Source organism: Stegostoma tigrinum, chromosome 29, assembly GCF_030684315.1.
Source record: "Stegostoma tigrinum isolate sSteTig4 chromosome 29, sSteTig4.hap1, whole genome shotgun sequence".
Lineage (NCBI taxonomy): Eukaryota > Metazoa > Chordata > Chondrichthyes > Orectolobiformes > Stegostomatidae > Stegostoma > Stegostoma tigrinum.
The window spans coordinates 40,814,416-40,939,566 of NC_081382.1; the positions used below are offsets into that span (position 1 = coordinate 40,814,416).

The following is a 125,151-nucleotide window of genomic DNA, read 5'->3' on the forward strand; positions in this document are numbered from 1 at the left end:
TGAAAATTCAGGGCATCTGATACCAAAGTGGTGGGCCAAGGTCATTGTCCAGAGCATTTCAGTCTCAATACTCAGAGGCCGAAAACTGCAGGAATCCTTGAGCAGTGTGTCTTGTTTAAAAACAGTTGTGAAGATCAAGAGTATTGAAAATGTACATTTTCCATAAATTTTAATTTGAAATATGTAGCCCGCAGAGATAGTAGGAGCTGCAGATGCTGGAGAAACAAGGTGTGGAGCTGGGTGGACACAGCAGGCCAAGCAGCAGGAAAGCTGATGTTTCAGACCTAGACCCTTTAGGCCCGAAACGTCAGCTTTCCTGCTCTCAAGATGCTGCTTGGCCTGTTGTGTTCATCCAGCTCCACACCTTGTTATATGTAACCCTCAGGTTGTTTACCTTTTGTATATATTTTAGATGTCAAATTTATTACAATTGCATTGAGTGTATCATGCTGTATAAAGTTATAAGACCATAAAACAAAGCACCAAAGTAGGCCATTCAGCGCTTTGAACCTGTTCAGTCACTTAATGAGATCATGGCTGATCCAATAATCCTCAACTCCACTTTCCAGCATTGTCCCCAAAAGCCTTGATTCCCTTACTGACTAAATATCTGCCAATTTCAGCTATGAATATTCTTAATAGCCAGCCTTGATTGCTCCCTGTGGTAAAGAATTGCACAAATTTGCTCCACTCGAGAAGAAATTCTTCATCTTTGTGTTAAATGGATGAGTCCTTCCTCTGGGACTGTGTCCCTGGTCCTGGATTCACCCATAAAGTTAAGGAACCTCTCCATATCTATGCTGTTAAGTCCCCTCATAGTGCATAGAATATTACAGCGCAGTACAGGTCCTTCGACCCTCAATGTTGTGCCGACCTGTGAAGCCAAACTGAAGCTCATCTAACCTACGCTATGCCATTATCATCCATATGTTTACCTAATGACCATTTAAATGTCCTTAAAGTTGGCGAGTCCACTACTGTTGCAGGCAGGGCATTCCACGCCCTTACTACTCTCTGAGTGAAGAGAATCTTACATGCTCCATTGAAGTCACTTCATATTTTTCTAAACTCTGATAAGTCCATGCCTAACCTTCACAACCTCCCATTAATTTCTCCATATCTCAGATGAAGGCCATAAGTTATCGGAGCAGAATTAGCTCCTTCAGCCCATCAAGTCTGCTCTGTCATTTAGTCACAGCAGATATGTATTTCCATTCTATTCTTCTGCCTTCTCTCCACAACCCTTGATCCCCTTACTAATCAAGAACCTGTTCATTTCTGTCTTAAAGACACTCAATGATTTGGCCTCCACAGCCCTCTGTGGCAATAAGTTTGATAGGTTCACCACCCTCTGGTAAATCTCAGTTCTAAAGGATTGTTTGTTCACTCTCAGACTGTGCCCTCAGGTCCTAGTCTTTCTTACTAGTGAAAACATCTCCACGTTCACTCTATCCAAACCTCTAGATATTCTGTAAGTTTCAATGAGATGCGCCCCTTCCTCCTAAACTCAAAGTATAGACCAGAGTTCTCAACGACTCCTCATACGACAAGCTCTTCATTCCCAGGGTCATTCTTGCAAACCTCCTTGGACTCCCTCCATTACCAGTACATCCTTCCTTAGATAAGGGGCCCAAAACTACTCTCAATATTCCAAATTCAGTCGAACCAGAGCCTCATGCAACTTCAGCAGTACATCCCTGTTCTTAAGCTTTTGTCCTTTTGAAATGAATGCTAACATTGCATTTACCCTTCTAACTGCCAACTGAACTGGCATTTTAACCTCTACAGAATCCTGAACTAGGATTCCTAAGTCCCTTCATGCTTCAGATTTCTGCAGCCTTTCCCGATTCAGAAAAGAGCTTATTGTCTCTATTCTTTTTAGCAAAGTGCAAAACCTTTCATTTTCTCACATTGTACTCCATCTGCCACTTTTTTGCCCACTCTCCTAACCTGTTCAAATCCTTCTGCAGCCTCCCTACTCTGTCAACACTACCTGCCCCTCCATCCATCTTCATGTCATCTACCAACATAGCAACAATGCCCTCAACTCCTTGGTCCAGATTATTCATGTATAACGTAAATCAACCCAGTGAACTTACTCTGGCCTGTCTCTAAAGAAGCATATCTATCCTGAGATAAGGGGATCAAGATTATTCCCAGTATGAACAGGTGTGGGCTAATTAGTGCCTTGTATAATTTTAGCAGGACTTCCCAAATTTTATAAACCCATTGAAATAAAGACCAATTATTTAGTTTGTCTTACTAATTGCCTGCTAAACTTGTTTACTAGCGTTTTGAGATTTGTACAGGAGCACCCTTAATCCCTGTGCTGCCACTTTCTGCAGTCTTTCAATATTTAAATAACCTATAGCTCCTCACTTCTTCCTGTCAATGTGCATAAATTCACATTTTCCCACATTATATTCCATCTGCCAAATATGTGACCATTCACCGTTACCTGTCTGCATCCATCTGTACAGTCTTTGTGTCCTCGTCATCTAGAGTCATGGAATATTAAAGGCACTGAAAGATACACTTTGGCCTATCTGGTCTGCAGTTTTAGTTTTATCTTTCCACCTACTTTTGCATCATCTGTAAACTTGGTGACACTTCCCTCATCCAAGTCATCAATCTATATTTTGCATAATTGTGGTTCCAGCACTGTGGCACTCCACTTGTCACAGGCTGCCACCTTGCAAATGTCCCCTTCATCCCTTGGTCCTCTATTAACTAGCAAATCCTTGACCAAGACCAACATACTGCACTCAAAACCATGCGTAGTTGCATGTTTAACACTCCTTACAGTGCTTACATTTTGAAGGATTGCAGAAAATGGATTTATTTCAAATTTTGTAGAAGTGCTTGGAGAGGTTTATTTAAAGTAAGTCACTGAAAGTTAACTGAGATAACAAAGTGTGGGGCTGGATGAACACAGCAGGCCAAGCAGCATCTTAGGAGCACAAAAGCTGACATTTCGGGCCTAGACCCTTCATCAGAAAAGGGAGAAAATTCTGAAATAAATAGGGAGAGAGGGGGAGGCAGACTGAAGAGGGATAGAGGAGAAGATAGGTGGAGAGGAGAGTATAGGTGGGGAGGTGATAGGTCAGTCTGGGGAGGATGGACAGGTCAAGGGGGCGGGATGAGGTAAGTAGGTAGGAATTGGAGGTGCGGATAGGTGAGAGGAAGAACAGGTTAGGGAGGTGGGGACGAACTGGGCTGGTTTTGGGATGTGGTGGGGGGAGGGGAGATTTTGACACTGGTGAAAGATACATTGATACCATTAGGCTGCAGGGTTCCCAGGCGGAATATGAGTTGCTGTTCCTGCAACCTACGGGTGGCATCATTACGGCATTGCAAGAGGCCCAGAATGGACATGTCATCTAAGGAATGGGAGGGGGAGTTAAAATGGTTCGGGACTGGGAGATGCAGTTGTTTGTTGCGAACCGAGCGGAGGTGTCGTGCAAAGTGGTCCCCAAGCCTCTGCTTGGTTTCCTCAATGTAGAGGCAGCCACAACGGGTACAGCGGATGCAGTATACCACACTGGCAGATGTGCAGGTGAACATCTGCTTGATGTGCAAAGTCTCCCATTATCACTGAAAGTTAACTGTTGTATATTTTTAATGTGGATTCCTTTAACAAGAATATAACGTGATCAGAGATAGCTGAGAATGTGGAACTCGGAATACAAGTCAATCAGCCATGATCTTATTGAATAGACTAAGCTCAAGGGGCTGAATGGTCAACTTCTGTTCCTAATTTGTATATGGGCTGTTTCAGTTACATAGCTTCATTTCAATTTCTGAACGACTGAATATGATTTTTGACTGTTAAGTCTGTTAACTTAGTCCTTGATTCCATTTACAGCATTTTTCTTAGCTTTTCAATCAGCAAGAATTCATCAGCATGCAATTCCAAATGTGTTCCACAATTGCATTCTGAAGTATCAAGTAGAATTTTACTATAAAAATACGTTTAATTGCTTATTTGCCTCCACCTATAGCAGGCATTTGTCAGAATCGGAGGTTGAGTGAACAGATATGAACCTGCACAGTGCCACAGACATTGAGCTCCTTATCAATTCACAACAAAGTGAAATAACAAAAGTATGCATTGGGTCAGAAATCCAACCATCATAGGTTATATCTACTGTCAACATGTAGTTGGTTTGATAAAGACCAGGAGAAAATCGATCGAACACGGTATTGTTGCCGAAGTAGAAGAGTTTCTGGTGGATGTCTGACTGCACAGTCAGCGGGTGTTCTGATGTCCAAACAGAGAGACAAACAATCTGCGCTTCACTGACGCAAGAAGATAACAAAAAACCAGGGTTGCAGTGAAAGGTAACTGAAGCCTCTGCAGATAGATTTAAGCAATTCTAAATTTACATCAAATTTATGAAAACGTTTATCTGTATATTTAAACTCTGACAAAGCTCAGGCCATTGTACCAAAATTAATTCTGCCTTCATTACGGAAAGGGTCAGCTACAGGACAGAAGAAACTCATAGGAAGATGCAACTACCGTGACAATATAGCCATACTTCAGAATAGATTATCCTCCAGATAAATCTCGGACTCAAAAATAAAAGCCATAAGCTGTATCATTCTAACCGCTCTCCTGCAGAGGACAGAGTAGGCAAAATGTAATCTCAAAGGTGATCTTGGTTACTTGATTACTTGGTCAGCGCTAGTATCACACTTTAGCTCTTGGTATTTTCTCATCCCCTTCAACAAATTGATCCAGGCAGGAAAATAAAACAAAAGGAATGCAAGTAGGAGGAGCAGGATTAGACCACACGCAAATCTGAGAACCCAAGAAACACAAGACAGACGAGGGGAAATTGTCAGTGGAAACGTTACACTGCTCAAGGAATGATGGCAGCAATACAAAAAGACAAATCCTTTTTACCCGAACAAATAACTAAATTAACTTAATTTTGGAACAATTAAATTCCAAAATGCTTGACAGCCAGAGCTGGCATATCAATAATCCTGCTTCCGAATAAATTACTCACTTAACAATCTTGAACCTAAGTTTAAGAAAAATCTTCCTTTGGCTCAAAAGTGATCGACTTTCCTCTGTGGTCCTTAAAATACACAGATATACTTAAATAAACCAGACAGGGAGAAAGATAAAGAATCTACATAGCTCATTCTAAAGTACTTCACAGCCAATAAAGTGCTGTCACTATTCTACAAAAGAAACTCTGAATACAGCTCAGCAATAACAGTTTAAATAACGATTCACTATTGAATAAAGCTTGGCATGTGAATGGACATGAAAATTTGAATGTGTGGTAAAGATACACAAGAATTCGGTTCCAGGAATGGTGAACTTCATTCGTAGATTGGTGATGCTGCTGTTACTCATGAGAAGGTTGAGAGGTTTGATAAGTGTTCAAAATCATGCAGTTCGGACAGGGAGCAAACTTACTTTGATCATTAAGAATCAGAAGAGATTTGGTGTCAAGTGACTGGCAAAAAATTAACAGTGACATGAGGAAAAATGTTTTTATGCATCAAGTGGTTAGCATGGACTGTGAGCTAAAGATGACTTTTGGACTGTGGGTAACAGCTTGTGTTAAAAGTCCAACAAGTGGGGAAATTACTTGCAGGTTGGTTCCTGATCAAAAGGCTCTGTAGACGCTTCGTCACCGGGGAAGAGCATCATGTTTAAAGTTATAGCAGAAGCTGGCTATTAATGAGGTCTGTACCTGGGAACTGGTTCCTGTAAGTCTGGAGAAGACCTTGTGTTAAAGCAGATGGCAGGTGTTGAACGATCATGGAAACTTTGTGCAGGAGATGATCAGTCTGTCAGAGAGTGGTCAGAGTTTGAATCGGGTTTTGGACTGTGTTTTCTACGGAGGAAGAGTCTGGCTATTGTGGTATGGGTGAAAATTTGAAAGCTCCCTGTCTAACCTCTCTTCTCAGCTTCTGGAAGTTCACAGAATAGAAATTAAAGTTATAAGTATTACTCCCTTTTACCTGGGCAAAATGGAAAAGTGATGTTTATGGACAGTTTCAGAAAAATCAACCGAGAAACCATCATCCAAGCCTGTGGGATAACACATCATGAAAACCACTTACATAACCTGACCAGTTTTGTTATTTTGTTTATCCCTTAACTGTGTTTGTCTGTTGGTCTTTTGTGTGAAAGAGGTTGCAAAAGGTTTTTGGGTTTCTAGCATAAACCAACTAATTACTTGACTTTGCTCCACTAAAGTTACTATTATTAATAAACTGTTGAGTCTTTTGTTTAAGATACAAATTAATGTATGGAATTGATTATTTTCAGAATCTGGGATTGGTTATTCAGAAATCTATTTAGAAATCACTAAAGTCAATTTTGAGAGTCTTTGCAAGTTTTAATTTTATTGTGTTATGAATACAAAGGTTGAAATTCCGATTAGGTTCAGCTGCATGCCTCCGTGTTATAACACTATTCAGGACTCTCCTTCCCGTCACCTGAGGTGTGGTGACCCTCACGTTAAACCACCAGTCATCTCCCTTTAACGAGAGTGGCCGTTTGGTCCAGTAGGATTATAGCAACTTTACCTATACCTACAATATTAAAAATACCGCACCTAATATTGATGATGCCCATTACCATTGTAATCAAACACACTGGAAGGAAAAAAGATAACACTTTATTTGGTCATGTGAAAAAAGCATCAGCTGCTTTATTTAAATAAACCAGATCCTTTCATATGGAAAGAGCTATTACAAATCACATATTTGAAAGGATAAACAATAGGTACTGAACTGTAAACCAGAGGCCAGCACACACTCAAACAGTTCAAGCCTCATTAATAAATAACTCCTCAGTGTACACAACATATCCACTGTCTGTCCTTTCAAATATCAAATCTACACGAAAAAAACAAGAATAGATAAGGCCAAAAGACTAAGATGCACGTTTCTGGTTATAAACAAACAGAATGTTCCATGTAAATGTCTATAAAGCAATCTTTTCAGAGCTTCTAACTCTTATTGGAATAGAAGTCCAACTTTATTAAAAAAATTATATAAAAGAATACAGAGCCGGGGATCAGAACATTCGTAAGATATATACTCAATAACACATCAGGAAAGCATAGAGAATGTAAAAATGTCTCTGCTTCCCATCTTATAACAGATTCTGATATGTATTTGATTAATCTAGTCATAAACATAAAAAGCATCAACTATAATACACTTCTCCCTTTCTGGGTGAACAAGCTTCTCTGAAAACCAAATAAAAAAATCACGGAACTGACAAAGGTTAAGATGTTCAGCACCACAACAGGGGCATACACGCGATGAAAATATTGAAAGTGAACCTGCATCAATTAAAATCATGCTGAATATCTTTACTGCACAGGATGCAACAGTAAAACACAGGGGGATTGAGGGAGATCTTTTCTTCAAATTGCGGAAACTCCCATCCGAAAACATCCTTGGATTTCTTTTGTTTCACAGTGGTAATTACCACACCATCGCTGCCCGCAAATAACTCGTTAACTACGCCACTGTACATTATAAAATCAAAACAATTAAAACTTTAATAACTATATAATGCTGTACAACATTTAAGTCTTTCACTTGACAGCAAAGAACTAAATTGGACACTTTGCAAGGGATTAGTTAAGGAAGATATAAGCCAACAGATTTCTGAAAACGTGCACATGTCTTTTGGCCCCACCATTACACAGAGTTGTCAGACAATATATAAATAATTGATCACTGTGAAACATACCCTTTTTGTTGGCATATTTCTGCACATCAGTACATATTAAATAATGTAGTGTTCAGAAGAGACCATTGATTCAGAGGAAGAACTCTTCAGTGGGACAGTTTCACTGATTACACGAGTGCTCTGAGCAATGCATTAAGGGGATATCTATTTTATAGCAAAACCATTGCCCTTTAAAGGAGTTTTTTTTAAATGTGAAAGGAATCTGTTTTCTTTTATTTAATCTGCCTGCCATGTTGAATCTGAGGTGAATTATTCCTGCTTAAATAAAAAGCGAGGAGCAAGCCACAGGTTCCCTATCTATAATAATGTCAGACAGAAGCACAAAACAGTTGGGGGCTGGCAGCTGTAATGTGGGCTGTGGGAGATGATTATCACCCATTTGTTGGCTAGGTTGCAACACAATCACACACAGTGGTGCTTAGGGCTTCAGTGGCAAAAGCTCAGAGACGGAGTCTCAAGTACAGCATCACAGATCTGTTCATTAGTACTGTAAAAGAAAGCTTGTGTGAAATCCTTAAACTCGTGGGAAAACCCCAATTAAAATGGGTTACAATGCCAACAGCACACAACTAAAAGAAAACAGAAGACCAAGTGGAAGGCCAAGGATCCAAGTTCCAGAGCTGCTTGCCACTTCACTCCCTTGGAACGCACCTCAGTCTACACACTTCTCCATCTCTTAGGAGGGGAGCAAAAAGAAATCAAATAAAACATAGATAGAGCACTCAGATTACAAGTGCTTCTTTAGCCAACTGGGCATAGAGTTTTACCAGAATTGTCATGGAAAGCTTTACAATTTCAGACCACTTTATGATCCATTAGCAAGTCTGCTTTCCCCATTTAAAACCTGCAATTCAAATAAACTGCTTTGCTAGAACACAGATGACAATTTCTACCCAAGCTCTCAGTTAAGCTGCACAGGGAAAGAGCACCATTGCTACTCTCTGAAGCTACAATAAAATCATGATGAAGACAACCTCATTTCTCAGATGGTGGCTCTGTGTCTCAACTAAAACAGCAGAACCTTTAGGGAGAATCAACAGGCTGATTAACAAATATCTGATGAATCATCTAAAGGGTAGCTTTTGACAAGAGAATCCAGGTTAGCAGCTCAGGTTCTTGGTGATTTCTCCACCTAACTACAAATGATAAATGACTTTTTTCTTTGATGTTCTTGCATAGTCAATTGCAAAGCAAATGCTGAAGCCAATATTCTAATGAAGCTGATGAACTTGTCACATTTATAAGCTACTGTAAAATCCTGGTCCTAGTTACCAAAGTACTGGGTTAATTCTGCCACAATTAATTTCAGCATGTGACCATCAGGGTAAACAAGCTCTTTGGGAAAAGAAATTAAATTTTAGATTCGTGAAATAAAATCCATAAGGACAGATTAAAGTTAGAAAAGAAGTAAATAGTGGCACTGAGTGGAGGTTATGCAAAATAGGCGAAGACACAATCAACTCCATTCCTCCTCTTCCACATGAAGAAACAAGCTTAAAGTGAAAACTGCAATAGTTTTAAAAGAAGTCTTGTCAATTGGGCTCAAGAACTGAAAGATTTAAAAACTTATCCACTTTTTTTGGGCTCTTACCAACCACATGATTCACTGCCTCTTATCTGACCACCTTCCTAATTTTCCCCTCTAATTACAAAAGAGTGTAACATACTCAATCCATCATCTGTCGACTGTACTTAAATGACCCTCAATGCCACAGCATTGCACAATACTGATCGACACGATATTGAGTCCAATCCGGCCAGCAATATAAGAAACTAAGATGACACAATCATTAAAATGTTAAATTGGATTTTCTTCATTAGTCCTTGAGGACTAATCAAATTAAAGAACTATTACAAGGATGACTTTAGTAATATTCCTGATTAATTCCTGCAAGTTTAATTCCCAAATTTAATAACTATAATCAAATATATAAAAATTATAATTTGTCACAACACCAAAGAAAAAGTGAATTGGCAGCTTCCATTTCAATAAAAACGTTAACCGTTCTGCCTAACTCTGTCATAGCTATTGTCTACATCAGGTTCTACCTAACAACTTAGACCTCACTGGTGACACACTTGAAAACCAAGGGCTTAATTCAGTCTGGAGGACGTCTGCAGTTTTGAACTGCTGTTGCAGAGTTCAGTGTGGTGCTATTATTTAGTTGTGTGCATCTGAAAATCTTGAGATGCCCTATCCCTATCAGCTAATACTTCAGCTGAGACACTAGTCCGGGCTCATTAGCATGAACTTACAGCAGTATTCTGAATCAGTTCTGTGGCAGCAAGAAAGTTACTGGAATTGCCTCTGACCAGACGCAGGGGCCCAGTTGAAAGGTAGTGCACAAATCACGTTCAATATTACCATGCAGTACAAACTCCAATTCAGCAACATTGTCAAACAGACCAGCTTATACCAACAGAATTGATGGTGGCAAGTAAGTTGAATTAATTCCTCCCCACTACATTTGATCTTTACAATAGAGGGTGAATGTCGACATAGGTCACTGAGCAGAATGTCCATTGTGGAACTTGAATCCTTGGATTCTAAATTTCACGACATGCGATTCAGTCCCTTGCAGACAAATGGAGGACAAAATTCATGCTGGACGTGCGCTAGAGAACAACGTACAGTGGATGTGTAAAAATCTAAATACCAAAGATAAGGAAAGTTTACCCTTAATAGGACTATCTGCAGCAGTCTATTAATACTGATGTTAAAGTTGCCAAGTTATTGCAGGAGCCCAGAACTACATATGCACATTTATTTACTGTATTTATCCACATGCATTATACAGGTCATGACTGAAAGCATGGTACTACCTTTAGTAAATGAGTATCTATTCCTTATTTGGTGTCATGCTTCTTCAGGAAAGGATTCTTGATTTGCAAAGTCTTTCTTCTCAAAGTAGTCATAGGAACTTCTGTGCTGGATTAGAACCAGTCATATTTTACGCTTTAAGAAAATATGTGTTAACGGCCAACTTGAAATGGTTCAACTGTCTATTCTGGATATACAGCCAACTACTCCATAACCCATTCTTAATTGTTTAGGGCAAAGAGTACTGTATGAAGTAGTTTACACACTCAACATACTCTGAGGATATAATTAACTAATTTACTAAAATTGCAGGCTAGCAAATTTGGAAAGCAATTTTAAAAATATGCAGGTAAAGTATGTATTATTGGTATTTTTTGTTACTGCTACATTTGAATGGTGTAGCCATAGTCCTGCACGTGTAAATGAACAGTAAAAGACTATGCAATGAAATAACCCCACAGCCACCACTGTGTGAAGTAAAAATTCTGCTGTGATTGTAATTTAATACCGTTTAATGTTGTGCTGCACTGCTGAACATGTACAAAATGTGACGCTTTTAAAACCTTCTGCTATTGGAGTTTTACCTGTCAGTAATGAACAAGCTGAAACATAATTTGTCCTGAACAGCCTTATTTTTCCGTACAGTGTGCCCAAAACAAATATAAATGGATTATAGAGTGACAACGTACATCTGTGTTTACCTGCATGGATGTCATAGGCACATATTACATATGCCACCATATTTCTGATTTTTATCCCCCATTCATAAAGTAACTGGTCAAAGTTAGGTGATGCATCAGGTTTTGATGCAGTGACATCAGGCGCACCATGCTGTGTAGGAAAAGAAAACAACGCAACATGCCAACAGTCAGAACTCAAACACAATTGTTCTGTACAGCCAGACTACACCACTTCAAAAGGATACTCTCTTGCCTTAGTGGGGTGGAAATCTTGAATTCAACTGTGGTTATCGAATTAAGAGTTATTCTCCAATGAATAGTAAAAAAACCTCCAAGAGTTCACATTACCTTGCACTGGTATCTGTTTTACTCTCTGCTTTGTCAAGACTGAGCAGCAAATGAAACATCAAACCTTTTTTTAAAAAAAATGAAGTCTTAGCATTCCAGAAATCCCAAGTCCATTCTGATTTTTATATATAGATATATATCAATTTTTTTAAACTGCGGGGATCATTATGCTTCCCCCATCTTCCACTTTAATGCCATGGTGCTCAACTGGTCCAGTTCAAACAGCTCTCTCCTGTGTCACAGCTTCGCTGGCTGGGTCCTGAATATTCGGTACATTTAAGTTGGGGTTTTCTTCTCCATGATCAGCAATAGCAGTGCCTGGTTCTATTTTCTGGCCAAGGTTAGCGAGCTTCCCCTGCTGATGCTGTTCAAAGAACTTCTGGGTCAACTGCAACACCTCAGCTCTCTGCTTAGCCTTCAAAAGTAAATTTAATAAGTTTTTAGAATACCACTTTAAACATGTCCAGCTCACAAATTACACGAGATCTGGATCTGAACCTGACTTTTTTGGAAATTAATGTCTGATGAAATATGTCAAATTAACAGTAATTTAAAAGGCAAAAATTGAATGTGTGTGGTTTCAGATTTCAGCCTGGGAGTGACAGCAATGTTGGCAGGATGCTATTGTGTTTGGTGTGCTGGTTGTACAGGACGTTGTGGAGGCCAGTTATGGAGTACCGCGTACAGTTCTGGTCGCCCTGCTATAGCGAAGATATTATCAAATTGGAGAGGGTGCAGAAAAATAATTACAAGGATGTTGCTGGGATGGAGGGTTTGGGTTATAAAGTGTAAGGAGTTGAGAGGTGACCTTATGGGGAAGGACACTGCAGGGGATGGGCACATTAGAAATGTGGAGCCTATTCAAGGAAAAGCTCCTGTGTGTCCTAGATTAAGTATGTACCTGTCAGGCAGGGAGGAAGCTGTAGAGCGCGGGAGCCGTGGTGTACAAAGCAAGTGGAATCTCTGGTCAAGAGGAAGAAGGCGGCTTATGTTAGGATGAGATATGATGGCTCAGGGCGCTTGAGGGCTACGAGGTAGCCAGGAAAGACCTAAAGAGAGAGCTCAGAAGAGCCAGGACGAGACATGAGAAGCTGTTGGCGGATAGGATCAGGGTAAACCCTAAGGCTTTCTATAGGAATAAAAGAATGACGAAAGTAAGATTAGGGCCAATCAAGGATAGTAGTGGGAAGTTGTGTGTGGAGTCAGAGGAGATAGGGGAAGCACTAAATGAATATTTTACAACAGTATTCACTCTAGAAAACGACACTGTTGTCGAGGAGAATACTGAGATACAGGCTACTAGACTAGGTGGGATTGAGGTTCACAGGAAGAGGTATTAGAAATCCTACAGAGTGTGAAGATAGATAAGTCCCCTGGGCTGGATGGGATTTATCCTAGGATCCTCTGGGAAGCCAGGGAGGAGATTACCGAGCCTTTGGCATTGATCTTTAACTCGTCATTGTCTACAGGAATAGTGCCAGACGACTGGAGGATAGCAAATGTGGTTCCCCTGTTCAAGAAGGGGAGTAGAGACAACCCTGGTAATTATAGACCAGTGAGCCTTACCTCAGTTGTTCGTAAAGTGTTGGAAAAGGTTATAAGAGATAGGATTTATAATCATCTAGAAAAGAATAAATTGATTAGGGATAGTCAGCACGGTTTTGTGAAGGGTAGCTCGTGCCTTACAAACCTTATTGAGTTCTTTGAGAAGGCGACCAAACAGGTAGATGAGAGTAAACCGGTTGATGTGGTGGATATGGATTTCAGCAAGGCGTTCGATAAGGTTCCCCACAGTAGGATATTGTACAAAATGCGGAGGAATGGGATTGTGGGAGATATAGCAGTTTGGATCGGAAATTGGCTTGCTGAAAGAAGACAGAGGGTGGTAGTTGATGGGAAATGTTCAACCTGGAAACCAGTTACTAGTGGTGTACCGCAAGGGTCGGTGTTGGGTCCACTGCTGTTTGTCATTTTTATAAATGACCTGGATGAGGGCGTAGAAGGATGGGTTAGTAAATTTGCAGACGACACTAAGGTCGGTGGAGTTGTGGATAGTGACAAAGGATGCTGTAGGTTGCAGAGAGACATAGATAAGCTGCAGAGCTGGGCTGAGAGGTGGCAAATGGAGTTTAATGCAGAGAAGTGTGAGGTGATGCACTTTGGTAGGAGTAACCCAAAGGCAAAGTACTGGGCTATTGGTAAGATTCTTGGAAGTGTAGATGAGCAGAGAGATCTCGGTGTCCATGTACACAGATCCTTGAAAGTTGCCACCCAGGTTGACAGGGCTGTTAAGAAGGCATACAGTGTTTTAGCTTTTGTTAATAGAGGGATCGAGTTCTGGAACCAAGAGGTTATGCTGCAGCTGTACAAAACTCTGGTGCAGCCACACTTGGGAGTATTGCGTACAGTTCTGGTCACTGCATTATGAGGAGGATGTGGAAGCTTTGGAAAGGGTGCAGAGGAGATTTACTAGGATGTTGCCTGGTATGGAGGGAAGGTCTTACGAGGAAAGGCTGAGGGACTTGAGGCTGTTTTCATCAGAGAGAAGAAGGTTGAGAGGTGACTTAATTGAAACATATAAGATAATCAGAGGGTTAGATAGGGTAGATAGGGAGAGCCTTTTTCCTAGGATGGTGACGGCGAGCACGAGGGGGCATAGCTTTAAATTGAGGGGTGAAAGATATAGGACAGATGTCAGAGGTAGTTTCTTTACTCAGCGAGTAGTAAGGGAATGGAACGCTTTGCCTGCAACAGTAGTAGATTCGCCAACTTTAAGTACATTTAAGTCATCATTGGACAACCATTTGGACGTACATGGAATAGTGTAGGTTAGATCGGCTTGAGATCGCTATGACAGGTCGGCACAACATCGAGGGCCGAAGGGCCTGTACTGTGCTGTAATGTTCTACGTTCTAATAAAGGTTTATAAAATCATAAGGGCATAGATCAGATGAAAAGCAAAGATCTTTTCCCCTATGGTAGGGGTTTCAAAACTAGACAGTCTAATTTTCAGCTGACATGAGAAAGATTTAAAAGGATGCTGAGGGGAAAGATTTTCACAAAGTGGGTGGTTCATATAGAACATAGAACATAGAACATAGAACAGTACAGCACAGAACAGGCCCTTCAGCCCACAATGTTGTGCCGACCATTGATCCTCATGGATGCACCCTCAAATTTCTGTGACCATATGCATGTCCAGCAGTCTCTTAAATGACCCCAATGACCTTGCTTCCACAACTGCTGCTGGCAACGCATTCCATGCTCTCACAACTCTCTGCGTAAAGAACCTGCCTCTGACATCCCCTCTATACTTTCCACCAACCAGCTTAAAACTATGACCCCTCGTGCTAGCCATTTCTGCCCTGGGAAATAGTCTCTGGCTATCGACTCTATCTATGCCTCTCATTATCTTGTATACCTCAATTAGGTCCCCTCTCCTCCTCCTTTTCTCCAATGAAAAGAGACCGAGCTCAGTCAACCTCTCTTCATAAGATAAGCCCTCCAGTCCAGGCAGCATCCTGGTAAACCTCCTCTGAACCCTCTCCAAAGCATCCACATCTTTCCTATAATAGGGCGACCAGAACTGGATGCAGTATTCCAAGTGCGGTCTAACCAAAGTTTTATAGGGCTGCAACAAGATCTCACGACTCTTAAACTCAATCCCCCTGTTAATGAAAGCCAAAACACCATATGCTTTCTTAACAACCCTGTCCACTTGGGTGGCCATTTTAAGGGATCTATGTATCTGCACACCAAGATCCCTCTGTTCCTCCACGCTGCCAAGAATCCTATCCTTAATCCTGTACTCAGCTTTCAAATTCGACCTTCCAAAATGCATCACCTCGCATTTATCCAGGTTGAACTCCATCTGCCACCTCTCAGCCCATCTCTGCATCCTGTCAATGTCCCGCTGCAGCCTACAACAGCCCTCTACACTGTCAACGACACCTCCGACCTTTGTGTCGTCTGCAAACTTGCTGACCCATCCTTCAATTCCCTCGTCCAAGTCATTAATAAAAATTACAAACAGTAGAGGCCCAAGGACAGAGCCCTGTGGAACCCCACTCACCACTGACTTCCAGGCAGAATATTTTCCTTCTACTGCCACTCGCTGTCTTCTGTTGGCCAGCCAATTCTGTATCCAAGCAGCTAAGTTCCCCTGTATCCCATTCCTCCTGACCTTCTGAATGAGCCTTCCATGGGGAACCTTATCAAATGCCTTACTGAAGTCCATATACACCACATCCACAGCTTGACCCTCATCAACCTTACTAGTCACATCCTCAAAAAACTCGATAAGGTTTGTAAGGCATGACCTACCCCTCACAAAGCCGTGTTGACTGTATTTGATCAAGCCATGCTCTTCCAGATGGTCATAAATCTTATCCCTCAGAATCCTTTCTAACACCTTGCAGACGACAGACGTGAGACTTACCGGTCTATAATTGCCGGGGATTTCCCTATTTCCTTTCTTGAAGAGAGGAATTACATTTGCCTCTCTCCAGTCCTCAGGTACGACTCCAGTGGAGAGCGAGGATGCAAAGATCTTCGCAAGTGGCGAAGCAATTGCATTTCTCGCTTCCCAAAGCAGCCGAGGACAAATCTGATCCGGGCCTGGCGACTTGTCAATCTTAATGTTTGACAAAATTTTCAGTACATCAGCTTCCTCTATCTCTATCCATTCCAGCATGCACACCTGCTCTTCAAAGGTTTCATTCACTACACAGGTCGTTTCTTTCGTAAAGACAGAAGCAAAAAACTCATTTAGGGCTTCCCCTACCTCCTCAGGCTCCACACACAAGTTCCCTATGCTATCCCTGATCGGCCCTACTCTTTCTTTGACCATTCTCTTATTCCTCACGTAAGTGTAAAATGCCTTTGTGTTTTCCCGGATTCCTTCTGCCAAGCCTTTCTCGTGCCCCCTCCTGGCTCTCCTCAGACCATTTTTGAGCTCCTTCCTTGCCTGCATGTAATCCTCTCTAGCTGAACTTGACCCTAGCTTCCTCCACCTTATGTAAGCTACCTTCTTCCTTTTCACTAGAAGCTCCACCGCTCTCGTCATCCAAGGTTCCTTTATCTTACCCCGTCTTGCCTGTCTCAGAGGGACATATTTACTCATCACTCCCAACAACTGTTCCTTAAACAATCTCCACATGTCTATAGTTCCCTTACCATGGAACAACTGCTCCCAGTCCATGCTTCCTAACTCGTGTCTAATCGCATCATAGTTTCCTCTTCCCCAATTAAATATCCTCCCATTCTGCCTAATCCTCTCCTTCTCCATAGCTATGTAGAATGAGAGAGTGTTATGGTCACTATCACCAAAATGCTCTCCCACCACAAGATCTGATACCTGCCCCGGCTTGTTTCCGAGCACCAAGTCTAGAATGGCCTCTCCCCTCGTCGGCCTGTCAACGTACTGCGTTAGGAAACCCTCCTGAACACACCTTACAAAAACAGCTCCATTCAAATCTTCTGCTCGAAGGAGGTTCCAATCAATATTAGGAAAGTTAAAGTCACCCATTACAACAACCCTACTGCGTCCACACTTTTCCAAAATCTGTCGACCTATGCTTTCTACAATCTCCCTGCTGCTATTGGGGGGCCTGTAGTAAACCCCTAACGAGGTGACTACTCCCTTGCTGCTCCTAATTTCCACCCATACTGACTCAGTAGGCAGATCTTCCTCGACAATGGAAGCTTCTGTAGCTGTGATACCCTCTCTGATTAGTAGTGCTACACCCCCTCCTCTTTTTCCCCCCTCCCTATTCTTTTTAAATGTTCTAAACCCTGGAATATCCAGCAACCATTCCAGCCCATGAGAAACCCATGTCTCTGTTATGGCCACAACATCATAGCACCAGGTACTGATCCATGCTCTAAGTTCATCACTTTTATTCCTGATACTCCTTGCATTAAAGCAAACACACTTTAACCGATCCCTTGGTTCCTTCCCAGGAAAATCCTTCCCACTAGCTGGTCTACCTCTTGCTACTGCCTCACCTGCATCAACGCTCACCTCTGGTATACAGCTCAGGTTCCCACCCCCCTGCCATACTAGTTTAAACCCTCTCGAACTACTCGAGCAAACCTTCCACCCAGGACATTGGTCCCCTTCCAGTTCAGATGCAACCCGTCCTTCTTGTACAGGTCCCACCTTCCCCAGAAGGCATCCCAATTATCAACATATCTGAAACCCTCCCTCCTACACCAGCTGCGTAGCCACGTGTTCAGCTGCGCCCGCTCCCTGTTCCTCACCTCGCTATCTCGTGGCACCGGTAGTAAACCAGAGAACACTACTCTGTTCGTCCTGCTCTGCAGCTTCCATCCTAACTCCCTGAAATCACTTTTTATATCCTCAAACCTATTTCTGGCTATATCATTTGTGCCAATATGTAACACGATTTCTGGCTGTTCACCCTCCCCTTTCAGAACTTTATACACCCGATCGGAGACGTCCCGGACCCTGGCACCAGGGAGGCAACATACCTTCCGGGAATCCCGATCTTGCCCACAAAATCTCCTGTCGATTCCCCTAACTATCGAGTCCCCTACCACGAGTACTTTTCTATTCTGCCCCCTTCCCTTCTTTGCCACAGTGTCAGGCTCAGTGCCAGAGAACTGACTACTATGGCTTTCCTCTGGTAGGTCAACCCCCCCAGCAGTATCCAAAACGGTATACTTATTGCTGAGGGGAATGCCCACAGGGGATCTCTGCACTGTCTGTCTGTCCCCTTTCCTCCCCCTAACTGTAACCCATCTATCCTCGTCCTGAGCCTTAGGAGTGACCAACTCCCGATAACTCCTCTCAATTACCCCCTCTGCCTCCCGAATGATCCGTAGTTCATCCAGCTCCAGCTCCATTTCCCTAACACGGTTTTCAAGGAGCTGTAGCTGGGTGCACTTCCCGCAGATGTAGCCAGCGGAGACGTGTGCCACATCTCCCAACTGCCACATTTTGCAGGAGGAGCAAGCAACTGCCCTAGCATCCATACCCGACTTATCTGAACACCCACTCAATACTAAAGCAGAAAGCTTACTTCAAGTAATAATAACAAACTTATGTTCAATAGAGAAAGTTTAGAATGAACCTTACCTTATTAACTAGGTTAGAGGAGGAGGGCGGGTGGGAGACACTACAGTTGTAGAGTCTCGGGTTAAGCCGCCTTGCTGATATATATGGTCACTGCTTTATATGCTCCACTGCATATGTGGAATGAACTGCCAGAGGGAGTGGTAGATGCAAGTGGGGTTACAACATTTTAAAGTCATTTAGACAGGTACATGAATAGGGAAGGTTTAGAGGAATATGGGCTGAGTGCAGGAAAGTGGGACTAGTTCAGTTTGGGAAACTTAGTCAGCACGGACGAGTTGAACTGAAGGATCTGTTTCCGAGTGTACATCTCTATTGACAACATAAAGGAATATGTTATTCCGCCCCTCCCTGGTGCCAAATGCATTGTGTACCTCATTCTAATTTCAACTCAGGTCGCTTCGTAAATTGAGGTTTAAGCTTAACATCCGTACATCAGAAAGAAACTAGTTTCAGAGTTATCATTAATCACATCCATTGGTTCTACATACAGCAGCATTCAGGTCACACACTCTGATGCAGCAGCTGTGGTGCGCAAACATGTCCACTGAGAAATTGGAGGCGAGTTAGGAAAGAAGCAAAGGGACCTGGTGTCTCTGCAGTATTTACATTCGCTCACCTTGAGATCCTCTTCTCCTCCCCTTTCAGAGTTGCAAGTTCGAATTGTGGCTGCTGGATTCTCTCGACTGGAGCTGTGCATTCGAGTTGGACGTACTGCAATGGGAGGTGCAATGGGGCCCTTGTTCATCTGTATCACAGGGCGTTGAATAGGAGTCGGATAGGTTCCAACATTGGGTGGCCTCATGTGCATGATCATGTTGCCCTGGGGTGGCGGTGGCATCTGAGTAAAGTGAAGGGGATGGTGGTAGGGAAAAGAAAAGTACAGGCTTTTCAGCAATTTAAAGTTTATAAGACTCCGTTCTATATTTCTAGAAATTAAATTGTGTCTGCTGTTCACAAATAAATTACGTCAATCACTGATACAAATTTTACTGATGGAAATTAACAGTTCATCTGTATGGGCACAATCAAGAATACCATTCAGCTCTCTTTTACCAATGCTGGAACTCAGAAAGAAATGTTATTCACTTCATCCAAGAACCTAATATTTCCCACTCCCCACCCCTCAAATATTTATGCATTTCCCATTGAGAAGTGTTAATATTGGGATCTGCTTCCAATGCACTTTAAGGAAGTACATGCTCCGTCATAGGAACTGTAAACAAAACAACAATTCCTATTGTCACTTGGCTCTTTTGTCAATCATTTTCAATTTATGTCCTCTGGTTACTGGTCTTTCTCCTGATATACTCTTTCCAAACCCTGCATTATTTTAACCGCCTCACCAGAACTTCCATAAATCTTCTACGTTCCCAGTTTCAACAGCCTCACTATGCAATTGTGAGTCCATCATCCCTGACAATACTCCAGCAAATTCAATCTGCACACTCTCCAAGATTTTGACGTCCTTCCCATATAAATTTTGATGCCTCCATTCAAAGAACTCCAAAGTTGTTGGAACACCTTGATGTTTTCTCATTTGAAACTATTCCCAAGCCCCATCCCAATTATCTGGGTCAGCTTCACTTTGACCTTGCCAATAAATAATTGCTCGGTAACAGAGAACATTAACATTAGTTTTTGTTTTGTCTAACACTCTTCAGGTTTGGCGTGCAAAAACTCAAACTCAGACGGGGAAGAGTAATTTATATAACGAAAGAAGGTGCTGATAGATTAGACCACGGTGGGCATGGAGGTGTGGCAGGAGCTCCTAACTGTCAATATTAGCTGAAGAAACACAGACCGGGCAGGTAGACTGATGGTGAAGGGCGTTAAATTGTGGTAGTCCACCAATCACAGTCTAATACTAAAAAAACTGCAGTTGCTGGAAATCAGAAACTAAAACAGAAATTGCTGAATAAACTCAACAGGTCTGGCAGCATCTGTGGACACAAGTCACTGGACCCGGAAAATTAATTCTCTTTTTCTTTACAGATGCTACGAGAGTCTAATTGCTTTTCCATTGATATCTTTACTACTTACTATTCTCTATCCTCTTCAATTTTCAAGTTAATTTAATCAACTTTTTTGAACATGATATGACACACCTTTGAGGCAAGTGGGACGTAAACCCAGACCCTTTGACTCAGTTAGGGATCCAACTTCTGTGCCAAAGTCACCATCCTTTCAATTCATATGCTTGAACTAATTCTTCATTGTTGCTTTCCTATCTTTATCAATTAGATTCACTTCCAAGAACTACATCCAGCACTGCCTCCATCTTTGATGAACCATAAAATCAAGTAATCAGCTCTATCAGCGCTTGAAACTTTGCCATGTCCATTACTTTTACAGCAGTTTATTTTTGTATAATTAAAATTACCCATTTTTTCAACATGTTCCTCTAACAGGTCTACAAATGCCTAATTTGACAGCCCAGAATAGACACTTAATGGTGTCACATAGGGTAATAGGGTAATCCTGAAAATGCTCTACCATTCAATTTAACCTCAGATGGGTTGTAGAAGTTCAGTCATTCAGTACGCTCAAAGACAGAGGTTGATGGATTTCTAGATATTAACTACATCATGGCATATGGGGATAATGTGGGGAAAATAAAGGTAAGGCAGAAGATCAGTCATGATCTAGGAGCTAACTGGCCTAAACCTCTGTTCCAGCTCAACAATGTTATTCAGAATCCTCTTAAATTTGATGCTCAAATTTTGTATTTTTGCGTTCAATTCAAACTACCTTCTCGGGGTGCAATTACAGACCTGTTGGGCATAGTGTCCCTGGATGGCTCCTGGTATATTCAAGCCCATTGAGTTGGCAGCTGGTCCAGCTCCAGATGTTTTCCCATTTGGACTTGTGCAACTGGGTCTAAAACAAAACACAATATCAACAGGAATTGTAACAAAATAGAGCTGATTTCATGTGTGGATGACAGCTCTAAGCCTTTACCACCTGTATTACTCTCAACGCAGATTCTGCACAAAAGCAGTGTTTAATGAATTCCAAATTTGCCAACATTGGATTATAGACATTTGTTCTTCACTTGGTAAGGTTACACTACTTTCGATTTTGTCAAATGGTCAATTGTACTTTTCCCTTCATGATGCTAAGCTCACAGAGACTGTCTACAGTATTTCTACCTATGGATGCCCATATTTGGAATATTTTCCAGACCAAGAACTTGAACAAATAAATATTATTCTTCATGCAAAGAAGATTCATCACTGATTATCTTCAGCAAGGATCAAGTGCATTTCTCTTTTCTCGTCCCAAAGGTCTTAAATTTACTTTAATTCTGTATAAAGCCATTAAGTTGTCTTGGGTTGACTGCATGCAAAACACTGGTCATCTTAAGTAATAGATCCTGACAAAATCTATTAAAATCACAATGCTCTTTTAAAGAAGAAATCTTTAAATGCATTTAAGTAAGTCCCCTTCTCAATAACATTAGGAAGGTCTGTACCTGAAAAGGTTTGGGACAGGACCTCCAGACATCCCAGAAGAAACTTGTTTGTTGTCTGCAAATTGAAATGCTTTAAGATCCATTTGGGGAATCTAAACAAAAGAAACAAGTTCATGACACTTTAAAACGGCACTAACTTTTATTCATGGCTACACACTTACGTTAATGTACTACTCAGTAACTCTGGTCATTTAAAATCGTAAAAAGGTCACCATTTAGTCCACCAAGACTGCATTCTACTTTTTGGCTTCTAACCTTTAATAATTTTTAAGAATTAATTTTAATCTCCTCAAATATAATGGAAAACTTTACTGCAAATATGATTATAGAGAAAGAAAATACTACAACAGGCTATTCAGCACAACTAATCAGTGTGGTATTTGCATACCATGTCAGTAAGCAGGTCCTAATCACTTCAAGCAATCCTGTTCTGTGATTTCTTCATTCCGCTTTTCTCTAGCATCCAATCAATACACACCTATTTTTTTGATGCCCTATTTAACTCTGAATGTGAATTGCACAGTCTCACAACCCTCAATGTAATGGAGTAGATTGTGTCCTGGTTTTAAATCTCTTGCATTTAGTTTTGCAGCTATGATATCTCTGTTTTGGATCCGCTCCACCACTGGCAGGATGCAATCTTTCTGTTGACACTACTTTTGAATGTTTTGCACCAAAGCGCTTTCAATCTGCATTACTCCAATGATAAAAGCCACAACTGCTCTGTTTTTGTTCCAATTTTCACTTTCTCATAACAGGCTGTGCTTCACTGAATCTGGGTAGGTTGATTCCAAAGACTTACTCATCAGCCTATAGCGTGAAACTTAATCTGCATTCTTCTACTATGCCTTCAACACAATCCAAAGTTCCAAGGTTCTTCAGAAAAGCATTACAAAACATAGTACGACTGACATCTTACAGTTTTGTAACAGTCTCCGATTCCCTGTTTTATACAGCATCCTGCAATTTTTGTGATAAAGCCGCTAAGTCAATTAGCTTTTCTCATTTAGCTAACCGGAAGTGTTGCTCTTAGTGTCCTCTGAACATATACCTCAAAGTCCCCCTGTTCTCAAACAGCACCAACCCTATTTCCATTCTGAGCATAACAGAACTATTGTTACTTCTTAAAAATTAAAATGCATCAGCTCACATTCACTCTATCACCCTCCTGCCCACTACATTTGGTCTTCTGTACAATTAACAATATTTTTACTTTGCTAACATTTGCAAACTTCTTCCAGGGTTAAAGACAAATCATTAACACACAATCAATGCAATACATTCTACACTGTAATAACATTATTTGTAGAAGGGTTGAAGAACAAGGAAACTTTGCAATTCCACAGGAGATTGTACCTGGACTGGTATGTACAAATTTGGTCACTCTGTGCCTAAGGAAGGATATACTTGCTTTAGAAGGGGTGCAAGAAGTTTCAGAATATTACTACTGAGGTGAAAAAATTGTCCTATGAGGAGAAATTGAGCAGAAATAGGTCTTGACACTGATGTTCAGAAGAATGTGAGGTTATCCATTAAAACAATGAAATTTTGATTAAGCACGCCAGGGTAGATGCTGAGAATTTAGGAGGGGCACAGTCCCAGGAGAGAAATTACTTTTTTAGACTGAGGCTAGGAGAAATTTCTCATTCAGAGGTTGTGAGCCTTTGAACTTCTCTACCCCAGACAGTTATGTATGCACAATCAATGAGTATATTTAAGGCTGAGACTGATTATATCTCTTGAATCCAAAGATCTGAGACCAAACAGGAAACTGCAGCAGATGGCAAAGCAGGTTTGAGGGTCTGAGTGGCCTACTTCTATTCCTTAAACTCTTGTATATCTTTTTTATAAAGTCTCCGTTTATGTCTTTTTAATTCATCTTTTATGCTTCTAGCATTTAATGTACCCTGAAACATTACTATACAAATGGGAATTTTTATTTTAGTCAATTTAAAATCCAGTGATGACATAAAATAAACTTTGAGGAAGATGTTGGGATGCAGCGAAAATGTCATTGGCCTAGTATTTCAGAGCTACAGGCTGATAGTCTAAGGACATGTTCAAATTGACCCATGACAGCTGGTGTTATTTAAAGTCAATTTATAAAATCTGGAAAGGAAAGCTAGTTTCAGCAATGGCAACTATAACAACACGGTAAAAACTCATCTGGTTCACTAATGCCTTCAAAGACAGGAATCTGTCATTTCTGTTCAGTCTGGCCTATGTGTGACATGGAATCCACAGTAAGATGATACAGCCCAGCAAAACATTGAATTTAAGGGCAATTAGGGATGAGCAACGCATGCTGACATAACCAGCGGCAGACACACATAAGATTAGAGGGCTCCAAACACAGGTGTTGCAGGGAAAACTTAATTATAATTGCTGCTTCAGCTACCTATCTGTTCTATTTATAGAATCATACAGAACAGAAGAGACTCTTTGGTCTGTACTGACAAAAATACACTGCTACCTATACTAACCCCTCTTTCCTGCACTCATTGATGGCGGCAATTACTTGCTAATGAGTGCGACAGTCCACCCAGGAAATTCTGTGACAATGGTCACGGGTGGGTCATGATCCGAGAGCCATATTTCTGACCGCATACTGGTAAGAATTTCAGGGAAGCAGAATTGGTCCTTGGCCTTGAGATAGTTAGCACTGCCTTCTCCAATTTTAATTTCCATACGTGAGGGGTCTTATCAAAGAACTGCGCCCCTGCAAAGAGGAAATTCCTCCAAATCTGTCTCGTTTGAATGAGGGCCTCCCATGCATTGACATCTATGTTACATTTCTTGAGGGAAACCTTCGGGGAGTCTTTGAAACACTTCCTTTGCCCTTCTCTTGTCTGAGAGCCTTCCTCAAGCGTAGCAAAGATGATTGCTTTAGTTGTCGGAATCCGGGCATCCTAAGAACACAGTGGGTCTAAATGAGTTGGTTTCGGACGATCATTGCCTTGATGCTGGCACTGTTGCTGCTTCAATGATGCTTGAAGGATGCTTCAAGGATATTAGTAAGTCTGTCCTTCCAGCTTTGTGGAGAATCCATCTCAAACAGCATTGATGATATTTCCTCAAGGGTCTTGAGGTGGCATCTATTCGCAGGTCCAAGCTTTGGAACCTTCTAGAAGAGTCAGAAGGATGACTGCCTATAAGCAACAATCTTGGTATCAGCACAGATGTCAAGGTTGTCGAAGACTCTCATCCTGAGGTGTCCTAAAGGCACCACTTGCAATTAGATGTAATGTTGAATCTGTGCATTGATATCACTCTTAGATGAGAGGTGGTTTCCCTGGTAGGAGAAATGTTTCACATCTGGGAGGATTTCTCTGTTAATCTTAATGAAAGGATTGACTGAAACTTGACCAGAGGTAGCTTGGCAAAGTATGCATCTTCTTAAGGTTCAGGCTGAGAACAATTATTCAGCATACTTCCATGAAGGAATTAAGCAAGGCTTGAAGATTCTCTTCCAACACAGCAATGACAATATTGTCAGCCACGTATTGAAGTTCCAAGAGTGAAGCTAAGTGCACTCTGTACACAATGTCCACATTATTGGTGAGCTTCTTCTTGGCAAGAAGAAGAATAGTGGTGATGAACAGGGAGAAAAGGTGGAAACAATGTCACATCGCTGTGTGATCCCAACTTGACCTCAAAGGTTTCTATCCTATCACTGTCAGTGAGGACCACTGCTAACATCTTGTCATGGAAGAGTCAGAGGAAAATGATAAATTTCTCTGGTCAGCCAGCCTTTGAAGATCCGGCCATCATAATTGCTGAGTTCTGAGCCAAAAGCCTTGGTCAGGTCACTGAAGGCTGTGTAGGCTAGTTGATACTGTTCCTGGCCTTTCTTGTGGAGTTGCCCAGCAGTGAAAATCATGTCTACAGTTCCATGCTGGCTTTCAGGGAGGATTTTTCTTCATTCAGGAAGGATTTGGGAGAAGGAGCCTATTGAGGATTTGGGATATGATCTTCCCAGTGACAGAGAACAAGAAAGTTCCTTGGACCTTCTACAGACTATGTTATCTCATATCTTGAATACAGGAGTGAGAATAGCTTCCCAAAGATCAGCCTTTTCCCACGTTAGGCTCAGTGCCTTGGATGTTATGGCATTTCTAGCACTCATTCACACACTTCTTAAAGGCTGTAAAGTTTCCCATCAATACTACCCTCCCAGGCAGCACATTCCAAATCCCCACCACACTCTGGATGAAAAACCTTCTCCTCAAAACACCTCTAAACTTCCTATCTTTCACTTTAAAATTGTGTCCCTTTTCTATTTATCCTTAGACTAAGGGGAACGGCTGCTTTCTATTCATCCTGCCCATGCACCTTATACACCTCTATCAGGTTCCAACTTAATCTTCTTTACTCCCAAGAATCAACCAGAGCTTATCTAGCCTCTTTTCATAGCTGAAGTGCTCCATCCCAGGCAACATTCCTCCAATGCAATCACGTCCAGAAAATTATGTGAGTGAATAACGTTGGAGTCAATTTTTAACACAGGTTTATATTTATTTAGAGTTACACATTACAAACATTCATCTCCTAACCCAACAACAACAGTTTTAGTTTCTGTCTATTTTTAGGTGTGCAAGTAAACCTCCAGTTAATGCCCATTACCTGCAAACAATCAATGTACAATCAACGCTATTGTACGGATCCATGTCACTACTCAACCTTTGATACCATAGGCCTGAAACTTCACAAGTCTTATTAGTCTGTCAACATTTTTGTTCGACTAAATATACCAGATCTCTCACATTCTCATTGGCAACATACTCAGTAAATTTTCACACAATAGCTTTTAAATTTAATTCTACATTTATTTACAATCACTGGACACCCAAAGCACTTTACAGCCAATGATGTATTTTTCTCTGAAATATAGTCACTACTGTAATGTTCATATCACATTCACGCAACACAATCTGCCCTTTTCAAAACTGTCCCTGACAAAACTACATCTCTCAAAATTCACTGTGTCTTTCCCTCAAATGACAGAATGCTAACTGAACTTAACCCTTTCAAAGCTGGGTGCAACAAACACCACCCACCAACTCTTTAATTCAATTCCTGCAGACAATAAATTTGGATCATGGTTAGTAGTTAAATTTCATTGATGGTTGAAAAGGAAATTAAAGGGGTATGATAACAGGCAGGAACACTGGGTTTAAATGGCCATTTATGGGGAAGATAACATCAACAGGGACTGGGTGGGTTTCAGTGTTGTCATTTCTATATATTTAATAGATCTTTTTATCTGTCTCAAAATTAAGCCAATTGATCTGACCTCTCTGCCAGTGGGTAGAATAGGAGGCTGGGATCCTGGGGGCAAGAGCCTTCTGGTCCCACCAACACTCAAGCTCTGTGCTTGGGGAAGCTGAATGGATTGAGTTAACGCAATCAGTTGCTGCTGGCCTGAGCCAAACCTAGGCAGAGTCAGCTGGGATCCGGGCATAGACATGGTCACCTGCACAAGTAGGAGATATAATGAAGATAGTTTAATAAGTGAATCAAACCGTACTATTGTCAACTGCACAATACATACATCATATTCAACAGCTACATGACTAGGTGGTGCACTGTGAAAATATTCCAGTACTATCATTTAAGTGTAAAGGGAAGCAGCAAACTGTCATCTGCTCAAATCTCACCATCCAGCACTCATTTCATAGTCATACAAAGCATTTTCAGCAATGATTAATTTTCAACTATGAAGAAAATATTTAGATAACTCTCAAAGGTATAAAAGCAGTGACTATTGTTAGAGTACAAGGATTAGATTCTGTGTAAAGGTATCGCAAACTCGGTTTGTCTTCTCTGGAATGCAGAAAGTTAAAGGGTGATCTAACTGAGATTTTTAGGATTTAAAGGAAATCATGGGATAGATGGGGATAAACATTCACCACTGGTTTGGCAATACATGAACATGAACTTGAAATCAGAGCCAGGCCATTCATGAAAGAGAGGAAACAGTTCTTCACACAAAAGTTTGTAGATAGGTTAACACTTTCCCATTAAATGCTGATGTTAGTTAAACTACCATTTTAAAACTTGAGAGTAATGGATCTTTTACTGGAGAAGGGTCTCGTCTCAAAGGATATGGAGCCAAGCAGTTGAATGGAGTTTAAGATGCAGGTCAGCCATGATGTCAATGAACGTGGTATAGATTCAAAGGGTTAAATTAACTATAATCTCTTAGTGTTTAAACAACAAAGCTAACTTGGTTTATTTACAGTCAGAATCTAATTACTGCAGGAACAAGATGTAACTGTGCTATCTGGGAATCAATCTAAAAATATCAGAAATTACATGACTACATTTCACTTTATCAATTTGTTTTTACATTTTTTTCCACCCACTGCTTCTTCTGCTTTATCAAGATTAACTTCTCGGTGCTGTGGTCTCTCTCAATCTTGGCCAATCCTGCTTTTCTCACCACAATTTTGCTAAAAATATTCCATGCATGGCCCACTCTTTCATTCCATTTAACTACAATGTCCACTCGACTCGCACTACAATTTTATAAGTGCGAGTAAAGACTAGCCACAAATCCAAAGCCAAAAGATACAGTAAAATTGCAAAAACTCACACAAAGACAAAACTGATGGAAGGAGTAGGTCTGATCTTTAATGTCAACTTCATTTTCCCACGCCTCATCAAAAAAAACTCTCTTTGTGACCAAGAATCTATGCATTTCAATCCTGAGTGCATACACTGAATAAAGAATTATAAAGACTTAAGTTCTCATTCAAGAGCTCTCTCAGCCCATGAATCAGTCCAGTGAACTTTTATTACATCCCCCTGAATGTAAGTATGTCCTTTCTTAGTAAAGGTCTTGTAATGCAGTTGTAGTGTTCCTATCTCTGGGTCAGAAAGTCCAAGTCCAAGTCCCACTTGCCCCAAAGGTATGTTATAACGTGCCCAAGCAGGCTGATCAAAAGAACAGTTCTTCCTTAGGCATGGAGACTAAAACTGCACATAATTTATGTGTACTTTACATCAGTAAGAATTTCCTGAACCTGTATCAGCTGGGAGTCCATGATCTGTGAAGTAGTGAGTCCAGGCTGGTTCAGTTGGCTTTCATACATGAGGGGCTGATTTCCACCGATTGCTTGGTAATGAGACCCTGGCTGTGGTTTTACCATATCAGAAGCTGGAACAGCAGGAAACGCTGTATATGGAGTTTTCAGAGGAGCCCCTGAGAGGACCATTGTGGATGGTTGAGACAGGCTGGGGTGCATGTACACTTGGGATCTGTGAACAACAATTTGAGTTTAATCTAAAGTACAACTGACTAAAATGTTCATTAAATCAAATACTCAAATGGAATAAATATTTTCTTTATATCCCAATTTTCACAGGGTGATGCAATCAGCTACAATGCAATTTTAAAGCATGCTTAATTACGGAAGAAAGCTAAATAAAAAATGAAGAAACATTTTGAACTCCAGCCCAAAATTTAATAAATGCATAAGGAATTTAAATGCTTCTACTACTAGAACATCACTGGTGGAAATTTACTGAGTATCTAATTAAAAAAGCAATAGTATGCAATAAGGCAGGAGTCACTTATAAAACAGCAATTCCCAAGTTTGCTGAAATGATGTGAATAGTACCTGAATGGTTGCATTGAACTGAACATTTCCTGGGACTGAGAGACGGGAAGTCCATTCCTCAATCCAAGGGGTGCCTGGGCTTGTAAGGACGTGTGCATTGGAATTGGAATCTGATGTGTTGCAGCAGCCTAAAGAAAGGAAACAGCAGCTGTGATAACAAATATCCATGTTAAACAGGATAACTACACCCCTTCCAACCCATCAGCAGTATTCATTAAGTGGTCATGTTTTAATACATTTGGTTACATGTATTTTGTACAGTGTCTCGCTGTATCTCACTGATCAGCTGTATCTCAATAGTGCCAGTGTTTCAGAACAATCACACATTCAGACTACTGTAGCAGGTGCTGGCACATTACACTGTTACTGCAAAGTTTCTCAAAATTCAAGTTGAAAGTACTGTGAATGAAAGCTTAACCCTTACCTGTGACAGTCCAGCTTGGAAGCCTTGCTGCTGCGGAATTGATTGAGGGAGGAGGCGGGTCTGACTGGCAAACACATGGCCATCCATATACAAAGGAGAAATATGACTCCCTGAAAAACCACAGAGAAAAGGACTTTTTTTCTATTCATAGCGTCTAGGTTACACAGGATGAAGGAAATCAAAACAGAGGTTCTCATTAAAAACAGGGAATTATCTTTGTGAGAGACAATGTGCTGCTCTCATTCTCTACAGGAGATTTCTTTACACAAAGCAGGTCAGCTTGTAAAGGATTTTCATCATCAGCAAGTATTGGATCATTTTCTCTTGCAAACTGAACTATGCATTCATCTGAGGCCCAATATGCAGACTTTGCAAGTTGAATCTGGGAAATCTACACTGTAGTCAGAAAATGGGAATAATGATGCTTACAACGAAGCAGATCTTTAGGTACATTCCATAATTTTCTGAAAAGGCAACAAAGTATTTGTTTTATTGCTACTCTTCAATGAATCTGATTTACTCAAATCAACCATTAGGAATCAGCTACAGATGTGCAACATTAAATTGGAGAATCCATGCGGCTACTCTGCTGTTTAATTCTATGATAAACTGAATAAACACATTCCAATAGAATAATCATGACAACCTGCCCAAACGATTGATCAATTTATTAATTGGGATCACTTTCTAAAGCTGTCAAAAGGAATGTAATCCCAGTTAGTACAGAAGATCAAGATATCACATACCTGGTAAAGACACTGAAGGTGCAACTGACACCATGGGCATGGGTGGCACAGAAGAACACCCAATTGAGCTGTAGCCTACCCCACTAGGAGGTCCTGTGTTGCACGGGGTTTGCGTACTTGTACTATTGCTGCCAGGAGAGCTCTGTTCAGTAACATTGGGAGAATTTTCCCAGGCCTTACGGGCAGACTCCATCTGACCATATAAAGAAAATGGCACAAAATTCAGTGAACTGACTGAAAGGTACAACTGCTTCCAAATACCACAACTGATCGATATACATATCATCAGGTATCAATCAATCTCATTCCGACAGCTTCAAAAATACAAACATTGTCAATTGAATGGACAGCTGATCAGCTTACCAGGTACGAAAGAATTAACTCCACTCACCAAGCGGAACCAAAAAGTATCCAAATGAACCCTGTAGTAAGAGCTTAGTTACAATCCAACAAACACATTCATTCATATGAGGGAAGCAGATGCCAATTATAGGAAATAATAGTATTAGAAAGTCAGCCTTACAGCTGGCAGACTTCAACATAGCACCTTAATAATTCAGCACAAAATTAATTATGACCGTGCTAAAAACACCCAAAAAATCTGAAACTTCCGATTTAAGAAACAAGGATCAAGAACAGCAATAGGCCATAAAACCCCTTGAGTCAGCTGTGTTTTTCAATAATATCATGTCTAAAATATGTACATCAAGTCTACTTTTCTGCCCCTATCGCTGTAATCCCTTAATTGTTATGATGCCCAAAAATACGTAACTTTTGGTTTTGAATATACGCAACGACTGATGACTCATAGCTCTCTGGGGTAGGGAATTCCAAAGATTTACAGCCCTCGGAGAAGATCTTTTATTCTTTCACAGATTGCAACTGTTGATGGCTGGACTAGCATTTATTGCACATTCATTGAGAAAGGTGATGATGAGTTGCCTTCCTGTACTGATGCAGTCCATTTGGTCTAATCAGAGTCACAATACTATTAAGGAGTTCCAGAATGTTAACTCAGTGGCTGTGAAGGAATGACTATACGGTTCTTAGTCAAGATGGTGTGTGGCTTGCAGGACTCATCTCAGTCTGAAAAGGCTGGCTCCTTATCCTAAGGGTATGACCCCTAATTCCAGAATCTCCAGGCAGGACAAACAGTCTGTCACCTTCACTTTCCATTCTTTGAAATCCAAAGAACACAAATCCATCCTACTCAATCTCTCTTTGAAGAGTGGTCCTCTCATTCTAGGAGTCAACCTAAGACAATAATCACTGCATTTCTTCTAAGACATTGGGTAACGAGAGCAGAATTGCACAGATTGCCCCTGGTCTCATGAATTCCCTACACAATTGCAGCAAGGCCTAACACTCTAACCCCACCTACTTTTAATAAAGAACATGATAACTGCCTTCCTAATTGCTCTTTGCACTCACATGCTTCCTTTCTGTAACTTGTCTCAAAATCCTCTGGAAAGATTTATGGGCTGTAATCTTTAAATTAGATCTAGACCATTCAGAGGCAATGTCAGAAAGCACTTATTCACATAAAGCGGAATGGAAATCTAGAACTCTTCCTCAAAAAGCTATTGAAAGCAAATTAATTGGAAGTGTCAAAACAGATAATTTCATTAGGTAAAGAGAATTAAAGGCTTACAGAAGAAAGGCAGGTAAATGGAATTTGAAACTAATCAGTCATGATTCATCTGAATGATGGAACAGCCTCAAAGATCTGAATGGCGATTACCTTTTCTTACAAAAGCACCAAGATTAGTCTGTTCCAAACTTTAGGGCCCAGCTAACACAGTCAGGATAAATCAATAAATTAAAGGGAAACAGAACCAAGGTGCCTGGCTTGAACTGTCAGGGTTCTTAGGCCTCTTAAGGTCAGAGCTGTTGTTTGGGCACTCCAAGGTTAATACAGACACATAGCCGATGCAGTTTAATGCATCCCAGTCTGAAATGATGCATTTTGGGTTAAAAAAAACATGTACAGGTAGTATAATCTAAATGATGCAATATGAGAATCAAGCAGAAGGACCTGGGAGTATACACTCACAAATCTTTGAAGGTGTCATAACAAGTTTACAAGGAGGTTAAGAAAACATATGGAACATTTGGCTTTGCTAATAGGGCTTAGAATAACAAAACTAAAAGAGAGATTAAACCTTTCCAAATCTCTGGTTAAGTTTCTGTTGAAGTTTATTTGTACAATTCTAGGCACCACGCTTTGAGAAGAATAGCAACACTATGGAGATGGCATGTCAGTGATTTATCAGGACATCACCAGGAAGGAAAGACTTCTGTTATATGGAGAGACTGGGGAAACTAGGAAACTAGGATTCTTCTCCTAAGAGCAGAAATCAAAATTTTGAGGTTTGATAGTGCAAGTAAGGAGAAATGGTTTCCTCTAAACCTGAGAAATTGGCAATAAAATAAGAGGGGAAATGGGACAAATTATTATACTGTAATAATGATCTTGAATACAGACCCTAAAAGGAAGGCAGAATCAGATTTCATAGGAACTCTGAAAGGGCATGTGAAGTGAACTACTTGAATCTGTTATGAAGAAAGTTCCAGGATTTGCAACCAAATAGCTCTATCAAAGAGTTGGCACAGGCAAGAATGACCATATGAACTTCTAACCTGTTAGGTAACCTGTTTGGACAGCACGGTGGCTCAGTGGTTAACACTGCAGTCTCACAGCGCTAGGAACCTGGGTTCGATTCTAACCTTGGCCAACTGTGTGGAGTTTGCACATTCTCCCCGTGTCTGCGTGGGTTTCCTCTGGGTGCTCCGGTTTCCTCCCACAGTCCAAAGATGTGCAGACTAGGTGTATTGGCCATGCTAAGTTGCCTGTAGTGTTCAGGGGTGTGTAGGTTATAAGGGGATGGGTCTGGGTGGGATGCTTCAACAGGCAGTGGGGACTTGTTGGGCAAAAGGGCCTGTTTCCACACTGTAGGGAATTTAATCTAATCCATATAAAGATCGGTGATCAGCCTTACACATCAACCTACCTTCAAAGTGAGGTCAGTGCTTGGAAGAGACACTGGAGTGAGGTTGGGACTCTGCTGCAGATGCTCCCTTCGTAGGATAGGGATTGACTGGCTCAGAGTAACCTGGAAAACAAGAGCCTGGCATTAAATAAAAAAACTTGCAAAATATCTTTGCACCATTTCCCTAGTTCCTTAAGTACTAACAGCTATAGGAAATTGTTAAAATAATAGATTTGTCCATGCTTGCACATTAACAATCTTTTAACAGCTCAGAGAAATTTCAAGGGTTGCTTAACAAACACCAGGCATGTGCAAAACACTATTACGACCACAGTGAATGTATAATGTATAATTGTTGTCTATGCACAATAGGAAGTATGCTTTCTTAAGTATTTTCAATTTTGTTACTCAGGAATGGAAAGTTTTAGCTGTTGGCAAAGGCTGGATGGACTGGCATGGCTTATTTTGGAAAAGAGTGAGCCAAACGGAGATATAAGTGAAATGCACATAATTGAGAGGACCAAACTAGTGGGTAGGAAGTCCATTCCCCCTAGCGGCACCATCAATAACTAGTGGCATCAATTTAAAATAATTAGTGAAGTAAACGGATTGGAGGGTTTTTGCACAGAAGCATTTCTTCTTCCAGAGATTGGTGGGGTCGAGAGTTCATTAACTAAAAGGGTGGCGGTAGGAGAAGTCTCACTACTTTTAAAATATTACTTGGGCGTGGACATGAAGGGAAGGCAATAACCTACTTATATTGTTGCTGGACTGTTAATCCAGGGACCCAGGTAATGTTCTAGGGTTCAAATCTTGCCAGGGTAGATGGTAGAATTTTAATTCACTAAAAATCTGGAATTAAGACACTAATGATGGCCACTGACCATTGTTGATTGTTGGTTCAGTAATGTCTTTTAGGGAAGGAAACTGCCATTCTTATCTGGTCTGGCCCACATATGACTCCAGGCCCACAGAAACGTGGTTAACTCTTAACGGCCCTTAGGCAGTAAATGCTTGCCTATTCAGCCTCGCCCTCATCGCATGAATGAACTTTTAAAAAGTGCCAGAACCTAGAGAACCAGCACGAACTAGAAAGTGGTATTAGATTGCTAGCTCTTTCAGAGCAAGCACAGACATGCTGGGCTGAATAGCCTCATTCTCTGCTATGTGATATATGAGCTTGACATGACATTCTTTCATCTACTTCTGGTAAAACCTTAATAATGTACTCTCTTTTTCCGGCCTCAAATACTGAAATACATAGATGACATAGTGACTGTAGATTCTAGAATATGTTCAGCAACGTTCATGAAATTCTCAAAGATCTCAATAAATGGTGTGAGGAAAACTGCTTACTGCTAGCTCCTACTGAAGATAATGGCATTCAAACAGACTGTTGCAGACATGAGCATGTACCACTCGATATCAAGTGAGATATTAAATGCTGATGGAGGCAAAAGCCTCAAAGATCTTGGGCATGCATGTTTGAGTAGACTTTTAAGTAGGATGTTTATTCTCAGATCCTGCATCCCTTTCAGGCTCACTGCCCTGTGACTTGTTGTTGATCCACACTAGGTACATTTGTTCCTGGTCTCTCATAAATGCACAAGCCACTCAAATTGAAACAATGGACAAGCATGCACTGAAATTGATCAGAGGCTACCAGTACCAGCCATACAACAAAACCTTGCATACTGCAAAGTTTGAAACTATATCAACGAGACCCAAAATTTGTACTAAAACTTCATAAAATCCTTTATGCAATCTAACTAATTTCAGAACTGGTCACCTCACCCAGAGCAATCAATTAAATTTATGCCCACAATGACAGGGACATCACCCTATTCTTTACCTCATTTAGTTCCCAGTTAAGCATTTAAGTGATGAAATCTATTTGTAATGCACTGCCTGTAATGTAGGAATGGTGTATTGGCTTGTAATTTTGATTTAATATTCCTCCTTTGGACCTGCCATTCCTTTGTAACTTCATGAATTATCTGCCTATTTTTGTTAGCACAATCATCATGTCCACATGTTTAAAATTGATTAGTCTTTAAATTTTGCAAACTTTTAATACAACTTACATTGCAAATCAGGTGTTCTGCTATGAACAGGTTTCTTGAATCCTAAACTACGATAATATACTACTCACATTGTTAGCCAAAACATCCTGCAATTTGGTGATCGACTTGGAAACGGGACTTGGCACTGAATTCTGCGGCAAGTTGAAATCAGAATCCTAAAACAGCAACCAACAAACACTTCTCCGTTAATCAAACGCAATGCAAACACACAGCTAATAACAGCCACAGATTAAGAGCAACTATAGGAGCGTTACACAATGCATCTTGAACACAGCTGGTAAATTATCACTGACGTAGACACTCATGGAAAAATACAAGATTAACTGAACAATAACATAGCTATGTTAACAAAATGTAAACGAACCAAGAACTGACCTATTAACAAGTGCATGCAAGATAAGTAAGAAATTTTTAATGAAATAAAAGCAAAATACTACAGATGCTGGAGGTCTGAAATAAAACAAAGGAGTGCTAGAGAAATTCAGTGGGTCAGGCATCTGTGGAAAGAGAAACAAAGTTAAATGTTTCAAGTCCAACGTCACTCTTCTTTGGAACTGAAGGGGGCTGAAACATGTTTTTAGGCTGTTGATTAGGGGAAAAGGAGCAAACAGAGAAGACAGTGAGGCTGCTCAGAACAAAAGGCAAAGGGCATTGTATTGATGGTAGAGAAGAGATATAGAATAACAGTGAATGATTGGTATTAATAGCAGAGAATAGGTTTGCTCTGCTGAGAACCCATGAGGTCTCCTTTTGTCAACGGGCATACAAACCATCACTTCAGCCCCCTCAGTTCTGAAGAAGTGTCATATCCAACTCAAAAGATCAACTCAAATTTCTCTCTTCTCTGATGCTGCCAGACATGCTGAGTTTCTGTAGCAGTTTGCTTTTACTTTGGAAACTTCCTGTAATATAGGAATCAATGCTATAATCTGAACTTTCATTGAAGGAATGTCAAACAACATGCTTATTTTTTGCCCATCTATTACCGTTCATTAGTAATAGACTTCAAGAGGATATAAACTGGTCAAATAGGTGGCTATATGGCAGATGAAATTCAAAGGAGAAAGGTTTAAAGTGAAACTTTTTTTGTGAAGAATATGAGATAGAATACAATAATAGCATAACTTAAAAGGGGGTACTAGAACAGAACAAAAGATAACTTGGCCCAATTCAGGATGACATGTTTGGGAAGAATGTGAAGGATATGCAATGAGTACAGAAGATATCTATAAGAATGGCTTCAAATTCTGAGGAACTAGTCAACTACAGAAGCTGGAATGGTTTCCCTTAGAACACTTAAGGATCAAAGGGCATTCGAATGTAGTTTAAAATCGTGAAAGGTTTGGATAGACTACGTAAAAAGCAACTATTGCCTATGATAGAAGGGTTAACGACTAGAAATTTAAGGTGACCAAAATCAGGGGTTATAGAAGTTTGTTTATAAAACAGAAGTGATGAGGTTATGGAATGTATTGCATGATGTGGTTGAGAACTGGATACAATAGTAGCCTTCAAAAAGGAACTGAATAATTCTTAAGAAGAAAAAATTGTTGAAATAGATGTATAGAGTGTGGGACTAGAACTTAACAGAATGGCCTCCAGCTGGCTCAGACATAATGGGTCAAACAGCCTGTCCCCATGCTGTCTTATTCAATGATTCTAGGTGATAATACCATGCTATAAAATTCAAGCAGCTGTTGATGCAATCAAGAAATTAATGAAATTGAAACATGTCATTAACATAGACAAATGTAGCATACACAAGTGGGCAGAACGATCAGCAAGGCCACAAGTTGATAGAACTGAAGTCAGGTTAAAAAAAAACAATGGTCTTAGTATTTATAATCATCTTATATTAGTTCACATCTAAACCAAACAAGAGTTAAAGGCTGCACTGCTAGGCAATAACATGTTTTCTAAACACCAATGCTGCCTTGTACCAGAGATTGGTTAAACAATCGTAGAAAGCCATGGCCCACTTTGCCTTCCTCACACAATGAGTAAACCAGACTTCTGAAATGACAGCCACGAAAATTACATCCATCTCAGAACAACCTTATTACCCAGATTGGTTTTAAAAGCTGCAGCTATTCATTTTTGAGTTTCAGACTGACTGAGGAGTTTGAGATAATGAAAGGACTAGGATGCGTGCAGATCATCTCAATTAGGTAGGTTACAGACAAAAAGGAGTCTCAAGTGCAAACAATGGAAGTGACGAACATGGAAATGTCAGTGACTCTTCATTTCTCAGAGGACCATTTATTTAGGAAACAATCTGCAGACCTTTGCAATGCCTGTTGATTCGTAGCTGACTTCTAAATTCCCAAATGTCATTATATTCAAAAGACATATTAGATGCAAAATGTTAACTCTATTTCTCTCTCTCCACAGATGCTGCCAAGCCTGAATTTCTGTAGTGTTCTTGTTTAGGGTACACTTATTGCTAATGCCCCTGCAATGTAGAATAAAATGCATGCACAGAATCAAAATTGGAGTGTTGCCTTTAAACATGCATCAACCAATATGGGTTAGAAGCAAGAAATTAGCATGGCAGGTATGGTAAAAGGGTAAGTAATTAATCTTTGTCTGATGACCTAATTTAATTGAATCAATTGTTTTGTCCACTGACACCTTGTGAACTGTGAAATGAGGAGCCAGGGATTCTCTCAGTCAACGGCATTTGTGTTGTGACAAATGGCATAGGCCTCAAGGTCTTTAACACAAAGAACACAACTGCCTTGTCTGGATGACTTTGTGGCAGAAGTTCACTTTGAAAGGTATCAATTCACAACCGTGCATCAAAGTAGCACTGCATGGTAAAAGTCTTAATGCCAAGGAGGTTGCTTCCATATGTGTGTGAAACCTGTATGTTGCAAGGCGTGGTGATTGTATCAAAAAGCAGTGCCTTTTCTTGGGACTGGTAACCCATATTCCTCTTTTTTTAACCTAAGAATGAGTTTAACAAGGTTGGCATGAAGTGAATGTTTCCATCTACTGAGAATCCAAAACTAGGAAGCATTGATATAATTGTTTCAGAAATAGTAGGAACTTCAGATGCTGGAGAATCTGAGATACTAAGGCGTAAAGCTGGATGAACACAGCAGGCCGAGCAGCATCTGAGGAGCAGAAAGGCTGACGTTTCGGGCCTAGACTTCTGAAGAAGGGTCTAGGCACGAAACGTCAGCCTTCCTGCTCCTCTGATGCTGCTTGGCCTGCTGTGTTCATCCAGCTCTACTCCTTGGTATCTCAGGCATTGATAGAAGTTAGTTACAAACAAATTTAGCTGGGAAATTTCTTTGCTCAGATTAGTTACACTGTGGAGCCACAAGAAGTTATTGAGACAAACAGCCTAGATACGTTGAAATGGAAACTAGACAAGTAATTGTGAGAAAAAGGAATAGAAAGATATGTTGAAAGGCTGTTACAAGATAGCTGGAATGGGAGGAGGCTCACTGTATGTAAATGCAGGAACAGAGTGGTTGGGCTAAATGCCCTCCTTCTGTGCTCTATCTGCTATTTTAAATGATACAGTGGGTTTCCCCTCTTGCTCTCAAACTTTGCCATTAACATCTAGTGCTAAATATGGGTGAGATTTTAACACAAGTCTGTTAAATATTATGACACCATTATTCTGTGACTTTGCTGGTCTGGTCATTTAAAGCAAATACTACACATACCAGTATTATTTCTACAAGTTACAATTTTGTTTATCCAATGAAAATTACCTTTGGGCTCACTCCAAACTCGATTGGAGGAACTGGGATGACAGCGTCCACATGTAAATCCAGCCCTGACTTGGTGTTTGGTCTGCTGTCAGCTACATTGGTTGATGTGATGCCCCCATCACTGCGCTCCGCTCCCTCTGGCTCCAGGCACTCCTTTGCCTTCTTGTTTTTCAGAGACCGTTCATTTCCTATTGGTCCTGGCTTGTGGTCCTTATTCTGTCCAGTTGCTGGCTCTGAAATCTGAGTAAAATAACACAATAGGGTTGAAATTAACTACATAAAAATGTCAACTTCAGAACAATCAAATCTGCCTTCCACCCAAAGGCAAACTGGAATTAAGATGTAACAATTTGGTTAGAAAGGATATACATTTGTGCATAAACCACTTTGTCATTTATTTCAGGACGTACCAGTATCACCGAACTGAACACAGCAGCAAATAATCCATTGAAAAATGCTATTAACCTGTCAACTGTATTTTTGTACCAACCTATCCTGAGCAACAGCATTAGCCTCTCTGAACACCCCCACTAATAATTTCACCAAAAAACAAATGAAAAAACATTTTGAAGAACGGTTATCCAATCCTCTGCCACTCTGGGGCTCCCATATTATGATTTCCTAACTTGCCTCAATTCCCCAGCCCGACTGTCAAATTTCACAGGAACTATCAGCGGGCTTCCCTCTTCCATCAACAGCCCGAGCCTGCTTTTGTTTCCCTTTCTGTACTCCTGTAATGGTGCTAACGTCTTTTTCTCTGCACCACTGTACACACAGCTGATCATTCTGCAATGCAATGCTATGGGCTACAAAAATGTATTTAGCTTGTCGGCAACAGGGAGGCCATTTTCAGTTGCTTTCAGATCATTGCTGTGCTCTATCCAAAGGCCAGAGTGCATGTCTAGCAGAAACCAGAAAAGAATTAGTCCAGCATTAAGCAATAATTTTGACATTGTCTTACCTTGCTCTCTGGTCTTGCTGGTTTTTGCCGTTGTTCCTTGGGATCATCAGTTTTCCCGCTTGACTTATCAACTGATGTATCGGTGCTGGTTCCATTCATTTCAGTCATTACTCCTCCCTCCGGCTTGAGTGCACCATAAGGCGAGCTTCGTTGAGATGAAGTTGCAGATGAACCTTGGGAATCAGCACTCAGTTCAACCCCGCTGTCAGGCTGACTTGCCTTGAAACTCTGCAATATGGAGTAGTCGAATGGTTGGGATGCCTGGGCATGCACCAAACAGCAATCATACATCTCATTTACTTAGATAATTAGTTGTATTCAAATGGGTCGCTATATTAGCATATTTTATTATATTAGCTGAGCTTTCTTTATGAGAAGGTGAACAGGGGAAAGCTTGAGTCACTGACTGCACAGAAGCACCAGCAACATTGTACTATATCACCTGGTGGTGCGACACACTGAGGTTGATGCACAACATCTGACAGATGCCTGAAAAACAATCCTTGCTGAGAAATATTTACAAACAAACTCGACTGCTCTACACAGACCCACTTAGTGGCCAAGTACTGTATTTATTTACTTATTTCTCCTGAAGATATTTACAATGCTGGATTTTTGTGCAAGTCAAATTGAGTACGGGTAGCTGGTTTTGTTCCCTCATGATAATGAAGAGGCTTACTGAATGTTTGCAGCCACCTGGCAACTTCTACAGTGATTCTTCTGGTGGCAACACTCATTGGTTGGCATTTAGAAAGAGACGAGAGGAAATCTCTTTACTCAGAGAGTCATAAGTCTTTGGAATTTTTCTAGCCCAGAAGCCTGTCGTTACTCTTGCTATGTCTATTCAAGATGAATGTCAACAGGTTTTGAACACTAAAACAAAAATCATGTGATACCGGAAAAAGTTGAGAAAAAGTGGGATCTAGGTAGGTTAGCTATGAATCATCTTGAATAATAAAAGCAACTCCAAGGGCAGAGTGGTTGGCACCTTCTACTATTTCCTGTATATTTAAAATGACCGGATCTAGTGAATTCTATCTGCCATTGTTAGATTTGAACATTCAACCTCTGACTGATATTTTACTGTATCACCTGGTATTAAATGCAAACTAAAACTTTGCAGAAACCTCCTGGGTAGTCATAAACATATTGTGGTAATGTGCAGTGCTCTCAGCAATTTAAAATGGTAATTTGATAGTCTGATAGGAGAAGGTGGCAACTTATGAAAGTACCTCAGTGCACGTAGATTCTGATCCCGTAAATGAGTTCAGAGGTTTCACCCATGTGTCACCACTGGCAGGCTGAACAGGAACAGCTGTGAAAAGAAACAAATGAACATTTTTTGAATTTTTCTTGTTGATTCTTTTATGGGATGGGTGCCGTTACAGCAAGGCTACCATTTGCAAGGCATCCATTATTGCTCTCAAACTGACAGCTAGATGGACTATTTCAGAGGACGGTTCAGAGGTGATCACATTATTGCGGTTCTGAAGTCACAAGGCAGCCAGATCGGATGAACGACAGATTTTCATTCCCTAAAGGGCACCAGTGAACCAGATGGGTTTTATGACAATCCTTGCTTTTTTGTTATAATGCTTTTACAATCCCACATTTATTAATTGAAAGCAATTTAAATATGAATAAGTTAAATGTTTTTGAAACTGCAAACAAGTTGAACATTACGAAGATCAAGACCTGAACTGTCATGTCATTACAGTTTCATTAACTGGCTTAAAGAACTTGCTTATTCTTGTGCAACAAATAATCTGTGAATTAATGGAGAAATGTATAATCATAACCAAAAAAATTGCTCAACTGTCTCACATTTGGATGACCTTCTATGCTCATAAATATAGTACAACTGATGTTTGTTACTCAATTGTATATCGAGCACATTGATTATAAAGTCAACTGATCTCTTTAGTTGGTATATCAGTGCATCTATGTCCTCATTTCCCTTTCCAAGAGTACAAGTGATGGAAGGGTCAGAAGGATCTATTGGAGCATCATTTATACCATCATATTGAAACTAAGTCTTGTATCTATCCACAACATAGAGTGTAAAATCAGATTTCTTCAGGTCCCATTCTAAGGTTTCCCAAATGGTTAAGCCCTGTAACAAGCTGGAAACACTCAAACATTCTGACAGCATCAAAAGCAGAAAAAAAGGGAACATTCCAGGTCTACGGCCTTTTATCAAAATTGTAAGTTTGGAAGTTATCAACACAAAGCTCTGCTTCTCTCTCCACAGAGGGTGCCTGACGGTTGTGTGCTTCCAGCATTTTCCATTCAGATCTTCACCACCAATCTGAAATAACCTGCAAATTAGTAGGTAGTGTGCTGTCAACCAGACTCTGCGCAGATAGCAATTTAGTAATCATCTTACTTGCACTGGAGTTCTCCCAAATCTCTGTTCCTAGGCTACTGGCCTGCCCCTTGGAGAAGGAGCTATCCTCTGGCTGCTCAGTAACTGGATTGGACAGCTGCTGCTTTTTGACAAATCTAGGAGGCATTTTGGATGAAGATGTCCAGCTCTTTTCATTCCTGTTTTTACCAGGTGCCTGCAAACAACAGAATAGTGAGAATTTTTTATCATGTATGAAACATTAAGTAAACCCACATTTCTATCATCTTATACAAACATGAACATTACTACTTCATGGAAAGCATTCCCCACTAATGCAGCCATCACGAGGAGTAAAATCTTGTGCTTTTTTCTGCTTCTGCAAAAGATTTGTTTAGAAAGAACATCTAGAATCAACTCTGCTGACCTTATTCAAATTCTCCTTGTCTCACTCTCCCATCCCTGTTATGCTTGATAACTTACATTGGCTTTGAATCCACAAAATTATCTAAATTAAACTCACTATCTTCCTGGTTAAATCCTTTCAGAGGTTCTTCCATCTCAATTCTGTAAACATCTACATTTGTAGAACCTTCTGAAATCTTTGCACTCCTTCAATTCTGGCCTCTTGTGCATCTACAATTCCGTTCTTTCCACCACTGGCTGCTGCCTTATGCTTAGACACCCCCAAGCTCTAGAACGCCCTCTCTAAACTTTTCTGCTTCTCTCCCATCTGTTATCATCTTTCAAACCAACTATTTTTGACCAAAGCGTTTCAGCCTCTCGCCTAGTATCTTGCTATATGGTTTGGTGTTAAAAGTTCATCTGAGAATGATCCTGTGAAATGTATACACTGGCATACGTTAACACTGTCATGTCAATTAAACTTGCTGTGACTGCACACTTAAGTTCCTGTTTTAGATTCCTGATATCACACTGTTCCACTTTAGCATAATGTGGTTAATACGCACTTCGTGTCAGAGCTTCTGCTCCAGCTCATTTTATGCAGAGTTAGGCGTGACACTGCATGATATTTGGAGCTGCCTCACTTGCTGTATACTTCTCTCACTCGTGTTCTCCCAGCGACACCCCCCTCTAACCCACCCCCAACAAAACCCATCCATTTGCAGTTCTTCTCATAACATTCCTTTCTCTCACCACCCTCTATCGGAGTCCTCCTTTGTAGGAAAGGATGATTCAGTGAGGGAGGAAGCCAGCAGGAGAGGGCAGCGAAGTGCACACAAGGTTTTTTTTTAAAAGTTATCAATTTATATGGTTGTGCTGATTAGGTTAGCATTTATTGTCCATCTCTAATTGCCCTTGTCAAAGTGACAGTGATCTAGATAGAGCAAACTGACTTAGCTTGTTATTTTTGTTTTTAAATCTATTTAACAGATATTCCCTTTAGAACATAATAATTCAATAATTTACATTTAATATGTAATAGAAACATCTAAAATGAATTAATTAATTGGGAGGGAGGAGACCAAGAAAGAATTTAAATAGGAAAATAGTAAACTTAAGTCGGATGTATTGATGGACTGGGAGCTATTGCAGGTTAGACGATGTTTGTAACTGGGAGCATGTGGATTATAAAGTCAATTTATCTCTTTAGTTGGTATATCAGTGCATCTATGTCCTCATATCCCTTTCCTTGAGTACAAGTAATGGAAGGGTTGGAAGGATCTATTGGAGCATCATTTATACCAACATAATGAAGCTAGGTCTTTTTACTTTTTTCTGATGAACAAGAATTCAGGACCTGTATCAATGTAAGGTCACTGAACAGAAGAGGAAAAGGTTTAAAATTCTTACTATAACAGTGTTGTTGTGTGACATTTCAATGAAATATAAAATGGAGATCCAACCATTACACCAAACTGCAATGACACAAAACTCAAAAAAACTGCATCTTTTACAATGTTGCAATATGATGCTGAAGATAACCCACATACCTGCGATGACTGTTCTTTCTTCCTGCGCTCTTCCTCAAGCAAACGGCGGTGTTTTTTTGAGATTACTTCAGTGAATCCATCGTTCACAGCTGACACTGACTGCTGCTCCTCCACAGCTACAGCTGGGTGATCATCAATAATGACAACACCTTAAAGGAAGAAAAATCATCAGGTACTTTTATCAGCATTCAAGTTATTGCTGAGGTAAAAGAGATTAATAAAAAAATCACTGCGCCTTCCTCATTATTGTTCTGCGAATGGCAACATTGCAAGGTCTTAGTCATATCTCGGCAGGTGGCAGTCTTTGTTCTGAGTCAGAACGTTGTAGGCTTGAATCTAACTCAAGAGACCCGAGCAGGTAATCCACTGCAGTACTTTGTATTTTAACTCATTCATAGGATGTAGGCATGTCTGGAACAGCCAGCATTTATTGCCTATTCCCTACTGTTTGGGAACGTGATGGTTAGAAGGCACCTTCTAGAATTCAACTGAGTGGCTTGCAAGGCCATTTCAGAGCACACTGAAGAGCCAAGTTCATCGCTGTGGATCTGAAATCACTTATAACCCCAGGCTGGGTTGTGGCAGCGGATTTCCTTCTCTAATGGGCATTTTGATTATTGAGCCAAATGCCTTTACAACGACTGTGGTCACTACTACTGATCGCAGGCTTCATGTTTCAGAGCTATTTACTTAAATAATTTCAAGACCCCAGTTGAACAGTGAGATTTTTATTGCACTGTCTTTCAGGAGACAGTACTATTTTGAACAGGAGCAGGGTGTCCTAGCCAAAATTTATTTTGTAATAAACAGCATTGTGAGCTGGTTACAATATTTTTTGTGGAAGATAACAAATAGATGCTGGAGTGAGAGACAACACAGCATGGAGCTGGAGGAATAAGCAGATCAGGCAGCATCAGAGGAGTAGGGAAGTCACTGTTTCGGGTCACGATCCTTCTTCAGTGGGAGCTTGTTTTGGACAAACTGGCTACTGCCATTTCTTAATTTACAACATTGACCACACTTCAAAAGCAATTTATTGCCTGTGAAGCACTGTAGAAATTTCTGAAGCCATTAAAGACACTATATAAATGGAAGTTATTCTGTTTATTCACTCCTGCTAAAGTACGTACTTGAGATGTCCCTGGAAACTGAAAGAAACCTTATGTAAAACTTAGAGCAGATCAACGCTCAGGGTGGATCATTAGCACAACTGAACAAAATAAGATTCAATCTCAAGAGCACTCTTAAAACTACACTAAAACTCAAAAGCATAATGCAAGTCTGTGTCTTTAGTGGAATGTCAATCTTATCTGAATATAGAGTGATCTGGACTTACTTGCATAATTATTTAAATCAAATTGTGCCAAAGCATCAGTTTTTTCTTTTGCCTTTTTCATGCCAGGCTTCACATCCTTTTCCTTCTTTTTATTTGATGCGTCCTTCATTGCATTTTGGACAGCCACAGGATCATGGGGAATGACTCGATCTACACAGTACACCGTGTTAACATTCCCTCCATTCACTGTTACTTGATCACAATGCTGTTCTTCTACGTACCTGCTTGAAAATGGAATAATTAGTTGGAGTCGCACAGGGTTCAACAATTCAACACTGAAACATCCCATTCTGCAATCATCAATATTGCCAGTCTCTCTCAAAATTGAATTATAGCACTTCCTCGTGGACTGACTGCTCAGTGGCAGCACACTGTAACAGAATTATGCCCTTTTTTTCTGACTGTAGAGAAAGAACAAAGCAAAAAAAAAGCCAGCAGTAGGACTGCTCAGACTCACACCCACAGCTGTGTTAGTCAATGGAATGTAACATGGGACCAAAGCAACATTTTGCAGCCTCCTACTCGATGGACTGAGGGAGAATGCAACGAAGAACCAAAAGGAAGTAATTTATGTTTTATGGAGAAGTTGGGGGGGGGGGGGGGGGAGAAGATTTGTAATAACACGATTACTGTTGCTTTTTTAAGCCATTTGGACTGAATCAAAGAGAGCGATTATAATGTTGTTACATTTATGTTACAGGTCTGGAACAGTATAATTATTCTGTAATTTTAGAATCCACTTTCAAGCTTATGTTAGGGGACACTAAAGGAGGATAAGGCTGAAATAGCCCTCGTCATACGCAATAAAGGGTAAAATGGTAATATCGCCACAGTCTTGCCAGATCATAAGGCTATTCTCTCATTACAGAGACACAACTGGTAGTGATTAAACCCAAGGGTCACCATGCCTCAAGTGATGGGAGAAGTTGAGGAGAATCCTTTAGTCAGTACGTGAATTGAATGCATGCCATCAGCATCAGTCAGCACTGCAAACCAGCTATCTGAGGTAACTGACTTCTTTATTAAATAATAACCAAATATTTGGGCTGGGTGTCACAAAGCAAGCAAAATCTCGAAGAGAGAATTGACAGACACTAAACATTTAGTCTCTGCCTATCAAATATCCACATTATATACCTTTTGTTCCTTGACGGTTGCCCAGCTGCCTTTTCATTCCTTGGACCAGTCCCATTTGTTTTTGGAGTTTTTCCACCATAGCCTGGATTCGTCCTGCGGTTTTGCCGGTCAACCGGCCGCTGGCTAGAAAAACTGCGTTTAGCTAATTCTTTCCTCTGTCCAAGACTACCGTCTGCCACATCCACTTCAGGTGGGAGGTTGTTCTGGCATATTCTATTCTCTCTGTCTCGCTTCTCTGTAAAGTCACTGCTTTCAGAAGCAGTTTCCCACTCCTCATTAGCTTGGTCAGAAGAATTTTGATTAGACAGATCTGGCGACTTATTGCCAGCTACAAGTGAAGCCATCTCCTGATCATCAGTCCTTGCAGTCATATTAGATATGCCATGGTCCACAGCAACAGGTACATCATTTTTGACCTCAGTGGCTGCGTCTTTTTCTTGTTTGAGACGCCTGAATCTTGGAGGCTTGTCCTGCCTAGGAGGTCGCCTTCTCCGTGGGGGCATATCCATCGATCGCTCTCTTTTGGATGGTTGATCATCTATGGCCGAGATTCCAGAAAGCAGGATTTTGTCTCCGACTCCATTTTCCTCCCCAGTATTCTCAAGTGCCACTTCCAAAGGCCTGTTCAGCACTTTTGTAGATTCCTTAAGAGGCTGCCTTTTGGGCAACAGCATGCACGTGGAAACATCACCATTTAGCTGATAAGTACCATTTACTTTGCACACACCCCCTCTATTTTGTCTGGAGGACATCCCCCGAGAGGCAAAGTTACGTCCTCGCCCAGGGTTGCTCAAGCGAGGTGGCAGTGCCCTCTCAAACACTTTGGGGGGCCCTCTTTCATCCTCTACTTCACCAACAATTGGCCCATCTGATGGTATCCTCTTCGATTTCTTGACAGAGTCTTTAAACATATTTTTCCCCTCTCTGTCTGAATATACTGCATCACTGGTGCCTTCACTGCCAGTTCCAACTCCCCTCTGTCTCCGTCGTTTTGGTATATCTTCATATTCGGACCCCTCACTGCGTGTCTCACTAGCATTTCGACGGCGGGAGGAGCTCTTTTGGCTGTCTTCTGAAGGATTACTGTAGTCCTTTGGAGTCTGACGATTTCCTCTGTTCAAATTGTTATATGAGCCTCTGACATCTCCAACCCGGCCATAAAAATCTCTTCCTCTGCCCCTTCCTCGTCCTTGGCTCCGACTACTCAAATTATGTTCATCGTCTTCAACCCAGTTCCTTCTCTGCGGTGGAGGAAAATCAACGCCATCTTTATTCACTGGTCTTACCTCCCATGCCTTATTCTCCTTTTTTTGTGGTTTCTCCATTTCCCAGTCAAACTTAGCTGAAGGCACTGGGAGGGCAGCCATTTCAGGTCTAACATTCGATGACAAAGATGTTTGCGATGATGGCACCGTTCCTCCACTGGTTTTCAACGCTTTATTCTCAGTCTTGGTCTGTTCTGTCTTACTGTGACTGTTTTTCAGAACAGACTCCAACTTTACTTTTTCTGTCTCTTCAGACTTCTCAGTCTTGAGGTCTTTAAGTACTGGTTTCTTAATCGGTCCAGATCTTCTGCCTGTCATTTTTCCGACAGTGTCACGACGATCAATATGATTTCCTTTCAGTGGTTCCCACTGGGGTGCAGGTTTAGATTCCCTCTTTGGTAGATTATCAGTTTGCCATATTTCTGCTCGAAAACCTTTCTCCTCTCTGGTGTCTTCATGCTCATTAATCTTTGGGCTTGGTGGCTCTTTCTGGTGTACGTAATCCCAGGTGTGAGACGCCAGCTCCTCAACATTTTCAGCTGGTTTTGAGGTTTCAGTACTATCCCTCAACAGGGACCCATTCAGCCCTACCTGCTCATTTTCAGATGTGAAAAGTTCTTTGTGAAGTATCTGAGAACTTGTTTTATGCTGGAAAAGAACATCCCGACCTAACACTGCTGACACATTTGGAGATACATCAGGCCTTCGGTCTTTTATTAGTTCAGTCTGGGGCTCCAAACAAACCATATTCAACAATTTGTCTGTTGGTGCAACCCTGTAATCATCTATCTGCTCCTCAAATGGATCCCGCTGTACCTTCATGGCTTGCTGGGAAATGGAATCTGCCCTCCCAGCAGGTGGAGTGGGAAGCTTTTCGTTCCTATAATAAAGGAAAGTTGTTGAATACATCGTTAAATATTGAGGAAAACCACAGCAGATTTCCATAAGCTGTGCCCTTAGCTACGCAGCAACCTGCCCTTTGAAGTCACAACATGATCATTTAAAGGTGCCCCGGCATTCGAACAAGCAGACCATGCATACCTCAAAAAGATACAGTATGTAGAACATAGAACAGTACACCACAGCAACGGGCGCTTCGGCCCATGATGTTGTGCCGAATATGACACCAAATTAAATCGATCCCTTCTTCCTGCCCTTAGCTCATCTCCAACTATTCCTTGCAGTATTCCCACATTTTCTGCTCAGAAATAGACTGATCTAATTTCATTTCATTTTAAAGCTTTTTTTTAAGGCTAAGAATCAAATAAACAGAGTATGTATCATATTTATTTAGCCTTCTTCTGGTAGATTACAGTCCCCAGTCATCAGTGGCCACATACATACAAAATCTCACAAATCTTGCTTCTTCTGTGGTTCATATCATAAAGACCTTTAGTGGTCTGTTATCAATCCTAACCTGGAATTGCTACAGATCCTCTACAGGCAAGAAACTCACCTGACATTTCTGTCTTCAGAACCATTATCCTCTTGCGATCTCTGAGAGGCTAACATAAAAGTTCTGTTTGGAGGTGGTTGATAGTCTTCTTGACCCCAGCTGAATTGCGGTTCTGTAGGTGGGGTTCTTCTCTCCTGTAACAGAATGGGAGACCGATCGTGCTGCTCGGACCCTGAAGTCACACTGTCTGAGCGGTCTGGGCGCATTACCGGCTTCATGATCCCTACAAGAAATAAATCATCCTTACGTGAGCATAAACAATAAAGCTGTGACAGAAAATTATTAGAACATTTTGCCATGAGTTTCGAACCCATGCCCCCCAAGAATATTAGCCTGGGTCTCAATCACAATTTCACTGACAATACCACTAAGCCACATCTTTGTCTAAACAAGCTAGCTAACTACTGATGCACAGTGCACGGAAGCACAGATTGTATTTCATGTTGCTCATTATGGCATTGATGTTCCAGTTGTTATGGTTTCCTGCATTCCCATGAAATTAAATCTGAATTTTCTATCTCTTTGTTTGAGTTGGTAGGTGGCAGATAACAAACACTGTTAGGACTGAGAGAAGGTTGACAAATAGTGACAATGTGCTTGTGTGTCGTGGGTCTGGAAACTGGGAAGCAAGTTGCCAGCTACTACAACTGCAGGTGGTTATCCAGCAAAGTAACAACACAATCCATATATAACCCTACCCTTTAGGTAAACGCTGACCAAAGTGAGAGCATTTAGTGCACCCCAATCAATAACGAAGAACACTGGAAAATTCAGTTACCAGGTTATAAAGTGTTCACCAAATTACATGAGCAAAGATCACAAAAATATGACCAGAAATTAATGAACGAACACTTCCACTCCAAGTTCTGATGGGCTGGAAGTAATTAAATTCACTCACGTTGTCAATGCACTGATCAGATTCCTTTGTTACTGTTAGTTACTTCCGTGTCAACTTACCAGAGGGATGAACGCCTGATGGGTAGAAGTCAACTGGTGGCCTTCCTGGGCTCAGTCGAGGATCCATGTATGAAGGCATCATCATCCAACGAGGATCATATCCAAGCATGTGAGGAGGCGGTGGACCGACTGGGCTGGGATAGATGTGTCTCTGTGAATGAGAATGAGGAGGTGCAACTGATGGGGTCATGGCTGGGCCTTGCTGTTGCTGCCGTTGCTGCATCTTTAACAGCTGCTCCTAGTTGGCCAAAGCAGGAAACAATACAAACAGTACAGGTTTAGACTTTTAAAATCACGGTTCTTCTATTTTACAAGATTGCACAAAATCTTGCAATTTTTCTTGGATAAAGCATAAGATTAACCTCCCATCCAACACCAGCAGAGAGTAGAAAATTTATCTGATGCAACTACCAAGTCTCAATTCCTGTTTCTGAAGGACGTGGCATTGCTTTGCTGCTTAATCCAATCATCTTCTCAAAAGTGCACCTTTTTATAAGAGAGACAGAAGCCTAACAAGAATGACTACTGTCTCTTATCAGATTATTCTTTTTCTCAACTCGACTTCACTGCTAACTTTGAGATTAGCAAGCAGTGCCTCTCTCTCTCTGCTTGATCTGTGCAATTGGGGCAGAAATTACTTTTGCGTCTCTAAATCGCATAAATGACATCTTTAAAACAAGATGTTGAAGACCTACCACTTAAACATTCATTCCCATTGAACAATTTTGTACGAACCACATTGTTCAGCAAATCAAATCCGAATCCAACATGTTTGATCAGAAAACAGAATGCACAAGCACATTCAAATAAGATTTGTTTTCACAGCTCCATCAAGGCCATAATTCATAATTCAGCAATTTGACAAAGAGAGATACAAGGGGATTGACCATTTGGCATCTAAACTATATGGTGAATGCATACTTCCAATAAGCAGCCCTCTTAACATTAGATTATTCCAACACATATCACCTCATACTCTTTTTTTTTACAAATTTGTTACATGCAGAAAAAGTCCATCGTTACTCCGAATAAGCAGGTAGAAATTACACTAAGTTATACAGACCCCAGTAAAGCCACACCTAGGGAAATGCACTTAGATCTCAACACTTCAGCTTACTGGTCTTATATTGGCCTTGGAGGAAGTGAAACACGGAAACGCTTCTAAGACTAGGTCTCCAAGGGTTAAATTGCAAAGAGAGATTAAATAAATCAGTTACGTTTTCTGCAAGTTAAAACTTTACAGGATGATTAGATTGAAACTTTCAAGGTATTATTGGAACTGCTAAATTAGACAGTGAGAGAAACAATTTTTGCTGGTCGGTGAGTCTAAGGTCAGGGATGTAACATAAATGTTAGACCCCAACAGCCAAACCTGTCAGGAATGAAGTTAAGAACTTCTATGCACAATGGGCAATAGAAATCTGGACCTCTTCCACAAATAGGAGTTGACTTTAAGCTATCCGTATAATTTTAAATCCAACTGTTTGGTTGAATCTACCCATGCATTAAGGACAAAGATGGAGTTCAGTCACAGATTAACCTGGCCTCACTGAACAGTTGAACAGATTCAAGGTGTTAAGCGACATACTCGTGTTCCCATTTCTATCAAGTTATAATGATAGAGTACTGAACACATCTGAACTCCACTGGCAGTTACCTGCTGTTGTCGTTGGAACCTGGGTGGCAGAGACTTGTGGAACTTGCTGTAGTTTTGCACAGGCAGTGCTGGCTCATTTCCCTGCTTGTTGTTTTCCTCTTCATTTTCTGTAATGCCTGCAGTAACTTCTTTTTTCACCTTGTCATCAACAGGAAGCTCCACAGGCAGCTCACATTTTTCTGAAATTCATTACAATAGAAAATCAACAGTTGTTCAGCAGATTTCACACTCCAGACACAAGTACGCTCAAATCATGAAAGGCAGAAATGGAGAAAACATGCCTCAATTACGGCAAAGATACTCTCCCGTAAGACCAAGGTTTTTCTTCCCAGCCAAAGAAAACATACCAATTCTGTATACATTACATATACAGTCTTATTTTTCACTGACTCCCCAAACTCCTTGCAACCCCTTCTTCCTGCCTTTAACTTTCTCCATATTGCTTCTGACTCTGGACCCCTGTGAATCACAACAACTTCTATTTAATATCTTAAATCCTGCATTCTGCGGCCTCTACAGTTTCTTAAACCTATTTATTTCATTGCCACCTTTTCAAAATCTACCCACCGATTGCACCATCAGTCATCCTCCTCAACTTCACCGTTTCCTGCTCAGGCAACTGATCACCTGACAAGTATCGTGGGACATTTCCCCCTGCAACATATAACACATAGAACAAGTAGCTGTGACTCCAGCCCGATATATTGGAGGTTTGATTTCAGCATTAACATATTTCACGTAAGGTAATCACCCAAAACAGCAGCACTGGGTTTCTGATGAGCTCCAGACAAGAAAGTTGATGAAGATCAATCTGCAATTTTGTCCAGATTAATTAATGATTGATTCACTATAATTGGAATTGCAAATATATGTTGCACTTTTATTTATATTACCATGTTGACCTAGTAAAACAAACTTGCTCAAAAGTAAAAGCTTGGTTTTTAAGTGTACAACAAAAAAGAACAGCATGATCAAACCATATTTTTACACAACCTTAAGAACCAACAAGGCTAAATAAGAATATTTCCAACAACCAGTCAGTAAAACTGTTCCGTTTCATTGAGAGTTATGGTTACATTGTCAATTAAACAAGAAAATCTTTCAAATCCAGAATTGCCATTGGTACCTTTTGGTAAGTTCAGCTTGTTCTCAGCGTAAGGTTTCTGGTGTGCAGATAGAGGTAGAGAGTCCTTGCTCTCCTTAGTTTCACCATCATCCTTTCTCCGGCCATCAAATTTGACAGAATTCTCTATCACTCCGCGTTTCTGATCAAGTTTCTTCAGTTTTTCAGCACAGGCAGCTAATCGCTCTTCCTGGGCCCGTCGTTCCTCCTCCTCACGCCTCCTCCTGACACGTTCCAATGCCTCAGAACGTTCACTCGTGCCAGAATTTGGCCGTTGTCGCCAAGCTTCATCTTTCTCAACCTGAGTGTCTGCCCATCTATTAACTCCCACTAGTTTTTGGAAGACTCCAGTCTGAAGAGAGAAATGCAAAAAGCAAAAGCTTTGCAATATAGATAAGGGAAACATTTAAACTGTGGATTCTGAAGATTTATAACACTCAATAAATTCATTTTCCATTAAACCATGTCTGAATCCCATTCCTGCTACCACTCAAAACTCATGCTTTAACAGCTCATAACAAAAAGGGCTTAAATCCAAACACTTACTCTCTAACCTTTCTGTATAAGCTGCTGTCGTTACAAAATCATTGATCAATTTCTTTTTAGATTCTGCATATAGATGAGCATCAATTCTTACCAAGAATGGAAGGAAATCTGGTTCGTGGTCAAGGGAAATTTTGGAGAAAAAGTGATTCAAAATTTGAGACTGCAAACAAAAGGTAGCCAAAGTGACCTACTCAAGGTTGGAACCTGCCTGCTGGTTAGTCACAGATTTTCTGGCATTGTTCTCCCTGGGTCGGAAAGTAATACACATAATTCTACCTGGCCATCAAATCTATTCTATAAATATTCCTTAATAAGACTGCTGTGAACATGCACATCTAATCATGATGACCTACAAAAAATGTCTGGACTGTGATGCTAAACCTTGTACATCATTACCAGGCGTCAGTTAGAGTACTGCGTCTGTTACCAGTTCACACTCTGTCAAAGATTTGCAGCAGGTTCTTATGCAAGAAAAAACATAAAATCCTAAGAAATCACGTAAATCATAGGGCCCTGGAGCCTACTCTCCCATTTACCATATGATTAGCCTTCTGCCTCCATTATTCTTTATAGTCCAAAGTTCTAATTATCCCAACCTTGAATAAATTCAACCATGAAAATACCCACAACCTGAATTCAATTATGTGAAAAGACTGGAGATGATGGCGTCATTCTCTTTAGAACAGAAAGATTAAGAGATTTTATTATGAATGATTTTTTACAGAGTACATAAGAAAAAAACCATTTCAGCTTGCGGCAGGTTTAACAATCAGAGGACACCGATTTAAGACAGTTAATTCAAGAAGTGGAGGGGAGAAGAGGAGGATTCTGTTATTAAACAGCGCATGTAGTGGTGATTCTGAAAGCACTGCCTAAAAGGACATCAGGAGCAGTTTCAATTCTAAATACTTGTGAAGAAAAAGTGAATGCATGGTTATGGGGCAACTGCAAGGAGCACCAAATAGTGAAGCTTAGAAGAGATTTATTAGGTTAGCAGAGATTAAAGATTTCGTTGATGTGAGAAGGTGACAGGAGGGAAATATGGGGAGTACAAATTTAACGTAAGAAGAACCAGAAGGGTACGCAGGAGGCTTTTTTTTATGGCAGCAATATATTACAATTTGAAAGGTCTGTTGTCTGAAAGGCTGGTAGGAACAGACTTAGCCTTTTCCAAATGGAACTGGACATGAACCTTACTTGGAAAGGGGAAATTTGCAAGGGAACGCATTGCAGTTGAGACAAAGTGAATAGCACTATTCAAAAAGGTGCAAAACTGCAATGGGCCAAAACAATTCTTTCAGCACAAATGATTACATGACTCTCAAGGGATTGCAGCACATCATAAGAGTAGAGTGATTTATAAACCAGCAATCCAAGAGACTCAATTTTGTATTACAACTCCTCAACCGGCTCGCCACTGCTAAGAAGCAATGCCGCAACTTAATGTCAACCATAAAGTCTAAAGGCATCAAACACATTTATGTTCTTCCTCTCTGAAGACCACATTCAAAAAACAAACTGGGAAATTGGAACAGATTCTCCAACAAAGTCAAATAGTTGTACTTTGTCAAATTTTACAAAACAAGCAACAGAAGATTAAAAACAGGAACACTTTGGTGGTAAGTATAACAAAGTAGCTGTCTTCATCAGTCAATTGGAACATTAATTTCAATATTAAGCACATTATTATATTTGGAGGGATGAAAGCAGGTGGATCCATCTAAGGAAAATGTTTTTTTTACAATTAGTATACGCATTTTGAATCCTTACATGTATCTGCAATCTTAGCGACTAAGTATAAATTATATTAATATTGATCGTGGTAAATGTCTGCATAGACTTAAATAAATAAAATTACCTCGTCTGCCAGTCACAGAGACCATAGTACAGATGGAGATGTAGTAGGATTTAGTTATAAAGGTGATCACTGTACTCTGAAGTATTCACTCAACAGGTAATTTTAACTACATGATTTCAGTTAAGTTGAACAAATACAAGTCTGTTAAGTGAATTGAAAATACCCTTGTCTCAGCAGTAGATAGGTTCCACCGAGGCTCAGGATCCTGCAGGCCATGGTTTGACTGGCTGGAGGATAATGGATTGCTCCAAATGGAGTCAGTGCACATGGAAGGCTCCACCTTTGCTTCGAGCTTAGCGTTTAAAGACCTATGGCGTGCTATTTTCATGTCCCTTTCCCTAGAAAGAAAAAAGGTTTTGGGTGTTAGACACTTATTTGCAGTGTGTATGGGTGTGAAATGAAACGGAGGGCTCAAACATAACAACTTCCAGTTGGAACTTATTCTGCTTTACTCAGCATGAAGGATGGACTAACACACACCACTAAATAACTGTTCCTTGCTTGTAACAGTGTAATCAAAAAATACCAGATGTGGAGACTGTACAACAGTGTCACTGGTGACTTTTAGTAGGCTATTTCAACAATGTGGGAGAGTGAATAGCCAAATGGAGGAATACAAACAAGGAATTGTGGTCATGATGGGCAAGGATCTAAGACACAACAGTATGCTCAACAAGAAAGGAACGTGAACATGCAACTGTAATTTGTAATGGTTTTATTTGGGGGGTGATATTGATTGCAAATTCAAGAGGCAATACATATATTCAAGGGGGAGCCATTTACATCATCTATTATAAAGGGTGTTCAGCAGTCAACAGTTTAATGGGAATTGAGACAAAGCCGTATTTCACTGACTGTAAAGTGCTTTGGAATGTTGTACGGTCATGACAGATGCCACAGAAAGCAAGTCTACGTACGAAAATAAAACTTAGGACCGTGTTATTCAATCATTTCTGAAATTTTTAAAAATCTCAAGGTTTTCATCTGCAACTGTAAACTAAATTAAATACAAACCATTTCTCTTTTCGTTCTCTTGACATTTCTTCATCTTCGTCATCACTAAATTTCAGCTTTTCCGAGTAATCCACTTCCTCATGTTCACCTGAGCAAAAGAAGAAACAAGTGATTCAAGACAGGACTAGGAACCCAGACCGGACTACTCCAATTTAAACATTCTCAAAATATCGCAACAAAATACAAGCGCTTTCTAAAACTTGCCAGTATTATTGCACCACAGATACAATAAGATCATGAGCACAAAGGTAGAACATACATCCATCATTGAATTTCCCACTATCCTTATCGTGGGGTTACCACTGACCAAAAATTCAACAGGTCTCACCACATAAATACAGTGGCTACGAGAGCAGCTCACAGACTAAGAATCCTGCAGCAAGTATCACAGCTCCTGACTCTCCACAGTCTGTCCACCAGCTAAATGGCACAAGTCTGAGTGTAACGGAATATCCCCTACTTGCCTGAATGAGTTCAGCTCCAACAACACTCAGGTAGAATGACATTATCCAAGACAAAGCAGCCTGCTTGACTGGCGCTACATTCACAAACATTCACTCCACCAGCACCAAAACAATAGCAGCAATGTGTACTATATACAAGATGCACTGCATCTGCTCAAGGATGCATACACAGTGCATTCCAAATCACTACCATCTGGAGAATAAGGACAGCAGATGTATGGGAATACCACCACCTATAGGCTCCTGTCCAAGCAACACACTACCCTGACATGGAAACAGATCACCATTCTTGCAGTATTTCTGGATCAAAATTCTGGAACTCTCTCCCTATCAGGGCTGTTGGTGCATCCACTCCATAAGGACTGCTGCAGTTCCGAAGGAACCATCTTTTCAAGGCAATTGGACATGAGCATTAAATGTTGTCCCAACTAGTGAAGGCCATACTTCATGAATAAATAACAATTGGCCACTCTAACTGGGTCTAGTCTACCTGTAAATCCAGACCCAAAGCAATATGGCCAACTCCTAAGTGCCCTCTGAAATGGACTGGTATGCTGCACAATTAAAGGCCAATTGAGATGGGCAATAAATCTTGGTTTTTTCAGCAATGGCTACATCCCACAAACGAATGCAGAAGAGAAACAGCTACTTTAGACATATGCAAATTAAACAGAATATACAGCTTTAATTCTGTATGCAGCCATCCAACTCTCTATTGTACACCTCTACAGATTTTCAGACACTGGTGCACGCACTGTGGTGCTTATCACTCTCAATCCATGTAAGAATGTTGAGTAGAAATACAGTGCAAATCAAGTCAAGCACAAAATCAATTATTTCCTATAAATTAAGTACCACAAACACAAGTGCCCATCATCAGTGCTTGGTTAAAGTTCAAGGAGTCTGCATGACACGTTCCCCTCTCACCTGCCCATCCATCTTCTGTCTCAATGTCCAGCTGATCCAGCTCTTTGAGATCATCAGGATTGACAATGGCAGGTCTATCTGTCAGCTCAGCTGGTCGCCGAGTGGGCCTTGCTGGGCGGCTAGGGCGAGTGACACCCCGTGGATACCTGTGAATATCCACATTGGGAAACAATTAATGAAGCACTAATAACGTCAAGATGAAGCATTAACAACTTAAAATCAAACTGAACGGTATGGGGAACAGCCTTTGGTAAGGCAATGTGAAGTGAGTATGCAGTTTAAGTCAGGTGACAACACAACATCTGCCCTTCACCTTGCAGTGTCAGTTTCACGCATGGACTGAAACAAGCACCCTGCTTGTACCAAGGGATTTAGACTTCCAGTTAGAATGCTGTGTAAGTCACCAATGTGCAAGATTAATCTCTCAATACATTTATATTCACCAATCATGGTTAAAATAAAATAAATAACCCAACAAAATAAATAACCCGAATAGATACGTCTGTGAATGGTCTCACGAATATGTAGATTCTATCTGTAATAAATACAAAAGGTAAAATTACCACAGTCCCTGAGGACCATAGGACTGCTGTCTCATTAGGGTCACCACATCTTAGGTGAGAGGAGAGGCTGAGTCGCAGAGTCTTTCAATGGTAACCTCAGCCAGTGAGAGAACACACAGTTGGGATCACACAGCACTGCAAACCAGTAGCCCAGCCAACTGAGCTAACCAATCCCCATAATTAATATGTGCACTGATTGTAAACATATTCCTTACCTAATTGGCTCAGGTGGCTGGAACGGATACTGTAAGGATCCTTGTGGACCAAGGACTGGAGCTGGCTGAGGACTCCGTGATTGTGGTGAGCACATCTGCAGAGAAAAGAAAATCCATTCCAGACATTGACCCTGAGGTGATTAACTGATGAAATCAGATCTTGTGAACAATAAATACATAATCAAATGCACAATATCCACACCCTTCACCCACCGAGAGTGAATAATAATCCTTCAACTACTGAGACTGAACAGCCCCTACGCCCACTGAGAGCAAACAATAGCACCTTCATGCTCCAAGTGAATGATACTGCCTCATCCACATAAGTGAACAATATCGCTTGCTCCATCATGACTCCCAAACCCAAGAATGTACAATTTGTCCTCTCACCCAGTGACAATTAACAATTCCTCCCACCACCACAGTGAAGGTGGAGAGAGCTTTAATAAAATTTCAGCTTGGTAAATGTTCTAAGCATACCTTCAAGATTATGAAGAGAACAGAGGGAATAAATAGGAGTGCAACATGCTTAAGATTCATGCTGTTTCTAATTACAATCCTTTCTGTATGAGATAGGAATGTTAACTACCACATTTGCTGGCACTTAAGGAGGTGGCATTAACATGATTTTCTTCATTTTCTGAATGTAATGCCATGTACAAAGTTAAGTGGGAAAAATTACTGGGCCAGTGTTGCTCTATGTTTAGTGTCACGAATGCTGAATTGACTAAATGATCTTTCTCCATTCCTGCTGAATGTATTAAGCTTTTGTGGCTGGTACATTTTTCTACTTTTGAAGGCCAATAGAACAGCCATTCACACTGTTGGAGGGAAAAGATCAGCACAAATATACCTCTCAAAACAAAACTGCTGTGCATATTATTGGAAACCCATTGACAGGGCAAGATGAACAGTTTCAAGACAAAAGAGGCTGAAATCTGGAGAAGGGCTGGGTGAAGAACAGGTTGAAAAAGCGAAATTTGTGTTTTTCTAAATCATTCCTCAAGCATGTTTGTGGCACTGTAGATTATTGACCAACTAGTATATATTTCAATTTTGGAATAAAATGCTAATCAGCATCAACTCAAAAACATTTACTCAAAAACAACTGTTATTGTCTCTGACATCACAAAGCATAAGCTAGAGAAACACAAACAACTTGTCCTCACTTTTTTTTTAACAAGTTAGCACTAACACGTTTTAATACTATGTTGCTTCACAGCCAGCTATCATCAACCTTTCTACATTTCTTCCACCCGACAAGACCTGCGGTCATGCCGCTGCTGACACAAAATGCTCTGTCCGGTGATGATGCCAATTTGGAAGAACAGAGCTATAATCACTGCAAAATTCTAGTGGGATAGTCTAAAAGCATTCACAAGTTTACTTTACTTTGCTGGAATCCTGATAACAGGAATAAAGCAATTCTGTTTCTCAAATTAAAATGCTGCTCACCACACATCAACAACCGTAATCATGCGAACTCACGCTGTTCAAGTAATGTAAACTGCATTGTACATTTCCCTTTCATTAGAGTATTTTAACAGGTTCTGATTTTGTTAACTGCAGTTAACAGCATAAAGAACCACATCTACTCATCGAAGGGAAGGCCACAAAATCCAACCAAGAGTATGTCAGTGTATCAGGCTTGATCATTTGACACATGGGAACGTTCCTTATATCGTCTCAGAATCTGGGTATCAGTACAATTTTATTTCCTCCTATCTCTTTGGTTTCAAGCCACAGTTCTCATTCCAGTGATGATTTACACACTGCACCTTTCAAGGTAATATTGTCAGGAATGATACAATTTAGAGAGCCTCTGGGAAAGTAGAGGAGTTGTCAGCTAATCACTGTGCCGACAGATGACTATAGATGAATAATTCATCTGGTAAACAGTGCAACTTAAATGAAGCCTTAAAATTCCACATTGCACCACACCTCATGTAAAATTTTACAAAATTTGTAGGACAATCAGAAAAGATAGCAACTAATTGTTTTGCTGTTTCTAATCACAACCCTTTTCCTATCGGATGGGAATGTCCATTAAAATATTTGCTTGCACTTAAGGGAGTGGCTATACCCTTAAACTATCCATAATATGCTCTCCCTCATTCTTGAATCTAGTTTATCTGCCATGTATAAAATTAAGTAGGAAATATCATTGGGCCACCACTACTTTATATTTAGTATCACAGGTGCTTTATTGACAATATGATCTTTCTCCATCCCTAATGTGGCTGGTACAGCTTTCTATTTTTGAACGCAAAGAGAACACCCAGCCTTATCTACAAAGGTAAATGATGTTATAGATAACACTTGGTCTCTGTGACCTGAGGTTGGTTACTACTATGTCAATACTTCCCATTCAACGTCGGTATGCTGACTCTCATGATTTAGCTGCAGGTTTTTGTTGTGAAGTGGCAATGTGGAGCAAGTTTCTAAAATTTCTATGTCAATTTCATTGTAGCCTTATTTATAAACATAAGAACTGAATGCCATGGGCAATATCACAACAATTTACTGGTTCTGCAATTAACTTACAAATGTAGGCAACATATCACGGTAGGTAGAGGGGAACTGGTGAGCCCCAGCCTGCAGTGGTATTCCCAGTCCCCTCCTCAGCGGAGTAGCAGGGCGCAGTGAAGGCTCCTTTGAGTCACTTGACGACACTGGCGTGTGCACTGGATCTTCTTGGTCTGAGCTTTTAGCTTCCACCTCCGGCGGTGGTGGAGGCAGTGGAGTCGGTGCTGTCGTGGGGTTCAGGTTTCGCCCACCGCCCTCCCTCCAAATGGCTACATCTGCAAGCAAAATACAACTGCTCGATTCTAGACTGGTACTCAGGTGTGTATAGATCAAGTATTGAGTCTCCAAACAAGGTGCCACCAGATATATTCCAGTAATTACAGTTTTAAGATCCAAATACAAACCTAATGAACCAGCTAATTGAAACCAGACCTTATCAAACAAAGACGTTTACCATTGAGTGCCTGCGGCAGAGAGGTAGCGGCTCTACCTCTGGGCTAGAAAATCTGGGCTTAAATCCACCTGCTTCAGAGGTGTCATGAAAACTCTGAACAGGTTGATTAGAAAATATCTGAACCATAAACCTCCAAAACGTGCAGGTCCATATAAACTACTTTGCTGTTAACTTCATAGCAACTCACCCTCATTGAGGACTGTTGCGGTGAAGTGGCAGTGTCCCCACCTCTGGGCCAGAAGACTTGTACAAGGTCCCACTTCAGAGGGGTGTACTAACATTTCTGAACAGGTTAATTAGAAAATACCTACAAATTTTATCATGGGGTCACTGGTGGCACAGTGGCAGCACCCTTATTTCTGATTCAAGAGGTACAGGTTCAAGTTCCAGCTGCTCTCAGTGTGCAATACATCTCGCAACAGGTAGATTAGAAAGCTATTTACAGTAGATTAGATAAATCTCTCCAGCCAGTCTACATGGATGCTTAAGAACCGCTACTGATTAGTTGCAATCTGCCATCTTTTTAAGGGCTTTTGTGACACATTAGTAGTGTCCCTGCCTCGGAGCCAGAAAGCCCAGGATCAAGTCCCACCTATTCCAGAAATGCACAGTAAAACCTCTGAACATGTTGATTAAAAATATCTACAAGTTACATCACCTCTTAACTGGTATTCCACAAAGGAGGCAGTTCTGTTAGGATACTTTACTGCGTTTGTGAGAAACATTGATCTCAATGTGACCAGATTTCCTTCACAAAACAAGTTAAAATGTCTAATTATAGATGCGCTATCTCTAAATTCCACAACCAGTTCTGATTTAAGGACTAAATCACACGACATGAGCAAATAGATCTCATTCAGAGACGTCTTTTGTACACCTGCACTGAAAGGAATCAGTTTCCTACTCTCACAAGGTTAGCAGATAAGAGGTTTTTAGCAAGAGTTACTTTTCATGTAGAGTTATTTAAATCAGTTTCCAATTCTTGAGGTTGAAATTATTTGTTCTGCAAAGAACAAGATCTGTACAACAATAATTACTGTCACTTCAAGTAGAAAACAATTGGGCTACTTGTTTGGATATATGCAAAACTGTTTTAATCCAAAGTAGGATTTAGTGTAAGATTCATGGCCTTTTTTGAGCTGGGTGATTATGAGGTTTCAGATTCTTTTAGACATACTGCCGACTGTTTTAGAGCTTTGAAAATATTAGTATCAAAAATGGTATCCTGTCCCAATTGGCAAGTTTCTGAAGTTCAGGGCTCACCATGAGGATTATAGTAAACAAAACCACTGTGTCATCATGTAAAAACTTGGATTTTAGAAACTGAAAGTATTTCTCTTTTATCCTTTGGCATCAGATGTAGAATTCTCTCTGCTATCATTCAGCACTGGTACAAACTTTCCAGACAGACCATAAATACGCCAAAAAACATCTACGCCAGCAGAATGCCAGATCGTGCACATAACTGTGAGCCTTACTCTGTGGGCGGAGGCTTGGTCCTGGCCCATACGACTGATCTGTGGTGTCCTTTTCTTTTCCAGCCTTTTCCTGGTCTCCAGCTGCTTTTAATGTTGGAAATTCCTCTTGAGAGAATGGTAACTGCTTGTTTAATCCTCTTCCACCTGAGACAAACAATAACTAAAAAAATCACTAACAATCAAACACAAGACGACGTCACACAGCTAGTATATGCTTTGTTGCTATCAACGGGAAGAATGGGAGAATAATGAGCCCAGAGGTCAAGAATTTGAATATTAGAATGAAGGAAGCAGCAGAGATGGGTAGGATTAAACCTAAGGCTTTTAGAGAACAACGTTTATAACCTAAACTCCCTGAGGAGCAAGAGAAAGTTAAACCAGTAAAGATGGGGTGATGGACAAAAGACCTGGGAAGCAATATCAAGGACCAAAATATGTTAGGTGACTTGATTACTTTGAAAATCTACACCACATGCCAACCAGCTCATTTTTGGATTTGACAGAGAAGCAAGTCGGGGTAGACAATAAGCAGCCTGCCAGGAAGCAGAATGGCAATAGAAGCCTAATATTGAACATGCTCTGTAGGTTTAACAGTGGGTAGAATGGTCTTCCTGGTGTAGACGAAAAGGTAAGTTAGTTTACAGCAGTTTTCAAGAGGAAGAAGCATGCTACCCCTTCAGCCTCATAACCTTACTGCGAATTGTCTGCTATAAATCCATTGCAAGGGTTTGCCTAGGGAAATGGGTGGAGTTGGAAACATCTGTGTTCAAAATACTGAGCCTTACGCTGTATTAATTTTACTCTACATGCATGATCATCAAAGCACACAATTCATTAATACTGCAACACACACTATTTTCAGCACACTTGTAAAACTGAACATACAGTGGCTAAGTAACCAAAATATGCCAGAAAACAATTAACTCACCTCCTGGTCCTACCGGCTTTGCCTTCAATTGTGCCCATGACTTTGCTCCACCTTGTGCAGAATTTGTGTTCTGTCAATTTTCAGAGGAAGAAAGTCCGTTACATTCCAGGCAACAAACTTCTCCAAACAACCAGCTACTTCCTTTCTTGACGCTGAATCACTAACATGCACCACTATTGATGTGATTCTACATGTTAATCCAATGAAATTGTACTGTAATGCTGAATGTAACATTTCTTTTATTGATATTATTTATTGTGTTTGAAGCAACTTGCTCACATAATATCCCTTACATCAATTTTTCATCCAACAGATTTAAACAGACACTTTAACTCCCATATTAATCTACAACTCTGCACTGAAATGAGACAGGAAAGACCAATTTTGATCAGCCAAATGTTGCCATTTCACACACCACAATGATCCCTCTTGCCCTCCCTGATGAAAGACTTGACAAATGCTTGTACCTTACCTCGTGGACTGGTGCCGGCTTTGGCGCAATGCAGGCAGATGTCTGCGAAGCCGGCTGTGATGGCAACTCTGGCTGCTGTACTACTGACACAGCGGTACTGCAAAACGCAATGTCATATGATCAGCAAAACCACCAGACCAGGCTCTTGTTGGAAGTTTTGAAAGTCAATACAACAAAAGCGAACAGTACCCTTTTTCCAAAATCTGAGTTGTACAGAACATAGGAAAAGGTCAGGTTTGAAAATTGGCAAATAAAAGACTTAACCAAACCACTAACAAGATGAGGCTTGCAGGAAAAAATTAGTTGTAGCTCAGTTTAAAAGAACTGTCAATAGTTTACTTTATACTCATCTTGTTTTAAGATACTGACAGATTTGACTATGGCAATCCCCACATGGTCAGCCTCCCACTTTCCACCATTCACAAACTTCAGCTCATGTAAAACTGTGCTGCCTATATCCCAATTCACATCCAGTCTCATCCAACAATCACCTAGCATATTCACTTTCCAGACATTATTTACAATCCTATATCCAAGACACAAGAGCCGATCAGGACCTCATGGTTTAAATCCTATTCAACGTACAGGTTCATTGAGCGTAAGTCCCAATAAACTGATCTCTAACATACAACCACAGTAATGTGGTTGCTGATATGAGTACCATGGCTATAATTAAAGGTCTAGGAACACGTAATGTCAAATGGTGTACAGCAGATGGCCTCAGCTGCTACTGGACAGGGAAATGTAAAAAATATGCTGCAGCAGCAAAGGAACTCCCAGAGGATCTTAAGGAAATATTCTGAAGGAGAAATCAGTATTTCAGGAGGTAAGGAGACTGAAATAAAATTGGTCAGGACGAGGTCTGCCCCATCCAATATATAAGGGGCTATGCTGCTGTTAACCTGGAGGTACCCCAGCCCCTCCTGCCATGCTGGTGGCAGGGTGGGTGTGTGCGTGTGCCTATGTGTTGGGGTGCTGGGCTTACTTAGTCCTGCCTTCCCTAGTCATTTAATGTTCACGTCACAGAAGTAATCTAAGGTACCATTACCATTTGAGTTCCTTATTAAAGTAGGGAGAAAAATGCTACTCACTACAATGCCAGAGACTGTTATGGCATACTGATAGTCCCTGTCAAACAGACCAATTTCCACATGTCAAATTAGGCAGTGAAAAGCTTCCAGAGATTTGCAAGGATTTTGCTGTAAATCTATGGTTCAGCAGATGCAACAGTTTCTGCCCTTCCCTATTGGGCACGTTGCCTGTACAAAAACCAACTCCCCGCTGGAGAAGAATTTAGCTCTTAAACACAGAGGGCAAAGAGCATCGACTGGCTCTCAATCAACACTGTAGCTGCTTTATAACTACCCTTAAAAGGCACCTGCATTTCTAACACTGCTATGCTATCCCATCCCTACCACTGGGCAATTTAAACAGGAATCCAGCCCAGGGTCACTTCATGTTAGCTAAGCACCCACGATGGCTAATATTTAGAAAAAGGATTTCTATCACTGCCAAGGAGATTAAGTAGAAAACAGACCTCCAAGAGAATTTATTTTAAAAAAAAGCTTAAAATCAAATCGGCAACAAGACAATCTTACTTCTTTTGGTCCTGCTGCTCCTGTTTGCTTGCCCATCCTGTTCCGTCTTTTGGTACAATGGTTACATTCGGGTCGTTTCCTTTGTTTTCAGCCTTTAGGCTGGGAAGATTGGCAGGTGGGGGCATGCGCCGGGCAGCTGCCACTTTGCCAAGACTCTGCAAGCCATGTCGAGGGACAACTGCAACACGGATTTTAAAAAGTTCAGAAGTCACCAGGGAACAACAGGACAGCTGCGCTACTACCTGCACTTAATACCAGAAGGATGCCAAAAAAGGTTCCTAGCTACACAATGAAGAATGATCCAGGCAGCAACTGCAAAAATGTAGCATTAGCACAAAGCATATCTCATTCATAGTGACACTGTAGTTGCAAGTATATCACACCCCACAGAACTCTTATAATATTACAAGATCTTAGCTTAACTTATTGTAACTCCAATCACAGATGTAAAACTATTGATCTGCAAGAACAGACATAAAATTAGCAAATCTTTATGTTTAAATGCTAAATACAAGATTCAACCGTGGTGCAGAAACTTTATTTAAAAAATAGTTTGGATATTTCAGCAGCCCTGGAATTCCTGGGCTACAATGCGGCGTTTGGAATTTGAATGCGCTGTATGATCATCAAAAATGTAGAGTATATACAAGGGAAACACAAAGAAAGTCAAGAACTCAATGGGGCGAATGGAGTGGGGATGAGAGAGAGAAAAACAGTGATCAAGACTGAGTAGGGAGACAGTACATGTGATATGCCGAATATACATGCCAACACTGTAATTGAAGACAGATTAGGTCTCAACAGCAATTATTTGGATAGTGGACAGAGGGTTTGTGAGTGCCACCACAGAACCTAGTACAGCTTGCTGCCATCAGGAATCAAAAACAGGCAGAGATGCTTAACCCCGAATGGAAACACAAATCCCAGTAAACCCTGGACCTGGTTGAGTCTCCTTGTTACATACCTCCTGAATGCTTTTGGGTTTCTAGTGACTTTCCTTTGTATTTATCGAACAGACTGAGAGAGGAGTACTTCGATTTTCCATCCTTCCCCCTGGTAGTTTGCCCCAAACGATCTGACATTGCGCTGGAATGTCATCGAGTATGGTGGTTGTTTTCAGCACCGCTGAGAGCGTGCCGCTCACTGAGGGATAAAACACAGAAATGTTACTCAGAAAAAAGCTTCATTCCCCAATTTTAATCTGAACACAGTAAACCCACTGCTGTTCCCTAAAAGAAATGACAACAGTGAATACAATCCAAGGGCTCCAAGAGCAGTAAAGACTCATCAACAATACTATAATTCCCCATGCTGAGTCAATGCCTTGATCACTGAGGACAGCGCTCAACCTGACTAAAAGCCGATGTTGGAAATAACTACATCAAAAAAATGGTGTCATCACAGCTGTTACTAGCCATAATACCACAAATGGCTGAATATTTCTCAGACTCGAGTTTATAGCCCTTCTAGGGTACACAGGCCTGTGTTAGTTGCTCCTTACTATTCTTTATGGTTATCTCTTGTGACAAGTATAAACGAGTATTGTATTACTGATCCTGAACAGCAGATAGGAATTACACAAAAGGAAAGCAAATCAGGAAGCAGACCAGAAGAACCTTTCGGATGCCTTTCAAAGAACCTTCACTGCCAGCAGACTATATCATTAGCTGAATGCCCCAGGGAACTCCTGACGCATCTCTATTCAAACCTTTGCCAAAATATGAACACAGCAAGCATGACATGCAAGTGTTTCGAGTAAATACTATCTCACTTTCCCTATCCTTCGCATGTAGGTTTGTTTTGATGCAATATGAACCATGAACCTCACCTGGAGGTGATCTCGGCCATCAATGAAGCACAACAGGCCTAAAGGGGTTGGCACCCTTCAGTCCTCTTGGATGTTGACTGTTCTGTCAAATGCAGATTAGTTCACTACTGCTAAGTCCAAGATCCAAATTTTTTTTCCAGAACACAATCTCCCTTACATTCTCACCCTAAAATAGGTAAAGGCTGAGCAGGAATTTCTTTACTCGCGAGGTGGTAAATCATTGGAATTCTTTACCACAAGGACTGTGAAAGCTCAATCACCTAAGTTCAAGGTAGACACTGGTAAATTTCTAATTACTAATGACATCAAGGAATATAAGATTAGTATGAGAAGGAGATGTTGAGATAGTTGATCAGCCATGCTCAAGAATGACAGGGCGAGTCCGAGGGGATTATGATCTCTGATCATATATTTCCTATGTTGAGATAAACCAAACTGCCTCTCCAATGGTTTCACTGGTTTAAGTACTGAATACCTCGTGCAAGGGATCGTTATCAGGAACTGCACTGTTCCTGCCTACTATCAGATGCTTAAGTTCGATAACCTAGTAATGACAGCACTGGATTAGCAAACCAAAGGCACAGAAAACAAACCATTCCACAACAAATTGCGAAACTGAATTCAATAGATCTTGTAATTTGGGCCAGGCTGTTACACTACAGACAACCAGATACTAAAGAATAAAAACTGAGTCTAATTTTTACACACTAATTTACAACAACTCATTACAAACACAAACCCACATCATAAAAGCAGATATTAAAAGAAGGCAAAATCTCTATAATTAATCTGGCATCTCTGCTGTTGTCTTGTGCTGAAGTGATAGTGTCCCTACTTCTGAATCAGAAAGCCCAGATTCAAGTCCCACCTGCCCCAGGATGGTATGTCATTACAGTGATTAAAACAAAAACTAGCCAACCAGTTCACTGTCATCCGTGACTGTGGAACTGGATTCCAGCAAGGACTAACAGTTTTGGGATAAGAAGCAAAAAATGCAGTGCTAAAGAAGAAGGAACTAAGTTAGAGAGACCAGAAGCCTGATATTCCTAGGCATGGAGATAATATTTAAAAACCTAGTAAGACCTACAGTCTTTTTTCCTAGACAAACTCCACAACATTACTTCTCCGACTCATTATACAGAGGCCCTTTAGTATCATAAAAAGCTTAAATGTATTACCACAGTACATCATTCCCTGAAGACAATTCAGTGATAACAGTAATGAATAACTTCCACAGATGATGTTTCGAATTAGTTTACAGTTGAACCTGTTACACATAGTATTAAAGCAACATACACTCAAGTATTTGAAAAAAGTCTGGCGCACGTTTTAGTAAAACTTTATCACTAGTTCGAATCCATGGAATGAAAAACACAAGTTTCCTATAAAAATGTAAGGCTGCTTCAGAGTAGAGACTGCAATACATCGTGTACCTGTGACAATAGGACCAATAGAGACTACTCAGAATATAATTTGGTGGTGATTAATTTTGCTGTTTTCCTCCAATGAACATTTAGGTTGCAGACTCAACAGTCCAGGTTTTTTTTGTCTATTAGGGCTCTGAGCAGGCTGCAATATCACTGATCTACAGAAATTGATTCTCAGCCAGTAATCATCTCAAAACAGAAATGTTACCACTGGGATTCAGTTATCTCAGTTAACACAATTATTAGTATACAGCAGTCACTGAATGTAATGCCAGGATTAATAAAGGCTATTAAAGACTGTTAATAAAGACTGGGAAATGATTGACTTGACAGGAGATTGACCATAATTAACAATATTCCATCAAACCATGGTCAGCTCCTCAAAAAGATAACCATGATCCAAACGGCTCCCTCTCAGATCAGAACTAATATAAGCAAAAAAATCTTAGACCAAAGATCAGCTGCAATCAGTTATGGACTGCCAATAAAAGGTGAGATATTACCCCGATGAAATGTCACATTACGATGATTCTCAGAAAGAGAAACAGTGCTTGCCTTTATGGAGGAAATCACCTGATCAATTTAAGGATTTTCTTAGAGAGCCCCCAAGGAGTGAGGATGATTTACTTCAATTTAGTTTGCTGATGGTTGATAGGCCCACTGAGTGATCTTCAGACTCCACCACATCAGGGTCGGTGGCACTCAAAGGGTCAGGTGGAAGGCATGTTTGGAAGTCAGTGCAATTTCTCTATTATCGCGACTTTACCTCTGGATATTACCATGAAGTCTCTCACTGCCTTCCTGAATACATCATCTTTATTCTGGTCTGTTATAGATCAGAGTTTTCCATCAGTCAGTAGGGTTGTTGGACTTTTAGAGATGCTTGACTTCACGCGGTTTGCTTTCAAGACATCCCTAAAGCATTTCTTCTGCTGCCCTAGGAGTCACACACATGACTGAATTCCGAATAGTTACTCTGAACGTCCGATATTAAGTACACAAAAAGAGTCCCTCCCAATGGAGCTGATTTTGGGCAATTAACGCCTGGCAGGTTGGTTTGAGAAAGGACAATGCTGTGGAGTTGCCTCTCTTTCCACTGGATTTGAAGAACCTATCACACGCACTGGTGTTGGTACTTCTCCTGTGTTTTAAAGGTATCTGCAATAGGATGATCAAGCCTCGAAACATACAGCAGCATGGGGGTTACTGCTGCCAGTAAACTGCGACCTTTTGTTTATGATCTGCAATCTTGGTCCTCAAATATTCTTACCCCAATCAGTTAAAAGGTTGAGTTGGCACAATGGAGACAATTATGAATTTTGTTACTATAAATGATGACTTTGACTTTGGCAAGAAAGTGAGATAACTGACAAAATTGCTCACTGGACGAAGTTCAAACATCACTGCACACTGAGAATGGAAGAAAGAGTCAGATGGAACATTTTCAGTCAAATGAAACTGTGGAAGGAGGATTGATGCTGCAAGTGAGGTGGAGAGGTGAAGGTCACCAATGAAAAGTGAGGACTGAATAGTTTGGCCCAAGAGTCAAAGAATTCTCTCAAAGATCATTTAACTCTCAGGTGTGTTCCATTATCCAATTATATAAAGGCTCATTTTTATCTCAATTCCATCTACCTGCTGGCTTCTAACATTGCTGTAAATTTCATCTGAATTGCAATCTCTCAAGTTTTTGGTTGTTAAATATTGAGGTCCATTTATTTCCATAAAAAGAGATATCGTGGGGACTGAGCAATCTGGCTTTCTGAAGCAAACAGTTATTGACTTCTCATTGTATAGTAACGTAATCACATTTGAGGTCGCCTCAGAGTGCTTACTGCAAACAAATTCTTTTGAAATGTTACGATTGTTGCTGTGAAGGCAAATGACACAACCAATCTTTGCAAAGCAAGATCCCACAAACAGCAGAGATAATGGGAACTGCAGATGCTGGAGAATCCAAGATAACAAAGTGTAGAGCTGGATGAACACAGCAGCCAAGCAGCATCTTAGGAGCAAGATGCTGCTTGCCCTGCTGTGTTCATCCAACCCTACACTTTGTTATTCCACAAACAGCAACTGAAACAATTATCCAGTGATTTAAGGTTCATTCATTCTGGTTGAGTGAGGGGCACTGACCAGGGCTGCCTGATGTTTTTGGGGTCTTGGAAGTTCACAAAAACCAATAGTTAGGGCCTGGTTTTGGTACATCTGATAGTTGGTACTTCACAAAATGCAGTGCTATCTCTGAGCATTGAAGCCCTGATGTGCAGCTGGATTTAAAATTAAAAATGCATCCACTGGTATTCAGCAAAAAGTATAACATCAGTACACTCACATACTACTGCTATCTTTATGAAGGGCTGGATAAGAACCATGCTATTTCAAGACAACGCATAGCAGGTAACCATCAACAGGGAGCAGAAAGTGTGAGAAGAAAACAAAGATTTCTATATAGGATTCTTCTGTCTAGTACTGGCTGCAATTGACTGCTGGTCCTTTAAAAATATTTTAACCAATCTCCCAAATTCAGGTTGCAAAGGTTTAAAAATAACTGCACACAGTGCACTCTGCAAGGTACAAGTGGAGACAGCTCCTGTATAGCTCCAGCTGTACAATTAATATCCTTCAAAAGTCGATTCGAAGAAAACTGTCGCAGAATAAGCCACATTGCAGGTACTTTGAGGTTGCCCTGGACTATAGTGTCACAGACTAAGAACACCAGGAAAAGGACCAGAGGAAATATAATCCTGAAATTTAGTAAGTGCACTTCGTACTGCTCACTTTTCACATGTGAACTCCTCTGCAGAATACTGCTGTCTTGAGGCAGACAGAAGCTACATTAAGTGCTCAGACAGCGCTCTCAACACAATGTGGATCATTAGTGACATGTTAAAATCAACACCTGTACAATGGGTCCCAATCTGCGTAACATCCAACCTCCTTTTCTGCCAGAAGACGTGAACCAATCCGAAATGAAGCCAACATAGAGCTACCAAATTCAGAAAGATCTTGAGAGCCTACCAAATACAAGCCTTACTGGAAGTCTGCAAATACTTCGAGTAATGGAAGTTTTGACAAAAATACACATTCTCTGATCTGTGGGCTCAAACCAATGTCATTAATCTTGACATGGGGAATGATCTGACGAGACAGTCTCTACAGTTTGACATCCCTCAAACACACAGGATCTATACTCCACAAAATGCTCTGGGCCTGTACATCTCTGTTTCTTCACTAATGGAATTTCAAGGGCAGCTCAGCATGTGAATGCAAACCTGGATCAAACAGTTCCCTATGATGTGAATGGCCTACAACCATTCACTGCAGGATTCGTAGAAACATTGTACTTGGCAGAAACTAGCTATTTTGCCCTTCAAGTTTATTCTGCCATTCAATAAGATTATAGCTTTGGTTGTAGTCTCATCTTCACATTCCTGTCTGCAACCCATAACTCATGACTCCTTTGCTTTTCAAAAATCATACTCAGCCTTGAATAAATTTAAAGACCCAGCCTCTACTACTGAGGAAGATAATTCCATACCCTAATGACCCTTAAAGAGAGAAACATTTGTATTTCTGTCTAAATTGAAAAACTTCTTGGTCTCAAACGATTTTCTCTAGTTCCAATCTCCCCGACAAGAGGAAACATTTTCCAGGTATCCAGACTATCCTGCCCCCTCAGGATGTTACACATTTCAATGAGATCACTTCACGTTCTTCTAAACTTTAATGGATTCAGGCCTAATCTGTTCTACCTTTCCTTGTAAAATAAGCTCTTCATCCCAGGAATGAGTCATAGAGTCATACAACACACAATCCATCTAACAGCACAGTGCTGCAACTAGACAGCCCAACTCGCATTTAGCAGAACGGGCAGATAAGTGGCAGAGGAATTTAACACAGAAGTGAAAGTTGATGATTTTAGCTGAAAGAATAAGGAAAGACAACATAGACTTATTGTCACAAGTTGTAAAGAAGATGAAGGGATAAATGAATATGCATAGACGTAAAGCTGGCAGAACATACATGAATAATTGGTAAAGTATACAAGATCTTGGGCTTTACCATTACAAAAACAGGCAGGGCAATTTTGCACAAACTTTATAAAGATACAAATACCTTAAATGGATCAGCTTTACACTTTCAATCCCCATGGGGATTCAAGTCTAGTCGTGGGTACATGCCCAAAGTAGAGTTCTTTGGATTAGGAATCTCCCCTGTTTAGATATATGAATGAAGGGACAAACTTTAGCCAAGTCAGAAGACAGGTCAGGCTGCATGTAATACAGTGTGGAGTTGGAGGAACACAGCAGGTCAGGCAGCATCAGAGGAGCAGAAAAACTGATGTTTCACACCGAGACCCCTTCATCAGGACTCTTCAGAGCAAAGTGGAAATCTGGAACCCTCTTCTCCTCTCTTCATCCCCAAAAAAAACAAACTATTGAGGCTAGGGGTCAATTGAAAATGTTAATATGGCATCTGATAGAACTTTATTTGAAACAGGGATTTAAAGATAATGGAACCAAGGGAATGAGATAGGGAAAAGATACAGAACATCCACGACCTTGCTGCATAGTGGAACAGGCCTGCATGTCCTCCACCTGTTCATCTATCATAGTTTAGCACCATTAGACATGGGAATTGAGCGGAATGCAGAAAATTTAGCTACTTTTGATTAGAATAAAAATGGAACGATGGGCAGAATTTCTATCACTCACTGGTTAGGCCTCAGCTCCTGAAGGTTTGAGTTATAAAGGAGAGACTGGATAGGCTGGGACTTTTCTCACTGCAGTATAGGAAGTTGAGAGGTGGCCTCATAGAGAGGTTCATAAAATAATGAGCTGTATAGGTAAGGTGAATGCCGGGTTTTTTTTCTCCTAGGGTAGGGGATTTCAAGACTAGTGGGTGTATTTTTAAGGTGAGAGGCGAGAGATTTAAAAAAAGACATGGGGGCAATTTTATTTTTTACAGAGAATGGTTTGTGCATGTAGAACGAAATTCCAGAGGAAGCGGTGGATGCAGGTACAGTTACAACACTTTAAAGACATTTAGATAAATACATGAATAAGAAATGTTTGGAGGGATATGGGCCAAGCACAGGCAGGTGGGACTAGTTTATTTTGGGATTATGGTCAGTGTGGACTGGTTGGGCTGAAAGGTCTGTTTCCATCCTGAATGACTCTGACTCCAAATGTCTGAATCTGGCAGTACAATACCGGAAGGAAATCAAAGTCTTGGAGATGGTGAAGAGGTTTTACTCAGGCAGCACCAGGGGTGAGAGATTTTGACTGCAACTGACCAGGAGAGGAGTCACTGCCTGAAGATGTGATGGAAGCAGGGTTCAACAGTAACTTTCAGTGGAGAAATGGGCAAATAGTTGAAGAGGACATGCCTGAAGAGGAGCGAGGACAAAGTTGCGCTTGTGAGGGACTCTTTCCAACAGCTAGCAGAGGCACAAAAGTTGGAAGGCCTCAAACTGTGCAGCATGATTATGGCACAGTCAGGGCCTCACAGTTTAACCTCATTTCAAAGAATACTTCTAAATAATAAGTGGGCAAGCAGACGTACACTATGTCTCAGAGCATCCTGATTCCACAACACCATTCTAAACAGGTCACAATTTTTGCTTTCACAATCAGTTGCTCCCAAACCCCACTGATTTGTTTGCTTAGATGAAAATTTTTGCTAAGTTTAATTGCTCTCAACATGAAGACTCTCAACACTAAGTTCCACAATTTCACAATCACAGACATGCACAACTCACTCACTCAATAGCACCACAGCTAGCAAGGCCTTTCATCCAGCTCAAAATGCTTTAATGCTTCCCTCTCACTGTCACCCAGAGCCACCTCCTCCCTGCAGTCTCTGTCGCAACTGAGTGCGCTGGAGGAGCTTCAAGTATTTGCAATTCACAGTGCCTAAGATGGATTCGACACTGATGAACTGTCTGAAGAAACTGGGGAATTATGCAGAAAATTCCACTTTCGATTCAGTGCCATCACAAGGATTTCACGAGGAGGGTGGCATTCTATGCGGTAATCCGCTGGAAGTGCTGCATTGTCAGAGGAGCTTGTCCTTTGAATGAGACCTTAAACAGAAGCTGTCTGCCTGCTCTACACAATCTGTGTGTTGTCTGAGATCTAGTGACAATGCTTGAAAAGAAGCAGACAATTTGCTTGGAGTTTGATTCTCCCTTTACCATCAGCAAATGCTGATGAATTGATCAGGCACATCAGTGCTTCCTTATAGTCTGAGGAGGATGGTGTGAACTGATCAGGATAAAAGCCAGACATTATCAGAGACATAACAACAACTGAAAGGTTCAGGCTAAATTACTGCAGCTGCAAACAATACAGGATAACTTGCTGCCTTCCTAACCTACCACTAATACAGGGGAACAGAGACGGGGACACAAAATCTTTCATGACTGGCTATCAGTACAATTCTTAAATTCAGCATCACACACAACATGGACAAAACAGACGCAGGAATCTCACCCTCCCCACAACTCCACAAAATCCCAGAATCCAAACCAGAGGAGTGACCGCATCACAAGGGAACGTAGGGTTACCAGAGAGCACTCAGGGGCAGGTTCAGTATTCAAAAAGGGGTAGGATATGGAGGGGAGGGAGATATCCAGTGTCCAAACAGTGGGGAGGGGGGTACTGATGTCCTGCATTCAGGGGAGCTGCCCACACTTTTTTTTTGGCGGGGGGGATGGAAGTGGGTAGGTTGGTGGCTCCAGTAACCAGGGGATGTCCAGTGTCCAAAATGGCTGGTATATCCAATTTCCAGTGGTGTGGGTGTTGGGAACATACATAATTGAGATGAGAGGGGGTTTCGAATCTGTGAAGAGAAGGAATGTCATGGGGAGACAAGGGGGTACTGGGCAGCATTGGGGAGGGGGTGCAGCTGTGTCTGCGATGATATCCATTGGTGGTCGGGGTCCTGGGAAAGGGGATGAAGGGGATTGGGGAGTTAGGGGATGGAGGGTTTGGGGGATGGAGGATATTGGGGGGATCGGGGAGGGATGGGGGATATTGGGGGGATCGGGGATGGGGGATATTGGGGGGGGATCGGGGAGGGGGGATATTGGGGGGGGATCGGGGAGGGGGGATATTGGGGGGGATCGGGGAGGGGGGATATTGGGGGGGATCGGGGAGGGGGGGATATTGGGGGGGATCGGGGAGGGGGGGATATTGGGGGGGATCGGGGAGGGGGGGATATTGGGGGGGATCGGGGAAGGGGGGATATTGGGGGGGGATCGGGGAAGGGGGGATATTGGGGGGGGATCGGGGAAGGGGGGATATTGGGGGGGATCGGGGAAGGGGGGGATATTGGGGGGGGTGGGGGAGGGGGGGGATATTGGGGGGGGTGGGGGAGGGGGGGGATCGGGGAGGGGGGGATCGGGGAAGGGGGGATATTGGGGGGGGTGGGGGAGGGGGGGGTGGGGGAGGGGGGGATCGGGGAGGGGGGGATCGGGGAGGGGGGGATCGGGGAGGGGGGGATCGGGGAGGGGGGGATATTGGGGAGGGGGGGATCGGGGAGGGGGGGATCGGGGAGGGGGGATCGGGGAGGGGGGATCGGGGAGGGGGGGATCGGGGAGGGGGGGATCGGGGAGGGGGGGATCGGGGAGGGGGGGGATCGAGGGGGGGGATCGAGGGAGGGGATCGAGGGAGGGGATCGAGGGGGGGATCGGGGGGATCGAGGGGGGGATCGGGGGGATCGAGGGGGGGAGGGGGGATCGAGGGGGGGATCGAGGGGGGGAGGGGGGATCGAGGGGGGGAGGGGGGATCGAGGGGGGGAGGGGGGATCGAGGGGGGGGAGGGGGGATCGAGGGGGGGATCGGGGGAGGAGGGGGGGATCGGGGGAGGAGGGGGGGATCGGGGGAGGAGGGGGGGATCGAGGGGGGGAGGAGGGGGGATCGAGGGGGGGATCGAGGGGGGGAGGGGGGGATCGAGGGGGGGAGGGGGGATCGAGGGGGGGAGGGGGGGATCGAGGGGGGGAGGGGGGGATCGAGGGGGGGATCGGGGGATCGAGGGGGGGAGGGGGGGATCGAGGGGGGGAGGGGGGATCGAGGGGGGGAGGGGGGGATCGAGGGGGGATCGAGGGGGGGAGGGGGGATCGAGGGGGGGAGGGGGGATCGAGGGGGGGAGGGGGTGATCGAGGGGGGGGAGGGGGGGATCGAGGGGGGAGGGGGGATCGAGGGGGGGAGGGGGGATCGAGGGGGGGAGGGGGGATCGAGGGGGGATCGAGGGGGGGAGGGGGGATCGAGGGGGGGAGGGGGGATCGAGGTGGGGAGGGGGGATCGACGGGGGGGATCGAGGGGGGAGGGGGAAATCGAGGAGGGGGGATCGAGGAGGGGGGGTAGGGGGATCGAGGAGGGGGGGTAGGGGGATCGAGGAGGGGGGGTAGGGGGATCGAGGAGGGGGGGTAGGGGGATCGAGGAGGGGGGGTGGGGGGGGATCGAGGAGGGGGGGTGGGGGGGGTCGAGGAGGGGGGGTGGGGGGGATCGAGGAGGGGGGGGTGGGGGGGGATCGAGGAGGGGGGGTGGGGGGGGATCGAGGAGGGGGGGTGGGGACGGTAGGGGAGGGGGAGGGGTGGAGGAGGGGGTAGGGGTGGAGGGGTAGGGGTGGAGGGGTAGGGGTGGGGGGTAGGGGTGGGGGGTAGGGGTGGGGGGGTAGGGGTGGGGGGGTGGGGGGTAGGGGAGGGGGGGTGGGGGAGGTGGGGAGGGTAGGGGAAGGTAGGTGAGGGGGGAGGGGTGGGGGGGGTAGGGGAGGAGGGTGGGGAGATCGAGGGGGTGGGGTTGGGGAGGGGGAGGGGGGGTATCGGGGGTCCCAGGGGGCTGAGGGTAACCCTGTGAGGGAGGGTAATCCGGGGGGGGGGGGGGTCGGGAGAGTTGGGATGGTGTGGTGTCCCGGGGGTGGGGTGGGGTGGAGGGGCAGGGTGCCCCGTAGGCGGCGGAGGGGGGGGGGGGGCAGTGGGTGGATATACGGAGAGGGGGATTTATTTTTCTCTCGCAGGGAGATCGGGGAGAAAATGGCGGCCGGATGCCACCGGGAACAAAGCAGCCGAAAGTCCCGGGATTTGAAACAAGAAAAGACTTTTCACAACAGAAATACCGACCTTGGCTCGTTCTCGGGGTTTAATCCGACACAATTCGCACAGCAAAAAGGAACTAACACCGATCCGCAGGCCGATGGAGACGGATAGGAAAGAATCCTGGGCCTACGCGAAAGGATTAAACTGAAAACCGACTCCGGCCTCTCAAACCGGCCGCAGTGATTGAGGCGCAGCGCCGGCGCCCCACCTGGCGGCCGGAGGCGGGACTGCAGTTACAGCGCCGGCGTTCCACCTGGCGGTCGGAGACAGCACTACAGTCGCTGCGCTGGCGCCCCACCTGGCTGCCGGACATGGTACTGCAGAGGCTGCGCCGTTTCTCCACCTGAGGTGACACAGCAACAACTGCGCTGGCGCTCCACCTGGTGGCATGAGGTAGAGCTTCAGGAACTCAGACAAGGTCCTTATCACTGATAATGGGAACTGCAGATGCTGGAGAATCCAAGATAATAAAATGTGAGGCTGGATGAACACAGCAGGCCCAGCAGCATCTCAGGAGCACAAAAGCTGACTTTTCGGGCCTCGATCCTTCATCAGAAAAGGGGGATGGAGAGAGGGTTCTGAATTAAATAGGGAGAGTGGGGGAGGCGGACCGAAGATGGAGAGAAAAGAAGATAGGTGAGATGCTGCTTGGCCTGCTGTATTCATCCAGCTTCACACTTTGTTATCTAAGGTCCTTATCACTGTTACAAGTGTGGAGAAGACAATGCAAAAGTTTATGGGAGAGCACAAAAGTTGGCAGCGTTGTAAATTGTGAAAAGAACAAGTTGCTGCAGTGCATGATTAGGTGGGAGTTGAAAGTTGGAGAAGTGTGAAATGATGCATTTTGGCACAAAGAAAATTCTTAAAGGAGGTGCAGGAGCAGAGAATCTATGTCAATAAAGGTGTCAGGTTGGAGATATGAGTTAATAACAAAACAGACAAGCTACAATTATGTAGAGTATAACAACAAGGAGGCCACGCTGAATTTAGAACAAAACACCGGTCAGCCCTCAGCTGGAATACTGGTTACAGTTCTGGGCATTACATTAAAAGAAGCATTATGGGGAGCGATGGTGGTATTTTCACTGGATAGTTAATCCAGAGACCCAGGAAATGCTCTGGGGACCCGGGTTCGAATCCTGCCACAGCAGATTAGATTTCAAAAGATGTCTGAAATTAAGGACTAAGTAAAAACCGAAAAAACTATGGATGATGCAAATCAGAACCAAAAACAGAAATTGCTGGAAAAGCTCAGTGGGTCTGGAGGAAGGGTCACCATCTCCTCACAGAGGAGATCTGGCAGCATCTGTGAGGAGATGGTGACCCTTCCTCCAGACCCACTGAGCTTTTCCAGCAATTTCTGTTTTTGGTTCTGGAGTTAAGGGCTTGAAAATAATGACCATGAATTCATTGCCGATTGTTGGAAGAACACATCAGGCTCACTAATGTCCTTTAGGGAAAGAAATCAGCGGTCCTTACGCTGGCCTACATGTGACTCCAGACCCACAGCAATGTGGTTGGCTCTTGACTGCCCTCTGGGTGATTAGGGATGGGGCAATAAATGCTGCCCTGGCCAGTGACACCCTCATTCTGTGAATGAATTTTGTTCAAAGAGAATGCATTGGAGTGAGGATTAGAAGGGGGTTTATGGAAATGATTCCAGGGATGAGGAAAGATTGGAGATTTTCCTCGGAGAGGAGAAAGCTAAGAGGAGATTTAATAGAACTTTGCAAAATTGTGAATGGTCTGGACAGAGGGGATAGGTACGAGCTGGTCCCCCTCATAAACAGGTCGAGAACCAGACACCATGGATTACAGAGGTTCTGCACAAGAAGTAAATGTGAAATCAGAAAAGCTCTTTTACTCAGTAAGAGTGAAATTAAAACAGTGCACTGGCAATGCAACGCAGGCAGAATCTGCGAACAGAGAAACAAAGTTAATGTTTCAAGCCCCACTATGACTGTTCAGAACTGAAGGAAGCTAGAATTGTAATGAGTTAATTTTAACACTGTTGAGAAAAGGGGGATAGGTCAGCTTGAGTTAGGAGAAAAGGGATATCTTAGAGGGCAGGAAAGGCTAAAAGACATCAAAACGCAAAGGGAGTGGTAATTATTGCAGTGAAGAAATAATGCATTTGTCCACATTAAGTACAAATGGCAACAGTCCAAAGGTGAGCAGGCTAGGTGGATAGTCCGTGGAAATGCAAGGTAACAGGAATGGGTGGGGTGGGATGCTTTCTGGAGGGTCAGTGTGGACTCACTGGGCAGAATGTTCTGCTTTTGCACTATAGGCCTTCTATGATTTGAAGTAGAGAGGTGATGGCCAAATGCTATTATCAGTAGACTATTAAAGTAGAGACCCTGGCAGGCAGATCTGAATCCCCCATGGTGGGATACAAGTTCAGTAAAAATGTGGAATTAGGGGGTTAATGACGACTATGAAACTGTTGATGGCTATCACCATTGTTGATTGTCAGAAAACCCCATCTTGTTCGCTAATGCCCCTTTAGGGAAGGAAGTCTGGCATTCTTATCTGGTCTGGGCTTACACGTGACTCCAGACCCACAGCAGTGTGGATGGCTCTTCATAATTAGGGTTAGGCATAAATGCTGGCCCCGTTAACACCGTACATCCCAGGATTGAACCAAAGAAAGTAGTTTGGGCCCGGAATTAGACCCCATTTAGAATACTGTGTCCAATTTTGGGCCCCACACCTCAGGAAGGACGTACTAGCCCTGGAGCGTGTCCAGCAGAGATTCACACGGATGGTCCCTGGAATGGTAGGTTTAACGTATGATGAACGGCTAAGGATCCTGGGATTGTACTCATTAGAGTTTAGAAGGTTAAGGGGAGATCTAATAGAAACTTACAAGATAATGTATGGTTTAGAAGGTTGAGGGGAGATCTAATAGAAACTTACAAGATAATGTATGGTTTAGAAGGGAAGGACGCTGGGAAGTTGTTTCCATTAGGCGGGGAGACTAGGACCCATGGGCACAGCCTTAAAATTAGAGAGGGTAAATTTAAAAATGAAATGAGACGACATTTCTTCAGCCAGAGAGTGGTGGGCCTGTGGAATTCATTGCCGCAGAGTGCAGTGGAGGAAAGGACGTTGGATGTCTTCAAGGCAGAGATTGATAAATTCTTGACCTCGCAGGGAATTAAGGGCTACGGGGAGAGTGTAGGGAAGTGGAGTTGAAATGCCCGTCAGCCATGATTAAATGGCAGAGTGGATTCGATGGGCTGAATGGCCTTACTTCCACTCCTATGTCTTATGGTCTTATGGAATGCACTGCCTGAAAATGTGATGGAGACAGGTTCTTTTGAGGTATTCAAGAGGGGCATTGGATTGTTATTTCCATAGAAACATCAAGGGGAAAGCAGGAGACTGGGCCTAGGTCCTGGTGCTCAGAGAGCCAGTGCAGGTATGATGGACCGTAACAAACCTCTGATTATCGACATTCCCAATGCTTTAAACATCCCTGCTCATCCATCGAATCCCCAAATTGCATTAAACGGAAATATGTTTATATTGTCTGGTTTACAATCAGATTTACAAATAGAATTTGCTCCTGGTTCAGGCGAGAAAGCCCTTTTTCCAAAAAAAATGTCAGAAGCAAGTTTTTCAGTTCCATTTGAAGGACACCAGCAATACGTCTGGAAGCTTGTTTTAGTTTTGCTCCTGAAAGGATAGTTCACAGAACATGTAATCTTGATGGAAGAGTTTGGATTGTGAACCATCCAAGCTAAGAGCATTTGTTCAGAAATCTACTGGTTCTCAGAACTGAGACAGTTTTGGCTGTAGATGTGTGAAAAGTTGATGTCTGGAAATGACTCATTAAATTGTCCTCACAGCCCCATAGCAAAGAAGCAGTCAGAAGTCAGTTATGTAGAACCCTACAGAGTTGAAATAGGGATACAATTTCCTTGGAGTGAATCTCTGTAACAAACACTGTGAGGAAACAAGATAATAAAATGTGAGGCTGGATGAACACAGCAGGCCAAGCAGCATCTCAGGAGCACAAAAGCTGACGTTTCGGGCCTAGACCCTTCATCAGAGAGGGGGATGGGGGGAGGGAACTGGAATAAATAGGGAGAGAGGGGGAGGCGGACCGAAGATGGAGAGTGAAGAAGATAGGTGGAGAGAGTGTAGGTGGGGAGGTAGGGAGGGGATAGGTCAGTCCAGGGAAGACGGACAGGTCAAGGAGGTGGGATGAGGTTAGTAGGTAGCGGGGGGTGCGGCTTGGGGTGGGAGGAAGGGATGGGTGAGAGGAAGAACCGGTTCTTCCTCTCACCCATCCCTTCCTCCCACCCCAAGCCGCACCCCCCGCTACCTACTAACCTCATCCCACCTCCTTGACCTGTCCGTCTTCCCTGGACTGACCTATCCCCTCCCTACCTCCCCACCTACACTCTCTCCACCTATCTTCTTCACTCTCCATCTTCGGTCCGCCTCCCCCTCTCTCCCTATTTATTCCAGTTCCCTCCCCCCATCCCCCTCTCTGATGAAGGGTCTAGGCCCGAAACGTCAGCTTTTGTGCTCCTGAGATGCTGCTTGGCCTGCTGTGTTCATCCAGCCTCACATTTTATTATCTTGGAATCTCCAGCATCTGCAGTCCCCATTATCACTGTGAGGAAACAGTTTGAAGCTGTTTTAACATGGTGTAGAGCTGGATGATCACAGAGGAGCAGGAAGAAGGGTCTGGGTCAGCCTTCCTGCTCCTAAGATGCTGCTTGGCCTGCTGTGTCCATCCAGCTCCACACCTTGTTATCTCAGATTCTCCAGCCTCTGCAGTTTCTACTATCTCAGAAACTGTGTTTTGCTGTTTTTCAAACTTGCCTGTTATATTTGAACAGCTTCATTTTTTTTGTAATGAATTTCTGTTCAGTTGTTCAAGGAAATCTGCAGTTTTGTGTGAATGTGTTTCAGTGAGTAGCCACCCGTGACTGACTAAACAAAAAAAATCGTCAAGACAGTGATAATATTCCCAATGCTGATGTTCCAAGCGATAATGTTCCCAGTGCTGATTTCCCACTGATAACATCAGTGATAGTATTCCCAATGATAACATTCCCAGTGCTGAGAGATTCAGTTAAGCTGTGAATGAATCTACCTGTTTTAATTTCTTTTACCTGGGTATATAGAACCAAGAAAACCACCAAAACAGAGATCTGCTAAAATGAAGCTCCGACCCACTGTAACTCCATCTCTGAAACTGCTAACTGATACAGGGGCTGCTTTGAAATGGAACTCCCAACGGAATTGGACTCCTGCCTTTAGCTTTTAGCTGTGCACCAGATCACTCTATCCTGACCAATACTTTCCCCTCTACATCCAGAAAAGTCAATTGCGATTTAAAATCAACTGCCGGTGGGATCTGAAAGAGCTTCATGAAGGCTGAGGAACTGAAGGTCGGAAGAAGAGTGAAAGGCTTTAGCAAAGGAAATCTGGTCAAGTGGGAGAAACTCTGATTGAACTGGGAATATATCAATCCTTGGGACTAATCCTGACTCCAGTCGCTGATCCACAATGATCTACACATTATCCATTTGTTAAGCACATTTACAATTAGTGCATCTATTAATTTTGGGGCTTGGTTAGCTCAGTTAGCTGGTCGGCTGGTTTGTGATTCAGAGTTACACCAACTGGGAGGGTTGAGCTCTCCCCAACCTCTCCCCTCGCCTGCTTTATTTTTCAGTCGGACAGTCTTATGATCTTTTTGTTTTGATTCATTTTGGTTTTCACAAAAGAGACCCTTCTTATTTTGCTGTATTTTTGATTGAGGACTGAAATGGAAAAAAAATCAGGGAAGGCTGAAGGATCACTGCAGTTTTTAAAAGGAAGAAACTTCACTCATTATAATCAGAGTTTACACAGCTGCTGATCCAGGAAGGAAGTGAACTGTAGTTTGCAGACAAGCTGGAGACAGGGGTTGTGTATAAATGGAGATTCCTCCAGCATCACGTAGCAGATAGGTCTGTGGACTAGTAACCAATCATTGATGACAAAAGATTTCTGCTCTGTGATCGGTTCTCAGGTATCTGACCAGTTTCAGGCTGTGAATTAGACGGTGAGAAGCCTTCTGATCTCCACCAGCTCATGAACTCTCTCTGTTCTCTGCAGTAAAAGCTATTCTAACACTGAAGAAAACCAAGTTACATTTCCTCCAGCAATTACTTTAAGTTATGCCTTTTTAATGGGTAAGTCATGTTTCGAAGTGAACCAGCCATTCTGTCCCTCCTGCTGACAAGTGAAAACATCTGGTGGGGGAAGACTGAGAAATTCTGATCAGAACAAAGAGCCATTCCAGCAGATTCTGGGAGCAGAGACCATTGAGCTGCTTCACCACAGTTTCTGTGTGTGTGTGTGCATGTGTGTGCCCGTGTGTACGCGCGCACGTGTGTGTGTGCACATGCGGGTGTGAAGGAGGGAGGGTTTGCAATGGGGTTTTAACAATTGGGTTAGTGTTTAAAGTTATTTATCTGCAACAGAAATCTATTTATTTGTAATAAAGTGTCATTCTTGTTTTCTGTTAGCCTGGGTCTGAAAATCGCATAAATTGGGAAGTTTTGCGTACTTCCATAAAATCTGTAAGTTTTGTGATGATCTGAGAGTAGACTCCTAGAGTCATTCAGCAGGGAAATGGACCCTTCGGCCCAACTCATCTGCGCTGACGAGGCATCTCAATCTGATCTAGTCCCGTTTGCCAGCATTTGGTCCATATCTCTGTAAACCCTTCCTATTCATGTACCCATCCAGATGCCTTTTCAATGGGGTAATTGTACCAGACCCCACCACTTCCTCTGGCAGCTCATGAGGCTGCTACTGCAGCTGGATGACCTGAAGTGTCTCGTGATGACCATTAATGAGTGTGAGCAAATGGCCACTTGGTTCACTTATGTCCTTTTATTTTCTAATCAATCTGAATAGAGATATTTTTACACATCTCGGAGGCAAGTGGGAATTGAACCTGGGCCTCCCTATCCAGAGGAGTGACACTACTAGTGCATCACAAGAGCACTCTGTTATGGAATGCTTCTCGAATTTGTGTGTCACCCTTGTTCAGGGGCCGCGCTAATCTTCTCTGTGTGGCTCTAATTTCAGTAGCTGTGCTGCCAGAGCAAGGACACTGATGTTGTTTAGGGAAGGAAACTGCTATCCTTACCTGACCCAGTCTCTGGGCAATCGGGAATGGGCTGTAATAGACGGCCCAGCCAGCAACGCTCACATCCCATGAGTGAATTAAAAAACAGTTGCTGCAAACAGATTGAGGAACAGGAACAAAGAAATCTTATTACAGCTGTCCAGGGTTTTCTTGTGTTCAGGGTAAGTAACACAGACTAAGCAGAAGGGATTTAGATTATCCACAGATTTATTTTATAGCTGAAACAGTTCCAGTTAATGGTGTAACACATCCGCACTCTAGTTTGCTTCTGCTAAATAGGTTTGTTTTGCAATTCCATTCTGACCCTTGTCTCATTTAGGATCCAGTTCTTAAATGAACACAGCTCTTAAAACAATAATACTTCCACGAGCGCACATCTGGAGCAAACACTGAATGCGTAGTTTTGAGATAACAAGGTGAAGAGCTGGAGGATCACAGCAGGCCAGGCAGTATCAGAGGAGCAGGAAAGGTGACGTTTCAGGTCTGGACTCTTCTTCAGAAAAAATAAATTTATAGTTTTGATCTCTGTATTTGGGAAACTATTTATTTGCATTGGATGGTGTACAGTGAAGGTTTACGAGATTCATTCCTGGGCTGATCTGTGAAGAGCGGCTGAATAAACTTCTCTGGAGTTTAGAAGATTGAGGAAATCTGAAGGGGATTGCTTGGGAGAGATGACAACATCGGGGACACAGTCTCAGGATGATGACTGAGATGAACCATTGAATCCCTACTGTACGGAGGCAGGCTGTTCAGCCCATTGAATCCACACTCATCCTTCGAAGATCATCCCACCCAGACCCACCTCACTACCCTATCCCTGTAACCCCACATTCCCCATGGCCATTCCACCCTAATCTGCACATCTTTGGACTGTGGGAGGAAACCAGAGCACCCGGAGGAAACTGGGTGAAGAAGATTCTGCTGAATTCCCTCTTGAATATTTTGGTGGTTATCTTACATTGATGCCCTATTGTTAGGCTCTTTCCCACAAGACAGAGTGACTGTAAGAATCTGGCGTTTTCTTCGACTACATCAAGTGTTTTCTGGAAGAGCGTTCCCACTGAGTCCTCTCTTACCGAACTTGCTCCATAGCCTACCTACCCTGCCCCATAAAGTCCTTCCCATCCAATCCCAGTCCTAACTCATCACACGCCATTCCCGCTCAGCACCTATCCCAGAACTCATAGCATCACACAGCACAGAAGAGGCCCTTTGGCCCATCAAGCCTGCACTACCAAAAGCATACCACTACAGCAAACCTTTTATTAATCAGTACATATGGGACCAGAGGTAATGGGAACTGCAAATGCTGGAGAATCCAAGATAACAAAGTGTGAAGCTGGATGAACACAGCAGCATCTCAGGAGCACAAAAGCTGACGTTTCAGGCCTGGACCCTTCAACAGAAAAGGGCGATGAAGGGTCTAGGCCTGAAACGTCAGCTTTTGTGCTCCTAAGATGCTTCTTGGCCTATGGGACCAGGATTGTGCCCATCGATCAAATATTGCGGATGACCAAGAGGTCCACCTAATTGATGTAAAAACATGCACTAAGTCATAGAAACATAATGCAGGGGGTTTAACGTTGCTGTTTTCTTTACTTACAGCATAAACTACTGTGGCGATAATCCAACTTTGCCTGAAATAGGACTGAGCGCAGAGAGCCTTCTTTCTCGGACACTCGGCTAACTGTCCAGAAATCACGGTGGATTGCTGTATTTGAGGAGAAATCGACTCAAAATTGAACCAATTGTTGATATTTCTTGTGGTCATTCATTTGAAACAGTATATTTACATTGAGGTAAATAAATTTAAAAGCTATAATAATTGGTCAGAATAATACAATGATCTTTGTGATATTTGAGGGTTTATAATTTTTGTTGGTTTGTCAAGAGAGCTGGTTCATAATGTACTGGTTAAAACAAAGTTTGCTCTACCTGCAATAGTCCCATTTTCCAACACCAGGCCGTAGCCTTGAATTTCTGACATTTCAAGTGTTCATTTAACTACATTTTAAACGTTGTGAAGTTTCCCTGACAGTGCATTTCAGATCCTCACCATACTCTGAACAAAAGACTTACTCCAAATCCCCACTAAGCCTCCTGCCTTTCACTTTAAAATTATTCCCCCCTTTTATTTTACCCTTTGACAAATGGGAATAGCTGCTCTCTAGTCACCCAGTTGTGATGATATGTGCCATTAAGAGGGATTTGTTCTGTTCTGTTTCTCCTGAAGAGGGCTGTTGTAATCCTGGTGCCGTGGTGCCTGCTCCATATAGAATGAATAAATAGCTTTATGGGTTTTTTTTATTTAGACAAAAGAAGGATGGAGTCAGGTTCACACACGTCCAGGGCCTTAGTTTTACTTTCTGTCGTTCAAACTGTGGTTTTGGAGTTGAAGCTGCTTGATACAGCTCAGTCTCTACTGCTTGATTCATTCTGTCTCTGTTCCTTCTCCTGGCCTGGAAGAGATAGTAGGTGAGGGAAATCTGTTTTGCTGAATTTGCTTTTGCCAAGGGTGTGTTTATGGGATGCTGCCACATCAGACCAGTTGATGAGTTGTAGTTAAACAATATATTACTTTGTTCCAGAAACAGAAATTGCTGGAAAAACTCAGTAGGTCTGGTAGCATCTGTGGAGGAGAAATCAGAGTTAACATTTTGGGTTGACTGACCCTTCCTCAGAATGTTTATTTAGAATTAAAATTATGTCAATTTTTTATTTGTTTGCATTCTAACTGTGGTATAAGAATAAAATGTGTTTTGCTTAAAGCCTAGTATTGTGATCGATCAAATCACACCTAGAACACGCCACTCCTTCACTTCCCTATAAGTAAGATAAAAGCTAGGGTCTGGGCTATCTCCTCGATATAGCCTGATGGATGGGGTTTGTTCATAACCTGTCCATGACCCTCATAATTCACAGGCATCTCTTGTACCCATGCCATCTTCAAAAACCCATTGTGTACCTAGACCTGTATCGCCAGCCTGGAGCTGCCCTGCACGTTCCCTGATATTTGCTCTGGAGGTGGCAGACAGGTGCCCTGCTTTGCAGGAGGGGACCTTTCAGATCGGGTGGTGCATGAGTGGGACACCCTCTTCCCCAAGAGGGCCAGCAGAGGAGGCAATTGACAAGAGAGAGACTCATTGCTCTGCTTGTTAAAATGCAAAACAAAGCAGCAAGGGGCTCCCAATGTCACAGCGGGCCTTGCTGAACCTCTCGTCTCATTCAGCTGCCAACCTCACTGTTGTCCGTGTCTCTCAGATCCCAGTAAGAGTGCACCATTCTCTCTCCGCAATGACTCCTTCCAAACCTTCCATAACTCCATTGGCTCTCCAGCCCCTTCACCCAGCCCCAATCTCACCATCTCATTCCTGATATTGAATTTGGTGAATGAAGCAAGACTTCTAATTCATACAGCACAGAAACAGACCCTTCGGTCCAACCAGTCCATGCTGACCATAACTCCAAACTAAACTAGCCCCAGCTGCCTGCACTTGGCCCATATCCTTCCAGACATGTCTTATTCATCAACATAGCCAAATGTTTTTTAAACATTGTAACCATGCCTGCATCCATCACTTCCTCTCCACATTTATTCCACACGTGAGCCACACCCTGTGTAAAGAGATTCCCCCTCATGCCCCTTATAAATCTTTCTCCTCTCACCTTAAAAATATGCCCCCTAGTCTTGAAATTCCCCAGCCTAGGCAAGGGATACCTCCATTCACCCTTTCCACGCCCCTCACGGTTTCATAAACTTCTATAAGGTCACTCTACTCAACCTCCTACGCTCCAGTGATCCAGTCGGAGAAAATTCCCAACGTATCCAGCCTCTCCTTATAACTCAGACACTCCAATCGCAGCAATATCCTGGGAAATATTTACTGAACCCTCTCTGGTTTAATGATACCCTTCCTATAGCAGGGAGACCAGAACTGGACACAGTGCTCCACAAGGTGCCTTGCCAAGAGTTATAAACCAACCAGTTAGGGTGGGACGGTGGCTCAGTGGTTAGCACTGCAGCCTCACAGCGCCAGGGACCCAGGTTCGATTCCAGCCTCGGGTAACTGTCTGTGTGGAGTTTGCACATTCTCCCCGTGTCTGTGTGGGTTTCCTCCGGGTGCTCCGGTTTCCTCCCACAGTCCAAAGATGTGTGGGTTAGGGTGGATTGGCCATGCTAAATTGCCTGTAGTGCTCAGGGGTGCGAGGGTTATAGGGGGATGGGTCTGGGTGGGATGCTCCAAGGGGCGGTGTGTGGACTTGTTGGGCCGAAGGGCCTGTTTTCACACTGTCGGGAATCTAATCTAATTATGCCTCTGCTGGTTGATTGCATCCAATTCTGGGCTCCACACGTTTCGGGAAGATGTCAAAGCTGTGCAGTGACTGCGAAAGAGATTTAATAGAACGGGAGCAAGGATGAGAAATTTCAGCAAACATAGAGAGCACACAGAAGCTGCTATCATTCTTTTAGAAGCAGAAACAGCTCAGGGTGATGTTAGAGAGGTTTCTAAAATCATAAGGGATTTGTTTGAATAAAGAGAGTGGAAACCACTTTGACTATAACCAGAGGGACGCAAATTTATGGCCAGTGAAGATGGAATCGGAGTATTACTAGAGCAAAATGTTGTGATTTGGAACAGGCTGCCAGCAAGGACTGTGGAGAGTGTCATTGGCAACTTGCGAAGAGAGGATTGAACAAATTTGAAAAGGGAAAGTGGTGCGGGGTTTGGGGTTTTGGAGGGGAGCTACATGGGAATAATTTCACTGCTTTGGCAAAGAGTACAATGAGATAAATGGGCACCAGAGTGGTCCCATGAATAAGCCAAAAAATGGTTCAAAAATTAATTCTTGGGATTTTTGGCATCGACTGCTCATCCCACATCCGCAGTAAGACAATGTTGATTCGTTGCAAAGTACAACAGTTGTGGAGACATATATCCTTTGCATTAGGAATATTTCGAAAAGCATGTGATTTCTGATTTTTTTTAATGTAGAAATGACTAATGGGTTTGTACTGTCTCTGGGAATTACAGAGTGGTCAGGCTAGTTCACTTCCTGGAAAATGTAGAGATTGGTGTGTCATCTTTCAGTGTTGTTGACTGGGCTGGTTAGCGTCTTCCATATGACTCAGATCTGTTTCACGAAACTTTAGTCAATGCATTGTCTCGGTGAGATGTGTCCAACACAGCCAGAGGAAGTTGGGTAATGTAACTGAGACCCTTCATTACACATTCAGACTGTTAACCCATCGGACCCCAATTTCGGAGGATTCACCCCATTTACTGGGAGGATTCTCGTACGTAAAACCTCCAGAACAGCACACACAGCTAAAGATAACATAGTGTGGAGCTGGATGAACACAGCAGGCCAAGCAGCATCTTAGGAGCACAAAAGCTGACATTTCGGGCCTAGACCCTTCATCAGAGAGGGGGACAGGGAGAGGGTTCTGGAATAAATAGGGAGAGAGTGGGAGGTGGACTGAAGATGGATAGAGGAGAAGATAGGTGGAGAGGAGAGTATAGGTGGGGAGGTAGGGAGGGGATAGGTCAGTCCGGGGAGGACGGACAGGTCAAGGGGGTGGGATGAGGTTAGTAGGTAGGGAATGGGGTCCGGCTTGAGGTGGGAGGAGGGGACAGGTGGGAGGAAGAACAGGTTAGGGAGGTGGGGATGAGCTGGGCTGGTTTTGAGATGCAGTGGGGGAAGGGGAGATTTTGAAGCCGGTGAAGTCCACATTGATACCATTGGGCTGCAGGGTTCCCAAGTGAAATGTGAGTTGCTGTTCCTGCAACCTTCGGGTGGCATCATTGTGGCATGGAATGGAAGGGGGAGTTGAAATGGTTCGTGACTGGGAGGTGCAGTTGTTTATTGCGAACCGAGCGTAGGTGTTCTGCAAAGCAGTCCCCAAGCCTCTGCTTGGTTAACCACACACGGCTGAAGAATGTGAGAGATTCTGAGCTCTTCTCATCATCGCTGTCGGTTCGGGTCTGAATGTGAAGATTACATGGAGTTATAGAGTCATACAACACAGAAACCGACCCTTTAGTCCAACTCATCCATGCCAACCAAGTCCCCCAACTGAACTAGTCTCTCCTGCCTGCTCCTGGCCCATATCCCTCCAAACCTTTCCTACTCATGTACTTATCCAAATGTCTTTGAAATGTTGTAACTGTACTGTCACCCCCCACTTCCTCTGGAAGTTAATTTAACACACGAAGCACCCTCTGTGTGGAAATATTGCCCCTCAGATCCCTTTTGAATCTTTCGCCTCTCACTATAAAAATGTGCCCTCTAGTTTTGAACACTCCTCCATTCCCACCACCCCCATCCTGGGGAAAAGTTCTTGGTTATTCACCCTATCCATGAAAACTTCTATAAGGTCACCCGTCAATCTCCTACACCCCAGTGAAAACAGTCCCAGCCTATCCAATTTCTCCCAATCTCAGTTGAAATGGGAAAAGGGCTGACTGTGTTGATTTTGTTGTAGTGCAGGTGGTGATCCCATGCAGAATAGAACCAGAAATGTCACAACCCAACTTAACAGACCAAATCATATAAATTCCGAGTGGAGTAGAACAACATCACTTCATTGGAGGCCACACTGATGATGTTACCCAGCATGGCGGCGAAACGTCTGTACGATAACCAGCCAGCTCAGCGAGCAAGCCAGCAGCCTCATGGGATCCAAAATGGGCTTAAGAACGGGAGACAGAAGGTGGTAGTGTGATAGGGTTGTTTTTCGAATGAAAGTGTTGTGACCAGCAGCATTCCACAGGGATCGTCACTTGTATGTCATTAGCAAATGCCTCTCCATTACCAGAGCAGGGTCTAGCTGGCCACGGACCTCATGTCCTGGTAATATGAGGGTCAGTGAATATCAGACCATAAGACATAGGAGTGGAAGTAAGGCCATTCAGCCCATCAAGTCCACTCCGCCATTTAAATCATGGCTGATGGGCATTTCAACTCCACTTCCCTGCACTCTCCCCGTAGCCCTTGATTCCTTCTGAGATCAAGAATTTGTCGATCTCTGCCTTGAAGGCATCCAACATCCCGGCCTCCACCGCAATCTGCGGCAATGAATTCCACAAGCCCACCACTCTCTGGCTGAAGAAATGTTGTCTCATTTCCGTTTTAAATTTATCCCCTCTAATTCTAAGGCTGTGCCCACGGGTCCTAGTCTCCTCACCTAACAGAAACAGCTTCCTAGAGTCCACCCCTTCTAAACCATACATTATCTTGTAAGTTTCTATTAGATCTCCCCTCAACCTTCTAAACTCTAATGAGTACAATCCCAGGATCCTTAGCCATTCATCATACGTTAAACCTACCATTCCAGGGATCATCCGTGTGAATCTCCGCTGGACACGCTCCAGGGCCAGTATGTCCTTCCTGAGGTGTGGGGCCCAAAATTGGACACAGTATTCTAAATGGGGCCTAACTAGAGCTTTATAAAGCCTCAGATGCATTGCTGAGTTGCAGAGTGTTGAGTCAGCCCTGTCTTTTCCACAAATGCAGAGGGAATATTCCAGCTATAATCCTCATGAGGCACAAAGGGAAAATAGCCTCTCATGAGTAACAATGGTGCAGGTGGAAAAAACCTAAAGCTGAACTGGACGGTTTATCATTTCCCGAATTTGAGAGGCAGTCAGGATTCTCTCTGAATAACAGCGGTAACAATTCAGCGTCTCCCACCAACCCTGTCTGATCCCATCAGCTCACATCAGCTTCATGGATCTGGCTTCATTCAAAACGCAAGTGTGACAAAACAGGGTTCTTCCCAAAGAATTCCACACCCTTCGCACCCACCCATCCCCTCAAATTTTGCCATCAAGAATGTATCTATCTCTGCCTTTAGAATACTCATCGCTCTGTTGTTATCTGGGAAAGACAGTTCCACAGCCTCAGATAACAAGGTGTGGAGCCGGAGGAACGCAGCAGGCCAGGCAGTGTCAGAGTTCTGAAGAAAGGTCCCGACCGGAAGCGTCAGCTTTCCCGCTCCTCTGCTGCTGTCCGGCCTGCTGTGTTTCTCCAGCTCCACACTGTGTTACCTCAGACTCCAGCATCAGCAGTTCCTGCTATCCCCACAGCCTTGTGATGGTCCAAGAAAATAGGAATCTCCCTCATCTCAGTTTTAAACCCCTTATTTTTAAACTGTGTCCCAGCCTCTCCCACAATGTCGTTTCAGTATCCATCATCATCCCTCCCCGGGACGCCCTAAAATTCTCACTGAGATCACTCCCCCTTCCTCCAAACTGAAGGAAATAGGCCTCAACCTGTATGGCTCTTCCACATTAGATAGGTTGCTGACTCATGGTGGGGTGGAAGCGGGGGTTAAAGGTTACTAGGGGCATGCGGAGTCTGTCAGAAAGTAGATTTGATGCCACAGTCAGGTCGGCCATGATCTCATTGAATGGTGCAGCAGACCCAATGGGCTGAATGGCCTACTCCCTATTAGTACCTGGGTCCTAACATGTTGTCGCGACAACAAGTGCCGACGCCTAGCAATGAGGTCGCTGGTCCTCCGGGGATTAGGGAGTAATTTTCTTGGCGACGCTGCGAATCTCGATAATTGTTCCTGCGAAGCACCTTTCGACATTTTACCTTCTGATCTATGTTTAAGTCCTTTCGTAAAACCAGCCGAGCAACGCTGTGTGCAGCGTGTTCCAATTAGCATTCGGAGCACCTTCTGGATGTGACACATCTTAGTAGTTGGGGCAGCGAAGGTGATGCGGGGAACAGAGCCCTGGTTTCAAAGTGAAGCTAATCCCTCTTCACATCTTACTCAGCTTCATTGTCTGAAGTGGGATGACCACATGAGCGACTGAGTCTGAATTTGCTGGTTTGTTGCGGCTGAAGGGGGGATGATTGTCACTGTTCCTTGTTCATTACCAGCTTCATTGCTCATGTTGACCTTTCGAAGGTCATCAGTTAGGGCGCTGAACCGAGCCCAGTGGAAACCAGCCTGGGCGATGACTTATTTCTCAAGGGAGGGCCGCTCTCTGACGCTGACTCTGGAACTGTGCTGATGGATGTGAGCATGCTGCTCGCCCCTTGCTAAAGGGGGACTGCAAAGACCTCCCAGCATCGCCTCCTCACACCGTTCTCTGCAGAAGGAGGTAGGTGGGGTCACTGCTCCCGCAGGGGCAGAGTGAGCCCACACAAGGTCAGAAGTGAGGCCAGGTTTAAGCTAAAGAAGCCAAGCGGTTGCTAAAGTAAAGCGGCAGTCGCCCAGCTCCGGTCCGGGTGGATCAAGGAGGCTGTTTGAGCTCTCTATCCATAAAGCTATCCATCCAAAGTAAGCAGGAGCTTGCTTTGCACTGGAACAGCCTGTAACTGATCCCACTGCACTGCAAGTTCTTCTAATGAAAGTTGCATGGTGCCCACTATCCCAGCAGCTGGAGAGCACCGATCTCTGAATTTGATTTCCAACCCCATTCAAGCCCCATCAGGCCCTCAATACTCAGCCTGCCATTGGCTGGTTCATTAAAGTTTCCAAACTTTGAACTGCAGGGGTGGGGAGAGTGAGCAAAGACAGCGCACATTAAAAACCAGGGAGACTGGTTTTTAAAAATGAGGAGCTTCCCACTGAAGATGGGCATGAGGAGATCCCTCTTCCTCACACAGCCCTGAGACCATGGGGCTCTCCATCACCGGGGAGCGGCAGTGGCTAGATTAATCAGCGTTTTCAAGGAGACAGACTCTTGGGCCAACAGGGAGGTCAAAGGTTCCTTTGGGGGTCAATGGGATTTTGAGGCCCCCCCATGACCCCCAGGAAGGTCAGCCATGATCTTACAGAATGGTGGAGAAGAATCAAGGGGCTGAATGGCCTACTCCTGCTCCCATTTAATACATTTGCCCACGAGATGGGGCATTCGTGGGAAGACGCAGCCAAGGGGAAAAATATGGAAAGTAACAGAAGGCCAATCAGCCCATAGCCTCCTGTGTCAGCTCTGCGCACCCACCATCTTAATCTTCTCTCAAATCATCTCTCTGACGAAGGGTCTAGGCCCGAAACGTCAGCTTTTGTGCTCCTGAGATGCTGCTGGGCCTGCTGTGTTCATCCAGCTCCACACTTTGTTATCTCGGATTCTCCAGCATCTGCAGTTCCCATTATCACATCTCTACCTCCATCCTTTCTTGTCCCACGGGGGCAATATCCTTTCCTCTGGGCCAGGAGGCATGGACTCAACTTCCAACTGCTCTGGAGATGTGTAGTCGAAGCAGGTTGATTAGAAAATACCCGTTTCCCAGCAACCACCTTAACAGGATGTGGTTTTAAGGGCTAAAGTGCATTTTCACATTTTAATTCCCGCACTGTTGACTGTAGATGACAAATTTTGGGGGGGAGGCCTCCCTCATCCCCATCCCACCACCCCCAATCCCTGCTGGGTGTGGCATCTCTTAGAGGGCATGGTGGGCAGTGTACTGACCCCAGAACCACTTCACAGGACAGACCACACTCTCTAACATTCTGCTTAAAGTCTCTTCAGCTCCCTGAAAGTGTCACCCTTAAAGCATTTCCGAGATGTTGCCGAGCTCAGACAAAACAGGGGCTGTGGACCGAACAGGATTCTATGTCAGTGATAATGGGAACTGCAGATGCTGGAGAATCCAACATAATAAAGTGTGAAGCTGGATGAGCACAGCAGGCCAAGCAGCATCTCAGGAGCACAAAAGCTGACGTTTCAGGCCTAGACCCTTCATCAGAGAGGGAGATGGGGAGAGGGTTCTGGAATAAATAGGGAGAGAGGGGGAGGCGGACCGAAGATGGAGAGAAAAGAAGATAGGTGGAGAGGAGAGTATAGGTGGGGAGGTAGGGAGGGGATAGGTCAGTCCAGGGAAGACGGACAGGCCAAGGAGGTGGGATGAGGTTAGTAGGTAGGAGATGGAGGCGCGGCTTGGGGTGGGAGGAAGGGATGGGTGAGAGGAAGAACAGGTTAGGGAAGCAGAGACAGGTTGGGCTGGTTTTGGGATGCAGTGGGGGGATAATACTTGGGAACCCTGCAGCCCAATGGTATCAATGTGGACTTCACCAGCTTCAAAATCTCCCCTTCCCCCACCGCATCCCAAAACCAGCCCAGCTCATCCCTGCCTCCCTAACCTGTTCTTCCTCTCACCTATCTCCTCCTCCCACCTCAAGCTGCACCCCCATCCCCTACCCACTCATCCCACCTCCTTGACCTGTCTGTCTTCCCTGGACTGACCTATCCCCTCCCTACCTCCCCACCTACACCCTCTCCACCTATCTTCTTTTCTCTCCATCTTCGGTCTGCCTCCCCCCCTATTTATTCCAGCACCCTCTCCCCATCCCCCTCTCTGATGAAGGGTCTAGGCCCGAAATGTCAGCTTTTGTGCTCCTGAGATGCTGCTTGGCCTGCTGTGTTCATCCAGCTCCACACTTTGTTATCTCGGATTCTATGTAAACTAAGATCTGGGCAGCAGGCCATAGGATGGGAGCCTGTTTACAGAAGGGATGAAAAAGTAAGTGACTGTGTTGAAGGATCAGTTCAGCGTTTGATCAAACTGTTTTCAGTTTAAATCCAGGGCCTTCACACGCTTGTTGCTCCACAGCTACGGCAATGGTCAATGTGTGTTGTAATTCAGTCAGCAGTAATTAACCACTTCAAAACCAGATTGTTTTGTTGTGCCGTGGTAGCATCCCTAACGCTGAGGCAGGAGGCCCAGGATCAAATCCAATCTGCTCTAGAGGCGTGTGATGACATCTCTAAACTGGTTGATTGGAAAAATAGGTAAAAACAGAAAGTTTCAGCAGGGCTGGGGGGAGGGAGAAGCAGAGTTTCTGGGGAAGGGTCACTGGAGTCGAAACGTTAACTCTGCTTTCTCTCCACAGATGCTGCCAGACCTGCTGAGGTTTTCCAGCAACTTCAGTTTTTGTTTCTGATTTACAGCTTCTGCAGTTCTTTTGGGTTTTATTGAGAAACGGAGTTAATGTTTTGTGTCTGATATGATTCTTCCATGGATATTGGTGCTAGGTGGCCTTTGACTGTCCAAAAACAGTTTTGAAGATTTTATTAGTAATTGAAGCATACAGCATGGAAACAGACCCTTCAGTCCAACTTGTCCACATTCACCACACATCCCAATCTGACCTAATCTTTTGAATAGTCAATGCAGTATTTTTATCCACAATGATCAAGGCATTTTGTATTCATAAAACCAAGTCCCACGTTCCAAGATTCAGGGGAAATATTTCCGTCACTGGGTGTTTACTCATTCTCAGAATGTGGGCATTGCGATGATACTGTGGATTTAACAGAAGTGTTGTGTCCTGGCCTCTTTTAGAGCGCGATTGGGCAACAAATAGTGAGCAGTCTATGAGAGGATAAAGAAAAACTTGTGTTGAAACAATAGGAGCAGCCTGAATGGGTGTGGTCAAGCTCTCACAGATCCAGGATCTTTAGTTAGCTTTCAGCAGTAGCGAAGTAGAGGCTCTCTCGATTACAACCTAAACCTGGATTTTCTCTTCCTGTACTGCTAGATTGTATGTGAGACAGTATCTGTTTTCTGAAGAGATAGTAGGAACTGCAGATGCTGGAGAATCTGAGATAACAAGGTGTGGAGCTGGATGAACACAGCAGGACAAGCAGCATCAGAGGAGCAGGAAGGTTGCAGTTTTAGGCCTAGATCCACCTTCAGAAAAATGATGCCACCCGAAGGTTGCAGGAACAGCAACTCATATTCCGCTTGGGAACCCTGCAGCCTAATGGTATCAATGTGGACTTCACCAGTTTCAAAATCTCCCCTTCCCCAACTGCATCCCTAAACCAGCCCAGTTCGTCCCCTCCCCCCACTGCACCACACAACCAGCCCAGCTCTTACCCTCCACCCACTGCATCCCAAAACCAGTCCAAGCTGTCTCTGCCTCCCTAACCTGTTCTTCCTCTCACCCATCCCTTCCTCCCACCCCAAGCCGCACCTCCATCTCCTACCTTCTAACCTCATCCCACCTCCTTGACCTGTCCGTCTTCCCTGGACTGACCTATCCCCTCCCTACCTCCCCACCTATACTCTCCTCTCCACCTATCTTCTTTTCTCTCCATCTTCGGTCCGCCTCCCCCTCTCTCCCTATTTATTCCAGAACCCTCACCCCATCCCCCTCTCTGATGAAGGGTCTAGGCCCGAAACGTCAGCTTTTGTGCTCCTGAGATGCTGCTTGGCCTGCTGTGCTCATCCAGCCTCACATTTTATTAACCACACCTTGCTATCTCTGTTTTCTGAAATTGTCTTTTTGCCAAGGCATGGTGCTTATGGGATGTTACTATGTTGGAGCAGTTAATTAGTAATAATTACTGTATCTATCATTCTGTGAAGCATTCCAATGGAGTTAAATTATCCTAAGTTTCCCTGTCCTAGTGTTTGACTATGTTGTGCTTTGTGAAATGTTGAGCAGTTTGCTCAGTTGCATTTCATCTGAAACACAGCACTTTACATCTATCTATAAAATAAGACCATAAGACATAGGAGTGGAAGTAAGGCCATTCGGCCCATCGAGTCCACTCCGCCATTTAAATTATGGCTGATGGGCATTTCAACTCCACTTCCCTGCACTCTCCCCGTAGCCTTTGATTCCTTGTGAGATCAAGAATTTGTTGATCTCTGCCTTGAAGACATTTAACGTCCCGGCCTCCACTGCACTCCGTGGCAATGAATTCCACAGGCCCACCACTCTCTGTCTGAAGAAATGTCGTCTCATTTCCGTTTTAAATTTATCCCCTCTAATTTTACGGCTGTGCCCATGGGTCCTAGTCTCCCTGCCTAACAGAAACAACTTCCTAGCGTCCACCCCTTCTAAACTATACATTATCTTGTAAGTTTCTATTAGATCTCCCCTCAACCTTCTAAACTCTAATGAGTACAATCCCAGGATCCTTAGCCGTTCATCATACGTTAAACCTACCATTCCAGGGATCATCTGTGTGAATCTCCACTGGACACGCTCCAGGGTTAGTATGTCCTTCCTGAGGTGTGGGGCCCAAAATTGGACACAGTATTCTAAATGGGGCCTAACTAGAGCTTTATAAAGCCTCAGAAGCACATCGCTGCTTTTATATTCCAACCCTCTTGAGATACACGATGACATTACATTCGCTTTCTTAATCACAGACTCTACCTGCAAGTTAACCTTTAGAGAATCCTGGACCAACACTCCCAGATCCCTTTGTACTTCAGCTTTGCGAATTTTCTCACCGTTTAGAAAATAGTCCATGCCTGTATTCTTTTTTCCAAAGTGCAAAACCTCACATTTACTCACATTGAATTTCATCAGCCATTTCCTGGACCACTCTCCTGAACTGTCTAAATCTTTCTGCAGTTTTCCCACCTCCTCAGTACAACCTGCCTGTAAGAAATAGAGTTAGAGAATAAGAAAAATTTAGGGTCTAGACTACCTTCTTAAAATATTTTGAGGGGGTCTGATCTGGTCCATAACAGCATCAATGGTGAGGCCCATCCGTCACTGCCCTTGGTCTAATTGACCTACAGTCCCTGTGCTATAGGTGCAGTCTCAGTGCTGTTAGGGATAGTGAAGGAACAATGGCATATTTCCACATCAGGATGGTGTGTTGCTGCTGTAGCAACTTACTGCTGGTGGTCTCCTTGCTGTGCTGTCCTTCTGGCTGTGGGTTTGGGGAATTAACTACAGATGGTAAATGTTCATCACAGCCCAGTCTCAGGATTGTGGAATCCCTACTGTGTGCAAACACACGTCCACACCGATTCTCAGAGCATCCCACCCAGCCCCATCCCCACATAACTCACCTGATCTACACACCCCTCAATACTACGGGGCACTTTAGCACAGCCAATCCACCCTATACTGCACATCTTTGGGCTGTGGGAGGAAACTGGAGCACCTGGAGGGAATCCAAGCAGGCACGGGGAGAAGGTGCAAACTCCATAGAATCATAGCCCATCCTGTCAGACAAAAGATCCCAACAATGTTTTTGAAGCAGAGTGAGAGGGCTATCTTGTCCTGAAGATATATTTACCTGTGAACCGGCTCCTAAAAACAGATTATCACATCGTTGGCATTTTTGGGATCAAATTGGTCACGTCATTTCCTACTTTGTAGCAATGGCCACCCTTGAAAAAAGGTCTGTATAGTCCGCATTGGAAATGCCCTATTGTGGCAGGTGACACATAAATGTAAATTTTTCTTCGAGAGTTGGAAGTCCTGCCAATTTACCTGAATCGTGCCTTTGGCCAGTCTTCAGGATAACTGTGTGTCTAACAGTTCTGGAGAGTCACTGAAGGTGTAATACAGGAATGCTGGAGCAGCTGGATTCATCAGAAGCTAATGGTGTGAGGCCATAGGGTAGTCTGTGAAATATCATGTGAGAGTAGGAAAGGATTTATTTAATTAAAATGTTATAAACAAAGGAAACCCATACTGATCCAAAGTTCAATATCGATCCAATCATTCCATGAATAGTTCTTTAGCCTCACTCCTCACACACTTACAATGTATAGAGGAACCCCACACACTCATTCATCTCTTTCATATCAGGTTTTGTTTTCATTTGTCTGTGGGATATGAGTGTCACTGGCTGGGCCAACATTTACCACACGGCCCTAATTGCCCCTTGAGAAAGTGGTGGTGAGGTACCTTGCTGAGCCCCTGCAGTCCTTGTGGCGGAAGGCTCCAGGATTATGACCCAGCGACACCGAAGGGACGGCGATACATTTCCAAGTCGGGATGGTGAGAGGGGAATCTGCAGGGGACGGTGTGCCCCATGTATCTGCTGCCCACGTCCTTCTGGATGGAAGTGGTCATGGGTTTGGAGGGTGCTGTCTGAGGAGCCCTAGCAAGTTGTTACAGTCTGTCTAGTAGATGGGGGTGACCATGCCTTAGTGGTGGAGGGAATGGCTGGATTAAAGTAGTGGACGGACTGTTGATCAAACAGGCTGCTTTATCCTAGATGGTGCCAACCTTCTGGCATGTTGTTGGCGCTGCACCCATCCGGACAAGTGGGGAGTATTCCATCCCACTCCTGATTTGTAAACAAATGTGAGCCCAGTCAGTAGCAGTGCTCCCTCTGAGGTTTGGGGTTCAAATCCCGTTCTCAGGCTTGAGAAACAAAAGAGTTGGACATTACATTGAGGCCCTTATCTGCCTGAGGGAAGAGCCTGCAGCATTGATCCTGTAAGGAGTCAGTGGTATGTTGGGAGACAGTACTGGTTGAGTAGTCTAGAGACCCAGATAAAGTTCCTGAAGAGGTGGGTTCAATCCCACACACACCACCTGGTAGAGTTTAAACTTAATTAGAATCAGGAACCCTCTCTGATGAAGGGTCTAGGCCCGATATGTCAGCTTTTGTGCTCCTGAGATGCTGCTTGGCCTGCTGTGTTCATCCAGCTTCACACTTTGTTATCACTGAAAGTTGGTCTGGGTTACAGTAACCATCAGACTATGATTTGTTTTTAAACTTCCATGCTGGGAATGAGTGTTTGGTTCTGGATTACTGGCACAGTGTGCCCTGTGTACGTCACTCTGAGAAAAGGTGACACATTTCCTTCAGAGACTCAACAAAGGCTCTTTCTGGCCATTGCCCTCACAGATGGGTTGGTGAAAATGAAGATAATGCGGTTTTGGTCTCTTCTTGGCTTTCTCACAGCTGCCACATGTTTGTGTCTGGTAGCTACATCCTTCAGAACACAGTTGGCCAGCGTAGAATCCCTACAGTGTGGAACAGGCCATTTAGCCCATCGAGTCCATACCGAGCCTCCAAGCAGCATCCCGTCCGTCACCTTCCCTCTACCCTAAATCTGTAACCCTGCAGTACCCACGGTCAATCCACCCATTGCTGCACATCTGTGGGCTGTGGGAGGAAACCGGAGCACCCAGAGGGAACCCACACAGACACAGGGAGAATGTGCAAACTCCACACAGACAGTCGCCCGAAGCTGGAATCGAACCCGGTCCCTGGTGCTGTGAGGCTGCAGCGCTAACCATTAGCAATGCTCCTAGACTCTCAGTGCTGTTTGTAGCTGGTGCTCAGCTGGAGATCACTGTTTATCAGCTGTAGGGAGGTGGCGGCTCCAGTAGGAGGCATTCATGCCCATGTTTGAACTGATGCCAATAGCCTTCATTAGGGTTAATATTAAGGACTCCCACAGCAAATAGTCTCTGGTGTATGACAGCATCTCCAGCTCTGCTGGGTCTGTCCTGCGGATAGGGGGAATGGACATTCCCGGAGATGCTGATGGGTGTCCTGTAAACATTTGTAAGGTATGATTCTGTGGGGGTGGCTGTGTCAGGCTGTCACTTGACCAGCCCAACAGGCGGACCCCACTCTCTCCCAGGTTTGTTACAAGGAGTTTGCAGGAATGAGAATGGCTGGCCCAGTGCCAACCTCGATGGCAATGGTCAGTTGAGTTTTCATCTTCTTTTTGTAGCATTTTGATATCACCGAGTGTCTTGATTGGCCATTCAGAGGGCAGTTAAGATCCAACCACATTGCTGTGGGTCTGGAGTCACATGTAGGCCAGACCAGGTAAGGATGGCAGTTTCCTCCCCTAAAGGCCACGGGTAAACCAGATGGGTATCTTTTTGAAATCAGAATCCAGTCACTCAAGGTCACCACAACTGATGCAAGTTTTAAATTTCAGATTGTATTCAATAGCTTCTCATTTTAAAGCCACAGATGCCTTATAATAGTTCTTTGGCCAGTCAAACACATCTGTTGAGAGCCTAAAGGCCATGACCAGATCTGTTAGGCTGACCAATGGGCACTTTCCAGATCTATGGGCTAACCAATGAACTGGTATCAGATGTGTTGGTCTAGCCAATGAACTGGCATCAGAGATGCTGGTCTAGCCAATGGGCTCTCAACAAACACCTTGGGTTGGCCAATGAACCGCCACCAGGTGTAGAGCTGATGTTGCCTCATTGGACCTCCGTCTGAGAGCTCGATACGTTTCGATTTCTGTCGGTGGGCAATTGCAAGTTGCAGGGCAGACACACACCTTGTGGATAGGGCAACCTCAAAGTAAAACAAGGAAAGATGAGTATCAAGACACACTGTTACATTCTGGCATCACTGGGAAAACATTGCATCCTTTTACAATTCCTACAAATCAACGCGCCTGTTATTGCTGTGACCAAGAATGAGGTTCCTGTTTGAAAGGTTCTTCACAAATTAGTTACACCCCCTTCAGCAGACAACACAAAATCCCGGTACCCACCCATTCGCAGTTAACCTGTTTTTCGACAAAATACAAGCAAATCTTTTGAATTTTCATGATGCGCTTTCAAGAAACACAATTTTCTAAAATATCCACGAGGCAGAGCAGAAATGTGCTTTCCCCTTCTCTGAAAATTGGGGTCGCTCACCACAGAAGGCCTGAAGCACTGAGATGTTCTTACCTTCAATAGGGGTGCCTAAATACCGCCTCACCTTACCCCCACATCCACCCCCTTCGGCCCCCCGGCTTCTCTAAGCGCCCTGTAAGTTCGGGATAACTGAGATGAGGAGCTGACAGGTACCAGATGGTATCCACAGGAGCTCCACCAAGTTGAACTGCAGGTAGCCAATGAAAAATCCACAGAAGACATCTGTCAGGTAATGCCGGCCAATCATGACACGGGAGAGGCCAATGACTCCAGCCCAGATCACCAAGAGGATCCGCAGGGGCACAGCTAGGACCAGGTGGCTGAAGAAGAATCGAGTCACCATGACAGCTCTGCTGGCTTGACCGGCCGGGAACGCAAAGACATCCATGACAATATAATCCAGCAAGCTGGGGCTCACCTCCGAAGGTGCCTTTCTCCTTACCATCTTCTGCACTGCTGCCACCACCAGCAGGTCAAGGATCAAGGCTGGAAAGGTGAAAGGTCAGAAGGTCAACAAACATTCAGCTCAAACACTTTGGTTGGGCGTGAGAAACCACGGCGATGCAATTTGACAAATCTCACCTACCGTCTCAAAAAACACCATCGAGTCGCATCGAACTACCAAAATCAAAAAAAAATGTATTGAACTCTCAGACCCGGGCCCAATGAGGCAAAGCCAGCTTGACACCTGGTCCCTGTTCATTGGTCAGCCCAAGGCAACTGGTGAGAGCCCATTGGCTAGACCTGGTGACAGCCCATTGGTTAGCCCAAGGCGCCTAGTGGGACGCCATTGGCTAGATCAACACATCTGGTACCAGTCTATCAGCCAGCCCAATAGATATTGTTCATGGTGATAGCACTGGGTTATCAGTACTAGCAGCCCAGGATATTGATCTAGGATCTTGGGTCGAATCCTACCGGGGCAGATGGCGAAAATGAATTGAACCAAATTCTGGAATAAAAAACTACCCCATGGCAGCTATTGTTGTAAAAACCCATCTGATTCAATAACATCCTTCAGGGAGGGAAATCTGCCATCCTTACCAGGTCTGGGCCTACATGTGACTGCAGACCCACAGCAATGTGGTTTACTCTTAACCGCCCTCTAGGTAATTAGGGATGGACAATAAATGTTGACCTGGCCAAAGACACCCACATCCCATGAACAAACATCTCTTAAAAAGCACCTTTAATGTGCTGAGACACCCATAATGCAGCTGAGAAGGAGCTTTCTAAAGCAACGTTCACTGTAAGACATGTTAAGTGATAGTAAGTCAGGCAACTAACAGCTTGGTCCTAGCAATAGGCTTTAAGGAGTGTCTTAAAGGTGGAAAGAGAGGTGGGAGAGGCAATTTCAGAGCTTGGGTCGCAGGCATCTCGAAGGTGAAGTTAAAATTGGAGATACTCATGAGGTGAGAGTTGGAGGAAGATCAATATCCCAGAGGGTCGAGGTGTTGGAGGGGATAGGGAGGGTAAGTCGACACAAAATCAGGGAACCAAAGTCAAGAATTCTAAAAAGTCAGACATTTCTTGCCTGGAAACCAATATTGATCAGCAAGTAGGGGAGTTAGAAGGGAACAGGTTTATTAAGGATAGAATGTGGATGGTAGTAGGATTGCAGGATGGTCCTATCAGGAGAGATTCGTTCAACCAAGTCTCTATTCATGAAACAAGAAGGAGATATGATTGAAACAGATCTAAGCAGAATCTAAGCAGGCTGGATACAGGGAGGAAGTTTGCCCTGGTAGGGAGTCCAGAGCCAGAGGTCCACAGCCTCAGGATAGGGCGAGGACCACTGAAGACTGAGATAGGGAGAAATGTCTTCACCCCGAGGCTAATGAACTTGTGGAATTCTGTGCCACAGAATGCTACGGAGGTCAAGTTCCCCAATATAATCAAGAAAGAGCTGAATGTTTTATTTTAGATTTAACAGGCATTAAGGGGTATGGGAGAAAGTGGGGACATGGCATCAGTCTGGAGAATCAGCCATGATCGGGTTGAATGGTCCAGCAGACTCAAAGGGCTGAATGGCCTACTCCTGTTCCTAATTTATTGGCATGCGCCTGGTATGAGTGTGTTTACTGTAATGGAGGCATGGATGGGGGTTCTGTCAGCAGCTAAGGTGGTAGGGTACATCAGGAATGTGGAAACAGATGTCCTCAATGATCTTTTTAGATCTTACGTTCTTTCATTCTCTCTCTATAAGTGTCATTGAGAGGTGGTTTGAACTTACCTCATAACATAGCAATACTGATGTTGTTACAAGAAACTAGGAGTGGATATTTAGGTATTGAAGAATCCAACAGATAGGGATTTCAACTAATTATAATGTACAGACATTACATTTCTCAGGCACACATATGTCTGGGCTAATATAGAGCTGTCAGTATGTAACAGAGTGTCATGTTTCAAGTGGTCTGAGGTAGGATGGAAAATGAGACCTTTAGACACCCAGTCACATGCTATGAATCAACGATGATACAATGAGATGTCTCTTAAAACATACAAGCCATTAGACAACAAGAGAGTGTGTGTACATAAGATGGAGAACAGAAGTCAAAGAAAGGAAGGACATTATTTGAGGAAATTAACAGTGAGAATGAGTGTGTGAAAGAGAGAGTGCGGTTGAGAGAGTGGGAATATCCAGCATTTGATTTTTCAAACTTCCAAGCTCCCTGTTTCGTGGGGGACGCTATGGCATTGGTGTTTACAGCCTCCCTCGGTGGTATTTTCGTTGTAACTCAGTAACTGATCTGAAAAACAGGACTAGCAGCTGATGCTGCTATCAATCAAAAAAACTGCGCATCACCTGATCTGAATCTGTCCAGCTGACCTACTTATCAGTAACTGACGGTGCTAAAATACTGGGACAGGAACATGGAGGAAGTGCTAAAGGAGGTAGAAACCCTAAACATTAACAAACAAAATTCTACTTCTCAACATCACTAACTCCTCTCCTGTACAGTCGACATTTCAATGCATTCACACACGTGAGAAAAGAACACTTGGAAACAGTCATGAAATCTTGAAACGTCAATTAATTCCTGCCTTTGATGCTAGTGTGTGCAACTAAAGGTGTAGAAACTAATAGACACAGCTGTAGTAATTGTAGGAACAGGAGTCCATTCGGCCCTTTGAGCCTGATCTATCATGGAGGTAGAGTAGGGATTTCCTGCATCTTAACTCCGTTTCCTCACATCGTGGAACCAGGCCCTTCGCTCCAACCAGTCCATGCTGACCATAATCCCAAACTAAACTTTCAAACTTCCAAGCTCCCTGTTTCATGGTGGAAGCTATAACTGTGAGTAATAGTGTTGGTGAGTGCAGTCTCCCTCGCTGGTATTCTCTTCGTAACTCAGTAGCTGATCTGAAAATTAGGACTAACAGCTGATGCTCCCGGCCCATTTCCCTCCAAACCTTTCCTTTTCATAAATTCATCCAAATGCCTTTTAAATGTTGTAGTTGTACCTCCCTCGACCACTTCCTCAGGAAGTTCATTCTGCAAAAGAACCACCCTCAGTGTAAAACATTTGCCCCTCAAGTTTATTTTTAAATCTCCTCCTCTCACCTTAAAAATGTGCCACCCCACCCCCCCCAGACTTGAAATCCCCCATCCTCGGGAAAAGACAGTGACCATTAACCCCATCTGTGTCCCTCATGATTTAGGGGGGCACGGTGGCTCAGTGGTTCGCTCTGCAGCCTCACAGCGCCAGGGACCCGGGTTCAATTCCAGCCTCAGGCAACTGTCTGTGCGGAGTTTGCATGCTCTCCCAGTGACTGCGTAGGTTTGCTCCGGTTTTCTCCCACGGTCCAAAGATGTGCAGGCTAGGTGGATCGGACATGCTAAATTGCCCATCATGCACAGGGGGATGGGTCTGGGTGGGATGCTGCATGGGGCAGTGTGGACTTGTTGGGCCGAAGGGCCTGTTTCCACACTGTAGAGAATCTAATCTAAACTTCTCTAAGATAAACTTTCACAGCATTCCCAAACAGGTACATGTATCCATCTCATTTTCAAAACTTACTATCATCCCACGTATTCAATCATGTTTTTTCCCTAAGGATGGAGGGTGTGGAGAAAGAGTTCCAGGCTTATTCTGTGTGAGTAAGCGTTTCCCAATTATCAGCCCTGAATGGTCTGGCTCAGATCTTAAGAACTTAACCTTTGGCTTGAGACCCCCTTCCACACCATGTCCGAACAGCACTGGGAAAAATGGATTCTCCCTCAGTCTCTCTCCAAACACCTCATCACCAATAACACCTCGATTAAACCACGCTGCAGTCTTTTTATATTTGACAGGATTTTTAATCTGCCTGTTCCCATTTATATAAAGGACAAGAATGAGAGGTCATAGATTTAAAGTGATCTGCAAATGAAGCAGGGGAAACTGAAAGAACTGCAGATGTTGTCAATCAGAAACAAAAACTGAAGTTGCTGGAGAAGCTCAGCAGGTCCGGCTTCATCTGTGGACAGAAATCAGAGTTGACGTTTTGGGTCCAGTGGCCCTTCCACAGATGCTGCCCGACCTACTGAGCTTTCCCAGCAATTGAGATAACCAGGTGTGGAGCTGGACGAACACAGCAGGCCAAGCAGCGTCAGAGGAGCAGGAAAGCTGACGTTTCGGGTTGGGATCCCTCTGTCTAGGCCCGAAACCTCAGCCTTCCTGCTCCTCTGACGCTGCTCGGCCTGCTGTGTTGATCCAGCTCCACACCTGGTTATCTCAGATTTTCCAGCGTCAGCAATTCCTACTGTCCCAGCAATTGCTGATTTTGTGTTGGAAATGTGAGGAAAACCATTTATACCCAGTGAGTTGTGAGGGTGTGGAATGCGCTGCCCGGAAATGTGGGTGGAGGCTAGTTCAAACGAAGCATTCAAGAGGGAGTTGGGTGCATATTCGGGTAACAATGGTGTGCGGGGATATGGAGTAAAGGCAAGAGATTGACTCAGATGATTAGAACTGGTATAGGCTTGATGGACTGAATGGCCTCATTCCGTACTGTAACAATGCTGTGATTCTGAACACAGCCCGGGTGCGTGTGACCCGTTCCCATAATGTAACGTGTTACTGTCCAGGGATAATCCCCTGGATTTCGGTTCTAAATGGGGGTGGAGATCATCTGACCCGAGGGTGCAAGGCCAGGGAGCGCATACACGAGCCTCCGTTAAAATCTTGGCTAAATGTTTGTTACAGTTAGATCTGTAACCGTGTGTTTTCCTTCAGCCTGAAATGCTCTTTCATACACAGATCTCCAAATGTCGAATTGAGCAGGAAATGATTCTCAGGGATTTACAAGGACTTTATTGTAAATCTATGGTTTAGCACAAACATCAGTTTCCACCGTTCCCCTTCTGGTTGCCTTCCCTCGTTCAGAAACCAAATCCCATTTTGAGCAAAAACTCAGCATGTGTTTTTGTGAGACTGCCCACTGAAGGGACTTCAACCAAAAACGCACAGAAAACTGTGGGAATTAAATCAAAATATTGTTGGCGGGTGGTATTGGTGTATCCACAAGCCCCTGCAGTGCCCACGTTTCATATAAATGTTTAAGCGTGCCAATGGAAGCTGCATACACCCTCCCCAAGGACTCCGGGCTTCCAATTTTACCACAGTATAGGGGTAGGGAGTTGGAGATTAAGTAACTCAGCCTCTCAAAAAGTAAACACTATCATCCAACCTTTCAATATCACATAACAAACACTGTCATAGATCCCCTCTCGTGTGGAAACAGACCACTCGGCCCATCGTCTGAACGACCGTCGACATACCAGCAGGTTCAGGGACAGCTGCTTCCCAGCCGTTATCAGGCTGATGTATGGACTCTCTAGCCTCAAATAACACTGATCTTGCTAACATTGATCTCGCCTAGCGCACACCCCGTGCAATGTGACCTGTACGCCTCTGTCTAAGTCTCTTTGATCTGTACATCCTTTCCTTCTATGATCTGCCTGTACCATTCGCAAACAAGTCTTTTCACTATACTTCGGGACACGTGACTGTAAATCAATCAACATCAACAGGTCCACACCAACCCTCTGAACAGCCACCCACCCCGACCCTATTCCTGCAATTCCCCTGGCTAAACACATCCTTGGACACTATGTCAAACATCACACGACACCAGGCTATGGTCCAAAACGTTTATTAGAAATCACAAGCTTTTGGAGCTCTGCTCCTTCATCAGGCACACTTCCCTCCACCTCACCTGACCAAGGGGCAGTGCTCCAAAAGCTTGTGATTTCAAATAAACCTGTTGGACTATAGCCTGGTGTGGTGTGACTTCATCTGCCCCAGTCCAATAGCAGCACCTCCACATCTTGGACACTACAGATAATTTAGCACGGTCAATCCACCTTAACCTGCACATCTTTGGACCGTGAGACAAAACAGGAGCACCCGGAGGAAACCCACGCAGACACAGGGAGAAGGTACAAACTCCGGGCAGACAGTCGCCCGAGGGTGGGATCGAACCCAGGCTCCTGGCACTGTGAGGCGGCAGTGCTCACCACCGAGCCACCGTGTCCAACAGGGACAATGTGGAAAGAGCTGAAAGAAAAGAAAAAGATCAAATAATTGAAGCAGGAAAACAAAGCCGTTAAATCAGAACGATGTTTGAGTGGAAGATAATGCACTCCAGCCCCTGCTGTGCCCATCTGTCCCATTTGGCTTCAAGGTACCAGTGAACACCACATGCTTTCGCCCTCAAGGACAGTGGGCGTGGATGTTGCTGTAAAAGAGAAGCGGGCAGTGGAAGGGAGAGCTAAGACCACCCCCTTCCAAATCCCACTGACAGGATCTATTGATGGCTACTTTAGCCAGGCCCATGTCCCCTTCACACCCAGGTGCCCAAAGATGAGGGGAGTGTGACTGAAACTCGAGCGAAAGGTTCTATCAATAAATTATAAAAAGGAGGTTCACAAAAGAACTCAAAGACATCTTCTAATCAGCCAGTTCAGAGATGTTATAACACACCTCTGGAGCAGGTGGGGCTTGAACCCAGGGCTCTTGGTTCAGAGACAGAGACACTATCATTGCGCCACAAGGGTGGCCTGGAAGGCTTTAGCGAAGTCCAAAGAACATTACCCACTCACAAGCAACTCTGGAGTTGCTCCATTTGAGCCCTGAAGGGAACTGGGTTTCTAACGCTGAGAGAAAGGCTCAGTCAGCTTCAGGCAGGGTGTACAAACAATTGATCAGAACGGTTCCGGGAACAAGAGTTTTTAGTGACGTGGACGGGGCAGAGAAGCCGGAACTGTTTCCCCCCGGGAGTGGAGAAAGTTGGCAGGGAGATTGGGCCGTGCTGTTTAAAAGTCTGAGGGGGTTAGACAGGGCAGAGAGGGAGGAACTGTTCCCATTGGGAAACAGGAGTTAAGATCATTGGCGAAGGAAGTGATGATAATACGATGGGACCCTTTCTCACCCAGCTCGTTGCCACATTCTGGAATGTGCTGTCAGTGTGTGTGGTGGGACAACGAGACATCCAGCAGGGAGGACACCATTTACAAGGAGAGTAAAACCATGCAGGGTTACAGCCAGAGACCGGCCTGAGCTGCAATGCTCATTTGTACAGCTGGTGCTAGTACTTTAGCAAGGGGCTGAACGGCCTCCTTCTGCAGTGTAACTCTTCCGGGGGATAATTAGCAATGGTGACGATGAATGCGGTTTGAAGTGCACCTGAAAGATGGAAAGATTTAGTACAGACAGACAAAAATATAACAATAGACCCGAAGAATCACTCCACGTCGGTGCAATGTTATTGCACTCTTTGATGTGCTGACGCTAATTACAAATCTGCTTTTCTGATCAGCTTACTCATTTCCCTTTGCACTGTCTCAAAACAACACTGAACGTTTGAGACTACCAGAAGATCAAAGCCCAGGCACCCACAAAGGTAACACACGCTGCCCTGCTCACAGGATGTATAAAGAAGTCAAACATTCCAGACCACTCTTAACGTTAAATAATAGCATCAAGACAGAACAGGTCTCACAGCCTGAGCCTCGCACCTTAATAAACAGTTCTTTCAAAAATCAAAACTGTGTTTGAATATTTAAATCCCACGTAATCGTTCTTCTGGCAAGCCCCCAAAGCAGAGAGTGAGCAGCAACTGTCTCAGTTGCAGTAAAGAGCAGGGGAATGCTCTTAGTGTCCTGGTCAATATATATCCTTCCATTGACATTGCTGTGGTGGGTTACCTGGCGGTTATCGCACTGTGGGATCTTGCACAAACTGGATGCCACGTCCAACAGATTGCAACATTCACCACACTCCCAAACTGCTTCGTTAGTTGTATAGCAGTCGGAGAAGTCCTGAGGTGGTGGAAGGAGCTATATTAATGCAATTTGTTGTTGGCACCATCTCACTGCTGTATTGTCTTACAAACAGCAAGATGCGGATGGCTCAGCAGCTAGTGCTGGTCTAGCCAGCGATGGCCACATCCCAGAAGGGTATAAAAAACAAAAGTCTGCCTTCCCTTTTCTTCTCAGAATTTGTCGTTAATAAACGATCAACTGCTCTCTGTTTTTGTCGATGTCTCCCTGTAAGGTCTTTGCACAGTGACAGAGGCTCTACACCAGCTGAGGTGTGGAGCTGGATGAACACAGCAGGCCAAGCAGCATCTCAGGAGCACAAAAGCTGACGTTTCGGGCCTAGACCCTTCATCACACCAGCTGTCCTGCTTAACTAGCCAACCTCAAAGCAGCATAAAAAGGTCATTCAGCCCATCAAGACCATACAATCCATAATTTCAAAGAGCAGATTGAGGCCATTCAGCCCATCAAGACCATACAATCCATAAGACCAAAGAGCAGATTGAGGCCATTCAGCCCATCAAGACCATACAATCCATAAGACCAAAGAGCAGATTGAGATCATTCAGCCCGTCAAGACCATACAATCCATAAGACCAAAGAGCAGATTGAGGCCATTCAGCCCATCAAGACCATACAATCCATAAGACCAAAGAGCAGATTGATGCCATTCAGCCCATCAAGACCATACAATCCATAAGACCAAAGAGCAGATTGAGGCCATTCAGCCCGTCAAGACCATACAATCCATAAGACCAAAGAGCAGATTGAGACCATTCAGCACATCAAGTCTGCACTGCCTTTCAATCATGGCTGATACGTTTCTCAATCCCATTCTCCTGCCTTCTCCCTGTAATCCTTGCCCCGCCCCCTTACTAATCCAGGGTTATATATGAATCTATACCAAACCCGTTGCTGATGTATGAATTCACACACTAATACACCTCATACAGAATGCACCTTTGCCTATGTCTGTTACCTAACTACCCAGCCAGTGACAAAGCAGCCTCCGTTTACAAGTGCCCTGAGTAACATCTATGTATTGTTCTGCAGCAACCCAAGTGCTGGAAAATAGGATGAGAGTAGATAGGAGCGTGGCGATTGGCTTGGACAAAATGGGCCGAAGGGCCTCTTTCTATGCTGTAAAAATCAAAGACCCTACAGCTCCTTTGGCAGCATCTTCCAAACGAAGACCTATCCATCTACAAGGCACAAGTCAGGAGTGTATTGAAGTAGTCCCCATTTACCTGGATAAGTGCAGCTCCAACAATGCCCCAGATTCCTGACAATATCCTCTTAACTGGCATCCCATGCATTACCCTCACTAGCTAGTCCCTCCTCCACTGACGCTTAAGCAGCAGCAGTGTGTACCATCCACAAGCTGCCCTGCAGAAATTTCCCAACGAGGGAGGGGTAGTATGGATGGATTACAGAGTGACCCAATTAACCAAGGATCACGAAAGCAGGTTGTGGGTAGGTGGGACAAAGCAGGCTGGTGGTGAGGAAACTCAGATGATCTGTCTTCAACAGTCCCAAACACATTATCTCTCCCTATTGTCTCTGATTGTCTCCTTGTCATGATTTCAACAATTTTAGCACCTCCTTCAATGTCGTTACTATAATGCCCACACACCAGGCCTTCCCATTGCAAGGGCTGCTTCCACAAACAACCCATTCTCATGGTTCCCAATAGCAGCTAGTCATTCCCCCAGACTGACCTTTACCTGCCCAACTACTGTCTCACTCACTGTTGGGGCAGTATGATGCAGTGGTTAGCGCTGCAGCCTCACAGCGCCAGGGACCCAGGTTCGATTCCAGCCTCGGGTAACTGTCTGTGTGGAGTTTGCACATTCTCCCTGTGTCTGCGTGGGTTTCCTCCGGGTGCTCCGGTTTCCTCCCACAGTCCAAAGATGTGCGGGCTAGGTGGATCGGCCATGCTAAATTGCCCGTAGTGTTCAGGGGAGTGTGGGTTATAGGAGAATGGGTCTGGGTGGGATGCTTCAATGGGCAGTGTGGACTTGTTGGGCTGAAGGGCCTGTTTCCACACTGTCGGGAATCTAATCTCTGGGCTCCATCTCTACCTCTCGCTTACTCCTTCCACCCTTCCCACACCCCATCTTCAGTTTGTACACCATCTGCTTCCAAGCTACAACCCATTCTGAAGAAGGGTCACTGGACTTCACTCTGTGTCTCTCTCTCTCTCTATCTCCACAGACGCTGCCAGAACTGCTGAGTTTTTCCAGCAACATCTGATTTTGACACGGTGCCTCTTGGGCACGTAGCAAAACCAAACTTTGCAGGGCAAATGTATAAGCTACGTCACATCACACTGCCAACAATAGTTGCCGAATCACCCAGTGTGCATTCCTTAACACCTGTTCTTTTCTCCTGCGCAGTGCAGCCCTCACAGCTGCAGCATGCCTGGAAGGATGAACATGGGCAGCTCTGGGCCTAGAAGGTCTGACTTTGGATTGCACTATGTTGGCGTGGGTAGCAGCAATCTGGGCAGGCAGATAAAAGCAAGGGGTGCTGGCAGAAAATCAGTGATGGGATAGCCACCCCTCGGGGGCGGGGGCGGGGGCGGAGGCGGGGGGGGGGGGGTGGGGTGCATGTGGGAAGACCACAACAGCCTCTCTGTGTCCAATATGCAAGGGGAACCTTTAAAACATTTATTTAACCCTTTCATGGGATGGGGACGGCACTGAGTGACTCGCTGGGTCATTTTGGAGGGCAGCTATGAGCCAACCACAAATTGCGGTGGGTCTGGAGTCACATGTAGGCCAGACTGGGTAAGGATGGCAGATTTCACTTCCCAAAGGAGATTGGTGAGATAGATTATTGTGACAATCAGTGATAGAAACGTAGAAAATGGGACCAGAAATAAGCCATTCATCCTATTGAGCCTGCTCCACCATCCAAACTCTGTCTCCTGTTCCATTTCTCCCTGTAGCTTTTGATCCCTTAAGCCCTGACAACCAGAGCCTGGATAGCATGGATGGGAAGTAGCTGTTTCTCCTCAGTGGAAGGGGACCATCATTTTAAGGCAAAAGGCAGGCATTTAGAGGGGATTTGGAAAATTATTTTTCCTCCAGAGGTTGGGGGGTGGGAATGTCTAGAGTGCACTGCCTGTGAGGGGAGTTGAGGCAGGAAACTGTTAAAAAATACTTAGTTGGATGAGCACCCGAAAGGCTATGGGAAGTGGGATTAATGAGATTTACAGTCAGTTTTGATTGGTGCTGACTCGATGGGCCGAAGTGCCCCTTATGTACGTCTCTCTGATTCGAACCCTATCCAACTCCTTCTTGAAAACATTTCAGATTGACTTCAACCACTTTCTGTGACGGAGAATTCCACAGGCTCACCGCGCTCCGGGTGAGGTCATTTCTCTTCATCCCTGTCCTCAATAGCTGACCTTGAATTCCCTCAAAACTGTGACCCTAGGTTCTGGATTTCCTGGTGATTGGAAATGTCCTTCTCGCATTTACGCTCTCTCTCTTAGAATCCCTACAGCATGGGAGCAGGCCATTCAGCTCATACCAACCTACCAGAGAGAATCTCACCCAGAGCCACCTCTCTACCCTATCCTTGCATTTCCCATGGTTAACCCACCTCACCTGGGCACTATGGGGCAATTTCCCACGGCTAATCCATCCTAACCTGTGCATCTAGGGCCTGTGGGAGGAAACCCACACTGACACAAGGAGAATGTGCAAACTCCACACAGACAGTCACCCGTCTGTGGAACCAAACCCAGGTCCCTGGTGCTGTGAGACAGCAGTGCGAACCACCGAGCCACTGTGCTGCCCCTCAGCCTAGCCCTAGACCCGTTAGAATGTTATAGGTTGAGCTGAGCTCCCTATGATGTTGGAAGATGCTGTCATTTTTGGATACTACACCTAGCATGGGACAATTTGTTTGATGCTGGGAATGCCACCCCCTGCAAGTTCCCCTTCAAGCCACTCACCATCCTGACTTGGAAATATATCGCCGTTCCTTCAGTGTCACTGGGTCAGAATCCTGGAATTCCCTCCCTACGGGCATTGTGAGTGCATCTACAGCAAGTGGGCCGTAGCGGCTCAAGAAGGCAGCTCACTACTACCTTGACCATGGGCAATTAGGGATAGGCAATAAATCTGGTGTCCAGCTGCTCATGTCCTGTGAGTGATTGAGACTAAAATACTGGAAGCTGAGACATCAACCATTAGATACAGCATCATTGTTGGGTGTAGAGTCTCCCAGTGATCCTGGCTGCTGTTCTGGCACAGGAGAGAGATGGTCTATAAGCTTCATGCACAGTCCTGAGCGAGGTGTGTGGGATCTTCTTCAGATGCTCCCTCCAACTGCCCTCTCTCACTCCGCTCTCTCACGCCACTCCTCCTGTCCACTCCCCTCTCTCACTCCACTCGTCCTGTCCGCTCCCCTCTCTCACTCCACTCCTCCTGTCCACTCCCCTCTCTCACGCCACTCCTCCTGTCCACTCCCCTCTCTCACGCCACTCCTCCTGTCCACTCCCCTCTCTCACGCCACTCCTCCTGTCCACTCCCCTCTCTCACGCCACTCCTCCTGTCCACTCCCCTCTCTCACTCCCCTCTCTCACTCCCCTCTCTCACTCCACTCCTCCTGTCCACTCCCCTCTCTCACTCCATTCCTCCTGTCCACTCCCCTCTCTCACTCCACTCCTCCTGTCCACTCCCCTCTCTCACTCCATTCCTCCTGTCCACTCCCCTCTCTCACTCCACTCCTCCTGTCCACCGCCCTCTCTCACTCCACTCCTCCTGTCCACTCCCCTCTCTCACTCCACTCCTCCTGTCCACTCCCCTCTCTCACTTCACTCGTCCTGTCCACTCCCCTCTCTCAATCCATTCCTCCTGTCCACTCCCCTCTCTCACTCCATTCCTCCTGTCCACTCCCCTCTCTCACTCCACTCCTCCTGTCCACTCCCCTCTCTCACTTCACTCGTCCTGTCCACTCCCCTCTCTCACTCCCCTCTCTCACTCCACTCCTCCTGTCCACTCCCCTCTCACTCCACTCCTCCTGTCCACTCCCCTCTCTCACTCCACTCCTCCTGTCCACTCCCCTCTCACTCCACTCCTCCTGTCCACTCCCCTCTCTCACTCCACTCCTCCTGTCCACTCCCTCTCTCACTCCACTCCTCCTGTCCACTCCCCTCTCTCACTTCACTCCTCCTGTCCACTCCCCTCTCTCACTTCACTCGTCCTGTCCGCTCCCCTCTCTCACTCCACTCCACCTGTCCACTCCCCTCTCTCACTCCCCTCTCTCACTCCACTCCTCCTGTCCACTCCCCTCTCTCACTCCCCTCTCTCACTCCACTCCTCCTGTCCACTCCCCTCTCTCACTCCCCTCTCTCACTCCCCTCTCTCACTCCACTCCTCCTGTCCACTCCCCTCTCTCACTCCCCTCTCTCACTCCACTCGTCCTGTCCGCTCCCCTCTCTCACTCCACTCCCCTCTCTCACTCCCCTCTCTCACTCCACTCCTCCTGTCCACTCCCCTCTCTCACTCCACTCCTCCTGTCCACTCCCCTCTCTCACTCCCCTCTCTCACTCCCCTCTCTCACTCCACTCCTCCTGTCCACTCCCCTCTCTCACTCCCCTCTCTCACTCCACTCGTCCTGTCCGCTCCCCTCTCTCACTCCACTCCCCTCTCTCACTCCCCTCTCTCACTCCACTCCTCCTGTCCACTCCCCTCTCTCACTCCACTCCTCCTGTCCACTCCCCTCTCTCACTCCACTCCTCCTGTCCACTCCCCTCTCTCACTCCACTCCTCCTGTCCACTCCCCTCTCTCACTCCACTCTCTCACTCCCCTCTCTCACTCCACTCCTCCTGTCCACTCCCCTCTCTCACTCCCCTCTCTCACTCCCCTCTCTCTCTCCCCTCTCTCACTCCACTCCTCCTGTCCACTCCCCTCTCTCACTTCACTCCTCCTGTCCACTCCCCTCTCTCACTTCACTCGTCCTGTCCGCTCCCCTCTCTCACTCCACTCCACCTGTCCACTCCCCTCTCTCACTCCCCTCTCTCACTCCACTCCTCCTGTCCACTCCCCTCTCTCACTCCCCTCTCTCACTCCACTCCTCCTGTCCACTCCCCTCTCTCACTCCCCTCTCTCACTCCCCTCTCTCACTCCACTCCTCCTGTCCACTCCCCTCTCTCACTCCACTCGTCCTGTCCGCTCCCCTCTCTCACTCCACTCCCCTCTCTCACTCCCCTCTCTCACTCCACTCCTCCTGTCCACTCCCCTCTCTCACTCCACTCCTCCTGTCCACTCCCCTCTCTCACTCCCCTCTCTCACTCCCCTCTCTCACTCCACTCCTCCTGTCCACTCCCCTCTCTCACTCCCCTCTCTCACTCCACTCGTCCTGTCCACTCCCCTCTCTCACTCCACTCCCCTCTCTCACTCCCCTCTCTCACTCCACTCCTCCTGTCCACTCCCCTCTCTCACTCCACTCCTCCTGTCCACTCCCCTCTCTCACTCCACTCCTCCTGTCCACTCCCCTCTCTCACTCCACTCCTCCTGTCCACTCCCCTCTCTCACTCCACTCTCTCACTCCCCTCTCTCACTCCACTCCTCCTGTCCACTCCCCTCTCTCACTCCCCTCTCTCTCTCCCCTCTCTCACTCCACTCCTCCTGTCCACTGCGCCCACCAGGAAGCCCAGTGCAAAATGGGAAATCTCAGACTGAACTCCCACGCCCCTTTGTACTGTCCATAGCACCAGTCCAGGCTAGTTCCTTTTTGAATGTGACTCCCAGAGTTTCTCCAAGGTGTGGTAATGAGCAGAGATAGCAGGAACTGCCGATGCTGGAGTCAGAGATAACACGGTGTGGAACCGGAGGAACACAGCAGGCCAGGCAGCAGCAGAGGAGCAGGAAGGCTGACGTTTCGGGCCTGGGCACTTCTTCAGAAAAATGTGCCTGTCCTTTGAGTGATGTAAACTGACATTACAGGGTGCTGCACACCCTCTTATGCGCTGTTTTGGGCCCCATATCTCAGGAAGGATGTACTGGCCCTGGAGCGGGTTCAGAGGAGGATCACGAGAACGGTCCTAGGAATGGAAAGCTTAACCTATGAGGAATGTTTGAGGACTCAGGGACTATACTCATTGGAGTTTAGAAGGATGAGTGGGGATCAAACTGAAACTTACAGAATACTGACTGGTCTGGACACAGTGGATGTCAGGAAGATGTTTCCATCGGAAGGAGAGACTAGGACCCCCGAGGGCACAACCTTGGAGTAAAGGGAAGACCTTTTAGAGCAGAGATAAGGAGAAACTTCTTCAGCCAGAGAGTGGTGAATCTATGGAATTCACTGCCACAGAAGGCTGTGGGGGCCACGTCATTGAGTACATTTAAGACTGAAATAGAAAGGCACTTGATTGTAAAGAGGATCAAGGGTTATAGGGAGAAAGCAGGAGAATGGGGTTGAGGAACTTGTCAGCCATGATTGAATGGAGAGTTGACGAGACGATTGGCCTAATTTCTGCTCCTAGGTCTTATGGTCATATGGTCTTATCGCCAGGATGTGACCACTCACTGTTAACGTCTGCATTAAGATAGCACCCGTGATTGGGTGCTCTCAAATTTAAACCCCTCTCCCCATGTGAAGAACTTCTAGGGTGAAGCTGAGAAAGATTCCTGCAGCCGTCTGTTCCCTTTGACACTCGACAATAACTGGGAATCTGTCCGAGGTAGGTGCAAAGGTATCAGAGAGGAGGCAAAATAGATCCATGGCAGGGGGGGTGATTCCAGAGATGTGTGGAACTTCAGCTAGGAGGATAAATTGGAAAAGCTGGGACTGCTTTCCTTGGAAGAAAGTAGGGATGGAGATTTGATCCAGGCTTTCAAATCATGAAGGCTGGGGGAGGTTGCCTGGAGTAATTTAGAGGGTTATGGAGATAGGGCTTGAGACAGGGACTAACTGGGTAGCTCTTTTGGGAGCCAGTACAGACAGGTTGGATCGAACGGCCTCCTTCTGCACTCTATGATTCTAAGTATTGGCGACAGGATGGGGAATGAGAGGGCACAGACTGACTGTGATTGGTTAAAAAAAAATCATTGGCCTAATGGGCATAAGCGGAGTCTATGGCCCAGTCATATTATCAATGGTCTGTTTACCCAGGGACACAGGTAATGGAGGCTTAGGTTCAAATCCTGCCATGACAGATGGTGGAATTTGAATTTAGTAAAACTCTGGAAATGAACTCTGGTGATGACCATGATGGGAGAAGCCCATCTGGGCCGCTAGTGCCCTTTAGGGATGAATCTACCATCCTTACCCTGCCTGGCCTACATGCAACTCAAAGCCGAATAACGGAGATCGGGACGGGCTATAAATGATGATCTGGTTGGTGATGATCTCATCCCAAGAATGAATAAAAAATCCAACTTTCCAACAGCAACATTCAATCGAGGCTCTCGGAAGGGGAATGGGATTATCCTCTGGAGAGTAAACATAAAATGTCGGGATGTGAGGTAAAGGAGGGGATGTGGAAACTCAGTGAACGGCAGAGAGCTAGAATGGACACAATGGGCTGGATGGTCTCCTCCTTGGCGATAGCCATTCTGCGATTGGTTAAATTGAATGCAGCATGCACCCACCAGAGGAAGTGATTGCTAATCACACCCAGTTACAGCCGATAGATAGAAAGTTCACCAGCATAAACCATCAGACAGCTAACTCACCGTCCTCATTGCTAACTCTGAAACAAACTGACACATCTGATGCTTTTTGAGGGAAAGTTGAGGGGGTGTCAGATGCTTAATGTTCTCAAACCATAATGAGTCACAGATATATTGATTTCCATCTCCATGTTACTTGCTCATAGTTGTATCTTTTCAGTTATTAATCATTTCCTGTCTCTTTTCTGAGCTTGTTAAGCACTCTGCTATTCTGTAGCTTGTTGGAATCTGTCTCATTTAAGGGTTTTTCACCAAGGCTTGCTGGACAACTATAGATGCTGTGACCATGGCCCTGTTCACTATTGAACAGGCTACACAGAGCCTGACAATTTGACTCTTTCTACAACCTCCTACTATTAGCAAGCAATCAGTTTGACAAGACTTGGGCAGTGATTTGAATGAATTGGTGACTGTGTAGTTGCTGCTTGCAGTTAATTCACACAAAATCGGTCAGTGAGCTGTGGGTAAGAGAGAGCGGGCTGTGAGCTGGGAGCCACCACAGACTGCAGTTCAATTCACATCGCACTGTCATTGGCTGTTTCCAAAAAGCCAGCTGAAACAATTGCTCAAAAACATCACTGTGATTCTCCACACATAGGCCATGCCAGGGATCTATTCGCACACATGGTATTAGAGGTCAATACACAGGCATGTTATTGGGAGTCAATGTACATGTGGTATTGGAAATCCTCACACCATGTATTAATGGATGTCTATCTACAAGTGGTATCTCAAGTCTACACACATGTTCTTGGAAATCTCTTTGACAATACCGGTCATCCCTGTACACACTGAGTCAGAAGAGCACGCAAATGGCAGAGGTTTATATAAAGGCAGTATCAGAGGTGAAGAATAACTCAGCAGGTCTGGCAACATCTGTGGAGAGAGAGTTAACGTTTTGGATCCCGTGACCCTTCTTCAGAACTGACTGTAGCTAGAAAGCAGGAGGTGTATACTGCTGAAGATGGGCTGGGGAAGTGAGGAGGGGTAAGTGAGAGAAACAAACAGGCAGACAAGGGGCTGGGTATCGGTCAGCCTAGGAGAGCGAATAGCTGCTAATGAGACTGTTATTGGCAAACAATGGGTAGCGTGTAATAGCAGACCATGCGATAGCAAAGCCTGCTGTGTGGGGGTTGCAGTAAGGACATGGAAAAAGATGCCTCAAGCCCTAAAATTATTGAACTCGATAGAGTCCCCAAGCAGTAAATGAGGTGCTGTTCTTCCAACTTGCAATGAGCTTCACTGGAACACTGCAGCAAACCTGAGACAGACATTGGCAAGGGAACATGGTGGTGTGTTTAAGTGGCAGGCAACTGGAAAATCAGGGGTGTTCTTTGCAGAAAGAACGTAGGTGTACTGCAAAGCAGTCACCCAGTCCATGCTTCATTCCCCCAGTGTAGAGGAGACCACAATCGAGAGCTGCAAATGCACTAGACTAGATTGTGGGAATTCTGTTTCACCTGGAAGGGATGTTTAGGCCCTTGGAAACTGAGGTTGGTGGGGGGGGAAGGAGGTAAATGGGCAGGTGTTACACCTTCGGCACTTACAGGGGAAGCTGCTGTGGGCCTGTGGGATGTGCTGGAAATGAAGGAGGAGTGGACCAGGGTGTCCTTGAGGGAATGAACCCTGCGGAAGGCTGACAATGCGGGGGGTGGGGGGTGGAACTAAGTATCATCAGACAAGCTGGTTGCTACAACCAACCCATTCTCATACAGTAATGATCCCCATTCGCAGCCATCCACTCTCCCAAGCTGACGGGTACCCAGTCCTTTGTCTGCCCAGCCCTTCCCCCTCTCTCTGGGTTCCATCTCCACCTATCATTTACGCCCACCACACCTTCGTAACACATACCACTGTTTCCTAGCTACTGTCAGTTCTGAAAATGGGTCACTGGACTTGAAATGTTAAGTCTGATTTCTCTCCACAGATGCTGCCAGACATGCTGAGTTTCTCCAGAGATTTCTGTGTGTGTTTTTAATTTCCAGAATCTTTGATTTTTTTTTTCATCAGTAATCGACACACATATGCTAAGTCAGAAATCTCCACACACACAGTGTCAGAAATCTACACACACACAGTGTAAGAAATCTACACACACACAGTGTCAGAAATCTACACACACACACACACACACACACACACACACACACACACACAGTGTCAGAAATCTACACACACAGAGTGTCAGAAATCTACACACACACAGTGTCAGAATTCCACACACACACAGTGTCAGAAATCTACACACACACAGTGTCAGAATTCCACACACACACAGTGTCAGAAATCTACACACACACAGTGTCAGAAATCTACACACACACAGTGTCAGAATTCCACACACACACAGTGTCAGAAATCTACACACACACAGTGTCAGAAATCTACGCACACACAGTGTCAGAAATCTACACACACACAGTGTCAGAAACCTACGCACACACACACAGTGTCAGAAATCTACACACACACAGTGTCAGAAATCTACACACACAGTGTCAGAAATCTACACACACACACAGTGTCAGAAACCTACGCACACACACACAGTGTCAGAAATCTACACACACACACAGTGTCAGAAATCTACACACACACAGTGTCAGAAATCTACACACACAGTGTCAGAAATCTACACACACAGTGTCAGAAATCTACACACACAGAGTGTCAGAAATCTACACACACAGTGTCAGAAATCTACACACACACAGTGTCAGAAACCTACGCACACACACACAGTGTCAGAAATCTACACACACACTGTCAGAAATCTACACACACACACACACACACACACACACACACACACACAGTGTCAGAAATCAACACACACAGAGTGTCAGAAATCTACACACACAGTGTCAGAAATCTACACACACACAGTGTCAGAAATCTACACACACACAGTGTCAGAAACCTACGCACACACACACAGTGTCAGAAATCTACACACACACAGTGTCAGAAATCTACACACACAGTGTCAGAAATCTACACACACACAGTGTCAGAAATCTACACACACAGTGTCAGAAATCTACACACACACAGTGTCAGAAACCTACGCACACACACACAGTGTCAGAAATCTACACACACACAGTGTCAGAAATCTACACACACAGTGTCAGAAATCTACACACACACACACACACACACACACACACAGTGTCAGAAATCTACACACACAGTGTCAGAAATCTACACACACACACACAGTGTCAGAAACCTACGCACACACACACAGTGTCAGAAATCTACACACACACAGTGTCAGAAATCTACACAC

At 44.0% G+C, this 125,151-nt stretch overlaps 2 protein-coding genes and 3 non-coding genes across 11 annotated transcripts in view; all 5 read right to left on the reverse strand.

Moving 5' to 3' along the window:
- Positions 1-6,418: 6,418 nt before the first annotated feature.
- prrc2b (proline-rich coiled-coil 2B) lies at positions 6,419-79,506 on the reverse strand. Of its 5 annotated transcripts, none has more exons than XM_059638386.1 (34): positions 79,362-79,506; positions 67,945-68,123; positions 66,981-67,158; positions 65,383-65,479; positions 64,911-64,980; positions 63,983-64,126; positions 62,069-62,325; positions 59,525-59,619; positions 58,747-58,892; positions 57,356-57,443; positions 56,505-56,679; positions 53,941-54,289; positions 53,382-53,468; positions 52,815-52,993; positions 51,158-51,395; positions 50,201-50,423; positions 47,480-49,624; positions 46,343-46,563; positions 45,007-45,155; positions 43,094-43,268; positions 41,940-42,022; positions 40,708-40,935; positions 39,747-39,986; positions 36,090-36,176; positions 33,959-34,060; positions 30,948-31,140; positions 30,202-30,311; positions 29,778-29,905; positions 29,181-29,415; positions 27,449-27,628; positions 22,156-22,247; positions 21,455-21,560; positions 19,300-19,521; positions 6,419-11,999 (listed from the first exon to the last, which is right to left on the reverse strand). In XM_059638386.1, the coding sequence occupies exons 2-34, from the start codon at positions 68,060-68,062 to the stop codon at positions 11,802-11,804; spliced, it is 7,338 nt and encodes a 2,445-aa protein (XP_059494369.1). In that variant the 5' UTR covers positions 68,063-68,123; positions 79,362-79,506; the 3' UTR covers positions 6,419-11,801. The 5 variants fall into 5 exon arrangements, with proteins under 5 accessions (XP_059494369.1, XP_048414598.1, XP_048414599.1 ...); XM_048558641.2 differs by having other exon boundaries at positions 40,708-40,968; XM_048558642.2 differs by having other exon boundaries at positions 46,343-46,566.
- Positions 42,636-42,722, reverse strand: LOC125465608 (small nucleolar RNA SNORD62). Its single transcript, XR_007250291.1, has one exon. It is a non-coding gene; the product is annotated as a small nucleolar RNA SNORD62 (small nucleolar RNA).
- Positions 44,671-44,757, reverse strand: LOC125465609 (small nucleolar RNA SNORD62). The gene has a single exon (XR_007250292.1). It is a non-coding gene; the product is annotated as a small nucleolar RNA SNORD62 (small nucleolar RNA).
- Positions 79,507-86,358: 6,852 nt separating the features above from the next.
- LOC125465612 (U6 spliceosomal RNA) lies at positions 86,359-86,461 on the reverse strand. Its single transcript, XR_007250294.1, has one exon. It is a non-coding gene; the product is annotated as a U6 spliceosomal RNA (small nuclear RNA).
- A 13,899-nt stretch (positions 86,462-100,360) lies between these two features.
- The window catches only part of LOC125465298 (inactive phospholipid phosphatase 7), a 44,203-nt gene continuing 19,412 nt past the window's right edge, over positions 100,361-125,151 (reverse strand). The window contains exons 2-3 of one of the 3 annotated variants that reach the window (XM_059638388.1): positions 105,276-105,343; positions 100,361-104,507 (exon numbers count right to left, since the gene is read on the reverse strand). In XM_059638388.1, the coding sequence (XP_059494371.1) occupies positions 104,292-104,507; positions 105,276-105,343 (284 nt within the window). In that variant the 3' untranslated portion in view covers positions 100,361-104,291. Of the gene's footprint in view, positions 104,508-105,010; positions 105,344-111,347; positions 111,403-125,151 lie in introns of those variants that run through there. The other 2 variants (XM_048558593.2, XM_059638389.1) reach the window with 2 other exon arrangements.

Bases quoted from the DNA above. Each gene is read 5' to 3' on its own strand.
- prrc2b (XM_048558640.2), bottom strand. From the start codon at position 68,062: ATGTCAGATCGTTTGGGGCAAACTACCAGGGGGAAGGATGGAAAATCG. The intron at 49,625-50,200 runs GTGAGTTTCTTG...CCTTTATTATAG, and splicing joins TCTGAAGACAGAAATGTCAG to GAACGAAAAGCTTCCCACTC. The intron at 34,061-36,089 runs GTGAGTAGTATA...CTTGTTTTCCAG, and splicing joins AGGATGTTTTGGCTAACAAT to GTTACTCTGAGCCAGTCAAT.